Raw genomic sequence first — 144179 nt, forward strand, 5'->3', positions numbered from 1 at the left:
CAGTCTCGAGGCCAACCACAAAGAAATAATTGACACATGACCACTGAGGTGATGATTGATTGTAGCAATAATTGGAGGAAGGCTGGGGGAGCAGACGAGCTTCCTGCACCTGGCCGGCTATTCTGCACGCTGCTAAGCTAGTGGGAAAGTATGATTGGGGTTGTTGCCAACCCAATCATAATGGACCAAGTAATCTAGAGTCCTATAGTTAGTAGAACCAATGAGACATTGTACTTTTAGTGACGTCTACAGTAGCCATTTTAAAGCTAGGGCTTAGATGCCCCACCTGACAGTGTTTGTCCAATCCCCCAATCCATTACCATATACAGATATAGTACCTATATTAAAGTTACCTTCCTATAACCAGTAGAATTGAATGCAACATTTTAAGCGTTACACATCAGTAATGACGAGTTTTTAGTATAAAAGATGTGTTTTTTATGAAGTTTGTTGGAGTTGTTGAAATGAGAAGGAAGATCGAGCGATTGCTGATATTCATGAACTCCCCGTTTTTTGTACTTGTCATTAAACAGACTCCCTTTGCCAAACCATTGAGTTGTCATTATTGATTTGATGCTAGAGTATTAATCTGCACCCCCATCCATCTCAGGGGTGCATCTACTCATATTAAAGTGCTATTGGGCAACCGCCAGCTTTATGGGCCGGTTGGGGTCCTAGTGCACAAGGAAGTGTTCAAAAAACTATACATTCTATCCAAATTAAATGACTGTTAGTTTTTGTGGGCCCTTTCAATTGGCATTACGTGGCCACAAAGAAAAGGAAAGTTCCTCGAGCTCAGGAATATTTTCAAGGACTTTTGGATATTTTCAACAGTATAGACAGTGTAATGCAAACAGATATAAAAAAAATGTTTTAAAAAAGTGTTTGAGGGCTTCTCTAAAATAAATCCAAAACGAGCTGCTGAACTGTATGTTCGGAGTTACAAGGGAATTTATTATTCAAGCATCACGAAGAACAGAATATGTTGCTATTCAAGCGGATGACACTGATGTCTGCACTAGGATTCAGTCTGTATTAGTCTTTGGCTATATTGATAGCAAAAGCAAAGTAGCTGACATATTTAGTTGTTTTAATCAGCTAAAAGTCTCTTTGGCAGAAACATTTTCTACAGCTGTGCTTAAAGAAAGCAATCTTGTTTTTCCAGTGCTCTGTAATAACCCGTAAAGTTACAGCTCAAAGTTATGATGGTGGCAATGTGATGAATGGAGCATCTGGCGGAGTTGAGAAAAGATCAGTGATGTATTTCCAAATGAACCCTTCATCCATTGCTATGCCCATCAGGTCAGTTCGAGCTCAGTGATGTAGGTGAAGCCAGTTGGTTTATCCGAGCTCTTGGAGACCAGAGGTTCCTCTACTTCCTTTTCCTATTTAATTATATAATGCCACATGTTGACATTTTTTACAATCAGCTACAAAAGCGAGACATTGATGTTGTATATATACAAAAAGTGACAGCAGATTTTATCAGTAACATCTGCAAGGTGTGGGAATCCACAGATCACTTAAATTTCATATTAACAAGGAAATCTTTCTTTGTAAACCAGCAAGTTAAATTGGAGACCCTAAATCAAGCAGCAACGGACGTTTGTGATACAATCATTGTGAACACCAAAGAATGCGTTTAGTTCACAGAACATTTATTGACTGTGACGTTGTTTCAGGGTGACCTGTTTCAAAAACATGACTGATCTTTCCCAGTGGAACCTCTGAATAAAACTATAGAAGCATACCCAATGCTAAAAAAAGAAAACTGCATACTGAATTATCTACTATGGGAGGTCTGAATTCCAGCATGCCAAGGGTGCTGTTTCTTTATATGGGTTATTCATAGACAATAAAATAGAGGACACCTTCTCAGAGACAGTTCATTTATTGAAAATACTCATCACAACACCCATGACAACAGCCAAGTCCGTGCTGTGTTTCTCCACTCTCAAGAGGATAACATTTCTCCTGAGGAACACAATGACAGAAGACTGACTCAAAGCAACATTTCTGTATAAGTGAATTACCTACTTGTCAGTACCTTGATGCTGTATTTGCTGTCCTAGGTTGGTTTGAAGCGTTTCGTAACAAGAAGTGCTTGAGAAACCACATTTTTTCACATTTATATAGACCTGTGTCTGTGTTTATTCACTAGGCATTAGGAACGCCCCCCCTTCTATCTCTGGTGTGCATATACATGTATGGGCACATTTGTATTCACAAATGGTATGTTATGTTATGTTGATTTGTACTGTGGACCGCTGCCGCCCAAGGATAGTCTCCAGATGCTCACAAGGCTCTGCAAGAGCGGATGGGTGGGTGTGTTAGTGGGGATAGGGTGACAGGATAGGTTCAGAACCAGGAGCAACTGGTGTCTTTGAGTGTTGTTTTGCATGATGGAGTTGATTTGGGCAGCCCCATGTGTTGTAACCACATGGGTAGTATTTTGTGCCTCAGATGTGTGCTGGTGTTTCTGGTGTTTCTTTTGGTGTGTTTGTCATGTGATGTTAGGGTGGATTGTGGTTGTGAGCATTGGTTAGTTGTATCCATAAGGGGTCCAGAGTCATGGATGGCTGTTAGGTGAATGACTATCTACTGTGTCGGTATGTATTTGTGCAGTGTTGATGGATTTATGGACTATGTGGTAGGGTGTGAACATTAGTTTTATTCTTTGCCCATAGTCAGGTGCAGTGGTGTTCGTCATGTTGGAGGAGCAGAAAGGGGGGAATGGGTTAGTAAGTTGGTCAGTTTTGGTGAAGCCTCTGGTGTGAGTCTTTGGTTGCTGCTTAATGGTATCTACCAATGTTCTTGGTTGTGGTTTATTGGTCCATCTTGTCTCCTCTCTAAGTTGTGGGCTGACTTCCCTGTGGGCAGTGCTGGGAGGAGGATAGTTGTACCTAGTTTGTTCTTGGTTAGTCGTCCAGGTTAGATGTGGCTGTTGTGTGTAGACCAGCTGTCCGGTCGGTTGCCGAAAGGTCTGTATCAGGAGTGGTGAAGATAGAGAGTGAAGCTCAGCCAGGCAGCCCTAGTTATGGGAGGGGGGGCAGGTTAATGTGGCCCTAGTTGTGGATGGGCAGGTAGGGGTGGTGTTTGGGTTTTAATGGTTTACCTGTCTGGGTTTCCTTGGAGCTTAATTCCACATGGGTGTTATCCCTGAATCAGTCTGAGGCAATGGCCGCCTTCTTTTCGTTGATCACTCTAGTTGGGCATGGTTGGGACATGCGGGAAGGTGGTTATGGTTTTCTGATCCACTAAGCTATTGCTGTTGTTATCTCTGACCATGCCTCTTAGTGTATTTCATTTGGTCCGGGATGTTATTGCTGCCGGTGACCCTTTGTGGTTATCATTGTCTGATGAATAACCAGGTTTAGAGTCAGTCATTTACTGAAGGTGATGTGGTCTTCTGTGGTTCTAATTTCTTTGCGCATGGTGTTCCAAAGGTTGGCAATTAGAAGTGAGAACGATGTTCCTCTGAATTTACCTTTTTTCATGCCTTGGCCCGAACCCTGGATGTGAGCAACCGAGGAAGAATCATCTGGGGGGTTCCTTGAGGACTTGCGAAGGAGCTCCCTCGGGTGATACATGGCATCCCCTTTTCCCGACGTGTCCCTATCCAATATCCCCTCAGTCTTTATGGGATATTGCCAGCAAGATCCCATCCTACCCCAATACTTCTCCTTAAAGACAAAGAATGGGAAATCTGGATCCCCCCTTAACTGGGGTGTGAACCTCTCCTTAAAATCAAGAGAATCCAATAGAAAACCCATTTACCCTCAACCATAAATCTATCCCCTTCGTCCTGACAATAACCTATATGAATTTTCCAGAATCCATTTCAGATACTACAACTCCCACAATCCTTACTTTCACACCTCCAGAGGTCCAACTACTGGCAAGAGGAAGAGGATGACCAAGGCTAGGAAGATTACCGCTCATTCAAAGCAATGGCCCTGTCCCACTAATGAAGTAAGGCAGGGTCAGGCACTCAATCACAATTACATACACCTGAAACTCATTACCCACCTACTTAGGTATAAAAATAGTGAGCAGAAATCACAGGACAAACGAGTTGGGGTACCGTAGAAGAAACACAAAGAGCATGGGAGATGTCGAAGGGAGCTGCAGAAGAGCCGTGAGAAATCCAAGGGACTGTGAAGCCCTAGGAGAGACTGAGAATAGAAAGTTGTGCTGGGTATGGCAAGAGAGCAAGAGCTCAGAGGACTGAGGCCAATCATGCAAAGGAGGCCATAATAAAAGTCTGATGACAGAGGCAAGCCTACCTGAAAGTGTAAAAACAAATCTGCAGGCTTGAACCCAACTGAGGCAGGCTTCTGTGAATTGTGAAAAAACGATTGAAGGCCTGAGCCCAACTGAGGGAGGCTGATTTGAAAGATAAGAGGTCTGAGCCCAACTGAGGAAACCAGTAATATTGCGAGTGGGTCAAGCATGATGGAGACAAACCAATAATCTTGCAATTGCAAGTACCAGAAAGCATTGGGAGAAAGTGAAGGTAACGGTTGTCGACGTAGTCAGGCATAGCCAGAAGTCAATTCGAAAATCTTCGACCAAGAAAGCTTGTGGAAGGGTATCCCTGTGACCTTTGTGAAAGATTGTGACTATTAAAGTTTTGTTTCAAGACAAAGAAGCCTATTTGTAGAAAAATATTTGCAACCTTTATTTTTGGAAAGCCCAAACTAACATTTGATTGATTATGAAAGACGCCTGAACATTCTACTTACTCACCCCAGTAAGCCAAAGTGTGTCTTACTCGGAAAAACTGTGCTACCTAAGTCACTATTCCCTCGAATCCCATTGTCCCAAGGTGAAATCGTGGGTGAGGTATTCATCATTGCTTCAAACCCCCTGCCACCCTGATCCTTTTGTTGAGAACACTATCCTTTTCATTTTGTGTACATTTCCATTGCACCTTTTTGTATTAGAATTAGGGCAGGCTTTAGGATTAGAACCCTTTTTTTTTTACAGTACCTACTAGGATGGTTTTACTTTTACTTTATGGTTCGAGTTTACTCCTACTTTAGATCTAGGACCAGTTAGGATGTCTCCAACCCCTTCCAAAGTTATAAATAAAGCTATTGAACTTGCATCTCTTGTTTGTGACTCTCCTTTTGATACCATGAGTTCCTGGCATATGGTGTCAGCTGTGGGATCATACTGAATTGAAACAAATTGGGGATCCCACCAGATTAGAGACCAATATCCCGCAAGATCCAATACCTTACAAACAGAGTCAAGGCCCACATTACAAGTCTGCCTGTCTGGAAATAAGCATGCTGGTAGCAATAAACATAGCATATCACAGGGGCAACGTGCTGTTCTTGAAAGCAAGACCACGCAGAGCAACAGAAGTTCGAATCCTGCATCCATGCTTAGAAATTGAACTCAGGCATTAAGCATGTTATAAAAAAAACAATGAAAAAAATAACATACTGGCACCTTTACAGACCGGCAGACTACAACTCTGCTTTCTGGGACCTGTGGTTCTGGCAGGTCTGCCTTGCCGGGCGTAATGGTCCCGGAAAGCAGAGTTGTCATAGAAGCACTAGCAATGGTGCCGATGGGGACTAACAATTTCTGGCACATTACTTCCCTTGTAATGTCCCAGTGGCACCGGGAAGTCAGGCACCGGAAACAGTGTTATAGGGTTGGCGGCAGCCCACCGGTGGGTTTCCGCCAACCTTGTAATGAAGCCCCATGAGTTCCTCATAGGTCCCTTCTTGGCTGGTAGCAGCTGATCTTAGCTTGGAGGAATTCGGCTCATTGTCTGTGTAGGTTTTGTGGGCGATGCAAAGTGCTTTGAATTTAATGCGGTTTTTTACTGGCAGCTAGTGTAGGTTTTTAAGCGCTGGAGTAATGTGGTCTCTTCTGTTTAATCTTAGTATAATCCTGGCTGTGGTGCTTAGCACCCTATGTAGTATCTTGGTGAGGCTTTCCAGCATTCCTAAGCAGAGGCTGTTTGTGGAGTCAATTCCTTTTAAGTGTCTGGGATGTGATTGTGAGGTTTCTGTGAGGAAAGGAGAGGTATGGGAGTAGTCATGTGAGTAGTCTTAGGAGGTATATTTATTTATGCATTTGTAATGTGCTGAAAGCCCGCAGGCATCAGGGCACAAATACATAAAACCAAGACTCAAGGACGAACAAAACAAAAAGTGCTGGATCGGCTGCTGTCTCGATGGAGTTTATATTTTTATTTTTTATTTTAGGAGGTAAGTCTTGAAGATTCTATGATTGGGTTCTAGGCGAATAGCCAGGGGAAGCTTGTTCCACTGCTGAGCGCACGTACCGGGCATGATCTCCCAGCACCTGTCACTCTATTAACCGAAACACCCTGCAACCTGCCATGTGCTACAGACCTCAGTGGCCTGTTGGGTGTGTATCTTGTGAATTTCATCCTGAGATAGGCCGGTGCCACCCCGTGCAGGCATCTATGCACCAGCGTCATGCCCTTGAAGAGAATTCTATCCTCAGTCCTGAGCCAGTGGAGTGCTCTCCTTCCTTCATTCACATGGATGGTCTCTTCTGTTAATCTCTTTGACCACGCCGCGTTGTCCATTACCTGCCATTTCTCAATGCATTTCTTGGTAGCACCCAGCATCAGTGAGTTACAATAATCCAGACGCGACACGATAATGGCCATGGCAATAGTGGGCGGGTTCTTTTCACTGAGGAGGGGGCGGATGGCTCTCAGGAAATGAATATAGTAAGCATTGTTTTTATGAAGGTAGTTAGCTAGGCCTCTAGACCCAATGACGACTCCATCATCATCCCCAGCATTTTGACCTGGGCAACTACATTGATAAATGAATCTTTAACAGCAAATGCCTCATATTCTACTCCTAACTTTGCTCTCACTTGAATATCAACTCTGTTGCTGTTTAAGCACATCCAGTTGCCTTCCATCCACTTATCTATGATGTCGTACAGTGCTGCAATCTTAGCCCTATCTGTTTGATAATATCCCTTTAACTCCAGCAGCAGCTGTGTATCGTTGGTGTAATTGGTGAAATATATGCTGATGGATTCTAATAGTACACATAAGCATTTCATAAAAAGCTCGAAGAGTATAGGGCATATACTGGCTCCCTGTGGAACCCGAGCACTTATTTGGGCTGGCTTCGAGAACTCCTCTCCCCAGTGGATTCTTGCTACTCGATCTGCCGGAAAGCATGCCAATCAGGCCAGAGCCGCCTTGGAGCCTCCTGCTGTTTTCTGCAGGACCTGCTGTAGAAGATGATGGTCCACAAGATCAAAAGCCGTGCTTAGAGCCAATAGCATTAACATCCCTGTCTTGCCCTTATCCATAATAGATAGCATATATGATTGCAAATCAAGCATCCCGGTTTCTGTGCTATGAGCAGCACAGATGCCGACTGCTGCTCATGCAGGATGACATTGGCTTCAACGTGTGATTGAAGTTGTTCCATAGCTATTTTATCCATAATTTTCAGGATAAAATTGGTGTTGGTTATCGGACGCAGGTTACCAGGGTCATTAGGTTCCAAGCCAGGTTTCTTGACCAGGGGTGTGATGGTAACATTGTAATGCTTTGGGGGACGATGCCATCATGGAATGTGGCATTGATTATTTGTGTCTGGACTGGGGCAAACAGTTCCTTATTTTCCAAAATTATTTTAGGAGGAATTACATGTTATTCACAGGAGGAGGGTTTCATCTTCGTCACCACTTTAATCATCTCTTCTTATGAGATGGGTTGGAAGTTGAAGTTTGCTAGTTCCTGCTGCTGCAGTTCCATGGCTATGGGTAAGTGGATCTCCTTAGAAGCTTCTCTAGCCAAGATAATGGACTCATCTGGCTTTCTAAATTTTGTCTGAGAATGCCTTTTGCACCAAGTCACAGTCCTACTCCAATGTAAGATGTGGAGGGGACAGTGCTTTGGGTTTTTTGACCGCGTTAAGAATATCAAAGAGCTTACTTGTCGAGTTTGGTGCAGCTTTAATCAGCTCGTTATAATAGTTAGATTTGGCCTCTCTGATACTCCTTCTGTATTTAGTTAGCATAATTCCAACATTCTTTGTTGTCTAACGATGGATATTTTTGCCTGATCCTTTCCAATCTTCGTTTGTCAATCTTGAGCTCACAAAGCTTTCTGTAGAACCATCTCTGATGGTTGTTGTTCTTCCTAACCATTTTAAGTTTGAGGGGTGCATAATGCTCCATCACTTCATGTATATGGTTGGTGTATTGCTTCAGCATTTGGTGACGTGTGTCCCCAATTTGAAAACTGATTGCTATCTTTATTAGGCAAGGTCTCAGCTGATCTGGGCCTAAGCCTTTCAAATTTCTACTCTGTACCCTGATGTGACTTGGTTTTGGTATGTCACAGAGGTATATTTCAAAGGAGACTTTAAAACGATCCAACCAAATGCACAGATGAGTTACCAAGTTCTGAATATTGAGGTTCTGTGTAACAATCCAGTCTAGCTGGTTTCCTTTCTTTGTTGTGGGTCATTGTTTTGGACTATGCAATCAATGTTTTTCATTGTTTTCTCAAGAAGAATGGCTTCTTTGTCCAGAGGATTTCCAAGCCGCCCATAAACATCCCCAACCAATAGCGTGGCGGAGTTGGCGGATTTCAAAATGTTCAGCTGTTATGTGATTTCACTACAAAAGTCTGAGACAAGAGAGGGAGGCCTGTATATCACAATATAATGGATACATTCTTTAGGAGTGGGTGAGTATTTAAGATGGAGGAATTCGCAGCCAGTGCAAACCAGAGATGCCTTAAATAGCCTAATTGACTCTTTTGCTATTATAGCAACCCCACCACCAGCCCTGCTATCCCCATTCTGTTGATATATTATGTACTCTTCCGGGATGGCTTTGTCACAAACCGGACCCATGGGGTCCTTAAGATATGTCTCAGTTAGAAATAGCATATCCAGATCTTCCTCTAAGATAAGGTAGAAGCATTTTCTGGTGATTGCACTCACTTGCAGTTCTAGGAGTAGTCTGCTGTCCATGAGTAGTCGTAGGTTATTTACTACATTTGAAGTCTCTGGTTGTGTTCCCATTCTGGTCGGCCAGTCCAGGTGTGGGTTGGCTTTGTTGATTTCTGTGGGTGAGAGCATTATTTTAGTTTTTGCTGGGTTCAGTTTGAGGTTGTTCGTTATCACCAGTTGTAGATGTCTGTGATTAGTTGTTGAGGCAGTTGTTTTTTCCTCAGTCGTGGTCATCTTCACCATCATTTGTGTGTCATCTGCATATTTGTAGGCAGTTAGTCTGTGGGTTCAAAAGATTTTCATCAGGGAGCACATGTAGATGTTGAAAAGAAGGGGAGAGAAGTTGGATCCCTGTGGAACTCCGCAGGAGATATTTTTGGTGTTTGACAAACTAGGTTCAGTTTTTGTGTAATGAGGTAAGCCACGTTAGTGCATATTCTGTATGCTACATTCCAACAGTCTTTTTATTAGTTTTGTATGACTAATTGTGTCAAAAAGCGCAGATATGTCCAATAGTATGAGGGTCGATTGGGATTGTTGTCTGCATATATTTTCAGGTCGTCCCATATCGATAAGAGTGCTGATTCTGTTCCTCTCATCGGTCTGAAGACAACTTTTGACCGATTAAGTGTTCCATTTGTTTTGGCGTATTTAAGTAGGACCTGTACACATGGTTCTCCAGGATCTTCGCTGGGTAGGACAAATTGGGATACTGTTCTGTAGTTGCTTGGGTCTTCTGCGCTTTCTGAATTTCTTTTTTATCAGTGGTCTGATGTATGCAGATTTGTAGGCAGTTGGTAAGATCCCTTTTTCGGGTAATATGTTCATTAGGTTCGGGAAGTGTGTCGCTGGGGTTCTGTGGTTGAGGATTTCTTTGACGATGTTAGGGGGGTAGGAGTCCCTTGGGGAACCTGCAAGGTCGGTGTCCTTGATCAGTGTGGCAAAGGTTTCTTCTGTGATTGGTTCTAGACAGGTGAGTTTTGCTGTAGTCTGTGTTTCGCCCCTTGTCTGTGGTACTGCGGCTGTGGATGTATTCGTCCGGGTTGTGTTGATGGTCTCTTGGATTGTTTCTATTTTTTTGATCACAGGTGGTAGGTAATGCTGTCACAGAGTGCTTGTGTCGGGATCATGAACTTCCTGCACAGTGAGTTTTTATTTTTATTTTTCTCTATGATGATTCTGAATAGTTCTTTCTGTGGATTGTTTGCTCATTCAATATTTGTTTTGTTGCTCTGAGTACTGTTCATTTGTATAGTCTGAGCTGTCTTTGGAATTTTATTCTCTCCTATCAGTTGTATTGTTTTCTCAATTATTTTCCATTTTGAAGGTTTTTTTTTGTTCTCTCAGTTCTTGTGAACCATTTTGCGGGCAGTTTTTTTGGTGTGGCTTTGAAAGGTTTTACTGGATCCAGGTTCAGTGTGTTTTCTGCATGTCTGGGGTAGCTTCAATGAGTTTTATGGAGCTATGTATAGCCAAGTCTAGTAGGTTTGTTAAGGCCTCCAGGTCTAGGATCCTCCAGTCTCATTTCTTGCTGGCATGGAGTATTTCCTTTCCAGCCAGGAAGCGGGTTTAGAGTGTGATGTACAATGAAATTAGGTAATGGTTGCTCCATACCGTCAGTGTGGGTGGCACAGATGTGCATAGTCGTTCTCTGTAGAAGATTGCGTCCAGGCCTGCATTGTGGGTGGATCCATTTGGAATTTGCTTGAAGTGCAGTGTTTCCAGTAGTGAGCTGAGTCACTTTGCTGAGTGTGGTTGTAGGATGGTGGTCTATAGAGCAGGAGGAAGACTATGTTGGTATGGTTGTTGAGTTCGATCTTGATGAGGAGGGATTCACAGTCTTCTATGTCAGTTAGGTTCAGTGGAGCGGCTTGGGCGTGCTCTTTGCTTATGATTGTGATTCCTCCTCCTCCTCAGTTTTCTCTGTTGGCGTGTCTTAATTTGAAGTTGTCCGGTATGGATTCATTTGCGATGGCTTTATAATTTTCAGATAACCAGGTTTCTGTAAGAAAGAGCGTGTTTGGCCTCCTTCGCTTAGAAGGTCATGGATTTCTATTGAGTGTTTTCCCATGGATCTAACGTTGAACAGGCTGCAGTGTAGTTTGTTTGTTTTTCCTTGTGGATTGTTGTTTGTTCTATTGGCACTTCAGTTTGGTCTGTTGTCTGGTGGGTTTCCGTTGCTGGCGTTCCTCTTCTCATTGTGCCTGTTGGGAGGAGGAGTTATTTGGTGGTCAGTCTCTTTGTCAAGTAGTCTGATTAGGTTGATTGTAGGGTTGTTTGGTCTTGGTTTGTTCCGGCTGGTGAGGTGTATTGGTGCCTGTCCTTTGTTCTAGTCTTTGGTGATGTAGGGTGTGTAGAAAGTAATGGTTTCAAGTTTGTCCCTGATTCTTGTTGGAGTATTGTCCATGGTGTTCTCCGGGTTGAGGTGGTTCCTTAATTGTCGTGTTGCATTTGGCACCCGTGTGGGGTCTGTTTTTCTTTTGCTTTTTGCCTGTGGGTTGGCTGCTAGTAGTTCATCTTTACTTACAGAGCAGTCATATGTGGAGAGGTAGCGAGCAATGTAGTCTGTCTTTGCTCTGTTCTTTGTGTGTCCCTTTGGGCGATTTGGTCTCTTCTCTCTGCACCTTCCTTTGTGATAGAGGTTTTCTTTTTATTTCTGTTGTCCATTGCACCTTCTTTGGATTTCGTGTGGTGAGGCATGGTGTTTGAGTTGTAGGTTTGGGTTCCTTTGAGGGGTAGTCCATTTTAGATTGCTATGTTTCCTGGTCCCCAGGACTAAGTCTTTTCTTTTTGTGGATTTGTTGTTGCTTGTATTTGCTGTGGTTGTGGAACCAGAGGTTGCTTACCCTCGTGGTTTGCTCATTTACCGGTTTTCCTTTGTGGTTCTGTGTGGTTTTTGGAGTCCTTTTAGGGGAATGGCATGGTCTTTTTGATGTTGTTGTAGGGTCTTGTTCCAAGGCTTCAGATTTGGTGTGTTGCCTGGTGCTGTTCTGGCTGACTTTGGGTGATTGGGTTTTGCATTGGTTCTGGTGAGTAACCGTTCAACACCTCAGAGTGGGGCTAACTATGGCAATGGGTTTTGGGTTAATTATGCAGCATAGTTTTGTTTGATGATTATTAATTAATTGGCTGCGGGCAGGAACAGGAACAACTCTGTGACTTCTAACCGCTGCAGTGACAGAGATCGTGTGGTTTGAGTATAGCAGAGGAGGAATGACCCCAAGGATTCGGACAACAGAAGTATGGGCAACCACTGGGTTTGGGAGAAAGCAGTGGAGGGGAAAAACCTGGAATTAGAACACAGCACTAGGGGGGGGACACCTGGAGTAGGAGGAACCAGTGATGGAAGTAGGGCATCTAAATTAGGGATACAGGAAAAAAATTCATGGTTTTCAATATCTTACATATAAGTGTACTTTTGCTTTGCTTGTGTCTGTGGTCCAGTTTTAGTTATAGTTTGCACTTTGCAATTTGAAACAGCTATGACGTTTAATAAGTTGTGGTTTTTTTGTATTGATATGCTGTTGGTACCTAATGGCAGATTACATTTTTTTAATAATGTTAATGTTTGTAAACTAAAACTGTACTTTTGAAGAACTGAAAAGTTTATTAAGCTATGTTGAGTTTTTTGATGGTTGGTGTGCATTAATGGTCCCATTTTTAACATATATTCGCATATACACATGCAAAAACTAGAAAGTTACGTAGGGAATTGTGTTGATTTGCAGTTTGTATCTATGGTTAGGTTTTGCATTTTGATACTGGTTGTCAACTGAAACTGCACTTTTGAACATCTGAATGTTTATCAAGATCCATTGAGATTTTTGATTGTTGGTGTGCATTGATGTTTCCATCTAATACATTTATACTGAAACGTTGAACAACTAAAATCTTTAATAAGACATTTTGAATTTTGATTTTTGTTATCGATTTATCGTTGAGTCTGGATATAGATATCCTTTTTCAGCAAAAAATGTATTTCTTACCTTTGAACAAGTAAACAAGTTTGATAAGAAATATTTAGTGTATCTAACATTTTTCCTTGATGCCACAAGTACCTATTTACTAAATAGTAGCCAACACATTGTTTTATGTTATCTTTGTATGTCATTAGGCTCGGGTTGCTGTTTTCACTGTTGGAGTGCTGATGAAGAAAAGAAGCAGAAGTATTTCACAGGTACGACAAGCATGTCAATGTGTTTTTACTGCGGATGTCACTGGCATAAAATTGTTTCTGAGTACAAGATGGTGTAGGGAAATGTAATAGGGAAATGTTTGTCCGTATTCTAAATTTCAACACGAGTAGGTCCACATTTCATAATCCACATTTTAGCAAAGGTTTGAATTTTAACTAGGGACAAGGGTGTGAGACTCAAGTGTGAGGCTCAAGCTGTGCCTAGTAGATGTCAGTATTATAACGCATAAAGCACATGCCAGCTAATTTCAATTTGACCCTGCACAACATGTTTGTATCAATTACACCATTCATGGACTAAATGCAAGGGAAAATAAAATTTGCATATTAATCCAACTAACATCCCAGGAACCAATAACCTATTCCCTTACTAATATTCAATGCAATTTAGTCCATTGCAAGTGAGTACAAAGCATTTGTGCATTGAGATAAAGTCCTCCATTTCATAAAATGTAAATATATTAGAGCTGTGCAAGATTAACTGGAAGTGCAGGAAAAAGTTGAATTACTTTTATTTTGCGGTGAATACGTGACAGGGTTTAGTTGCAAGTTGATTTATTTAAACTAGCTCCATTGTCGTTTGTAGAGAAGGAGGAAATAGAACACAAAGGAAAACATAGGAAATCACGTGCTAACTAATGTTCTGGTTTGTCAAGGGGAGGTGATTTGGCTGGCAGATGCTTTATACGTTTATACAGGATTAGATATACGTGAAGGAGGAGGAACAGGGGGATGATAAAAGTGACTGTCTTTAGGGCTGGAAGTTAGTTCCTGGGCAGACTGATTCTCCTGGGCCTTGCCGACAGTGCTGAAGGCTGACTGTCTTGTGGGCTCTCTCTCTCTCTCTCTCTCTCTCTCTCTCCTGAGTTGGCAGTCATCAGAAGAGTTTGCAGTCTCGAGCACCCTTATATGTAGTTAACCCTGGTTGGCGCCACAAGCAGAAAGAATCGGGAAGGACTTTGTGGGTTACTTCCATGCTGAGACGGGGAGTGGACATAATAAGAATTCTCCTGTCCAGTAGACGGAAAGGGGGAACATGGCCAGCTGAAGCAGTGAAGGGCTATCCTGACCTTGTGGTCCGAGAATCCACTGACCCCCAACCAATCTATGTAATTATGCAGTAATTGAGGAGCATGTAATGTATGAAAGAAATATTTTACAGGCTGTTGTGATATACAAATATGTTTGTTTTCTTAAAGTAATTCACTATCTATACTTTACGTGGGTTCCCCATTTATGAAGCCAGCTTTGGTTACGACAAGAGGCTCATAGCTTCCAAGAATAGTGAAGAAACATTCAAGGTTACAGATAACTGTGCGTTAGCCAGCCAGCACCAAATGTGTAGTTGAAGCTTATTACTAGAAAAGCTATTTACTGTGTGCAAGCTCTCTAATGAAACACATTTTATCCATGTTCAAGTATAAATTACTGTAAAACATAGCACATTATAATGCATCTGTTTGTTCAATTTTCTGAATTTTAACCTTTCATAAAGCCACAAAGCTAAAGAGCAAGTAAACTTCAGAGTTCTCTTTATGTGTCTGAATTATTGTGTTAGCACATAGACAGAGGTCCAGCAGGTGGTAAACTCATCTTACTGCAGTCGGTAGTTCATACTACCAAATGTGGTAAAATATAAGGTGAATTTATTATTGTGAATTGAGTTTTTCAGAAGTGCTATGCGTGTTTGTGAATGTAACTATTTTGTGATGGGACATGACAAATGTATTTTGAAACAGCCAAAACGGCATGTTATGGTATTGTACATACAATACCGCAAGCAGATAAGAGTGTACTTAGTCCAGTACTTGCTTAATGTTAATGGCCCTGGTAAAATAATCATTAGGCAGTGTTCTGAAGTTAGGCTCACCACGAAGGACCAAAAATATCAGTATACCACAAAAATACCACAAGATATCAAAAATATAGCCAAAAAGATCTCTAACAGTGGATACCAACATGACAGTGTGCTACGTGGGGCAACATTGGCAGGAATGGTATTAATGGAATTGCATGGCAATGCTTAACTGGGGTAACACTAATCTGGGAGCACTGTTTCAAATAGTAACACATTAAAAATATGTTATTAAATTGACTGAGAAAGCTTAAAATGGTTTGCCAATGTAAAAAGGTGCACGCCATTTCTTTACGGCAACGCTGGTGTATTGAATGGACTTCTGACAGATATGAGAGTACTTTAGTGTATTTAAGATTCATCCAACGCGATTAACACATTACATATCCCATTAGCAATTTACTGAGTATTTGAGCAACATCTGAATATACTTTGTGTGGTATCCTGATGAGTTGCAGCACATTCCGATGATATTTTTAACTACCAAACCAAGGAAGAGTCATGTGCCATTCTTTAAGGCAGGTGTAATTCCTGCAGGAAAACAATGTAGGAAATTATTTAAGGGATGGCAGTGGCATACTTTACCCAGTACTTGCCTTAATGATCGAAGCATAGTTGTGCCCCAATAGAAGGGAACATACATGATTTACTGCTGCAAAATGGCCCTGTCTAGTGTCACGAATCTGGCATATCCGGTAGTAGTATATTGTGTGGGTTCTCCTCTGAGAACTGCTTATACCTTAGGTCTTTTTCTGGAGACTTATTTTTTAAATGTATTGTATTGCTGCCCCATTCTGTGCCAAAGGCAGAAAAATACAAAATTAAACTGTTGGTATTTTGAATGACAGTTTGGTCTAACCCATTTGCCGCTTTCTCACACAAAATTTGTATTGATGTCTGCGCTGCAGGTAAAATGTTGCAGCTCAAAAACACTATGGTTGGAGACCTTAGACTTAATATGTTGCTCACATTGGTGCTCCACCCCAGCAACCATTTAAAAAACAAGCTTGTGATATAGGACACATATCAGCTAATACAAGAAGTATAAATCTTATGTAGAGCAAGAGGGTCCATGAGGTTAGAACAGTGTATGGTAATATTGTTTAGAGAGACAGATGTAAATGTCATTTATAGAGGCCACCCCCTCACCTCTGTCATATTGGAAGAACAGCAAATGAACACTGTGTATGACACCTGGTATCATCCCAATACCATATCAAAGGTATGAGACACGTTATGCACTCAGACCACCATACTGAATGTATCCTCAAACTGATGCAGTAGAAATGAGTCTGCAGACACCACTAGATATAGAAGAAATATAAGTAAAGTCTTACAGATGTGAAGTGACATCATGAGGAAGAGAATATATGAGGATGCACTGAACTCGATGTACGAATATCTAGAGAATGAAGACGTGACTGAAATGACGGAGTAAATATGTATGCAAATATGAAGAAAACCATGTACACTAAGAAGATAATAAAAGATGTAATCAATGTATATATACGCAGATACGGAAGGTCAACATGACAACATAGAACTTACTAAAGTAGGAAATAGTATGCAAGTAAGGTAGCCATGTTAAGAAAATGGACGTCGGTATTGTATAATAATAAGCGAGAATCCTCGAGAAGAGAAAGCAAGGCTGCAGTGCTGACAGGCACTGAAATACAGATTTGTGCAAGAACAAAGGATATTTGGTTGGCTCAGAATCAAGGATGCCACAGCAAGACACAACTGCAACGCTCGAAAGGAGTGAAAGAGGATAAGACATATACGCAGGACATATTTCTCTTAGATTAAGTAATGGAGTGAACAGTTGCAAGTGTCAACTATTATACAATTAAGGATGAAAAATGCACATGCAGGACAGAGCAAACAAGTCTCCAGAGACCAAGGAGAGTATTAGCTCTCTATATTATTGTATTAAATAGAAGGAGATAATCGGAAAAATCATGGTCTCCTCGCACGTGGTATAAGACCAGAAGACAAGACCTATTCATAAAGCTCCAGACAAAGATCGCAATGTACCTTCAATCTCTTCAAAGTTCTGAGGAAGAGAGCTGTCAGCAAGGTAAACTACAAAGAAGAAGCCTTGGCTTAGGGCTAACTGATGAGAGATGGTAGGCTAAAAAGCTAATAAAGGCAGTTGCCAGTTTCCTTTCACCTGGGTTGCGTTGTTTACGTTTTGCTGACGAGCCGAGTTTCCGAGTTTGATAAAAGAGTGCAAACAATCATGATGGTCTATGTAATGGTGGAACATACATTGTTGCATGGGCATATCCGCTGATGTTATTATGTTATTATCTGTATTTTACATAGTTAGAGGTTGTTCAAGGCATGCCTACCAGATAAAGGACATCCAACGATGATACTAACACTCATGTAAACTACATGTATATGTTTCCCTTAACCAATCCCTCCACCTGATAGGTGTTTTCTATTAGCCACGTAGGATGACATAATAGCTGATGTATTTGAAGGTATAAAAACATTTGTGTAACTGAAATGCATCGAGAGTGTGCAAGCTACAATCTGTTTATTAGCCAGGATTCCCTACTTTATTGTACTGAGAATAAAGTAGTATTTTTCCATAATCCTTGAGTCTGTCTGGTTATTTGGGTCTGAGATAATTTATTGTTATAATCCCATTCAGCACTTAGAAACCCCCAGATGCTCTGGCATATTTGGTAGCGGTGCAGATGGTTCCAATCCAGACTCTCAGATTTATGACGTCTTCCACCATCAGCCAGAAAGGCGCAGATTTTCTGTGGATAGCGGAAGAATCACGTATGTAACTCGAGACGGTCGGCAGGTGCCTCTTTGAAGAGGTGCCCCGCGGACTGAAGGCGGAATGGTCGATTGGGGAAGAGTCAATACTAAAGGGCTCAAACTGAGCAGCGGACGTATGATATGATATGGCATTTATAATGCGCCTATACACAAGTGTTTCAAGGCGCGACCAGGCAAGGGAGAGGGAACAGAGGGAAGACAGAGACAATGATCTTACTAGGCCAGGTGACATTGAGATCACGCAAGTGCAGGGGAGAGGGGATGAGGAGAAGTATGGGGGGAAAGGCGAGGGGGCAGCGCAGTACATAGGATAACAGTAAAAATAAAAATTCAATAAATAATAAATAAAAAGTGCATTCAGCTGGTGACAGGTGCAAGGGTAAGTGTAGACATCAGGTGTCAAGTGTTGGTAGGGGGCTGTAGGGATACAGAAATAGCCCCTGAGTGCAAGGGTTGCCAGGGGGGCAGTGCAGGTGTGCAACTGGCGGGGAGGGGACCTGGGCCTGAGATCAGAGGTTAGCCAGGTAACCAGTGCAGTTTCACTTTCAGCCAGGTGATCAGCAGGGGAGAGGAGGAGAGAAAGCAGAAGCAAAGAGGAAGGTCTTGAGGTGCTTCCGGACCAGAGATGGTTCTCCTGAGGTTTCAGAGAGGCATGCAGTCTGTTCCAGAGGGAGACCCCAGACGAAGAAAGTGATTTACCACCAACTTGTTTCTTGGAGAAGCGACTGACCCTGAGGAAGTTGGAGACGGATGAGTGAAGAGCTCGAGAAGGAAGATATTTAGGAAGAGAGAGTTGGAGGTATTGAAGTCCCATACCCCAGAAGGCCTTGTGGACAATACTGAAGGTGATCCCTGGGCTTGAGGCCAAGGACAGGTCTTGCAGTCCTGTTTTGGATGAGTTGCAGAGGGCGGAGAGTAGATTTAGGCAAATTTAGAAAGAGACGGTTGCAGTAGTCCAGCCTAGAGAGAAACAGAGATGTGAGGAGAGGAGAGTGTGGAGTCGAAGATGACCCTTAGGTTTTTAGCCTCACAGGTGGGAGCAGGAAGAACACCAAGAAAGGTCCGCCAGAGAATGACAGCCAAGGAGGGAGCACGTGTGCCGAAGAGGAAAATCTCAGTCTTACTGGCATTAAGGCAGAGGTCATTGGTGGCACACCACTCCTGGATAGCAGACAGACAGTCAGAGATGAGAGAAGGAGAAGAGGTGGTGGAAGGGAGCCTGAAAATGAGTTGAGTGTCATCAGCATAGCAATGAAAGTTGAGGCAGAGAGCAGCAATGCGGTGGGCAAGTACAACTTCAAAAGTGGCAAATAAAAGGTGAGGGATTGTATTGCATGTGTAAATATATATTTTGGGATATAACAGGATTTGTTTCAGAGAAAAAGGATATACTTATTCTCAAAGACATAGAAGGGAACGCATCACACTCTAAAATGGTGTAAAATGTAGATGAGATACTTTTACTAGAGGCAGTAAGAAAGACGATCATAGAAATTGTTGTGCACATTTGTTTGGGATTATGAATATGTGTTATGAATATGCCAATGTAAGAAGTTGATTTGTTTTGAAAAAGACACATGGTTTTTACTAAGTTGTGTTCAATTAGGTTATAGAGTGAAACTATAGAACGATATTAATAATTTGACTGTTTATCAGACCCTAAAAACAAGCGATTGGCACCAATCATAGGAGGTTAACCATTGAGGGAAGACATATAACAAAATAAGATTCTTAGAGTGTCAATAATAAGTAAGAATCGTTAGAACGATAACGAAGAAGCAAAAAGAATATTATTGTGTAGGCTTGGAAATAGTTTGAAGAATCATTCTTTTGGGGGTGGGGATTGGGTGACGATTGATGGTTCTTGCCTGAATCGATTAATGTGGTATATTAAGTATTAAGAAAGAAGGAAATAATAATGTTAATATAATACTAATTAATTAAAATAATAGCAGAATAAAAGGTCTGGTGATTATTGACAGTTAAAATGACTTATCATCATGGAGGACACTCCTCTTCTACACTTGTGCAAAACATTACCAAGGTACACACCTAAAATTAGGAAATATCATGCTAAATGGGTAAGAGGCACGGCTGAAAAAAATGGCCATGCCTTGGCCTCAAGAGGGTTCAAGAACAGTATTCCAACTTATGACAACATACTTATATGCTGTGTACACAGGGAAGAAGTTACAAAAAAGGTTTTAGAGCTATGGAAAATATATCAGAGCAAAAGAAAGGACACACGCAAGAAAGAGTAGATACTTAAGCAGCATGAGGGGGAGGGTACAGCATACTGGAATCCTCCTTATCCTCTGAGAAACAGGGATTTTATCCTCAAAAAAAGTTCAAAGCAGCAGTGAGGTATATTAATCTGACAGGTGCACCCCTTGCTTATAGTAGTGAAGATAGTACTGAGGAAAGTAAGATTAAAGAACGCTAATATATGACCATATGTAGAAAAAACGAGTAGCGTAAAAGACAAGGGACCACCCGATAGAGACCAGGAAATAAAAAGGAGAGAAAGATAAAGGCAGTGAAGTGACAATTGTACAGAGTGATTGGATGGGAGGACAAATCTTACCCAAATTAGACAGAAAGGGTAGCAATGAAGTTAAGGAGAGAGAAGAAAGAGAGGAACGGGAAAGAAAGGAAAAGGAATGCAAAAGGGCATACCAAGATGAGAAGTAAAAAGGAAGAATGAAGAAGGTATGAAGAGCAGATAAAGGAGAGAGAGAAAAAAAGATGGAGGGAAGAAGAAACCTTAGGAAATAGAAGCACAATGATTAAAAAATATAAGGTTGCACTGAAGGCGAGAAGACGGAGATGAGAAGACAGGAAGAGCAAGAGCAAAAGGAAATGAGAAGGCGTAGAGGACAAAGGGAGGATGAAATAGATCACATCATTATTCGATGTGTAATACACCAGAACCTATATCATATCCTGAACAACCTTAAGGGTGATCGCATAGTGTAGGGGAAATGTCCCTGTCTTATCTAAGTAGATTAAGGTCATTACCAGGACAAAGATGAGCGGGCGAAACTAGCCCCACCGGGAAGACAAGTAGAGTAGGTGGATATGATTGTAGAACAGGATTTACACAATACCCATTATTAGAGAAGGGGGGAGGATCATCACAATATATAAGATAGATAAAGATCATTTGAAATGAAAACTACCTAGTTTGACCGAAGGAGCGTGTAAAGTTTGAAAGAATGGTAGCAGGAATGACATTAGCAGTGGGTGATGTAAAAGGCCTAGAAGCAGCCATCCTAGTGGAAAGAGCTGATGGCATTTGGAGGCAAGCGGGATATGCGAGTGTAACAGCACAAAACACGACACATGTTGGAGCACCGTTTAATAATTGTAGGGCAGGCGTATGGAGGACACTTAGAGTACAGAATCTTGATATGTCAGATAGGGGCACGATTATTACACGGAAAAGGGGAGAGAATGAAGATCATGTTGCTTATATTCAAGATTGGAATCTTACAGTGGGATAAAATCATAGCATTATTTTATCATATTTTATGTCAGGGACTGCCCAAGCCAGTGCAAAGGCAGATGAAAAAAACAGGTAGGGATAGAAGTGAAGCCATGCCCAGAAACACAGTTGACTATTGTACATCACTGTCGACTGTTACAAGAGAAGAATAAGAATAAATCTGAGAATAGGAACCTTGACGAATCAAAGTTTGTTCTGGAAAATGTGTCGAAATTAGCCATAGAAGGAGCAGTACTGACAAGCGTCAAAGGAATGGTCACACAAGAATTACCGCCTACACAGCCAATCAATGTAGGGTACCCCGCATATCAGTGCGGGTAAACATTTTTGCCACGTGGTAGAGGGAATGGATCTAGAGGATGAGGAGGCACATTTCAAAACCCTCAAGGGGGTGGATTTAATGGCGGATAGCCGCTACAGTGCTGGAATTGTGGGAGCATGGGACATGTTGCCCGAGCGTGCAGGAGTAGAGGGGGCATGCAGCAGAACTGGTCAAATTCAAGAGGGGGGGGTGGGTTATTTTCGACCATATAGTACAGAACCATCAGACTAGTATGCCCAAGATCACACGTAGTATCAGACACGTGCAGCACAAATACAGCAAACACAGCAGATTCTGCTGCAACGACAGCAGCCACAGGGGCAATCAAAGCAAATGCCAATGCAAACACACAAAGTGTGGACACAACAGGTGGCAATGCCTCAATGAAAGGCAAATCCAGGAGCCCCACAAACAGACACCAGTTCGCATATTAGGATATCACTTGATGACAAAACTTAACATGACGATTTCTTTTCCTGACAAGGGGATAATATGTTCCACTCCATGGATACATTGCATGAATGTAAGAGAACGTATGCTAGCATTTACAGGCCAAAAGGCATTGCGAGGTGTTCCTTTAGACCCGGAAGTATTTTTTTATGGAGTAAATATTTTGTGGACATGGCTTCCTGGATTGATAGGTAAATTATTGAGGATACCTGACACATGTTTGTTTATACCACACACACCTAGGGATGACAAGGACAGGTTATTCCCATAGAACTAGAGGCAGCAGTGGTAAGAGAGGAAAGGGTAGTTGTTCATGGGATGGATGATAAAGGAAGAGCATTGCGAACAGTATTACCTCTATAGAGTAACAGACGTGACAGACAAAGAGTTGTTCAGAAATGAATTTTCAGATGAGGAACTAGTATTTTTCCTAAGCCTTACATGTCAGATAAAAATTGAGGATAGGTAAATACCACAGAGAATGGCAATGGTAAAAAAGAAACCGTCATTGTTTCAGGAACATTTTGCAAAAGTGCCAAGCATCTTATGGACCAACAGTCCATATGACGTGGGTCTTTTGAGTGAAGCAGGAGCAGTTAAAATAAAGCTTAAGCCAGGAGCAATCTTCCCATAAGCAAAACAGTACTCCATGTCCAGAGAAGCAGATGAAGGTATATTTGAGACTATTTCCACTTTAGTACAGCAGGGAATACTGGTACCATCATACTCCACATGTGACATGGCTGTGTGCCCAATTAAGATATCAATGGGAGGGTCATGGACATTTATTCAGGATCTAGGGACCCTAAACAATGTTATCAAAGCACCTCTAGTTCTGGACCCACCTACGATATTATGCAACATCCCAGCTACAGCTAAATATTTTAAAGTAGTAGATTTAAAGAAAATGCTTTTTCAATTCCCCTCCATTAGGATTCACAAGATTTGACCTAATTTTTGCATAGCAATGGAAACATATAAGATTACCACAGGGGTACTGTGAGTCCCATCGATCTTTAATAGGGTCCTTCAGAAGAACTTGGGTAGTGTACAACTTGAGAGCACAATACTTCAGTACGTAGATGACATACTAGTTCGTAGTGAGTGTATAAAGAGAAACTGCAGTATTGTTAGGAGAGGTCATGTACATAGGACAGCTAATCTCTCAAGTGGGGAGAAAAGTGACACCTGAGAGAACAGAAGGGATCAGGAAAACTCTAGGACCTGACACAGTGAGGGAAATGCAACAATTTGTAGTCCTATGTAATTATTGAAGGCCCTGGGTCTTTGATTACAGTACATATATCAGATAACCTTTAATAGGACTGTAGGGAGCACAGGTAGGTAAATGTGAGATAATATGGACAGACAAGATGACAGAAGGATTTTAAGAGTTAAAAGGGGCAATTTGTGCAGCGCCTGTGGTAGGGATTCCAGAATATAATGAGGAGTTTTACTTATGTTTGCATTCAAATGGAGTGGTGATGACAGCAGTACATATGCAGAAGACAAGATTAGGACGTGGACATAACCCATTGGCTTATTACAGTGGGATTTTAGACCCAGTAAAGAGAGGGCATTACCCTGGTGAAAAAGCATCAGCTGTTGCTGTTCTGGCAAATAAAAGCCTGAAAGCACATTGACTACACAAAGAGCATCAAGAAATGAGGTTATCATTTCAAATCCAGCTATCAAAATTGTTAGATGTAGAGTAGTAAATCCAGCAACATTCATAGCAGAACCAGTAGAGAATGAGGATTATGTATATGATTGCACAATGCATACTGAGTTTAAGACGATGTTACCCACGTTAAATAAAACACTCTAAGTGGGTGGGGGAATTTTTTTCATTGATGGGTCTTCGAACCGATTTACCAAACAACAGGAGAAAGACATACAGGATCAGCAGTAGTGAAGTTAAAACAAAATGGTGAATTTGAAGTAGTGACAAGTGCAAGATTGCCTTCAAATTGTTCAGCATAGGCTTCAGAATTAGTGGCGCTTATCGCTGCACTTCTGAGATATGAGGAAGTGACAGTGTACTCTAACTCTGCTTGTGTGACGTCAACCATACACACAGGATTGTCATGTTGGAAAAGGAGGGGCTTCCTCTGCGCAGACTGTACTCTATTGCAACACGCGTCGCTATTGGACAAACATATTATGGTACTAAAGCTCCCATTGGCTGTCACTGTGGTGAAGTGCACAGCCCATACTAAGAGGGCAGACATAATTTATTGTGGTAATGAAGCAGCAGACATTGAAGCAAAAAGATCAGTATATTTTCACAACTTTTCTAATTGTGAAGTAGAAAGAACAACGCATGATGATGAAAGAAGGCTTTAATGTGTTATCTATTGTAAAGTTAATTGATCAAGGTCGAGCTCTGCAAAAAGAACACGTATGGAAAAGACTGTGGTGTTCTTTGTTACCCAAGGAGGCTATATTTATTTTTATTTATTTTATTTATTGGTCTTTTTTATAGCACCTATACACTCAAAAAAGCATTTCATAGCGCTCCAACGCAGAGAGGGAGTACATTAGCAATACATAAAACACTAGGAATAATGAAGTGGGTGCAGTGGGTGCAGATGTCAAGAGGAACGCAGATGTAAGAAGTACAAGTACAGTGCTATGCAAAATGGATGATGTGATGTAAAAGGAACACAATCACCTAGATTAAAATTTAAACAGGCACAATGCAATGCAAAAGGGTGCAATGATGAAAAAGGCACACAACCACCTAGATTTGAATTGAAACAAACACAATGCAATGCAAAAGGGTGCAGTGATGTAAAAATTACACAACCACCTAGATTTGAATTTAAAGGGACACAATGCAATGCAAAATGGTGCACTGATGAAAATGACCCACAACCACCTGGATTTGAATTTAAATAGCCACAATGCAATGCAAAATTGATTCAGTGATATAGAAAGGCACATCCACAGACAACAAATTTAAAGAACACAAGTGCAGTGAATGGAGTACAGTAGGCAGGTAAGGCAGAGTCACAGAGAGTAAAAGCGACCAGTTAAAAGTTCACGTCTAAGAGGAGGAGTTAGTAGAAAGTTCAGGCAGCACTCACGTGATCCACTAGGGTATGAGGAGGACCAGAAGCCAAGCTCATATCGGAGCAGGGATTACCAAGCATCCACTGAATGTTTTGAAGGAGCACGAAGGTCGCCCATGCTCATACAGGGCCAGACAGGGGTCTTTGATGAGGGCCTTCGGTGAGTGGGCAGGCTGACTGAGCTGCCAGCTACTGATTAGCCAGGATATCCAGAAGATGGCCCAATCAGTTCAACCACAGTGCAAGTGTACGCACAGGCATTCTGGTGCCGGTAGAACGAAGATGCTGGCAGCCGTGTTGAAATGGCAAAGGCGGACCAGCATAGACCCCTTTGGCCCCACGAGGCAGCCTCTCTGCCAGAGTTGAAAGGATGTATGCAGCCACGGACTCCCAGATCATCATGATTGGGTCCAGGATGTAAAAAGGCACGATGGTTAAGTTGCACACATGCTAGAAAGAGAGGTGGGCAGGAATATCCAGCAAATCCCCACTTGGCATACCTAGAAGTTTGGTGAAGATCTTCACAGTTGGGTCATCTTGTGGGTGCAGATGGGAGAAGAGAGCCTGCTATGTTTCCTGAAGTGAGAATTAGAAAAGAAGAGTGATCCTGGCCAGACATGGGTCTTTTGTGAGGGCCTCAAGTGAGTGGGTCGGCTGACCTGCCTGATAGTATTGGAAAGCCAGTTATGCCTCTAGCATTATTGAAAGTTGCGCTGGATCAGCTTCACTATCCTGCGCTTACAACCAGAGAAAGTCTTGCTGCCATGATTGCAAAAGACTGTTTTTTGCCAAATTTATTAGAACACATTGCACAGTTTATTGTAAAATGTATTGTCTGTAAAATTTTCACAGCAGGGCATACCTTGCAAACAGTGAGAGAAGCAATACCCTGTCCTAATGGTCCCTTTCTGCATCTACATATAGATTATGTGGCTATGTTGGAAACATGCAATGGCTGTAGATATGTGTTAATTGTAGTGTGTCATTTTTCTCAATGGATAGAGGCAGGTCCATACATATACTCTGATGCCACATGTATTGCCAAGTTTCTCGTACGTGAGGTGTTTCCTAGATGGGGTATATGTGAATTCTTACAGTCTGATCATGGGGCGCATTGTGTAAATGAGATTTTTGAGTAAATAACTCTTCTATTAGGCATAATGCATACATTTTCACCTGCATATCACCTACAGGCAAATGGTGTTTGTGAGCCTTTCAATTGACTCCTCAAAGAAAGGATACCCAAAATACAGATGACTTTGAAGAAGTGATGGCGACATTGCATACCCTTATTTGCATTAAGAAACCAGCCTGGCTTAGATCACCACTTGACTCCTCATGGCTTGGTGACTGGACGCCGAATGAGAACACCCCTGCTCCTCCCACTGGAATAGAAACTGATGCCCATAGTGTAGCAAAAACCTTGGGGGATGAGATGCATGATTATTTGACAAATATGATGGCTATTGTTTCTTTTATTTCCCAACAGATCAAAACTCAGAGGGAATGGTCGAAGAATATTTAAGAAGACAGCCGAACGATCAACCCTGGTGAACTTTTGAAGCCACTTAGATTGTATACTGCAGACCAAGTATTCATTAGAAATGTTTTCCGTACTTGGAATAAGCCCCGTTTTGAAGGACCACACCTAGTAGAGGAGGTCACCCCCACTGCCGTAAAAATTCAAGGAAGATGTGCTTGGCTGCATCTGCATGATGTAAAGCTCTACAAAGGAGATACCCCAACTCCTCCGACACCGATTGACAGTAAAGCAAGAGATTAAGTTCTGCGTATGCACACCAGATCGGCTACCAAGGACCAACATGAGTCATCAAAATAAAAAGCAATTCAAATTAGGTAAAAGAGATAATGTTTTGAAGAAAAGAAGAGCACACACCAATTTATTTTGCCTATAATGTTGCAGACATTGTCATGTGCTGTATATACTTCGACCCTATCCACCTCCGGTGTTCAAAATGTTGATATTGTCACCTTTTTGGGAAATCCTGTGACAGCACATATTATCCAGAGGAGCATCATTGCAATGCTATTACAATTTCTGTTATAAAAGAGTGTGGTTATCATAAAAAGTAAGAGGAATACAATTTTGATTAAAAATGAATGGGAATTTTCCAATTCATAAGATACACATTGCTAGCAAGAATTCAGTTTAAGAACCAAAATGCAGTATGGTGCATGAATTAGTTTACAATATTCCTTGTAGCTATGTTTTGTAAAATGTGTAGTCTTTACTTCTTTATTCTTACAGCATTTTGTCAAGTGATGTTTAACAATATAGATGAAGTGTCTAATAATGAGACATCTGTTTCTTTCCCTAACAAAAGCACAAGTTACATTTTTCCTGATATTTACAGACAAATTAAGTGACTTAAGAGGGATGCTGGAAAAAATGATCACAATATAAATACATAGGGCCTGATCACGACTTTGGTGGTAACCCTTAAATCCGGCGGTAGCGCTATTACCACCGGATTTAAGGGTCCGCCAAATCAGGACTTCGACGGATTTCACCCCAGGTCAGAGCTGGGGAGAAATCCACCCAAAATTTGCGCTATTAGCGCCTGCGGGAAATCCGTCAGCGGTAAGAGCCCGAAAATTCCCCATTGAGCCCAATGAGGAATGGGGCATTCCCGAATGGGCTCAATGGGGAATGGGGATTAACATTACCGCCAAATTCGTGATCCGGTGCTATTAGCGCCGGGGAGTTCGGCGGTAGGGCTAATACCACCGGTGGTAATACCGCCGGCGTTACCGCCAAAGTCGTGATCAGGCCCATAGTATGATAATTCAGCCCATTTAAAAAATAACATGTGGCATCAGTACATGAGTGAGGTGGGGAGAAGAATGCCAGATGAGAGCTGGTATGTATGTTCTCTCATCCCGTATGCCATGAGCACAGCCAGAGCATTTGTAGCAAGAGAAATACCCACACATGATGCAAAGTGTCTCAGCCATCTAGCAGCATGCATGACAAGAGGACAATGGAAAGGGAACTGGACAACCATAAGATGAATGCCAAAGAGAATGTTCCCATATGAAGATGCTTACATAAAAACACAGAAGATGATAAACGACCCAAGATGGAGTCATTGAGTGGTCTGAATAGAGGAGAGATGAGGATTGTGCAACAAAAGAGACTGGATTGTGCAGATACATGGGAAACACCAGGATTGCCAGGATGCTGGGAGAGACCCCAGCTATTGGTATATGGAAAAGTAGCTACAAGTACAGGATGGGTAGGAGGAATGTTAGGATGCAGTGCACACTTATAGATGACAGCACCAGTGAAGATAGTGCAAGTGGTGAATGATGAATGCTTTAAGGAATGGGCCAAGTGTTCAAAGTTACTAACATGGGTTGAAGATGAAGCAGGACATCTATCCATATTGACAATTAAGTATGCAACACTGTGCTTCAGAAACAGTGGTCGGACCAAAGTTGGAGAAAATAAAGGATGCAAAAACATAAAAGCTTATGTGAAGCTACCTATACATTGGGGAGAAATAAGTTCTGTGTTAGTAATACATGTTCCTGCATTGGTGATCCCCCAAAGTGATCTCCACATAGCCAACTTTCCGAAAATGAATGCACAGCAAAGGTAGAAGAGGTCACTCAACCTCACCCGACAGAAGAGAGAGAACAATGTTTCGGAAAAATCAATCTAAGCTTATTATGACATTCCAGACAAGTACAAATTGTTCAGTAGACCAGCAGTGATATATAATGCCATGTTCATGCCAATAATTCAAGCTGCAGCGAACTCCAAGTGGAGTTAATGTGATTAAAGAATAATTGATGGCAATCAGACTAATGACCCTCCAAAACAGGCATTTCCTGGACTTAATTACAGAAATGGAAAGAGATGTGTGTGCCAAGATTGAGCTTTCTTGCTGTACGTACCTGCCCATGATGGAGGAAATGGTACCCTGACAGAAGCTATATCTCTGCTGTCAACCCTACATACATGAATGGCGGAAGACATTGATGAGAGTGAAGATGATGATTGGTTTTCCTATCTGTTCTCCTGGGTTCCAACTTGGCTGACGAATGCCTTCAAAATGTTGGGAGCAATACTAGTGTTAGTGTTGCTGGGAGTCTGCTTTATAAGAATAATCATAGGACAATTTAAGAAGACAGCGAAGAAAGCTATTGGGATGAAGATAATGATTGATGTAAATGCTGTGTCTGACGAGCATACACAGACTGAAAACACCACCAATAAGCACTTGAAAGGAAGCCCTATGGCACCCCCAGGAACTATATTTTATTATCCCAAGGACCATAAAAACTATGTGGATTGTTGGGTGTTCTGCACACCAACTGGGGAGTGTTGCCATATGACCTGGAGTGTGTATGAAGACATATAGAATGCAGGTGACCTCAGGGGGTGACAAATATATGGATTTCGAAGAAACCACAGTGTGAAGAAAAGGTGAAGAAAATTATGGAGGTGGTTGAGGACTCAACCAGAGGGGCAATCTATAGAGACAGATGTACATGTCATTTATAGAGACCACCCGAGCCCACCCCCTCACCTCCGTTATATTGGAAGAACAGCATGGGAACATTGTGTGTGACACCTAGCATCATGCCAATACCACATTGAAGGTATGAAAGTTGTTATGCACTCAGACAACCATACCAAATGTACCCTTGAACCGATGCGGTAGACATGAGTCTGCAGACACCACTGGATATAGAAGAACTATAAGTAAAGACTAACAGATGTGAAGTGACGTCATGAAGTAGAGAAGCTATAAGGACACACTGAATTTGATGTCTGCATATTTGTAGAGTGAATATGGGACTAAAGTGATGAAGTAAACATATATGTGAATATGAAGGAAATCATATACACTTAGAAGATAAGTGATAAGAGATGTTATCGATGTAAATAGGCAGAAACCAAGGCAGACAAGACAACATAGAAGCTTGCTAAAGTAGGAAATAGAACGCAAGTAAAGTAGCTATGTTGAGAACATGGACATCGCCATTGTATAATAGTAAGCAAGAAGCCGTGAGAAGGGAAATGAAGGCTTCAGTGCTGACAGGCACTGAAATACATATTTGTGCAAAAACAGAGGATATTCGGTTGGCTCAGGATTAAGGATGCCACAGCAAGAAGCAACTGCAAGGTTCAAAAGAAGTCGAAGAGGATAGCCATGTACGCAGAACACATTTTGCTAAGATTTAGTAAAGGTGTGAACAGTTGCGTGGGCCAAGTATTGTACAGTTAAAGACGCAGTAAGCACATGTAAGATGGAGCTACTAAGTCTCCAGAGGCCAAGCAGAGTAATAGAACCCAATATAATAAAATCAAATAGCATTAAATAGAAGGACAGAAAGGACAACATCATGGTCTCCTCACACTTGGTGTAAGAACAGAATACAAGGCCTATTCATAAAGCTCCAGACGAAGATAGCAATGTTCCTTCACTCCCTTCAAAGTTCAAAGGAAGAGAACAGTCAGCAATGTCAACTACAAAGAAGAAGCCTTGTCTTAGGGCCTAACTGATGAGAGATGGTGAATTGTGATGAGCAGGGAAAGACTATGTAGGACATCCGAGTTAAGGAGATATTGAAAACCAGATATGGTGCTCAAGATATGGTGCTCATTGTATGATAGCATTATGGTATAATGTTGCAGAGATAATGTAAATGCAATCAAAGAGAACCAATATTGTTCTGTAAGTCAGGACAAAGTCCTGGGAGGAAACTGATAAAATAAAATTCATGTCCCGGATATACTGAAGTTTCCTGCTGCCATGAAAAATTAAAAGGGCATAGGGTTGGGTTGAAAAACTATCCAGGCATAGGCACAGTGTATGTGATCCAATAATCAAAATGTATGTTATTATAGGAAGGAAGAAAACAGATAAATCTTGTCATCTAATTTATAATCTTAAAAAATGAGAATGAAGAGTCAAAAATCATTAAATTGGAAGATTTCTTGAAAACAGAGAAATGTGAATTTATAAAGAAAAACATTTCAAATCAGAAAGAAGAAGAATAAAATAAAAAGTCAGTATGTAAATAATGTTACTTTTTCCGCATATCATAATTGTCATGTGAGAAGAGCATCCCCCTGAGTATCCCCATGAGTGCATGGTGTGTGGGGATAGGGCTGTAGCACTGATATATATGTATAAATGTATCTTCACACAAATGTCATCCTTCACACTCCATAATATCTATCATTACTTTAGTTAAATAGTAGCACAAACACACAACACTTTGAGCCAAAACTAAAACATTAAACTGCCACTTGTATGTTGTTCTTCATTCTTTCATCCTTCAAACCCATGCTAGGGGCACACATCCCTAATTCTAAGAATAAAACAAACCCCACCATTAAATGCATTCATGAAAACTTATATTTTTGTGCTATATTATCTTCCACTCAGCTGAACAAACTCTAAAATAGGTCCAAAAGCAGATAGGTTGTGCCCCTGAAGCACACATAGTGGTGCCTGTCTCCATAGTTCACTCAGTGTCTCTTTGTCTTGTCTTCCTATAGCTCATACTCTGTAGTTATTCACTTCCTCTGTCTCTCATTCTCAGTTTCTTTTTCTCGCTCTCTATTCTTATCTGGCATGCTGTATCTGCCTCTCCATTAGACTATCTGTCTGTTTGGCTGTGTTTGTGTGCCCCTCTGTTTTTCTCTCTCGCTCTGTCTCTTTCTTTCTCTCTCTCTAATTCTTTCTGGCTGTCTCTTTTAGGCTCTCTAACTGAGGATCTCTCTCTCAATCTGCCTTTATTTCACTCACTTTTATTTTCTATTTCTCTTTCCATATCCCTTCCATTCCTTGGGCCATATCTCTTTATATTTAAATGGCAAATGTGTGGATATGTGTGTGTGTCTGTTCGAAATGTTCAGCATACTTTACAACATGCTACAAACCCAAATTTGGCATGTGGGTAGGTTCCATGGTTAAGACAACCTAACAAGTATAATATATACCTTTTTCTGATTATTTTTTCTTAAGCAGTCTGTAATGCTTACCCCTTCCATATGGCTCTTCGCACAATAGGTCTCCCATAGTTTTACATTCATTGTTCCTAAAGTTCAGCAGTTCATGAATACTTCGGCAGTTCATTGTTCCTAAACATTCCACAGTATCAGCATTCTAGCTGACATTAGTGGCACTCACTTTTGAAGTCACGCGGGTGACCCAAAATGGTGCTTTTGTAGTAATGTTGGTGACAGGAAATGGTGGATGTCTCTTCAATAGAGTTCGCAATTACATTTTCTGTCACATCGTGGCAAATCTCTTTTGATATTTTCAGAAACTTAATTTACCACGGAAGTTGCTAAATGTATACCATCTCAACAATACAAAGCGTACATGCTACAGCATGCACGTGTCGGTAAGATACTTCAAGCTGACACGTTTCTGCTCTAAACATATGGCACTTATGTTGAGGTCGCTGCTGCCTCGGCTGTAGATCGGGACACCAATAATTGTGCTGTGTAATCTCAATGCTCCAAATCAAAGCAGCAGGAACCAATTTATGGGATTCATGTTTTTCTAATGGTCAGCTTTATGTGGCTTGCTCCAGAGTTGGAAACAAAGACAATTTGTTCACAGTACCTCCTACAGGAAAGACTGGCAATAGTGTATACAAAGAAGCATTGGTTTACTTTAGTAAATAAACTTCAGCTAGGACTGAAGTAGGAATTAGTGTGCAAAGCACGGATAGACATTGTTTCACATATAGAGCAACAATGGCAGTACATTTTTCCCTGATGCTCTGAAATTTAACACTGACATTTGGAGCAATCACCACTGCAACAACTAAATTGCACACCTTTTCTTCAGGGCAGATGTGGGTGCAAAATTGTCCATCGTTGATGCAGTTTATATCACCAAACCCTACGCTTTTCTTTCAATCAGAGAATCTGTGAGTTATGTAGGACACAGTGGACAGGTATGAAACAAACACAGTTGGAAGCAATCACATTTAATTTACATATAATACCTGTTGATCTTCTACGCATCTTCCCCATTGGCTGTGGGGGATTTAGTGGGGTTGAGGGAATCAGTTTGGGTCTTAAATGAAGAACCAGTTAAATTTACAATTATCAATAAGTCCTGGTATGTCTCCAAAAGATTGTTTTTGTCTTTTAAAATATTGTAAAATGCCAACATGCAACCAACATTTGTTTCTTCGACTCACTCACGAAGTACATTAGCAGCATACAGTAAGTATGAACAACATCAAAGGGGATGATAGACGAATAAAAAAGATAAAAAACAATTAAAACTATTGCATGTATAACTTTTTATTGTGACCACTCGCAGAATAGAGTGTGAGTAACCTTGAAACCAGGATCTGAACTAGACTGTGCAGAGGGCGTGTGGAAGGCAACTAGAGAGGTCAATCCCCTGGTTGAGGTCCTTCACCTCAGGACTGCACCTGGTGGCCCTGTCTGTATCCATGCCAGGCTAGGCATAGACTGTAAGACAGGTTCGTGACCTGGCAGACATCGAGCCTACCAAAGGTCAGGAACCTCTTGCCCTGTATAGGCATGAGGTATAAGTGAATAGGGCACAGTTCTCCTGGGAGTAAAGAACAATATTTGCCGGTTTGTCTAATGAATTTAAGTGGCTGGAAGAAATGCGGCAAGGATAATCATGAAACATAACAATTAAAAAAGGAATCAGAAGCAGCAATTTTGAATGTAATGGGTTCTTTTTTTGTGAGGAGGGAGAAACAATAGTCGAACGAGCATACTCATATGCAGAACAAAATCTCATCAGTGGTGTGCAATTTATCACTGCGACACAATGGCAGGTTTAGCTGTGTTGAATTGGTGGCAAAAGGGTCTTTTACAGAAATACAAATGCATACATAAATACAAGAACCCATTTTCTCTGGTGCAGAACACCATCTGAACAACAGAGATAATAAAGACATAAAACATGATGATTTTTTAATAGTAGTAGCAGCGGAAAATAAAGGTAGTGTGCCAGGGCTGCTTTGGAAACTGCTTTATAAGCGTGCATTTGGCCTTGGTACTGAATGTGTCAGTCTTCTTAATGCACCCCTACAGAGGTCTACTGGAGCAACAGTCCTGGCTCAGCACAAACGTAGAAGCCTATTTATCAAATCTGCTACTGATGTCCATTTCCAAAATGGTGCATATTTTCCGTGTGGGCAAGCTGCCTCCGAGAAATGAATGGCATTACCAAAGTAAATCGACTTTAGGAAATATCAAAGACAAACGGGTTTGCAATGCATTTTAGGCTACTGGGAAAATGCCCTGAAGTATACATCTAATGGATGTGTGCAGATATGTCAATTGAACGTCTGAAAATAATGCAAAACGGGTTGGAGAAAACCTACTTGTAGAACAAACAATAATTAAGACAACTTCTATGCCCGCCTCAGAATCCTAAAACATTGCTAGTCTATAAAGCCATAACCCTGCATGTTTTGTGCTGTGAGCCAGAAATATTAGACATAGGTATCGATTTCTAAACAGAGTGGCCATCGCTCTGAACAATTGCAAATAATGAATATCGTCCTTTCACTATCCTCCAGTATGCTTCCCCAAGCAAGTTCAATAATTCAAACAATTAGTACTGCAGGACTGGACCAGAATTAGGGGAACGACAAACAACCAACAGTGGAATCAGAGGGGAATTTCCAACAGGAACAAGAATTATGTGACAGGTGCAGACTCACATGCTGTAATCTAGCCCAGTTCTATGGCGATCCTCTCAGGTATGACATTGCTTAATTGAATTTACACAGAAATCATGGGGCTCGATTGTGGATTGTGGGTCTCTTAAGATGAACTGATCATTGCAGAAGTCTCATGGGATCCTGGCAGAGGTATGAGAGTTAATGCGGTATCAGGTAATAATATTGCTGCAAAACTGTTGCCAGTAAAAAAAATTGTGCCAAAAATGATGTGGTTTGACCCGGTAAAGGTGTACCCCATTATACCATTTAAGGGGAGCGGGGATTGCCGGGGTGTCCCCCACTCCCCTTAAATGGTATAATGAGTCCAGGGGTTGCGGGTGTGTCCCCCACATCCTTTACATGATTGTGGCAGCAAGACCACAGCATTTTTGCCGCAAATGTTTGTATTCACAGCCATTTTTGCCGCGATTTACAGACATGGAACCATTAATGCACTATTGATGGGACTTTGATAACTTGTGCAAGCCATGGAGTGGCAGCTGTCGCATGCAGAATGAATAGCAAATGTGCAACAAGGTTAAGATTAAAGATGAGTTGTCGGGTGATCAATCATTTGAAGAGCCATACACATGGTACCTTAGCACAACATAATTGGGTCAATACTTGATAGGAAACAGTAACCACCATGACAAATGGAAGATGCTAGCCACCTCCGCTCCGCAATAACACCTGTGCGGCCAGTTATTGAATGGGTGCAATGCAACCACTATTCACCACCTATGTGCAATGGGAGTAGAATGGCAGAGAATATTTGCAGGAATTAATCCTGAATCGGCCTTGGTGGTAGATAACAATGAAGTATATAACATACGTTTAGAAGGGTAGCCAAACTACTCTCCAGCAATGAGACTATTTTACTACACAGATTACTAGTTTACACTAGGAAACACTTGTTTCAGAACCATTAAATAACTGTGTGATCAGAATGAGGGAGATGGTGGCACTATGTGAACTTGGCAAAAGTGCAGAGGACACGATTAAGGACATGCTTACAGTTCACATAATTAATTTTAAAAATTACAAGAGAAAATGATCAAGGATCACGCTATCCAGAATAGCAGGGCATCAGAAGAGACACAAGTTAGAAGCAAGGAAATGGCGCAAACGCTGCACGTTAATGAGGTACATGCAAAGCAAACATGCAGAAAGCACGAGGATAAAAGATAATTTGTGGACAAAGAAAGGAAAAGTGGATAGAAGAAATTAGCCATTGTGATGCCATCAGTGTGGAAGTGCCAGGCATTAAGCTAACGACAGACAGTGCCCATCTATGAAAAAGGTGTGTGACAACTGTGGCATGGTTGTGCATTTTGCAAAGGTGGGTCACATCAAAAGCAGAAAAGTAGCCTCCCTCAACACCATGGGAGACAAATTAGTTGAGACGTCTTCTGAAGAAGACAAGCGCAGAGTGCTCACAGCGCATGCTAGTAAGTGAAGGAACGATAACCTCACTAGATTATCATTATAGATTTCAAGGAAACCCGATGAATGGCTGATTCTGGTTCAGATATAGCTACATTATCCCTAAACACATACAAAGAAATGCTGGAGCATGACAGAGCCACAGTGAAAAGGACCAAAGAAAACCCCAAATTATTTCGAGGGCCCAGCATTTACTCCTTGAGATACCTTAAATGCTGCATCCAGTTCAAAGGCTGAACGCACAGAACTAACGTGTATTTTGTAGAAAAAGGGTCTGGTGTTCCTGGGTAGGGATCACCTAGTCAAACTGGAAATCGAGTTAGATAATAATGTGATGGACTAGGTAATGGCTCTGGATTAAAAAGATGAAACATGCATGTTGAAGGACCATTTCATTTGGTTTTCTGAGTCCTTACAGTGTGTCAAGAACTACGTCCATCATATAGAATTGAAAGCTGGGATGGCCCATGTGAAACACAAGGGGTGTCCAGTTCCTGCCACAGTACCAGTTGGTAAAGATGCTGCAGTAAGGTACAATCAATCCAGCTTAGTCATTGGAAATTGATCAGCCTGGTAGTTCTAATGAAAAGATTCCGGCCCAATGCTTTGAGGATCTGTATTATCCTATCCAGTCTCAACAAGGAAATTGGCATGGACAGTTATCCTTTGCTAAGCATAAAGGAGCTAATTCTGATGTTAAAAGAAGCTGTAGTTTCTCCCAACCCTTTAAGCAGGATGAGCATGATTAGATCAGGTTACGCAAATTATCAATTGCATTGACGACGTTCACCACTCCCTTTGGAATTGTTCAATGTGCACAAATGCAGTTCAGCCTTCCCTCAGCAGCCTCATTGTTCAAAAGGATGACAGAATCCTTGCTGTGATGATATCCTGTCATATTCTGTAGACACTAACACCCATGACATAATTCTACAGGAAATGCTGAACAAGTTAGAAGATGGAGGCATCAAGTTAACACACAAAAAGTGTGTGTTCAAAACAAATGAAGTGGTGTACTTGGATATGCTTTGATACATCTAGAAGAGCAGGAAAAATAACGCACAGAAGAACCCTGATCGGCAGGAAATGAGACCTGGTGTGAATTCAAGGAAAACCCTGTGATAGATCGCAACACAAATAACTGGGTTGGAACATACGGAATGAAACCATTTTGCAAAGCAGACATTCCAAAGTTCATTAATACTAAAGGCTGTGAACTCTTAAACTGCCTTATTAGACATAGGGACCGGACCCCGACCGGCAGGAAATGAGAACCAGTGTGAATTCGAGGACAACCCAGTGATAGATCGCAACACAAATAACTGTGGATTGGAACATACGGAACAAAACCATTTTGCAAAGTGGACATTTCAAAGTTCATGAATACTAAGGTTGTGAACTCTTAAGCAGCCTTATTAGCCATCGGGACTGGACCCCTGGACCTTCTCCTCTAATCCGTCCTCAAGGTCTCTCCACACATGCATCATAAAAGCACCCAATTCAATATCGAGTTTGAATCAGGAGAGTAAAATTGTATCACAGTGAAGAAAATTGGGTCTTCTCTACACTAAAAGGAGAGAAAAATAAGCCCCAGTCATTGTTGTTAATTGAAATTCCTATAATGTTGATGTATTAATAGACATGCCAGAATGAAAGATGTTGGGTTTTTGTGTAGTATGAATAGTATGAAAGGGTGAAATTGCATTTACTGAGTGAATGAGTAGTGTGTGCATTATTTGTAGTGTACTGTACAGCACAAAGCACTTTATCAATTATAGATGTGCTATATTAGTGTGGCTGTTTCCTATGTGTTTTAACATTTTTAACAAAATCAAAAACGAATAAAATATGATGTTTAATTTATTAAGATATTGTTTGAAGTGCTAGAGTTTTTTTGGGATTCAATGAAATTGTAAGCGATATTCAATCAACACTACAGCTAAGTCAATGCCTAGTCTGGGATGCTGAGGAAAACCCTTATTGATGTATTTTTATGTCCAGTTCAGTATTCTGGATGACAACCCTTGTATAACACCCCCCTCTTAGAATCCCCCTGACCCCACTGAGCCAAGAAGTAGGTTTGTTTTGCAAATTAAAAGGTTTATTTAAACAATATATAAAAATGTAAACAATATATATATATATATATATATATATATATATATATATATATATATATATATATATATATATATATATATATATATATCACACTTCTATAAATAAATTGATAATGGATATTACACTTGTGAATATGAGCAGTAATCAGCAAGAGGAATAAGGTGGGAAAGAATGCTTTATATGGTTCAAGGAAACGCAATGATTAATGAAATGCAGTACAGAAAATAACTTGATATGGCTTCAACAAAAGACAATGCAATCACTTTTCCTTGACAATTCACTCCCCCCCTATGCAATGTAAGAAATGGAAGGAGAGCACACAGTCTTCAAGAATCCCAACAAAATGCAATACAAAATGCAGTTCCCCCCCAGCAAGCTTAGACAACAGGTATGCTTTTTAAAACACGGGCAAGAGTGCTTTGTAATGTGGTGGCAAGTAAGTGAAAAATGCTAAAATTGCATTTTAATTCCCTATAGGAGGTTCAGGGTGAGTGGCAGACACTTTAAATCAGTTCAGGTCACTTTAGCAATGCTCTATGAGTTATTACCAGGTTGCAAACGGATTTTAACAAAGGAAAGAATGGAGCTGCTATTTTGACAAGTGGAGAAATTGAGCCAAATCGCAAATCGCGGTAAATTTCGCAAGTGCGTAAATCGCGATTGCGGAAAAAGTATAGGGAGTAGGAAGTCGGTTCTAGGTTCGTTGGAAAGGTAGTTTTTCGGATTTAAAGTAAACTCAACCTGACAGGTGACAGTTTGCAGCTGCAGAATTGACAGGTGAAAGTTGTGCAGCTTTAAAAATGACAGATGACACGATTTCTAGGAGGCTGTTCTAGTTAGGTTAAAATAGTTTGGATTAGATTATTTTAACTAAGAGATTGGGTTCTGCACAGTTCTGGCGGATACTCACTCCTACTTTTGAAATGAATGGGCCTCATCACGGATCTGGTCAACACGTCCAGTGGCGGTTCTCTCTGCTCGGCGGGTCAATCAGGCACCGGTTCTGCTCACAGCAATCCGGATCTCTGGTTCTGCTCACAGCGTCTGGGTCAGCTCTGCTCTGCTGGTCTAGCCTCTCTGGATACAGCGGCCTCTGGTTCTGGATACTGCTCTGCTTTCCGGTCCGGATCAAGTGGATTCTGGATGTAACACTGCTTTCTGGGTACTGGCAAAAGTTCTTGGCAAAGATTTCAGACAGCTCGCCCGGCTGTTGAATAGTTTGGTTAGGTTTGCTGGATTCTGAAGGCCTGCTGAGAATACTTTTGCTTGCAGTGGGCCTTCTAGGTTCAAAGTTCTGTAGTCTATGGGTGCCTGGTTCTGGTCTCTTTCTGGATGGGATGTTGGCCGCCAAAATGCTCCGCAGAAATGGAAAATGAATGTCTCTACCTGTCCCAGCAGTCTCTTTTTATGTGTTTTGGAAGTGGGTGTGTGCGTGGCATAACTGAGCCTGCCCCTCTCTACTTGTCATTGGCCCAATTCTCCCCTCTCCCATGATTGGGGGAAGGAAATGGATTGTCATCATGATGAGGTCTGTTTATGGGTCAGAGGATTCTCCCCTGGTCAATTTGCCCACAAATCTAAATTTGATTCAAATACATATTTCCCAGATACACAATTTGTTGAAATTACATGTACACCTTATATATTCCTTATGGTCCATGCTTGTCCGCCTCTGATCTTCCTGGGGGCTTGCATTCAAAAATGACAACATTTTGCGCTTTTTAGTAGGTTTTGCAATATGGGATTTTCATCAAAAATTATACAAAGGTACATTTCCCTTCCACATATATCCCAGTAACTTTCCATGTCTCTAGCTTAAATACAGTGTCTACAATATTCATAATTAGCGGGGTTTTGCCCCAGAACATGGTACAAATCGGAGTTTGGACTCAAATCGTGAGGGCATTTTCCATACTAAGACTCTCAAAGTTGTACATTCCTGTCATTTGGTTACAATAAGTTATCACTGTTTCTATAAAATATATATTTGTTGCAATTCAACTCCCCAAAGTGTTTGGGTCCGCCTCCAGAAGTCTGGGTGGGTCAGTGATCACATGTCTCTCCTTGCTGGCAGAGGGCTGTTGACAGGAAACACTCAAAATTAACATATCCCATTCAACTGAAAGGGGCTATTGTCTCTCTCCTCCAGGCTGAAGGGGAAACCCCCTCCCTCTCACTATAGAAGGGCCATGTGATATCCTGCCTCCTGTTGTGAGTCGCTGGGGTGTTAAGAGTTCTCAGCCTCTTGGCCTCTGGGAACAGCAGGTGGCTAAGATTTTCAATTAACCAACAAGCTTTGAAGTCCCTGCCCCTCTTGCAACTCCTAAATACAGTTTCCCTGTCAGAGTTTAGACTGCTAGCGCCACCTTGGGGAATTTGTCGGTACTGCATCCATTTTTGAGTTGTCTTGAATTTGATAGGAGATTTTTGCTATTATTTTGATAGGCATCCTTACATTAGAGTGGTGATGTGGAACCCCCACAAGAAGGTTGTATCTTTGCAGTGGTCTTGTGCCAACTGCGCAGTTTTCCTGGATTCTGCCGTGAATGTGGGCGGCGACAGATCATCCCCACATCCACCCAGTCTATTGATTTAGTTTGTTCTGGGATAGAATGATGGGCGGCGACAGCTCATCCCCACATCTACCCAGTCTAAGGATTCAACATGGGTCAAAACCCTTGACAAAACCCCCCGCCCAATTGCGCTTTGATTCGAGTCAATGGGAAGTCGGATGCCAAGGATGTTTTGAGCCCTGTGCTGGTATGTCCGCATTATCTTCTTCCAATTCTGTAGATGGCACAGTTCAGCATCTTTTCCTCCACCCAGTTGGATCGATCGGTTCTCCTCGCCGGTCCTGATGGGAATATTGGGCGGTACCCCGGGCCCCTCGGGTCTCTGCTCCCGGTCCCCGGTCGTCCTCCTTCGTCAGTCTCCATGGTTTCCGCTCTCCTAGGATGATAAAGCAAAAGCGGCAATACACATTCCTAGACCTTTTTCCACCACTATTAATGGTGTGGCGGACATATACATTTTATAAATCAGAAGATATGAACATATACATTTTCTTTTTTTAAATTAGGAGACAAGAACATGTATATATACAAGAATCACAGAATTTTATATGCTATATGTGGAATATTTTAGGGTTGGAACTGAATTACTCTGGAGCGGCCCCCTCTGGGATTCCAGTGGATTCCTCCAGTTGTTGCAGAGTGTGCCTGGGATGGCAACACTTCAGCTGATTAATATGGACCCACCTATCTTCCCCTTCCGCCAAATTACCTTTGGGGATGCAGATTTTGTAGGCAACAGGGGAGATCTTGTCTATAATTTCAAAGGGTCCCTTCCATGTAGGCAAAAATGTTCGCTGTTTGTCCTGGTTCCTTTGGAAATTGTATAGATAGATCCGGTCTCCCACATCATATTCCTTCCTGGTGGTTTTCAAATCATAGTGCGTTTTCATACTCTCAGCTGATCTTTCTAGATTCCGCTGAGCATAGGCAAAAGCATGTTGGAGATGTTTCCTTAAATTCTCCACATACTCATGAGTTGTGGAGGCATTTATCAGTGTCTGCTCTTGGGTCCTGTAGAGCAAATGCTGAGGAAGCACCATCTTGCGTCCAGTCATCAACTCAAATGGTGACATTTTAGTTGCAGATGAAGGGGTAGATCTGATGGCCATTAGGACCAGAGGTAATCGGATGTCCCAACTTGGCCCAGAATCTGCCACAAACTTTTTTAAGATGCTCACAATGGTTCGGTTGTAGCGTTCTACTGCCCCAGAGTAAGCTGGCCGGTAAGCAATATGTAACTTCCTTTTGACCCCCAGTATCTCCCACATCTTTGTCATTACTTCACTGGTGAAGTGGCTACCCCTGTCTGACTCAATCCTTTGAGGTAGACCAAAACGGGAAAAGATGTGGTTAATCATCAGGGCAGCTGCTGTTTCTGCCTTGCAGTTTGGGGCCAGGAGACATTCCACCCACTTGGTAAACAAGCATGTAACGGTCAACATGTACTTGTTTCCTCTAGACGAGCGAATTACAGGGCCTACAAAGTCGATTTGCAAATCTGACCATGGCAGTGTCATCCCCCTCTTTTGGAGAGGCGCACAGTCTGTGAGGGATTATGGCTGAAATTGTGCACACACAAGACAACCCTTCAAATATTGGTTGAGGTCCTGGCCCATGTGTGGCCAGTATGCAACCTCTCTTAAGATTTCCAGTGTTGTGTGAAACCCCCTATGACCGGCGGTGGCCGCATCATGGGCGTGACTTAACATCAGGCTTCGGAATGAGGTAGGGACCACCCACTGATCATGGGCAGCTTGGGATTTCCTTACCAACAAACCGTCTTGGATTCAGAATCTTTTTGGACATTTCATCAACACTCTTAGGTCCTCCTTCCCAATGTAATCGGTATCCGTCAGGGGAAAGTTCTCAGGGTTCTCAATGTGTTGGTAAAACTTAACAATTATTGGATCCCCCTTCTGAGCTGTAATCAAATCAGCATCAGGGGTCTCCTTACTCCATTGTGCAGTTGAAAGATTATTATGAGAATTTGTCTGGGACCTAGTGATAGCAGTGACCTGGATTTCCCCCAACAGGGACTCAATTTCTATTAGATCCCCTTGGATGGCCCCAGTTTTGGCCAGCATATTTTCCGTGTGGGCAAGCTGCCCCCGAGAAATGAATGGCATTACCAAAGTAAATCGACTTTAGGAAATATCAAAGACAAACGGGTTTGCAATGCATTTTAGGCTACTGGGAAATGCCCTGAAGTATACATCTAATGGATGTGTGCAGATATGTCAATTGAACGTCTGAAAATAATGCAAAACGGGTTGGAGAAAACCTACTTGTAGAACAAACAATAATTAAGACAACTTCTATGCCCGCCTCAGAATCCTAAAACTTTGCTAGTCTATAAAGCCATAACCCTGCATGTTTTGTGCTGTGAGCCAGAAATATTAGACATAGGTATCGATTTCTAAACAGAGTGGCCATCGCTCTGAACAATTGCAAATAATGAATATCGTCCTTTCACTATCCTCCAGTATGCTTCCCCAAGCAAGTTCAATAATTCAAACAATTAGTACTGCAGGACTGGACCAGAATTAGGGGAACGACAAACAACCAACAGTGGAATCAGAGGGGAATTTCCAACAGGAACAAGAATTATGTGACAGGTGCAGACTCACATGCTGTAATCTAGCCCAGTTCTATGGCGATCCTCTCAGGTATGACATTGCTTAATTGAATTTACACAGAAATCATGGGGCTCGATTGTGGATTGTGGGTCTCTTAAGATGAACTGATCATTGCAGAAGTCTCATGGCATCCTGGCAGAGGTATGAGAGTTAATGCGGTATCAGGTAATAATATTGCTGCAAAACTGTTGCCAGTAAAAAAAATTGTGCCAAAAATGCTGTGGTTTGACCCGGTAAAGGTGTACCCCATTATACCATTTAAGGGGAGCGGGGATTGCCGGGGTGTCCCCTGCTCCCCTAAAATGGTATAATGAGTCCAGGGGTTGCGGGTGTGTCCCCCACATCCTTTACATGATTGTGGCAGCAAGACCACAGCATTTTTGCCGCGAATGTTTGTATTCACAGCCATTTTTGCCGCGATTTACAGACATGGAACCATTAATGCACTATTGATGGGACTTTGATAACTTGTGCAAGCCATGGAGTGGCAGCTGTCGCATGCAGAATGAATAGCAAATGTGCAACAAGGTTAAGATTAAAGATGAGTTGTCGGGTGAGCAATCATTTGAAGAGCCATACACATGGTACCTTAGCACAACATAATTGGGTCAATACTTGATAGGAAACAGTAACCACCATGACAAATGGAAGATGCTAGCCACCTCCGCTCCGCAATAACACCTGTGCGGCCAGTTATTGAATGGGTGCAATGCAACCACTATTCACCACCTATGTGCAATGGGAGTAGAAGGGCAGAGAATATTTGCAGGAATTAACCCTGAATCGGCCTTGGTGGTAGATAACAATGAAGTATATAACATAGGTTTAGAAGGGTAGCCAAACTACTCTCCAGCAATAAGACTATTTTACTACACAGATTACTAGTTTACACTAGGAAACACTTGTTTCAGAACCATTAAATAACTGTGTGATCAGAATGAGGGAGATGGTGGCACTATGTGAACTTGGCAAAAGTGCAGAGGACACGATTAAGGACATGCTTACAGTTCACATAATTAATTTTAAAAATTACAAGAGAAAATGATCAAGGATCACGCTATCCAGAATAGCAGGGCATCAGAAGAGACACAAGTTAGAAGCAAGGAAATGGCACAAACGCTGCACGTTAATGAAGTACATGCAAAGCAAACATGCAGAAAGCACGAGGATAAAAGATAATTTGTGGACACAGAAAGGAAAAGTGGATAGAAGAAATTAGCCATTGTGATGCCATCAGTGTGGAAGTGCCAGGCATTAAGCTAACGACAGACAGTGCCCATCTATGAAAAAGGTGTGTGACAACTGTGGCATGTTTGTGCATTTTGCAAAGGTGGGTCACATCAAAAGCAGAAAAGTAGCCTCCCTCAACACCATGGGAAACAAATTAGTTGAGACGTCTTCTGAAGAAGACAAGCGCAGAGTGCTCACAGCGCATGCTAGTAAGTGAAGGAACGATAACCTCACTAGATTATCATTATAGATTTCAAGGAAACCCGATGAATGGCTGATTCTGGTTCAGATATAGCTACATTATCCCTAAACACATACAAAGAAATGCTGGAGCATGACAGAGCCACAGTGAAAAGGACCAAAGAAAACCCCAAATTATTTCGAGGGCCCAGGATTTACTCCTTGAGATACCTTAAATGCTGCATCCAGTTCAAAGGCTGAACGCACAGAACTAACGTGTATTTTGTAGAAAAAGGGTCTGGTGTTCCTGGGTAGGGATCACCTAGTCAAACTGGAAATCGAGTTAGATAATAATGTGATGGACTAGGTAATGGCTCTGGATTAAAAAGATGAAACATGCATGTTGAAGGACCATTTCATTTGGTTTTCTGAGTCCTTACAGTGTGTCAAGAACTACGTCCATCATATAGAATTGAAAGCTGGGATGGCCCATGTGAAACACAAGGGGTGTCCAGTTCCTGCCACAGTACCAGTTGGTAAAGATGCTGCAGTAAGGTACAATCAATCCAGCTTAGTCATTGGAAATTGATCAGCCTGGTAGTTCTAATGAAAAGATTCCGGCCCAATGCTTTGAGGATCTGTATTATCCTATCCAGTCTCAACCAGGAAATTGGCATGGACAGTTATCCTTTGCTAAGCATAAAGGAGCTAATTCTGATGTTAAAAGAAGCTGTAGTTTCTCCCAACCCTTTAAGCAGGATGAGCATGATTAGATCAGGTTACGCAAATTATCAATTGCATTGACGACGTTCACCACTCCCTTTGGAATTGTTCAATGTGCACAAATGCAGTTCAGCCTTCCCTCAGCAGCCTCATTGTTCAAAAGGATGACAGAATCCTTGCTGTGATGATATCCTGTCATATTCTGTAGACACTAACACCCATGACATAATTCTACAGGAAATGCTGAACAAGTTAGAAGATGGAGGCATCAAGTTAACACACAAAAAGTGTGTGTTCAAAAAAAATGAAGTGGTGTACTTGGATATGCTTTGATACATCTAGAAGAGCAGGAAAAATAACGCACAGAAGAACCCTGATCGGCAGGAAATGAGACCTGGTGCGAATTCAAGGAAAACCCTGTGATAGATCGCAACACAAATAACTGGGTTGGAACATACGGAATGAAACCATTTTGCAAAGCAGACATTCCAAAGTTCATTAATACTAAAGGCTGTGAACTCTTAAGATGCCTTATTAGACATAGGGACCGGACCCCGAACGGCAGGAAATGAGAACCAGTGTGAATTCGAGGACAACCCAGTGATAGATCGCAACACAAATAACTGTGGATAGGAACATACGGAACAAAACCATTTTGCAAAGTGGACATTTCGAAGTTCATGAATACTAAGGTTGTGAACTCTTAAGCAGCCTTATTAGCCATCGGGACTGGACCCCTGGACCTTCTCCTCTAATCCGTCCTCAAGGTCTCTCCACACATGCATCATAAAAGCACCCAATTCAATATCGAGTTTGAATCAGGAGAGTGAAATTGTATCACATTGAAGAAAATTGGGTCTTCTCTACACTAAAAGGAGAGAAAAATAAGCCCCAGCCATTGTTGTTAATTGAAATTCCTATAATGTTGATGTATTAATAGACATGACAGAATGAAAGATGTTGGGTTTTTGTGTAGTATGAATAGTATGAAAGGGTGAAATTGCATTTACTGAGTGAATGAGTAGTGTGTGCATTATTTGTAGTGTACTGTACAGCACAAAGAACTTTATCAATTATAGATGTGCTATATTAGTGTGGCTGTTTCCTATGTGTTTTAACATTTTTAACAAAATCAAAAACGAATAAAATATGATGTTTAATTTATTAAGATATTGTTTGAAGTGCTAGAGTTTTTTTGGGATTCAATGAAATTGTAAGCGATATTCAATCAACACTACAGCTAAGTCAATGCCTAGTCTGGGATGCTGAGGAAAACCCTTATTGATGTATTTTTATGTCCAGTTCAGTATTCTGGATGACAACCCTTGTATAACACCCCCCTCTTAGAATCCCCCTGACCCCACTGAGCCAAGAAGTAGGTTTGTTTTGCAAATTAAAAGGTTTATTTAAACAATATATAAAAATATAAACAATATATATATATATATATATATATATATATATATATATATATATATATATATATCACACTTCTATAAATAAATTGATAATGGATATTACACTTGTGAATATGAGCAGTAATCAGCAAGAGGTAACCTATGAATAGGAACAGAAGAATAAGGTGGGAAAGAATGCTTTATATGGTTCAAGGAAACACAATGATTAATGAAATGCAGTACAGAAAATAACTTGATATGGCTTCAACAAAAGACAATGCAATCACTTTTCCTTGACAATTCACTCCCCCCCCTATGCAATGTAAGAAATGGAAGGAGAGCACACAGTCTTCAACAATCCCAACAAAATGCAATACGAAATGCAGTTCCCCCCCAGCAAGCTTAGACAACAGGTATGCTTTTTAAAACACAGGCAAGAGTGCTTTGTAATGTGGTGGCAAGTAAGTGAAAAATGCTAAAATTGCATTTTAATTCCCTATAGGAGGTTCAGGGTGAGTGGCAGACACTTTAAATCAGTTCAGGTCACTTTAGCAATGCTCTATGAGTTATTACCAGGTTGCAAACGGATTTTAACAAAGGAAAGAATGGAGCTGCTATTTTGACAAGTGGAGAAATTGAGCCAAATCGCAAATCGCGGTAAATTTCGCAAGTGCGTAAATCGCGATTGCGGAAAAAGTATAGGGAGTAGGAAGTCGGTTCTAGGTTCGTTGGAAAGGTAGTTTTTCGGATTTAAAGTAAACTCAACCTGACAGGTGACAGTTTGCAGCTGCAGAATTGACAGGTGAAAGTTGTGCAGCTTTAAAAATGACAGATGACACGATTTCTAGGAGGCTGTTCTAGTTAGGTTAAAATAGTTTGGATTAGATTATTTTAACTAAGAAATTGGGTTCTGCACAGTTCTGGCGGATACTCACTCCTAATTTTGAAATGAATGGGCCTCGTCACGGATCTGGTCAACACGTCCAGCGGCGGTTCTCTCTGCTCGGCGGGTCAATCAGGCACCGGTTCTGCTCACAGCAATCCGGATCTCTGGTTCTGCTCACAGCGTCTGGGTCAGCTCTGCTCTGCTGGTCTAGCCTCTCTGGATACAGCGGCCTCTGGTTCTGGATACTGCTCTGCTTTCCGGTCCGGATCAAGTGGATTCTGGCTGTAACACTGCTTTCTGGGTACTGGCAAAAGTTCTTGGCAAAGATTTCAGACAGCTCGCCCGGCTGTTGAATAGTTTGGTTAGGTTTGCTGGATTCTGAAGGCCTGCTGAGAATACTTTTGCTTGCAGTGGGCCTTCTAGGTTCAAAGTTCTGTAGTCTATGGGTGCCTGGTTCTGGTCTCTGTCTGGATGGGATGTTGGCCGTCAAAATGCTCCGCAGAAATGGAAAATGAATGTCTCTACCTGTCCCAGCAGTCTCTTTTTATGTGTTTTGGAAGTGGGTGTGTACGTGGCATAACTGAGCCTGCCCCTCTCTACTTGTCATTGGCCCAATTCTCCCCTCTCCCATGATTGGGGGAAGGAAATGGATTGTCATCATGATGAGGTCTGTTTATGGGTCAGAGGATTCTCCCCTGGTCAATTTGCCCACAAATCTATATCTGATTCAAATACATATTTCCCATATACACAATTTGTTGAAATTACATGTACACATTATATATTCCTTATGGTCCATGCTTGTCCGCCTCTGATCTTCCTGGGGGCTTGCATTCAAAAATGACAACATTTTGCGCTTTTTAGTGGGTTTTGCAATATGGGATTTTCATCAAAAATTATACAAAGGTACATTTCCCTTCCACATATATCCCAGTAACTTTCCATGTCTCTAGCTTAAATACAGTGTCTACAATATTCATAATTAGCAGGGTTTTGCCCCAGAACATGGTACAAATCGGAGTTTGGACTCAAATCGTGAGGGCATTTTCCATACTAAGACTCTCAAAGTTGTACATTCCTGTCATTTGGTTACAATAAGTTATCACTGTTTCTATAAAATATATATTTGTTGCAATTCAACTCCCCAAAGTGTTTGGGTCCGCCTCCAGAAGTCTGGGTGGGTCAGTGATCACATGTCTCTCCTTGCTGGCAGAGGGCTGTTGACAGGAAACACTCAAAATTAACATATCCCATTCAACTGAAAGGGGCTATTGTCTCTCTCCTCCAGGCTGAAGGGGAAACCCCCTCCCTCTCACTATAGAAGGGCCATGTGATATCCTGCCTCCTGTTGTGAGTCTCTGGGGTGTTAAGAGTTCTCAGCCTCTTGGCCTCTGGGAACAGCAGGTGGCTAAGATTTTCAATTAACCAACAAGCTTTGAAGTCCCTGCCCCTCTTGCAACTCCTAAATACAGTTTCCCTGTCAGAGTTTAGACTTCTAGCGCCGCCTTGGGGAATTTGTCGGTACTGCATCCATGTTTGAGTTGTCTCGAATTTGATAGGAGATTTTTGCTATTATTTTGATAGGCATCCTTACATTAGAGTGGTGATGTGGAACCCCCACAAGAAGGTTGCATCTTTGGAGTGGTCTTGTGCCAACTGCGCGGTTTTCCTGGATTCTGCCGTGAATGTGGGCGGCGACAGCTCATCCCCACATCCACCCAGTCTATTGATTTAGTTTGTTCTGGGATAGAATGATGGGCGGCGACAGCTCATCCCCACATCTACCCAGTCTAAGGATTCAACATGGGTCAAAACCCTTGACAAAACCCCCCGCCTGACTGCGCTTTGATTCGAGTCGAGGGGAAGTCGGATGCCAAGGATGTTTTGAGCCCTGTGCTGGTATGTCCGCATTATCTTCTTCCAATTCTGTAGATGGCACAGTTCAGCATCTTTTCCTCCACCCAGCTGGATCGATCGGTTCTCCTCGCCGGTCCTGATGGGAATATTGGGCGGTACCCCGGGCCCCTCGGGTCTCTGCTCCCGGTCCCCGTTCGTCCTCCTTGGTCAGTCTCCATGGTTTCCGCTCTCCTAGGATGATAAAGCAAAAGCGGCAATGCACATTCCTAGACCTTTTTCCACCACTATTAATGGTGTGGCGAACATATACATTTTATAAATCAGAAGATATGAACATATACATTTTCTTTTTTTAAATTAGGAGACAAGAACATGTATATATACAAGAATCACAGAATTTTATATGCTATATGTGGAATATTTTAGGGTTGGAACTGAATTACTCTGGAGCGGCACCCTCTGGGATTCCAGTGGATTCCTCCAGTTGTTGCAGAGTGTGCCTGGGATGGCAACACTTCAGCTGATTAATATGGACCCACCTATCTTCCCCTTCCGCCAAATTACCTATGGGGATGCAGATTTTGTAGGCGACAGGGGAGATCTTGTCTATAATTTCAAAGGGTCCCTTCCATGTAGGCAAAAATGTTCGCTGTTTGGCCTGGTTCCTTTGGAAATTGTATAGATAGATCCGGTCTCCCACATCATATTCCTTCATGGTGGTTTTCAAATCATAGTGCGTTTTCATACTCTCAGCTGATCTTTCTAGATTCCGCTGAGCATAGGCAAAAGCATGTTGGAGATGTTTCCTTAAATTCTCCACATACTCATGAGTTGTGGAGGCATTTATCAGTGTCTGCTCTTGGGTCCTGTAGAGCAAATGCTGAGGAAGCACCATCTTGCGTCCAGTCATCAACTCAAATGGTGACATTTTAGTTGCAGATGAAGGGGTAGATCTGATGGCCATTAGGACCAGAGGTAATCGGATGTCCCAACTTGGCCCAGAATCTGCCACAAACTTTTTTAAGATGCTCACAATGGTTCGGTTGTAGCGTTCTACTGCCCCAGAGTAAGCTGGCCGGTAAGCAATATGTAACTTCCTTTTGACCCCCAGTATCTCCCACATCTTTGTCATTACTTCACTGGTGAAGTGGCTACCCCTGTCTGACTCAATCCTTTGAGGTAGACCAAAACGGGAAAAGATGTGGTTAATCATCAGGGCAGCTGCTGTTTCTGCCTTGCAGTTTGGGGCCCGGAGACATTCCACCCACTTGGTAAACAAGCAAGTAACGGTCAACATGTACTTGTTTCCTCTAGATGAGCGAATTACAGGGCCTACAAAGTCGATTTGCAAATCTGACCATGGCAGTGTCATCCCCCTCTTTTGGAGAGGTGCACAGTCTGTGAGGGATGATGGCTGAAATTGTGCACACACAAGACAACCCTTCAAATATTGGTTGAGGTCCTGGCCCATGTGTGGCCAGTATGCAACCTCTCTTAAGATTTCCAGTGTTGTGTGAAACCCCCTATGACCGGCGGTGGCCGCATCATGGGCGTGACTTAACATCAGGCTTCGGAATGAGGTAGGGACCACCCACTGATCATGGCCAGCTTGGGATTTCCTTACCAACAAACCGTCTTGGATTCAGAATCTTTTTGGACATTTCATCAACACTCTTAGGTCCTCCTTCCCAATGTAATCGGTATCCGTCAGGAGAAAGTTCTCAGGGTTCTCAATGTGTTGGTAAAACTTACCAATTATTGGATCCCCCTTCTGAGCTGTAATCAAATCAGCATCAGGGGTCTCCTTACTCCATTGTGCAGTTGAAAGATCATTATGAGAATTTGTCTGGGACCTAGTGATAGCAGTGACCTGGATTTCCCCCAACAGGGACTAAATTTCTATTAGATCCCCTTGGATGGCCCCGGTTTTGGCCAGCTGATCAGCTAAGTCATTTCCAGTTTTGTCTGGTCCCTCTACTTTGGAATGACCCTTGATCTTTTTCCAGTAGATGGTCATCCCATTCGATGTGACCAGATCATCAATATTTTGGATTAGCTTCCCATGTTTCAAGGGTTTGTTATTAGCACATAACATGCCTCTGGTTTTCCAATTAACCAGGTGCTCCACAAACCCGTTCCATACATAATCTGAATCTGTGATTATGACCAGTTTGTGGAGTTGATGTTGGACAGCAGTGAGGATGGCCTGATGCACAGCCATCAATTCTGCCACCTGACTACTTCGGGGACCAATTTTGTATCCAGCGGAGGGTTCTGGGGACTCATTCACCCATCCATTCCCTACGCCGCCACCAGTTCTTTCTCCCTGTTGTTGTCAACATGGTATGACCATCCATCCACATAGACAGTGGGCATTCCCTCACACTTGTCTTCTTCAAAGACTTTGTGTGGGGAATTAAGGTATGCCTCCATGTTGTCCTTGATGTTTAGACTTTTGTCCTCGAGACAGTTTTCTCTGGCACAATCATGCAAGTCAGCCAGACCTTGCGCGAGGGGACTCTTCTTGTTTTGGCCATATCTGACCTCCACAGGGAAGCCTTGCATTGACAGAATCCAGGAAGTAATTCGGGAATTACTCACATTTCCGGCCCGGATTCTGTCACTTTGGAGGTATTGCAGAACCTGGTGTAGAGTCTCCACTATGATGTGTTCCCCCTGGATAAACGGGCGGTAATTCTTCAATGCCCACACCGTTGCCAGGAGTGCCTTCTCACAATCGTTGAATTTTTCCTCCACAGAGGATAAAGTTTTGCTCGCATAGGAGATTACTTTATTGACCTTGTCATGCTTTTGGTATAATAATGCCGTCAAGCACGTATTAGAGAACCCTTTCTCCAGGAAGAACGCCTTGTTTCTGACAGGGTAAGCTAGGCAAGGCGCTTGTGAGAGGCTTCTTTTGAGTTGTCTTACTGCCTCGGATTGTTCTGGACCACATTCCCACTTGACCCCCCATCAAGAGGTGAATCAGGGGTCTAGTGATCTCTGCGTAGCCTTCAATGAACTTTCTGATGTAATTAGTCAGTCCAAGGAGGCTCATTAGTTCCCGCAGAGTTGTTGGGTCTTTCAGTTACTGGAGTGCTTCCACTTTCTTTTGCTGGGGACAGAGACCCTGAGGAGTAATCTCATGCCCCAAGAAATTAACACGGGTTCTACACCACTGTGCTTTCTGAAAGGAAAGGTTTGCTCCGGCGGCCCTCAACTGTGTCAGAACATAACGGATCTCCGCTATGTGTTCTTCCACAGATGAACTTTTGATGAGGACATCATCTACATAAGCCATGTTACCCCTCGCACCCAGGTCGGGCTTGGCCTTATGTAGGAAAATGTTGAATTCATTGCCGGAGTTGAGGTTTCCGAAGGGAATCCGGGTCCATGTGTACTGCTGGCCCCCAAAGGTAAAAGCCAGTTTGTATTGGTCCTCCCTACTGACAGGAACGGTCCAGTATCCATTGGTCAGGTCTATTGCAGTGAATACCTGTGACCCCTGGATCTGGGCCAGCCCTTGGTCAATGTAGGACAGAGGCCATCGGGAAGTATGGACCCATTTGTTGAGCTCCCTAAGGTCGGTGCAGAGTCTCCACTGGCCGTTTGGCTTCAATATTCCCAGCACCGGATTATTGAAAGTGCTGTGTACTGGACGGATTATTCCTTGGGACTCAAGGTTCTTAATTATTTCAGTAGGGACTCCATGGATGTGAGAGGCAAACGATATTGCTTCACAGACACTGGAGTCATTCCAGCGTCCGTGGGAATTGTTGTGGTGTGGATGTCGGTGAGACCAGTAATATGAGTCTACCACAAAGAGATCTTGGAAATCCAAGAAAACTTGTTTCAACTTTTGCTTCTGTTCCAGAGTCATGCAGGCATCAGCTAGGTTGACCCTCTATTCCACCATCTGCCTGAAGCCTGGAAAGACTTCTGGTTTGGCTATCTCAGCAGCCTCCTCCAGCTGGGTGGAGAAGTCCCTGGTCAGAGTGCTGATTTGGACTGGAGGCTTCAGGTGGGAAAGGCAGCCCTCATGGACCTGGAAAATCACCTCATCCCTCCTGAAGTCACAAGTCACATCTTCCTTACCATAAGGGCAAGAATTGTACACCAGGAAGTTCCCCCCATGCCGGGTGAAAATCCTGTCTGGTGTTGTGTTGTCATCACTGTCACTGTCAAAACAGTCCTTGGGGATTGGTCCTAACAGTTCTAGATCAATGGAAAAATGTCAGTCATCAACCGCCATTCCAATAATGGTGCCTGCGGCTAGAGTAATACTCTTTAAGTCGCTGTTATCCACCTCTATTGGAATGGTGTCATGTTCTATGTTGACTAATGGTGTTGGGTTTACCCCTAACCCTTGCTGTTGGAGAGAAGCATTTAGATGAATATAAGCATCAGGGTTTTTCAATTTTTGTCCTCTTTTAACTTTCACTTCCAGGGAGAATTGTCGGGTCCTTTCTGGGATGGTGACTTCCTCTTTAATCTGAATTTCAACTGCATAAGGTAGCAATTGAGCTGACCTAAATGCTTTTTCCGGATTATCAAAGCCCATGGGATTATCCGCTAATCGGGATCAAGCTTTGAAGTTTATTAGGTCCAAACTAATGGCAAAGCGATTGAGAATGTCACTGCCTAAGTAAAAGGCGGCAGTGACGTCTCGCACGACCCAACAATTATGGACTATGCTCTTGTTGCCAATGGAGATTTTGAGCATACACCTGCTTGGCAGGAGCTGTTTGGAATTAGGTGTTTCCAGATCCATTTCCCATTTGTCTATCAGTTTGAATGTGGGAATGGCTGGATCTTTTGGGAGTTGACAGAACATGGCTTCGCTGATGAAGCTCTTACCGTTGTTCACACACACTCGAGTGAGAACAGAGTCCTTCCTATCATTTAACTGAACAGGGATGAACAACTGATCTCCAAATTGCTGAATATCAGCCAGGCTCTGAGCTGATTTCACATCTTTCTGGACTATAGGAGTGGGAGTGTCTGATTTGTGGATTGGTAAAGAATTTCAGAGTGTGGAATACCACCTTAAACTGGAAGGAAGGTTGATTTTCAGAAATAGAGAGGACCCCCCACCACCAGTCTGTTGTCCTACTGCTATTACTGTCACGTCTGGAATTTGGTTGTTCTGGAAGTGAAATTCTACTTGGTCAGATTTTTGTTCAACCATGTGGCAGGTGCCGTTTAAACTAACATGGTTGACACTCTGTTTTAATTTTATTGGTCGTCTAGTCTGGGTCCAGAGGACCTTGTTTACGCAATCTATTAGGGGTGACAACCTTCTCAGGAGGTCATTCCCTAGTAAACAAGGGGTGCCCTCTGGAGTCACTACTATGACCGGGTGTTTCACCTTGTGTCGCCCAATTTTGATGTCCAAATCTGCAGTCCCCTCGACAGGAATTTCCTTCCCGTCAAAGTTCTGCAGTTGTCCAGGAAGAGAGGTGAGAGGAATACGGTAATTCTCACCCCTTCCTGCATTTAGTTCATTTAGTTCATCAAAGGTCCTTTTGGACAGAAGGGTAGCTTGGGATCCAGTGTCCACCAGTGCCGAAATTGTACCCTGCCCCTGTACTTGTACTCCGAAGCACTGCTCCCAGAGGTGCCCATCTGATCTTCCAGGTTTTCCCTGATTCTGCGAGCCTGGGAATGGCTGGCAGAATGTGGGGACCTGGTCTCCTGTGTCCTGTGACGCTCAGAGGAGTCTTCAGATCCCTCCTTGCTACCAGGATTTGATGGGTATCCCCCCCACTGACCTAACTGGGCAGAGGTTTTCAGGATGCCCTTAGTGGGCCTACTCTCCTGAGGTTCCCCACTAAATTGCACTGTGCTTGGGTGCCCATACCCGGATGCCCGCCCCTCCATTCCTGGGTGGTAGTGGCCTATGAGCCCCATACTTTTAGCTGGATAGTAATCTGCCATCCCTGTGGCCCCGTGCTCATGTGTGCCAGGGAGCATGGGGTGGCAGAGTCCAGGGACTGGTAGAGGTGAAGGCCTCTGGCACTAGGGCTCCTGAGGTTATGCTCAGGAGTTTCTCTTTCCCAGCGAACCTCATCTCTATCCGCCCCTGCTCCCTGTTGCAATGCAAGAGCCTGCGCTTTCAGTAACTCAGTTAAGGCCTTACTAGACTATCAGTCTCTCCTGCATCGCTACCTGTTGCTGGAGCCTATCATTGTGCTGACAGAGAGCCTCATTCTCTCTCTGTGCCTCCTGATTGGTCCTGGAGTACTTGGCCAGTCTTTGCTGCAGGAGGGTTACATCCTGAGCTGTGTCCCTATTGGCCTGCTCCTTTCTTGCCAGAGCATCCTCCACCCTCCTGGTGTGCTCTAACAAGTTCTGGTGTTCTTTTTGGAGGTCACCCAGTCCCTGGAGGGCCAGGTGATTTTCTTCCATTTTCCTTTTTAAGTGGCAGACTTCCTGGCCTAAGGTATCCCTTTCCTGACTAAGAGTCTGCATCTGTGCCGCCAGGTCGTCCCTTTGCCTTTGGAAGGCACCAGCTTTCTGGCGCTCCTGATCAAACTCTGCCTGGGTATCCAGGTCTTTCAGAATCAATTTATTGCTTTCCTCTTTCTCTCTGTCTAATCGAATTTGCAGGGTGGCTACCTGCTCTGTGCATGCCCTGTTGAAGTCCAGTTGTTGCTCCAGCTTTTTCTGGCTCTGCAGAAGGGAGTCCAAACCTTTTTGGTACTCCTTCTGCAAGGCCAGAAATCTGGTATCCAGGTCAGCCTTTTCCTGTTGCAGCCTATCCATATCCTCCTTTATTTTAGTGATGTACTGTCTGCTGTCATTTTCTGACTCCTGGCTCACGTGCAGCCTCTGCTCAGAAGAGACCAGGTCAGATTGGGCCTTTTCTAACACCATCTGTTGCCTATTTGCCAGATCTTGGCCTTCAGCACATTTGTCCTGCATGACTTCCACATATAGATACAAATATGCCGCTATCCTGGCAATCTTATTGTGTTCATCTTTTGCCTTAGGGGCCATATATATAGTTCGCTCAGGGCCACATGTAGGGGACCCTGATCTCTCCATATATCTGACCCTGTTTCAGTGACATGTTGCGCGATTGCCTGCAACCAGACCGCCTGGTCCTGATGAGTCCACTCACCTCTCACAAATAGCTTATGTAAGAGGTGCTCCCTCGCTATTTTCATATCTACCACGGTCGTCATTCTGGAAATTGAGGTCCTTCCTGACTTACAGAAGTTTGTATTTTATTTTGCAAAACCGACCGTTTCCTTAGAGCGTTCCTTTGAGGGGTGCTTTCACAGTGTAAAACAGCATGGTGATCTAACCGGATATGTGTATCTGGTCAGTTGGCACACTGTATTAATCTGCACAAGTGGTAAATCTAACCCAGAATATCCCGGACGAGCCCCCACTCTGTAAGCGATATTCAATCAACACTACAGCTAAGTCAATGCCTAGTCTGGGATGCTGAGGAAAACCCTTATTGATGTATTTTTATGTCCAGTTCAGTATTCTGGATGACAACCCTTGTATAACACCCCCCTCTTAGAATCCCCGTGACCCCACTGAGCCAAGAAGTAGGTATGTTTTGCAAATTAAAAGGTTTATTTGAAAATGTAAACTATATATATATATATATATATATATACATATATATATATATATATATATATATATATATATATATATATATATATATATATATATCACACTTCTATAAATAAATTGATAATGGATATTACACTTGTGAATATGAGCAGTAATCAGCAAGAGGTAACTTATGAATAGGAACAGAAGAATAAGGTGGGAAAGAATGCTTTATATGGTTCAAGGAAACGCAATGATGAATGAAATGCAGTACAAAAAATAACTTGATATGGCTTCAACAAAAGACAATGTAATCACTTTTCCTTGACAATTCACTCCTCCCCCTATGCAATGCAAGAAATGGAAGGAGAGCACACAGTCTTCAACAATCCCAACAAAATGCAATACGAAATGCAGTTCCCCCCCAGCAAGCTTAGACAACAGGTATGCTTTTTAAAACACGGGCAACAGTGCTTGTAATGTGGTGCCAAGGAAGTGAAAAATGCTAAAATTGCTTTTAATTCCCTATAGGAGGTTCAGGGTGAGTGGTAGACACTTTAAATCAGTTCAGGTCACTTTAGCAATGCTCTATGAGTTATTACCAGGTTGCAAACGGGTTTTAACAAAGGAAAGAATGGAGCTGCTATTTTGACAAGTGGAGAAATTGAGCCAAATCGCAAATTTCGTTCCTAGCCCAAACGATTCAAGAGATACGGACCATTTAATAAAGGTAGTTTTTCGAATTTAAAGTATGCTCAACCTGACAGGTGAAATCTTGCAGCTGCAGAATTGACAGGTGACAGTTGTGCAGCTTTAAAAATTACAGATGACACGATTTCTAGGAGGCTGTTCTAATTAGGTTAAAATAGTTTGGATTAGATTATTTTAACTAAGAGATTGGGTTCTGCACAGTTCTGGCGGATACTCACTCCTAATTTTGAAATGAACGGGCCTCGTCACGGATCTGGTCAACACGTCCAGCGGTGGTTCTCTCTGCTCGGCAGGTCAATCAGGCACCGGTTCTGCTCACAGCGATCCCGATCTCTGGTTCTGCTCACAGCATCTGGGTCAGCTCTGATCTGCTGGTCTAGCCCCTCTGGATACAGCGGCCTCTGGTTCTGGATACTGCTCTGCTTTCCGGTCCAGATCAAGTGGATTCTGGATGTAACACTGCTTTCTGGGTACTAGCAAAAGTTCTTGGCATAGGTTTCAGACAGCTCGCCCGGCTGTTGAATAGTTTGGTTAGGTTTGCTGGATTCTGAAGGCCTGCTGAGAATACTTGTGCTTGCAGTGGGCCTTCTAGGTTCAAGGTTCTGTAGTCTATGGGTCCCTGGTTCTGGTCTCTGTCTGGATGGGATGTCGGCCGTCAAAATGCTCCGCAGAAATGGAAAATGAATGTCTCTACCTGTCCCAGCAGTCTCTTTTTATGTGTTTTGGAAGTGGGTGTGTGTGTGGCATAACTGAGCCTGCCCCTCTTTACTTGTCATTGGCCCAATTCTCCCCTCTCCCATGATTGGGGGAAGGAAATGGATTGTCATCATGATGAGGTCTGTTTATGGGTCAGAGGATCCACCCCTGGTCAATTTGCCCACAAATCTATATTTGATTCAAATACATATTTCCCAGATACACAATTTGTTGAAATTACATGTACACATTATATATTCCTTATGGTCCATGCTTGTCCGCCTCTGATCTTCCTGGGCGCTTGCATTCAAAAATGACAACATTTTGCGCTTTTTAGTGGATTTTGCAATATGGGATTTTCATCAAAAATTATACAAAGGTACATTTCCTTCCACATATATCCCAGTAACTTTCCATGTCTCTAGCTTAAATACAGTGTCTACAATATTCATAATTAGCGGGGTTTTGCCCCAGAACATGGTACAAATTGGAGTTTGGACTCAAATCGTGAGGGCATTTTCCATACTAAGACTCTCAAAGTTGTACATTCCTGTCATTTGGTTACAATAAGTTATCACTGTTGCTATAAAATATATATTTGTTGCAATTCAACTCCCCAGTGTTTGGGTCCGCCTCCTGAAGTCTGGGTGGGTCAGTGATCACATGTCTCTCCTTGCTGGCAGAGGGCTGTTGACAGGAAACACTCAAAATTAACATACCCCATTCAACTGAAAGGGGCTATTGTCTCTCTCCTCCAGGCTGAAGGGGAAACCCCCTCCCTCTCACTCAGAAGGGCCATGTGATATCCTGCCTCCTGTTGTGAGTCTCTGGGGTGTTAAGAGTTCTCAGCCTCTTGGCCTCTGGGAACAGCAGGTGGCTAAGATTTTCAATTAACCAACAAGCTTTGAAGTCCCTGCCCCTCTTGCAACTCCTAAATACAGTTTCCCTGTCAGAGTTTAGACCGCTAGCGCCGCCTTGGGGAATTTGTCGGTACTGCATCCATTTTTGAGTTGTCTTGAATTTGACAGGAGATTTTTGCTATTATTTTGATAGGCATACTTACATTAGAGTGGTGATGTGGAACCCCCCACAAGAAGGTTGTATTTTTGGATTGGTCTTGTGCCAACTGCGCAGTTCTCCTGGATTCTGGCGTGAATGTAGGCGGCGACAGCTCATCCCCACATCCACCCAGTCTATTGATTTAGTTTGTTCTGGGATAGAATGATGGGCGGCGACAGCTCATCCCCACATCTACCCAGTCTAAGGATTCAACATGGGTCAAAACCCTTGACAAAATATACCCCATTAAAATAAGTGACCCTTACTCCTTTGAAACGACCCAGATCCATGAGCATTGTTGTTTTTTTGTTAAGGTTAGTAACCAAAAGAGGGGCTGCTCATAGGGGTGTGTTCCAAGAAAATACTCTCCAGCTTCTACCTTGTTGTAGAGTACTTTGATATGCAATCATGTCTTAAGGGATCAAAGAAAAAAGCATTCAGTTTGAAGCAATTGTGGATGCACCTTCACCTACACACAAGAAGGAATTGTTGAAAACTATACACAATTTGTGTCTGAAATTTCTCTGAAAAGGCAACCAAAAAAGACTCTTGCAGAAGAAAGACACTGGGCCTCATTACAAGGTTACCAGTCCGGTAACAACAGTACCAGTAAGCTTGCCGGTACCATTGTTACTGGACCGGCAAACTACGAGGTCTGACCTGCTGTGCGGAACGGCACCTGCGAGCAGACATACATGGTACCACTGGCACCGTTATTAACATACACCATTAACGGTGCCGGTCCTACCATTTCTGCTTCAATGAAGCAAGGAATATTGGTGCCATCCGATTCTCCATGCAACACGACTGGGGGTCATGAAGATTCATATAGGATCTTTGCCCCTTAAACAATATAGTTAAAGCTGAGTTTCCTTTTGTTCCAAATCCCATCCTTAAATTCCCATCTAAGGTCAGATACTTCACTGTTATAGATTTAAATAATGTGTTCTTGTCGAATCCCTTCCATGAAGACTCACAAGATTTGATGTCCTTTTTGCATATAAATATTGCTGAAAACATACTTGTTTGCCCCAGGGATTCTGCGAGTCCCCTTCAATCTTTAACAGAGTCCGTTAGATGGACCTAGGTAATGTGTGGCTCAAAAGTTCAATAATTCAATGTGTGGATGACATTTTGGTATGTAGTGAGGCAGAAGAAACATGCAGGGAAGAATCAGTTATGACCATACTCTGAGGGAAAGGGTATAAGGTGGACAAAGAACAGTTACAATATTCTCAGGATGAGATCTTGTATATAGGACTGTTGATTTCTCACAAAAGGAGGAAGGTGACACCTGAGAGAGCAGAAGTAATTATGAAGACTTCAGAACCTAAAACAACAAGAGAAATGCAACAATTTGTAGGCCTGTGTAATTATTGTGGGGCCTGCTTTTTTGATTATAGTACATATACTTAACCACTTTTAAAAAGACCTAAAGAAGCACAAGTGAGGAAGAGTAAAATAACATAGACAAATGAGCTGACTGAAGGATTTGAGGAATTAAAAAAGGCCATCCGTGCAGTCCTTGTGTTAAGAATGCCTGACTGAAAATGACATTAGGACATGGACATAAACCATTATTTACCATAGTGGAATTTTACATCCAGTTATAAAAAGGGCATTACCACTGTGAGCAATTTTTGCTGCTGCAGCATTTGCGATTGAAAAAGCTTCAAGTATAACAATGGTTCAGTTACACTTTTTTTAGAGCATGCATTATTTGCGATTTTAGAGGAACCCAAAAGTACATTAGCAACACAAAGAGCATCAGGATAGGATACAAGGTAATTATTTTGAATCCTGCGATCATGTTCATAGCAGAACCAGGAGGGGAGGATGATTATGTACATGTTTGCACAACGTATACTGAATACTATGATGATATTCCCCAAGCTAGAGAAAATGCTCTTGGGAGGCGGAAAGTTCTCTTTATTGATGGTTCACCAAAAATTGACCAAATGACTGACAAAAGGCATATTGGATCTGTGATAGTGAAGCTGAACCAAGAGGGTGAATTTGAGGTAGTGACAAGCATGAGATTGCCTTTGCATTACTCAGCACAGGCTGCAGAATTGGTGGCACTAATCGCTGCACTTCAGAGATTTGAAGATGAGGAAGTGACTGTGTACTCTGACTCTGCCGATGTAACGTCAACTGTACACGCAGGTTTGTCACACTGGAAAAGGAGGGGCTTCCTCCGCGCAGATGGCACTCCAGTGAAACATGCAGCCTTATTAGATAAATGTATTGAAGCATTATGACTCAAATTGATGTTCGCAGTAGTAAAATGCACAGCAAATTCTAAAAAAGCAGATGCAATTTCTTGCAGAAAAGAAGCTGCAGATTTAGAAGCCAAAAAGCCAGCCTATTTCCCAACCATTTCTAATTTTGAAATAGAATGTGTTAAACAGATGGCAGGACGATGCATGTTGGCAAAGGAGGGCTTTAACATGCTGTCTAATGTCCAGTTAATTGAGATACAAGGTCGAGCCTCATGAGAAGAGAAGGATTTATGGAGGAAACAGAGGTGTTCTTTATCCTCCTCAAAATGGCAAGTCAGTTATGCCTCTAGCATTATTGAGGGTAGCACTGAAGCAGCTTCACTCTCCCGTGCATATGACTTGAGAGCGTCTTGCTGGTACGATTGCAGAAGATTGCTTTTTGCAAAATGTGCTGGAGAAGGTGGAATTTTTTTTTGTAAATTGCATCCTGTTCCAGAATGTACTGCAGTGCACATGTTGCAAACAGTGAGAGGAGTAATCCTCAGACCCAACGGCCCATTTCAGCACCTACATATAGATTATGTGGATTTGCTGCAGACATGCAACGGCTACAGATATATGCTGGTCGTGGTATGTCCTTTTTCTAGATGGATCAAGACTTGTCCATGCATGCACCCTTGTGCCATATGTGCTGCCAAGTTCCTTGGTGTGAGGTGTTTCCAAGATGGGGGGTGTGAGGTCTTGCGGTCTGACAATGGACCGCATTTTGTAAATGAATTGTTTGAACAAATAGTTCTTCTATTAGTCGTTAAGCATACATTTTCCTCAGCTACCATCCACAGGCGAATGGTGTCTGTGAGAGATTAAATAGACTGGTAAAAGAGAGGATTGCAAAAATAAAAATTACTTTAAAGAACGGGTGGCTACATTGCCTACCACTTGGCGTATATGCTCTAAGAAATCAGCCTGGGTCAGATCACCATCTAACTCCTCAGAAGCTGGTGACTGGAAGTCATATGACAACTGCTCTTGCTCCTCCAACTATGTTAAAAACTGATGCCCAAGGTGTAGCAAAGACATTAGGTGACGAGATGCATGATTACCTAACAGCAATGACTGCAAGTGTTTCTTTCATGTCCCAACAGGTCAAAAACGGAAGGGAGGGGTCAAAGAGAAGTGACAAGGACAGCCAACCCTTTGAATTAGAGGAGTTATTGAAGCAACCCAGTCTATATCCAGGGGACCAGGTGCCGTTTTAAAAGTTTGTATGCACTTGGAGTATGCCTTGTTTTGAAGGACCATATGAGGTGGAAGAAGTTACCACCACAGCTGCTAAATTAAAAGGAAAGCGAGCTTGGCTATATTTGCATGACATCAAGCCATATAAAGAAGAAACCCCTGCTGCAGCTATCGACGGTAAAGCAAGAGAAGAGGTTCTGAGCATACAGACTTGTTAAATGGCTAAGAGCAAAGATATGGAGAATGAAGAGCACAGAAGCACTAAATAGACTTACAGTTATCCTGCAACTTTTTAGATAGACTAAAGAGACAATGGGACTTATTACAAGTAGATTATGGCTACCCCCATATCGGGTACCAGGGTACCAGGTCCGGGTCCCACAAAAGGGGACTTACTGGGCCATTCCGACCTTGGAGGGCCTGGTAAATCCCTTTCATGGGATCCAGACCCGGTACATGCCCATTCCCATTTGAGCCCCGATAGGGCTCAATGGGAATGGGGAGGATGCTATCACGGTGTTATCCAGCTTTTAGTAAGAAGAAATGTGAATAACATAATGTTCACGGCAACCCTAAGAATAATCACATTGTTTTCAGGATATTTATAGCAATTATCTTGCAGTTATTGATCTAAAGGTGTCAGAGTCAAAATTCAAAATAAGATGAGGAGGTTTCAGAATATAAGAGGCTCATTGCCATCAAGACAATCGATGAGCTTTCATGGAATAATAATAGTGATATTATTCTGTATTATGATTTGTGTTTTCCGCCTGATTATTAAGGCATTTAGACATGTTATAAGAAACATTAAAGACATTGTGGGTGTGAATGAAACATTTACGATAGTCCCCAATAAAAGTACAGACAGTATTTTTTATAATCTTATGAAGCACCTATTTCGAATTAAAAGGGATATTGGGAAAAATCATGATGATATAAATACATATCTTGATAATTTGGCTAATTTAAAAAGTAATTTATGGTATCAGCACATGAAGGAGGTGGCAGAGAGAATATCAGATGACAGCTGCTACGTCTGTTCCTTAATACCATATGCCATGAATGCAGCAAGAACATTTATTGCCAAAGAAATGCCTGCACATGATGCAAACCATCTTTACGATGGTGATCAATAGGGACATTTCTATTTGAAGATACTTATGTGAAAAAAAGGAGGATTGAAAGTATGATGGGGTGGACAAGCAAAATCCTTATGTATCCATCCCAAATTGCAGAACGAATACAAATTGTCGAGATGAAAAGGATGGACTGCTCAGATATGACTGTGACTGAAATTTCAGGAGAACCAGGATGATGGAAGAGACCTCAGCTATTGGTGTATGGGCATGTTGACAGCAGTATCAAATGGGAAGAAGGACTATTATCCTGCCCTGCACACTTATTGAAGAAGGAACCAGTAAGCATAGTGCAAATAGCGAATTACAGATGCCTAGAGTCAATGGCCAAATACTCTAAGTTACTAACATGGGTCGACAACGAAGCAGGACCAGTATGTATAATGCCACTAAAGAATACAACAACATACTTCAAGAAGGAAGACTTGGTTCTGGTTGGAGAAAGTAAAGGGTGTGGACAGACAATCGAGGTCCCAGGAATGAATGGAGGAACTGCAGTATTGATGGACCAATATTGGGCCTGTGGATCCAGAGCTTACATGCAGTTGCCTAAACATTAAGGAGGAGTATGTTCCATTGGAGCAATACAGTGCCAGCATAAGTGATTCCTTAAGGTGACCTCAATGTTGATGGATTTCTAAAAATGAATGAACACCAGAGGAGAAAGAGGTCGCTCAAGATGGATGTTGGCTCATGTTAAGACTCAATCCAGCTACCTCAGAGACAGACCAGGGATGCAGAGGCAGGAGACATTGGAGAAATAGCTTTGTGTACAAAATAAAAAGGAGTCTGCATTGGCCTCGGATCAAGGGTGCTAGATTAATAAATAATTGCAAGGCACAGGGGGAGGCAGACGGATAAGCTTTGTACATAAGACATATTTCTCTTAGTTTAAAGAAAAGAAAACATTTGCAAGAGCCAAGTATTGGACAATTAAAAATGGATAAGGCTCATACAAGATGGAGTGAGCAAGTCTCTAGAGGCCAGGAGGAGCAAGAACACCCAGCATAAGTAAATCAAATAGCAGTACATAGGAGGTCAAAATGGACAAATTTCAAATGTGATTCAGAAGTGGAAAATATGGGCTATTCATTAAGATTTAAATGAAGATAGTGATGTGCTTACACTCCCTCAAATATCTGAGAACAGAGTATAGACTACAAGGTCAACTACATACGGGAAAAATTGGCTTACAGCCGGACTGATGAGAGGTGATTGGTTAATTGGAAGGTGGGGAGTGACTCAAACACCTGGGTTTCGGTTCTCTTACGTGCTGCTAGCGAGCCGAAAGTCCAAGGTTGGGTTATATAACCTCTGTATAATCAAGTTTATATGTAAGTGTGCAAACATCAGTCCCTTGTTCGTCAGTTTGCCGTACTTTATTAAATTGAGAATAAAGTAGTACTTTGCCATATTTTCTGAGTCTGTCCGGTTATTTGGTGTGAGATCATTATTGGTAATTCCATCTAGAAAAAGAGATGCTTCAAGGAGCTAGAGCTCATTTACATCACCACAGATGTGAGTGTGTATGGCTTGCGTGCTATCCTGATGCAGAGACAATTGCAAAGCAAATGTTGGTGTGTGTGTTTGGGCAGTTGACTTCTTTCAGAGATGTGTGCGGGATCACATTCTGGATAGATACACTTATTTACCTGCTGAGCCCCAGAGGCACTAAAACCGCTACTACTAGACGTGTCAGGATTGCAGCAAAGCTGTAGGAGTATGCATTCACCATCCTGCATATCGCAGGCTGGAAGAATTTACAGGCCAATTGCATGTCTCATAATCCGCTGAATCAAATTGAGACATCATGTTTCTACAAGAGAGTTCTACTTAAAGGTCAAGGTGACTTTTGACCACAAAAAAGAATAGGTCACGTAAAATGAGGTAGATTGCAGTTATAGAATCTCTCGCGTATCACAAACCCATGATAATTTCTGATGTGGCAAGATTAACCAAAAAAACTTTGTTAAAGAGTTCATTCCATCTTTTAATGAGTTATCAAAAATGGAAAATTGACAAAATATCACATACATAACAATACACATACAAAATGAATATTCTCATGCAAACAGCAACCTTACAAAGTGCTTTTGTGGATGTAAAACCCTTGTCACAAAAATGTGGGATATTGCTACTGAAAACGGAGCACTGGCTCCAGGCTAAGATGGCCCTCCACAGCCTTCCAAATGCTGTCATCTGGGAGCCGGCAGGCAAAGCCAAACCCTCGAAGGTCCCCATTTAAGGGCCATGTCCCCACCTATCTGGGACTTTCCATGCGCGTAAGATGCATCAGTCCTTTTCTGTGTTCACCCACTTCACCTATGCGCTAACTGTTCCATTATGATACAGTGCTCCTTGCAAGGACCCATCAACTTCACTACTCTCAGAGCTGGGCAAATCCTCCCATTCCAGAAGGTAAGGATTTTCATCTCCCTGATGTGCTCGCCATGCTTTAGCATCAAGAAAGGCCGGTCCTGCCCGTATGGTTTCATAGATTCTATAATCCCCTTCCAGCCAATTCACCGACCCTGCAACCTGATAATGACTCTCAGCACGCTCTGCACAGTTAAGCTGCCTAGGCCCCACCCGATTTGAATTCTGCTGTGCGCTGTTATGTAGCTGCACCCAGCTATCTGACTTTGCCACAGGCGGTATTGTAGCCACCCCTGACCTACTTGATTGTGACCCTGCCTTGCTTGAATATGTACACTGCCTGATGTGCCTGCTGTTTAAGGAAACGTTCAATGCATGGCACTAAAAGTGCAAGTTTCAACTTCTACTTACATTTTTATTTTAAAACGAAATTTCTGGAACAGTTTCTTTTTAAAATAAAAGTATAGGAACAGTAAAACTTAATTAAAAGAAGTAGAGAAGCACAGCTCCCGACTGCTCCCACCCACTTCAACCACTGCCCCCTGCACCTTGAGGTGAGTATTTTCCAAATTGTGGACCCAATTCAATGTTGCATTTTACCTATTTGTACATGAATACTTGATGTAGCCCCCTGCCTCTTAGGTGAGGCTTTCCCAAATTGTGCACCCAATCCAATGTTATTTCTCCATTTTCCAGCCTTCCGCTGTGTGTGAACCTGTTCACTTTGCACTCATAGCATTAGAGGGTTTTGTCACCTTGGAGTGTCACTCTCTCCCCTGTACTACCTTCTCTCCCCTATATCTTCATTTGAAAAAAGTAAATAATCAATATCTGAAAAACGATAGACAATATTAAACAAATTGTAAGTACTGTATTACATTTTACATGTGTAGCCTTGATAGATTCATGAAACAAAGCCACCACAAATGTCATTAACATTGTTTTACATACGTTATCTATTAAGGAGCTATTCCGTAATGAAATCTGTAAATCCTAACCACTTTGTGAAAAAAGGAAAGATATAAAAACAGAAACAGACAGTAAGGATGCACAAGAGCATAAACACATTAAACAGAAAATGTGAACTTTCAGTTTTGCTATTTTGCAGAATTTCCACATTTATTTTTTCAGAAATGTGGGCAAGGATGTCTGCCTTTAAGGTATAATAATTTAATATAAAGTTTTTTTGAAACAAAAAGTATAACATTTCAAAAGACAAATAGAATGATTATAATTTTTTTTTAACAAATTACTTTTTTGAGGAGTGTTAGGGAGAATTCTCGAAAAATGTGCAAATTTCCTCCACTGTAGAGACCCCTATCAACTTTGCTGGATTTTGAGGACTTGATTTTTTAACCTGGAGAGAGTGAGACCCTTTTTCCCACCCTCTCATGTATTTTAAATGTGAATTTTTACCCCTGTGTTTTTTTGGTTATGGAGTCTGACAAACTCCATAGGCATCATATTTTACAGTGTGTCACACAGCACTTTCAGTGCAGTGACACAGGGAAGTCTTTTAGATTTCCCAAGGTTTAAATACCTTCTTTGAGATAAACTACTGTTTCCCAGAACAGTAAAGTGAAATTGACTTTACTTAGCAGTGTACTTGCTAGACCCAGCGCAACCTATCCTACAATAGAGTTCTGGAGGGGTTACTTAGTATCCACTGTGTCTAACTGCTCATGTAACATTTTTATGTTACCCTTTCCTCACAGAATGGCTGGTGGCAGTGGTTCTGTTCCGAACTACCATGGTTTGCATTTACTGCGGCCGTTCGCAGCTCCGGTAACGTCTAGGCTCCCCCAGGTTGCAACTGATGCTGTAATGGAGGTGGGGGAACTTGAAAGATTGGAGTATGAAAATGTGAAGCAAGCTTTGATAGCTAGATTTGGGAAAACTACTTCCCAGTACCTTAAGAGGTTTAGGACCATCAAAAAGACTGATGGTACCCCTTGGGGTGTGTGGATGTTTGAAAAACTTAGGTTTTTGGGTTAATGGTTACAGAGTGAACTCTTTTGAAGGAATGAGAAATCCTTTTTTGTTGGAATCTATTTTTGATGCCTGCTCTCCTGAGCTGAGACAGCACTTGGCTGACTCTAAAGAGATTGATCCCAACAAGCTAGCAAATGATGCTGGTTGTGGGTTGCCAACAGGGCTACTCACAAGGATTCTGGGGCCACTCATTAAAAGGAGGAGGGGAAGCAGCACAAGAAAGATGACAAAGAGAATTCTAAATCCTCCAATCCAAAAGAGGGTCACAAACATAAGAAGGGTAATCCACATGGGAAACCAGATCAGTCTAGTGAAACCTCTGGTGCCAAACATGAGTGAGGTCAGCAGAAGCCCACATTTGTCAAAGCATTTGGAAAATGTTATGCTAGTCGGTCTACTGACCATGTGAAATAGGATCCCAGATGCAAGGGTAAACCTTCAGGGGTCCACACTGCCTCCTTAGCCTTCATCCCTGAGGGAAAAGTACATATGCCAAGTGGAAACTTTCAACTATTGGCTGAAGACCCCATTGGAGTCTCTGCCAGAGTTTCTTTGGTGTCCCTGGGTCTGTGGGAACAGCAGAATATAGATGTGTATAACCACCAAATAATACTAAAGTGTACATGTAAATGGTCAGGAGACCCCTGCCATTAGAGACACTGGGGCCAGCATCACAGTAGTGGATGAAACCTTTTTCAAACCTGAGGATGTTGCTAAGGCACCCAAAGATCCCACTAAGCTTGCTGGATGCCATATCCAGATGGTTCCAATACTACCAGATCTCACCCAGTGCAACAACATGACTGTAAGAATACCTGTTAGTGTACACAGTGAGGTGCCTGGGAGAGTCCTGTTGGGGAATGACTTAAAAACTCTTGGAGTTGTATCAAGCACCCCAGGCCTCCCAGTAAAAGGAAGCAGGAGCAGACTAGGAAGGCCAGATAGCTCACTTTAAATGACTCTCAGTGGGTTGTTACAGAGGAACCTATAACACCCAGTCCACAGGATGATCCACCTTCTATTTCCAGGAAGAAAGAGACAAGGGGGAAACCCAAGGTCTCAGGAAACAGAAAGATGGAACTCCTGTGCATCAAACTAGGACATCCCCAAGAGGACAGTCCCCAAAGTCCCACCTGTGACTACTCCACCAGCTGAGGCCGAGTGTGAGATCCAACCAGCAGAGGTTGAGTCAGCTACTGAGGATTCAGAGCTGGAAGACCTTCCTCCTGTTGGAGATATGGATCCTAAAGACCATTCTGAGCTGCAGTCTTTACTGGCAGAAGGTGGCCCCTGTAGGGCAGACTTCAGCAGAGGTCAAAGAGAATGTCCTACTCTCGAAGGACTTCACCAACAGGCAGCTTCCCAGCTGGAAGGGCAAGAGCAACGGAAGCACAGGTTATACTGGGAGGATGGTCTCCTCTACAGTGATCCTACTGAGTCTACCCCAGGAGACTACAGAAGACTTGTAGTGCCCCAGGAGGTGAGACGTCAGTTTCTAGAGTTAGAACATGAGATTCCTTTAGCTGGTCACTTAAGCATTAAGAAGACCAAGGGAAGGACTTCTCTTTATTTCTACTGGCCTAAGTTGGGGTCAGATGTAGATAAGTTCTGTAGAAACTGTCACAATTGTCAGACATCTGGGAAGAGTGGAGCCAAGAATGTGGCACCTTTTGTGCCCCTCCCAGTGGTGAGAGTTCCTTCTCAGTGAGTAGGAATTGACATTGTTGGTCCCTTAAATAATCTTCAGGCAACCAATTTATATTGGTTGTGGTAGACCATGCTAGCAGGTATCCTGAAGGAATACCTATGAGGACTGTCACAGCTCAGGCCGTGGCTAAGGTCCTACTTGGTATTTTTACCAGAGCAGGTTTTCCAAAGGAGCTTATCTCTGACAGGGGATCGAGTTTTATGTTCCACTACATGCAGGCCATGTGGAAAAACTGTGGAGTGACCTACAAGTTCTCAATAGCCTACCATCCCCAGATGAATGGGTTGGTAGAGAGGTTTAATAGAACTATGAAGAGCATGATAGGTGCTTTAGAAGAATCCCTTAGAAGAAAGTGGGATCTTCTACTGCCATTCCTTCTATTTGCTTATAGAGAAGTCCCTCAGGAATGGGTGGGATTCAGTCCCTTTGAGCTTTTCTATGGTCATCGGGTTAGAGGTAGTTTGGCCCTAATCAAGGAGGGGTTGGAGAGTGCTCCTTCCCACAGGCCAGTGAGAGCCACTGGCTGTGTGTTAGGTCTCAAAAGGAAAATGACACACATGATGACAGAAGCTTCAGAAAACTTGAAAGCAGGTCAGGCTCTGGTGAAGCATTGGCATGACCAGAAGGCCAAAATGGTTTAGTTTACTCAAGACCAGCTAGTTCTACTTTTGGTACCTACAAGGCAGAGGGCCTTACAGGACAAATGTATTGAACCCTTCAAGGTTGTGGGAAAACTTGGAGAGGTCAATTATTTGGTGGACTTAGGCAATCCTAAGGAGGCCCCCAGGGTCTTTCACACCAACCGCCTAAAGGCCTATGTCTCTAGACCAGACCTGGGAGCTTTGCTTTTAGCCTCTGATCAGGAGGAGGAGGAGAGTAAGACTCTAGCTGACCTCCTCATGGGACAACCTTTAGGAGTTAATCTCTCTTCTGATCTGACACTGGAACAGCAGGAGGAGTGCAAAGTTCTATTAAATCAGTTTGCCCCTCTGTTTTCACTCTCACGAGGCTTAACCCCTTGGGGCCAGCATAGGATTCTCACTGGTGACTGTTTACCTTTTAAAAGCAGAAGTTACATAATGTCAGACCTTGTAAGAACCCGCATAAAGGAAGAGATCAACAAGATGCTTGATCCTGGGGTAATAGAGCCATCTACAAGTCCTTGATATAGTCCAGTTGTGTTAGTGCCAAAGGCAGGATCCAAGGAATTGATATTCTGTGTGGACTAAAGCGCCCTTAATGCAGTCACCACGACTGATACCCATCCTTTACCTAGGACAGATGAGCTGGTGGACAAGCGTGGTTCAGCCATATACCTCAGTACATTTGACCTAACACCAGGCTATTGGCAAATAGCTCTGACAGACCATGCAAGGAGAAAACTGCATTTTCAACCCCTGGAGGCCTCTACCAGTTTAAGGTTATGCCTTTTGGATTAAAGAATGCACCTGCTACATTGCAAAGGATGGTGAATCATGTTTTGAATGGGATGGGGGACTTCTGCATGGCATACTTGGATGACATTGCAGTGTTCAGCCCTACTTGGAAAGAACATATTGACCACCTAGGATATGTATTGCAGGCTCTTGAGCAGGCCAATCTGACCATAAAGGCAAGCAAATGTCAAATTGTTCAGAGTATAGTGGTCTACCATGGACATGAGGTAGGAGGAGGTGAAATAAGGCCATTGCCTTGCAACGTACAGGCTGTACAAGACTGGCCCACCCCTACTATTCAAACCCAGGGTAGAGCCTTCTCACAGGTTACTATAGGAACTGTACTGAGAACTATGGGTCCATAGCTTCTCCCTTGAATGTGATCTCTTCACCCAAATTCCCCAAGACAGTCAGGTGGAATGAGGAGTGCACTAAGGCAATTTGAAGGACTTACGCAAGCCCTTTGTGAAGCACCAGTCTTAAGAGCTCCTGACTACAACCAATCCTTTATTGTACAGACAGATGCTTCCAATACAGTTATAGGTGCAGTTCTGAGTCAGCTGGATGAGAAAGGCAGGGAATACCCCATCTGCTTCATCAGTAGAAAACTGAAGGAGCCTGAGACATGGTGGGCAACCATAGAACGTGAATGTTTTGCCATTGTGTGGTCTTTGAAAGGGAAAATTCTCAAAAATGTTCTAATTCCCTCCATCTTAGAGACCCCCAGCAACTTTGCTGGATTTTGAGGACTTGATTTTCGAACCTGGAGAGAATGAGCCCCTTTTTCCCACTTTCTCATGTATTTTGAATGTGAATTTTTACCCCTGTGTTTCTTTTGGTCATGGAGTCTGACAAGCTCATAGGCATCATCTTGTACATTGTGTCACACAGCACCTTTAGTGCAGTGACACAGGAAAGTCTTTTAGATTTCCCAAGGTTTAAATACCTTCTCTGAGATAAACTACTGTTTCCCAGAACAGTGAAATTGACTTTACTTAGCAGTGGCTTGCTAGACCCAGCACAACCTATTTTACAATAGAGTGCAGGGGGGATATTTAGTATTCCTGTGTCTAACTGCTCATGTAAAATTTGTATGTTACCCTTTCCTCACAGAATGGATTTTGGCAGTGGTTTCGTTCCGAACTACCATGGTTTGCATTTACTTGCGCTGTTTGCAGCTCCGGTAACGCTAATCGCAGGAGCCATCTTTTTCCAAATGGAGCAGAGCCATCTTAGACAAAATTTTCCCTGGTCTTCTTTTTTCGCCATGTCTTTGTGGAAAGGTTCTTCTAGAGAGTTTCTCTGCCCACCAAACCAGGTTTGGTCTCTTTGTTCATGTCGCCTTTGGCGGGCTTCAGGAATGAAACCTGCAACTGGCTCCAGAGTGTCTGGGGTAGGCAGGAAGTGAGGGTGGCGCCCAAAACTCCCTTTACCGAAATGCACTCTGTGGTGATTGGCTGGCTGACTGTCAGGACAGTCACCCTGCTGGGTGAGTGACAGCTAGGCTGGAATGAATGGGAGAGAACTCTATAAAAGGTGAGTCTTTTTGCTTGGAAGGCAGAGTCGACTACTGGACGAAGGAACCTAAGAGAAAGCTAAAACATGGGAAAATGCTTTTACTTTCTTATAGAGAAACTGTTTACTTTTTTACTACACCTAATACATGTTCATGTAAAACCCTCTCCAGTTTAGCAAACTTTGCAATGGAAATGAATAACTCATGAAGAAAACCTTGTTATTAAAATGCTACAAAATAAAACCACATTTAATTTAATGAGTTTGTTTATTTGTTTTCTCATTATTAAACTAACATGTTTTACTTCAACACCACAATTCCAAAACATGATTTTCTAGTACCACTGTGTGCGAATAGTCTTATAGACCTTTGGAGGGTGTCATTATCACTTGGGATAATGACCGTTCCCCAACTTGTGGCCCTCAACTTTGCCTCAAGCCATAACTTGGTGGTGGGTCATTATCCTGCCATAATGATCCCTCCTTGGCCTATTAAGCTATATTAAAGGTCAAATGTACATGTTAGGTCATTTTTCAATGAAATGGGAATCAAACAATAAGTGTTCTATCAACAGATATGGTGTTACATATAGTACACAATCTAACATTGTAAATAACTTGACATTCTTTTCTTTTCCTTATAGAACTCTACAATTCAAATTGCAGAGTGTGATTTAATGTAATGTAATGTAATTTGTCATTTGTATAGCGCCTGTTCCCATTCATATGGCCTCGCAGCACTGTAGGTGACCACCCTCAGGGGACCAAAGTCTAAACTATGGGAAATTTATCAGAGGAATTTAGAATGCGTATGTGCATTTTAGCCAATACGAAAGTAGGTAGTGGTTTCTAAGTCCCTATAAACTATTCATGTCAAGCTCCTACCACAGTGCACATTCACGCCCTACGGAACAAGCTCCACCTACAGCCTAGCCTTCCAAAGCCAGCCCTGCCTCTGCACCTTCTTTTCTCTCTGACAAAATAAAATCCTTTTCAGTCTGTCACCAAGTCAACCCTCCTAGTGTGCACCAGAGCAGAGGCAGGACTCCTTCCACTGATTGGAACTGGTGCACGCCCTTGCAAATCCCCAGTTCTCATCAACCTGAGTCGCCTTCTTCCTCCTCTGCTGGAGAAGCGCAACACCCCTCTTCAGCGACATCTTTTGAAGGAAAAGTTTAAGAAAGATCTCGTGGTCTCCAGCCCAGGAATGGCCATCGCTGACACCTACGTCAACACTTTTTCCAGGCAAACTGTCACAGACATCCTCTTTGTAGCTCCCTCTCCGGACCTATGGACTCCCCACATGGTTTCTGTCCTCTCCACTTTCTCTTGGTTGCCCATTAATGGTGGCACCAGATGGGAAGTACTCTTGGCATGTTTCTCATCCTGTGGGTGCATCATTAATGTCTATCAGAATGGCATTTTCATGGCCCGTGGCCCTCAGTGCAACCTCCTCCTTCTTGATTGGTGCCTTCCATCTCTAATCAACTTCCGCCCTTCTCCTACCACTCCTCCATCTGCCACACCTACTGCCCCTTCTCTACCACTGACTGGCATACAACATGCCTGTACCCCTCCTCAGAAGACCTTCAAAGGTAGCAGCCAGCTTCACCTAGCTACCGCCAACTCTCGCTCTGCTGTTAAACACTCCTCTGATATGTGTCTCCTTCTTGAACACTTTGATCTTGATGTTCTCGTTCTCACTGAGATGTGGTTCACTGCCAGCTATGTCATTGTGTTAAACACACTTCTCTCTGAGGGTTACAAGATCCTCTCTAATCCCAGGCCTAACCGGTCTGGAGGTGGAGTGACCTTGATCTTCCCTGAATGTGTCCCTGCTGCTATCATTCACACTCAGACCTACTCTTCCATCGAATGCTTCATCTGCAGGCTTGGTGTCTCGCCAACCCTCTCGTTGATGCTTGCCACCATCTACAGGACCCCTGTTCTGGTCTGGGCTCCCGCTTCCTCTCGGAGTGGCTGACCTCACCTCTTCTCTTCATGACTCCACCTCAGGCTTCTCGTCCTCAGAGACTTCAATGTTCAACTTGACTCTCCTGATTCAGCCACTGGACTCTACCACAGTCTCTGTGACTTTCTTTCCCTCACCATTTATCCCTCCGGTCCGACACACTCAGCCAGATATACCTTGGATGCTCTCATCTCAACAGACATCCCTATCTCACCAGACATCCCCATCTCCAATCCTCTCACTACTCTCTCCTAGCCTGACCATGCTCTCCTTTCCGCTCACCTGGATCTCCTAGGTCCCTCAGCAAAGCTTCTGACTTCATTGCCAATCTCCTTCTGCGTTAATAGACCAATGAAGCGAGTGCCAGTTGCTGGTTTTGCTGCCAATTTCATTCCCCTTCCCACTCCTGCCAGAGACTCCTACGCTGACTCTGTCCTTGCTAATCTTCACCTCTCTATCACCAACACCGCTTGAAGCCTGCCTCCAAATGCTAACCCTTGGATGACTCTGACCTAACCTCTCTGAAACGCAAGTGCAGAGTTGCTAAGCGGAAGTGGTCGGCATCAGACACATCCTCTGACAGAAGGCCTGCTGTCTGCTCCAAAGTCAATACAGACCCTTCATCTACACAAAAAAGATGGATGATATCCAAGTCTGCATCTCTGGTTTCACTAACTGCTTGGGTGAACTGTTTAAAATCATCAAGGAACTCGCCAATCCTACTGCAGTCTCCAGTTCTCCCCTGCCATCCCTGACCTTCACTGGCTTCCCACTACTTAACCAAAATTAGGACACCCTGTCCTAACTCTCCTCTACTTCCCTCCCTCCTCCCTCAACAGCCCTCAGTCCTCCCTCGGCCCCCCTCTTCCCTTCCCTCCTACTCTCCTGTTTCTCACCCATAGCACTAAATTAGGTCTCTATACAAGTTCTCTCTATGAAGGTCTCCTCCAAACAGGTGCTCCCCTGCTCCTCCAGAACTATCAAGGACAACATTGCCTCCCTTGAGCCAGCCTTGGCCAATTTCTGTAATCACTCCTTTGCCACTGGCTCCTTCCCGCTACCCCTCAAGCACTCCCTTGTGCATCGTCTCCTCAAAAAGCCCCTCTGCCGACCCCTCCTGCCCAGCTAACTACCTCCCTATCTCCATTACCCCCTTCCTGGGTAAACTCCTGGAGAAGCTGGTCATCTCCCAAATGATCCAACACACTGAATCTGTTGGTTGTCTCCACGACCACCCGTCTGGCTTCAGAGCAGCCAGAGGCACGGAAACTGCTCTACTGAACACCCGTGATAACTTGCACTCAAATCCCGATTCCAACTCTCCATCCGTCCTTATCCTTCTGGATCTTTCCTCTGCCTTCGACGTGGTTAATCATCTCACGCTGACATATCGGCTCTGTGACACCCTTGAGAGGCCCAGGTAAAGGTCCAGGGAGGGGACAGCTGCCAAGGGAGGAGTGCAGGGCAGGCTGTCCTGTGATTTGTACTACAAGGTAAACAGGGTGATGCCAACAATTCTAGGTCTATGCTGGTGAAGATATGGAGGGGACATCTGCGCGTCTGGGAATGGAAGAATCATTTCAGAGGGCTAACTTGACCTCGGGAGTTTCCACTGAGCTCATGTCTAATTACCAGGTGCACATCACGTGAGGTGTGCACGGGGAGGGAAACATTATCAAATGGACAACCAATCATGTTCATAGAATCCAAGGCGGCAAGTCCAAAGACCACGTGGACAGGGACTGACAGAGGGATTATAGCCAATCATCGGATGACCCATGGGCGATAAGCACATGGGGGATGGTCAAAGAGTGTGGAGAATGAGCACTGTATACTGTATGCATTACGGGTGGTGGCATTGCCCATTATAATGTGTTGCTTTGCCTTGAACTAACCAGTGCACTCCGTGGCAGTCAGGTTTAAATGCACCCACTGACATGTTCTTCCTTTCTGTATAAGAAATACAACTTTGTTATCCTTGCAAGAGGTCCACCTAGCCTTTTTCCTTAGAGGATTAATTTTTATTTGTTTGGTTGTTGGTGGTCTGTCCTTCATTCACAGGAAATTCCTTAATATATGTATGATATTTATTAGTCAACAATGTATTCTTTATTCATACCTTTGCCTGTAAAATTAGTACAATATTGCTCAGCATCTAGTCAGTATTACATCCTTATTACATTTGTTTTGTGTCTCTGAAAGGATATATTTATGGGATCAAAGGCAATGTGATTACACCAATTGTTTGCTGCTGAGTCTAGGATACCCAGCATAGAGTCTCTCATAGCGGTTAGATTACCATTATAGAAGTTTGCACTATTGAATCGAGGTGCAATTTCTTAATTTCCAGTAAAGATTAAGGCATCACATTTTTAACGTACTGGTAATGTTGTTGATGCCAAATTCTGTGTAAAGTTATTCAATGGCTAGATTAATAGTTCCCTTCTAATCTTTTTATATTCGAAATCTACTTGTTTTTCCATATTTCAGCACCATGAAGAATGACGGGAGGAAATGTATCCTTATATGCATTAGTTATAGACTTCAGTGAGTAGCCAGAGTGTTTCCTAGAGAAGGCGGTAATGTCTCCAAGCTGTTTTCACATCTTGATTTTAATCTTTTCCATCTGTGGCTTCCAACTAAGTTTACTATCAATTGTAATTCCAAGTCATATTGCATTACTATTTCTAGTTTATATGTTCCATTCTTCCAGTTGTATTTTTTGGAAGTGCTATTGCATCCATAATGGAATACCATGATCGTTGTTTTACTTGTATTGATGGTTAGAATATTTCTGGTAGAATAAGAGTACAGGTCGTTAAGCTCTTTTTGTAAGCCACAGTGGTGCAATCCAATAGTACCAAATCGTTGGCATATCCGAGCCATTGAAGACGGGTGTTTCCCAGTCTGGGTGGGTAGGCCTTGTTCGTAGATATCTTATTAGGCAAGTCAGAAAGATATTAAATGGAAGAGAGCAATGGCAAGAATGCAAACTTGCTTCAGTCCTACATATGTGGCCAGTCGGTCTGTTAATTCCCCATATACAACAACCTGACTCTAACGCTAGTGGCTGTGTTAAGCGCAATTATCATCTTAAGTAACCCTGCAGACATATTACTATGTCAATGGCCGAGCTGTAATCAATAAATGCTACATATGATGTCTGTTAAAGTACCCTCCTGGAATATTCCATTATGGAGACCAGGGCAAGTGTTGATATATGTGCCATTTCCTTTCCGGAACCCTATCTGATTAAACGGTATAATGTTGGACTATGTTGCAGAGTTGTTCAGATACATTAGGAGTACACAGGCAAATATTTTAGCCAGGGGTCCAACATTGCTAAAATCCAGTAGTTTTTTTAGGTCATTGCGGAGTCCTTTTTTTAAAACCAGATAAACTAATACTCTCTCTCCAAGTTTGAGGCAGAGTGCTGGCATGGCTAATGGCATTGAATAAACCATGGAGGATTTGCGCCCACCACGGCGGGTTCAACCTTATGAGTTAATTTTTTAAATGAGTTAAAGATAGGAATGAGTTGCCCAATACTTAATTTATAAGGCCACCTTACAGTGGATAATGTTAAGCTATTATCTGTACTTATGCACTTTTCATTCTCCCAGTTGTCTCATCTATGTATTTGACAAAGGCTTCTTTAGTGGCATGGGAACTGATGAAGTCTCAAGTGGCAAAACCATTCTCCAGAATGCCTGAACATTCTTATTGCTAATAATACTATGTGCTTGCCACGGTCCATGGATTTTCATTTTATGGTGAGCTCTAAGCCAGTTAGTATAAAGTGCCTATCTTGTTCTCACTGTCCTTGTGTAATGAATAGGTGTCATGCACAATTGGTCAAGCTGCCCAAGTTTTATTCTCAGTGATCTTTTAGCATCCCTTATTTCTATATCAAAACAATGCTTTTGTAGAGACTTACATGTAAATTGTTTCTTGTTGTTGTCATTCTTATAGGATGCAATTCTGTTGACTATGTTGCCAACAGCAACCATATATTTCATCATGTAATCCTTGAATAAGACCTCTAATGTGTCCAAGTCAGTCAGATTGTGGGCAGACTCCAGAAGGTGCAACGATTTACCCAATAGGTTATTAGGATCTCTTGTTTTGATATCATGCATGTGTGTGTTCACAGTGTACATGTTATGTGGTGTTCATTTGAGCCTGTTCCTTCCCAAAGTGTCCTCAGGAGATCTCACACTGTCTTTAAGCAAATTGGTTACGCCTATCCCGGTATGTGATTGGACATGGATAAATAAAAGTTGGTTTGAATTCTTGGCATTCTATTACCAATTTGCAAAAGCCAAATTATCTCATTATAAAAAAAAATCATTGCTGATGCAGTTTCGGTTGATTACAAATATCCATCCCAGATCCTGTTTCATACACTTGCCTCAATGATGTAAGCAAGCCAGATCCTGTTCAATACACTGGCTTCAGTGACAGAAACAGCCCAAATACATTTGTTATGCATTCCTACGTTGATGAAAAAAAAACTCTCAGGAGCTCTGATAAGAGCTCTGATTTTCTTTTTTATTTTTTTTATTTATTTGTTTATTATTTTTATTCTTAAAAAAGCATGCTTCCAATACATATAACTATTAAACATCACATAACTTGAAGGATGAAAATAAAATACACTGTTAAGTAATAAAAACGACCATAAAATCATCATAAGAACCTCAAGCAAACATAGTCTTATCATATTGCTGGCAGTTACATGTTATATCTATTGGAAATATAATCAATTGACACACACAATACTAAAAAGACAAATCCATTATGACACAACACACAAACAAATAAATACATATTAATAAATAAATAAATACAGGAATAAATCACATAGAAATTATTGAAAAGGCTCCATAACGAGAGATATAAGTCTTCACGATACAATAGTAGTACTTTATCATATTTTGTTCATGTATGTATCTCCACTATCCAGTCTTCTGTAGTAGGCTGTTTCCTAGTTTTCCAAACTCTCAGAATTAACTTCACAGCAACCCCCAAAGCCTTAACAATTCATCCGCCATATTCTTTTGCAATTGTGCACCTCGCATTACGTATCAATAGGACCATAGGCGCATCTGACTTAGGGAGGGTAGTATTCAAAACCATGTCTATTCTATCCAAAACCTCCTTCCAAAAAGTATGCACATTTGAACAAAAGTGTTCCTGTGCTATTACCACAGCCCCAACACACATCATTGTCTATCGGTTTAAGTTTAAACATTCTTGTCAGGGTCCAATAAAGTCTCCCAACTATTTTGTGTCTTATTAATCTGAAACATATATCCATCTGTGCCCTTGGGCCAACTCTGAGTAATTCTTCCCATTCTTCCATGGTTATTTCCAAGTTTATGTCATTTGACCAGGCCTCTCTCAATTTTATCCAGGATTCAACATGATCGGATTCAATAGGCATAAAATGTCTATAGGTAGACACCCCATGTTACAGCCCATCAAATAGTTTACACATTTCTGGCCTAGGATCTAACGTTTATGAAGCATACCAATTCTCTGGTTCAACAGAGACTGTAGCTCGATATAATGGCTCAACTCTCTTATTCCCAGACCAAATCTACTTTGCAGATCTTCAAAATCCACTACTCTACCTTACTTTAGAATATCGCTCACTCTCAAGGTACTTCTTTTTATCCAACTATGCCAATGTAGACTTCTATTTTGTGTCTGAAATGCCGGATTTTGCCAAATTGAGGCATCATAATTGAACCACACAGGTTGTTCATTCTCTTTGAACCATGTTATCAAGGCTTTCTTAGTTGTAGTGATAGTAGGGCGAAAAGGAGATCGTGTGGCCCATAACTGGGTGCTAAGACATCATATGGCCACACAGGCGAAAGGACCACCCAACACAGTCAACACCCAGTCGAAGAGCGGAAGAAAGGGGGCCACGGATACAACGCCAAGCTAAATAAAAACCCTGGAAGTGGAAGTGGGGTCAGGGAGCCATAAAACAACCACGAGGAGTCAGCGGGTGGCATAGACGGTTGGAAGGCGGATGGGGCATGACACACTTAACTGGATGAGACGTGGACAGGAACGGGCCCACACACCAACAGAATTCAACAACCGCATGTCCAAGACAAGAGGGAAAGTGGTGGCAGTGGTGACCCTACAAACCCCCGAATCAAAACAGACAGTGATCATAAAACCACTGTGGGGAACAGAGTCATCATTGATCCCACGAGGTGGAAGCAAGAAGCAAAACTCACCAAACCAAGAGTCAGGGGCATAAGGAACGATGGCAATGTGCAAAGAAGACATGCAGAGCTAATTCAAGGAATTCCAGGACCAGTTCATGGCCTCCTTTCAAACACAATTTGAGACATTGAAAGTTGAAATTAAGCAATCAATTCGGGAACTAAAAAGGGTTGTCATAAAGCTGGAAGAAAGAATGGACACAATGGAAAGAGTGCTTCAAAGTATGGAAGAGGAATCACAGAAGACAGAGGAAACCCTGCAACATATAGCGTGCCTGACACAAAACCTGGAGATACAAAGTGAGGACGTAAAAATCTTTCAGAATGAGTAGAGGACACAGAATTGAAATCATAAACCCAGCAGCTCTTTGCAAAAATATCAGCGGAAGATGTGGAGGATGTCCTTCAGATAGACCACAACAGATGATAATTAATTGATATGTGCACCATAATAATATCAGGAGGTTTAGGCTAGGAAACAAAACTCAACACAAATTAGTTAGCCAGTTGGGCATCCACAATGTGAACAGCGTTAACCAGTCGTCTTCTTTAGCAATTCCTCCTTCCTTTTCCATGTCCAATATCAATTGGGCCATTTGCTTGATGGTTACAGTCAGTGCTCCATTTTCTGCATCCTTTGGCGGCTGTAGGTACAGCAGGAGCTGCCAATCTTCTTACATACTCCATCCTCCATCGCTGTTATCAAGTCTAATACCATGTGCAATTGGAGCGCTACGAGCCTGAGTGAATAGAGTTCCTCGCATATAGCATTAAGTCCCTGTTCAGTTGCATCTGAGAGCTCCATCAAGTTCCAGTGGAGCAACTGTAGCCATTTAGACCTCAGAAATACTTTGATTTTAGTGAACAAACAGTACTGGGGCTGCATATTGTCTAATGCTTCATCAGCTTCCTTGGAGAAGTAACCACTCCATTTCTTTCTATGCACCCTAGTTGAGTCCAAGTGTCCTACATTTATTGGGGGCAGTTCAGGGGACTGGGATTTCTGCTTGGGCATTTGTACACATTTCACAGGGACAACCATTACTGGTGCATGTAGGGTGACGAGGGAGCAGAGTCCGTTCCACGATGGTGGCAAATAATAGTAAGCTTTAGACCTGCACTGTCAGACTATATCCATATTGGTGGAGGTTCCTTCATCTAGTGCTGCCATTTAATAGGTGTTGTTGCTGTTGTGGTTGCTGCCAATGGGCACACTTCCTCAGCCTCTGAAACAAAATGAAGATCGATTGAGTTTATGCACTTTTACTGGTTATTCATGTTGATGCAAACTTATCAGCTTATTTATATGCAATGCCCACACATCTCTACGAATTACATCTGTTTGTCTTATTTCTGCTTCTGTAAATCCCATTTGTTCCTGAGCATTGAATTTCATTTGCTCCTTTATCCACTTCTTGTTCCAAAATGTTGCTCCTTTGATTACCATTAAAGGTTTTTCTGGACACTTTGTGCCTTCTTGCCTTACCATTTTTCCACATTCTTCTGCTGTCTTTTTCTTTGTTATAATATATACTGTGTGTCCCTGGAATCAGCCCTGAACTTTGCAGGTTACTAAATGTGCCAAGCACTGTGCCTCTAAAGTTGGCATTTCCTGTGAGAAGAACATTCTGGGGTGCCAACCTCATCTGGGATAAACCCATAAATATAGCATGATAAGTCACGGGAGGATATCTCAAGGGCAACGTGCTCACCTTTGATGCAAGACGACACAGAGCAACACGGGTTCGATCCCCGGGTCCGCGCTTAGAAACCTTTGGGTATTAAGGGCTTTATGAATAGCCTATCATATGATATCATGATTCCTTTACCTGAGCCCCACTAAATTCTTTCATAAGATTGTTCCAGGTGGTTGTGCCATCTGAGTGATGTTTGTCTAACACTCCACAGCCTTCTGTGCTTACTTGTTTTCTTGGTCTAATCATAACATTATTCCTAAATGCATACTTGTGTACCATTTTGCTTAGCACCTCTGTGCCCGAGCCTCAGTAGTTCTGTTAAAAGAATAGAAAGAAGAAGAGAGAGAAAGACACAGCATATCTCTATCAACAGATTTTTTACATTTCTATGACTATTTTCTTTAGCTTCTTGCATAACACCTGTAGCACTGGTCCTCCTATGTCCGAAGTGCCTCAGTTTCATCTTATGTTTGTTTTTAAAGTTAGTGAATGAACTCAACTTCCTTGACTTGCTCTGATGTTGTAAATTTTGTTCATTAGCGGTGAGGTGCTGTGCATGCGTCTTTTTGCAGTTCAGACAGATGCACACAAGCACGATGCTGTTTGAGGTGGGCTGCCATTGGGGTTGTCAACTACACTTTGTGTGGCCTGGTGAACTTGGGTTCACACAATTTACATAGGTGCTGTGTTGCATAGACTTTGACACCTTGTTGTAGGTGAAGATATACCTCTGTTGTGGCTGATAAGTTGGAGCCCGTTTGTCTACTTTGCTGTTTATCTGTGAAGAAATTAACTGAGATAGCCATGGAATTCCTCTCCTAACAAATCTGCACTGTGATTCGCATCTGATACAGTTTGTGAAGGCACTGATGGGGCAAACATTATCATGCCTGTCACCTCCTCATGAGGTGTGAGGTGGTTGTCTTTGCTGGGCTGATTTTGTAAACTTAAGAGGGCTGGGGGCAGGCAGTGAAGCCAGCGCCTTTTGAGGATGCTGCACAATTTTGCTAACTTTGATTTCAGGAAGCAGTAAATCTCTCTACCACCCCATTTGGTTGTAGGAGGTAGGCAGTACACAGTTTGTGCCTGATTACCAACAATCGTGTGACTCCCGCCAGGAATTTATTCACAAAGTGTGGACCATTATCTGACCTCAATGTCTCAGAGAAGGGGATACTTCCTTTACTAAGAGCCTTGCAGCAGATTTAGCGTCTACATTAGTACAAGGCCCTCCCTCTATCCAACAGGGATATGGACAAACTACCATTAGAACATACCCGTAAGGGTTGCAGCGATTCACCATATCTATGTAGTTTATGTGGAGTTCTTTGAACAGCCCTGCAAGGTGGGGCAATGTTCCCTTCAATGCCTTGAGTGTGTGTCCTGGATGAAACTTGTCACATGTAATGTAATTGGCCACGGATTTAGCAACTTGTTTGGCCAGATTTGGCACAAACCAGTCCTTGCTTATATCAGTAGCAATGGGCTGCTGAGCTGCATGTATCCGGTAATGGAGTTGTTCTAGTGCAATGTTTAATAACGCTATGGGCATGACTACTTTACCTGTGCTTCTTTGTCTCCAAATGATGTCAGTTGGAAATAGGGTGCATTTCCTTTGTACCGATGAAGATTTCTCCTCTGCCGGGATCTTTCCTGAAATTCAATTATGTGTTCCTTTTAATAATGCACTGTATGCTCTTTTTGTTGGGCTGCGGTAAGAGGTATTTTGCTTTCTTCCAAAAAAGGCATATAAGCTGCTTGTTTTGCAACTGCATCTGCAGCTGCATTTTCGCGTGACACTAAGGGCCTCATCACGACTTTGGCGGTAACCCTTAAATCCGGCGGTCGCGCTATTACCGCCGGATTTAAGGGTCTGCCAAATCAGGGCTTCGGCGGATTTCGCCCCAGCTCTGAGATGGGGGGAAATCCGCCGAAAATTCGTGCTATTACCGCCGGCGGATTTCCCGCCGGCGGTAAGAGCGTGAAAATTCCCCATTGAGCCCAATGGGGAATGGGGCATTCCCGAATGGGCTCAATGGGGAATGGGGATTAACATTACCGCCAAACTCGTGATCCGGCGCTATTAGCGCCGGGGAGTTCAGCAGTAGGGCTAATACCACCGGCGGTAACGCCCAAGTCGTGATGAGGCCCAAAGTCTGTTCATTTGGAGTGCACTTTACAATAGTTACATGTACTCGCCTTTCAATGTTTCAATTAGTCTTGCTAAAAAAATTGCATGCTGGTCTGGGGATCCATCTTCTCGTCTGCACCCTCTCCTCTTCCATCTTGATAAACCTGAGAGTGCTATAGATGTCATATATGCAGAATCTGTGCATATGTTTACATCTTCGTGTGTTGAGATTTCTAATGTTTCGATGAGTGCAATGAGCTCTACTGCTTATGCTGAATTATGTGAGAGCAATCTCTGATGCATGTCTATCTGGGCCTCTTCCTCTTGGTCCTTCACATGTTTCACTACTGCTGCACCTGTGTGCCTTTGAACACTTTCCTGGTCTATCTACAATGACCAATCTTCATAGAGTACTTCTCCTGTGTCAAGGGGGTCTTCACTCATCCTGCTGAACTCACCTGATTCTCCCTCGTATACTGCACAATCATGGACTTTTTCTTCTGGTCCAACTGTCTGTTACGCTCACCTGGTCTTTGTGGAGGCGTTGGGGCATGGTTGCAGCCCTCGTGGGGGTGAGGTCGCTCGGGTCTGACTTCGCCCTCTGCGCTTATGTGGTGACAGGTGGTAATAGGTGATGCTGCTCGGGACTGCTCCTGCGTGGAGAATAGGGGGTGTGAGTATGCCAGCTTGTGCGCCTGATCCCCTTTCAGACCTCTTCTCCCAAACTGTGATACCCGTGGGATGCGCTGTCCCTGGAAAGCTCACCTGTTGATTAGTTTTGGCAAGCACTCCGTCCTGCTGCTTCTGGCAGGGGCGCTTACATGATCTGGACCGAGTTCCTTCACTGGTCCCTTGCACATGGTAGTCCAGTCCTGCTGCGACTAAGCCACTGTACTTCAGGTAAGTGTTCCTGTTTGCCTTTGTCTTTCCTCGTCTGTTTTTGTTGTATTGTAAAGTTTGTTGTCTTGTATTGCTGTCCGTTCCACTTTTGATGTTTGCTCTTTTGCTTTCTTCCCTTGCAGGTGATGTTGCCGGCCCGGCAGAAGCTGTGGAGCTCGAGGCAGCAGCCAGAGGGAATGAGGAACGAAGCTGCAGTGGTACAGTAGCTTGTAAGTTGTTAACTAGGGGGCACGCAGGGATCAAATGCGGCGCGGCCCTAGCACGGTTGTTCTAACCTTGTCTTTCTACTTCTTCACAGGGTCTGAGTTCATGGATGCGGAGTGTGGTGCTGCGGCATCGGAATCAAGATCACTGGATGTCAGGAGATGAGTCTGCAGATGAAGTGATGAAGCACCAGTTTCCTTGAGGTGAGTATGCAGGAAAACACCTGCTTTCAAAGCTAAGTAAACTGGTCCAAGCGGCGGTGAGCATCACGTTGCATGCAAGAGCACAGTAACAAGAAGCACTGGCTTTAAGGATGGAGCAGCTTATATAGCTGAGCTTCTGAAGCCACACCCACCAGATACAGCCTGCCTGTCACACCCTGCCACACCCGATGAGTCAGCACATTAAGACAAGGCCTAGGGAGCCACACCCGATGAGTCAGCACATGAGGATGTTCTCTGGAATAACAGCTTTGAGCTCCTGGAAAGTTTTTGTAAATTAAAAGCACTCCTGCACTGAAATAAAGTAAAAGCACTCCTGCACTGAAATAAAGTGTTCCTGCTCACATCTCTATATGAGCCTGGTGCCAAAAGCACTAGGACTGAGTCCAGCCAGGGCCCCTGTGTTTATGGGTCCCAGAGGGACATAAGTGAGTCAAGTAACCCATTGCCCCTATCACTAGATGGTGTGGTTTTTGTGTTCTGGGGCCTGTGGCCATGACAGCACTCCCCCTCAAAGCCCCTCTCATGGGTGGTTTCCCCCCTGGCCCGGGTTAGTGAGGTTATTACGGTGGAACTGCCTGATTAATCGTGGAGTGTGGACATGCTCACTGGGTTCACAGGTCCGATCTTGGGGTCCATAACCTTTCCAATCTATAAGGTAGTATAACTTGGTCTAGGATCCTTTTAACTTCGTATTCTGGTTCTCCTTCAACTATTTCAGGATCCAGTGGAGTATCGATCTGCGTACCAGGTCTCAATGGTCTCAATAAAGCCGAGGAATTCTACCTCTGTCACATGAAAGAAGCATTTCTCCAAACACGAACCCTAGCTTGGGTTTCCTAACAGAGATGGCAGAGAAAGCACTGGCAAACACCACCGCAGCACAGTACAGTAAGTGCTTAGAAACAGTATTTAGAGCCACAGGTTTAAAACATGTAGAGTTAATAACGATTAAAGACATAGAAATATTCTTAAAATGGGCGCACAAGCAGGGCTTTAAGAGAGATTGGGCAAAGAGACACCTAGTAGCAATCTCATATTTCTCAAAAATACGGGGCGACTCAGATCCCACCCAGAACGCCCTTATCTCCTACACCATGAAAGGCTGGGCCAGAATTGAGGGACCCAAGGTAGACACCCGCCGCCCCCTTGATTTCAGCTAACTAGTAAAAATAGCAGACCAACTGGAAGCCATATGCTGGCACCCATATGAGATCATACTATTCAAAACAGAATTTTTCTGGCCTACTTCAGGGCTTTCCGCGTGGGAGAGCTCATCGCCTCCAGCACCAAGGCCATTAACGGGTTAGGCATCATGGAGGTCAGGGTCAGACAAGACAAATTCAACAGTCCAAAACGGGGACCAAAAGAACCATCAACATTTGTTGCATTGATGATGCAACAAACTGCCCAGGGTGCATCACCAACCTCTACTACACACAAAGGCCCAGAGTGGGGGGGTGGTTTCTAATCCACAAGGATTCCTCGGCACTAAGCAGCTACCAATTTAAAGGGGTGTTGATGAAAGCAATCAGCAAGGCAGGATGTGACCCCAATGGTTTTGGCACCCATTCCTTTAGAATAGGTGCCGCCACCTCAGCATGGCAAGGAGGCCTGGCACCACAATAACTAAAAAACAATAGGGGGATGGAAGTCAGATTGCTACAAAAGATACATCACACCGCAGCTAATATAGCCATACCCCCCTTTTTCTCCACTCCTGCAGAAACAACAGGCGAAGGGACGACCTCGCTCCGATCAGCATGGATAGTCGGGCACTCATTCGTCTTCAGGACAGGCCGATGGGCAGAAGAAACCAAAGAAGGTCAACCATTCAGGAACACCATTGCTTCCTGGTGGGGATACAGAGGCCTGCGCTGGGCCAGCATCCATGAAACACTAGCAGAGCTAGTCGCATACAGAGACCCGCCTGAATTTTTGATAATACACCTAGGGGGCAATGACATGGTGACCACAGGAAGGAGAAGCTTATTCGAGGAAATCTGCTCCTCTCTAGCGGGCATTTCACACAACTGGAGGGGAACAGAAATATACTTCTCGGCCATCCTACCCAGAAAGAAATGGCAGGGGGCCACCTGTTACAAATCAATAGACATTTCTAGAAGAAAGCTCAACAGGGGGCTAGAGAAATTCTGTATAGCAAGAGGCCTGGGCTTCATAAAGCATCCGGCCATCACCCTGGGTGATCCGGACCTTTCTCTCAAGGATGGCACTCATTTATCAAGCCAGGGCATGGAACTTTTCTTTTAAGAAATTTCAGCAACCCTAGCCTCCAGAGGTTGTCAATAGGAGACTCTTTCGGGGGAACACGGTCAGCCGGCAACCTGCCCGTGTGTGGAGGCATGGGCCAGAGGGGGTACCTCAGGACCCGGTGCCCAAAACTAGGATACTGTTATGATATGTTATTATTGTCATCTCCATAACCATACCTGCACAATAAAATCCTACAGCCTTTTATTGCCAACACTTGACAATTTTTTTTCGGGTGAGGGTAAGGGTTCGACCAACACAAGTGCATGCATATGGGTTCAGCAGTTGTTACAGAAATCAGCCAGTACTGGTTCGGGGATAGAAACATGGTCCTTAATAAATCTGGAGGAGCAGGGGAGTACCTGTTTGGATGGCACTTTCATATATTGGACATCGTCAGCTGCTGTCAGAGAGAAGATGGAGAAAGGAAGAGGAGAGGGAGAGGCGGTCAAAGGGAGCATGGGAGAGGTAGAGGGAGAGAGAGAGGAGGAGGAAAGTGAGGACAAGATGTCCTGAGTTTTAGTAGTGAAATGAGATGCCAAGGCCATGCAGAGGGTCTGTGAAGGAGCTGGAGAGGTGGAGACTGTAGTAGGATTGGCCAGCTACATGCGGATTTGAAAGATGTCACCCATGGTGTTAGAGGCGAAGGGATGCTGGCTTCAATATGGACCCTTTTCTTGGAGAAGACAGAGAGTCTGTATTGCCTTTGGAGCAGGCGGCAGGCCAGTTTATCAGAGGATGCACCCGAATGCCCTGCACTGCACTTGCGTTTCAGGACGTTTTAGGAGGCCACCATAGAATGGCAAAGATGTGTGTTTCTGTGATGATCGTTTTGTCAGTACTGCTGTTGAATGTGAAAATAAAAAGAATGACTTTTTGTAATCTGGTATTGCTAGTACAGGTGCACTGCTGATTGCTATCTATTTTGAGGTCTCCAAAGCTTTCTGCCATTTCAGCTGTCCATACAACTGTACCCTTGATCTTCTGGGCTTCTTTAAGTGCCTGCAACAGGGGTCTACCATGTGTTGAGTAGTCAAACACGCATGTGTGGCAATAATTGCGTAATCCCATTTCTTCCTGTTGCAGTTATGATCTGACCCAAGTATACAACATCTTTCTGGCAGTATTGTAATTTGTCTCTGTCTACCTTGTGTCCTTTGTCTGCTAGTAATGTTAGGAGCTGTAATGCGTCTTTTCTGCACTGTTCTTCTGTGGTTCTGAACACTAACAAGTCATTTACATACTGTAAAATGATACTCTCCATGTGGATGTTCCCATTGTCCATCTGGAGGACCATTTTAAAGAAACTGGGGGATTCACAGTACCCATGGGGCAAACTAGTGTGTTGGATTCTCTTTACTCAATATAAAAACGCTGTCAAGGATTGTGAGTTTGGATGTAACAGTATGGTGAAGAATGCATTTTTAAGGTCTACTACTGAGAAGTAGACTGCTTTTCGCATGTATGTTGCATAATATCGTTGCAGAGTTTGGTACGAGCGGATATTCTGCTTCCACTATGTCGTTTAGTGGGCAGAGATCCTGATGAATCTCAATGAACCCCTCTTTGCTTTCTTTAGAGGGTATGTGGCCGTGTGGCAGGGAGAGTCTGAAGGCATGATGATGCCTTGGTAAAGCAATGCTTTGATTGTGTCATGAATTCCCTCATCTGCTTCTTTAGACAATGGGTATTGCTTTATTCTAGGGAGTATGGCACCTGGTTTGAGTTTGATTTTAACTGCCGCTATGCTGGTTAGTTGCCCTATGTCATGAGGGTTGCTTATCCATAGTCGACTGGGCACTTGTGTCAAGTCCTCATGTGCTTGGGTTGGTAGTGTTGTTGCTGTCATTACTGTCTGTGGGGCTTCCATGTGCTGTATTACCAAATTACAAGGTATGCAAATTTCAAAGACTACTTCCCCATCTGAGTCCAAATTCGCAAATAGCTGTTCATCAATAATTTCATTCAATGGCAGTGTGGGGTCTATGCACAGTACGCTTCTCCATTCCATCCCTTCCTCATCTGTGCCTGTTACAGTGATTGTGTCTTTCCTTATAATCACTGCATCAATCTGTAAAGTGAATATTGTTGCTGGGGCTTCTTCATGCGATGCTACTGGACTAAATAGGAAATCTGCTGGCAAGTGAAATATCAGGTTCTGCATTTCCGGTAACTGACCAATCAAAATGGTGACTGCATATGTGAATAGTGCCTCATCCAATGGTAAAGCTCGAATTGTGGTGGCACTGCAGAGTGCCTGTATGACTGTGGCTATTCTGTTATAATTCATGCCAGGTGTTGAACATACAATTCCTTTGTCAGTGACTGAAATGGTCATGTTTAGCTTTATAAGGAGAACCCTCCCTAATAGATTCACTGGCGTGTCAGTGCTTTACAACAATGGTGTGACTATCTCTTGATTCCCTATAGTAAGGGGTACATCTTCTGTGGTCTGTTAGTGGAACCGTCCTTCCCTGATACAGGATTGGGTGGCTCCTGTGTCTACCATAAAAGTAAACATTCTGTTCCCTGTCTTCACCCCCACTTTGGGTTCCATGTCTGCATTTGGAGTGATTGAGAGAACTGCGCAAATCAAGACTTGCTGTGGGATTTATTATTGTGTATAGGTGTTATTTCCTGGAAGAGGGAAAGTATTGTTGCTTATGATGTTTGTTTCATTGTAGTGTGTAAGTGTTCCCCATGGTAGAGCATTCTGCTCCCAAGATGCTGTAAGTGCCTATGTTGGAACTTTCTGTGCTACATTCTGGACTGCATTCGGTTTGGAGTACTGTATGGGTTGTCCCTGTGTGGGCATGATCATTTGTAGTTGTCCTAGGTTCTGGGGCTGTGCAGAGCCAGGAGCATACATTGACATCGGAGCTACAGCTGGCAATGGGGCATATATTTCCTGCAGTGTCCCTTGTGCATAATATGGGGCTGCGGGTGCTCCTGGCTGATATTGCATTAGGTGTTTACTGCGACAATGCATAGACATATTTACTGCCTTCCTGCATATCCAACATGATCCCCAAACTGTGGTTTTAAACCTACAAATCCTCCCGCTCATCGCTTCTGTGAATTTCCTCATGCTCCCTAGGCTTCTCCCCTGCTCTGTCTGTTGTTGTTGTCATGTGAATTCCCCCAGTATTGTGAGGGTCCTGACTGCTGTTGTGTGTCTGTGGGGATTGTTTCTACTGCTCCCTCCATACTAAGCTTTGCTAGTTTCTTCAGCACCAGTTTAGCTTCTGTTCACTGCGCTTTCTCTTCTGGTGCTCTCTCACCTTCAAGCTTGTGCTTGTAAAAATGCACTATATGCGCATGTATTCCTCCCCATGCCTTTGCTTCCATTCCCACAATTCTGTCCAGCGCTATCTGTACTTCAGTGGCTAGGCCTTTTCTTAATACGTGGTAAAATAATGATATGTTCTGTTCCTGCATTTCCCCAGTCTCCTCTTGCCACATTTCCTGAATGGACTGAATATACAATGCAGGGTCTTCATCATTTTTCATGGTTCATGCCATTATAGCGCCTACATCAGCTCTATTAGGGTATGCCCTTCTCAATGCATCCCATACATGGGCTCGGCAGTTATTAAATGGAGCACCATCATGTGCATCGCTCGCCAATCAGACACCTGGGTAACCTGCTCGCTCCCAAATTATGTTTGCCTGATCTCCTTTTATAGTGGCTAACAAGCTCGTCATGTCCCAGATTGCTAAGGTAACCGCTGCTGTATGCTTTTCTACTGCATTAATCCATTTACATGCACCTTCTGTAAGAGGTGGCAACATCTTGATCAAATGATTCTTGTTGATGAGCGGCCATGGTACATATTGTGATCTACCCATTCCTTTTTGTATCAATGGGAACTGTCTTCCCCACTTCTGACTATTCTTCCTTCTTCCCCCTGACCACTACCACTGTGCTAGGACGCAGTCTTAATTACCTTCCCCATGGAGTTCTCTCTTCCTGGTCCTCCTCTGTTTCCCAATTTTCCTCACTAGCTTCTAGTTCACTCTTGCTTCCTGTTTCATCTGTCTCATCATCTGAATCCTGCAGTTTCTACTTTCACATCCTTAATTACTGCCTTATGCATTTTCAATAGTACCTCTCCTGCTGCCCATGTTTCAGCATCTGCCATTGGACCTAGCCCCCCCTTTGCTTGGTCACCCTTCAAAATTTTTCTTCTGCTTTGCGTATTGCTGCCTCTAAATCTTTGCACGCTTTGTTTTCTAGTTTCACTATTACTGAATCTCGTCTGTCACAGAGTGTGCTCACTCCTTTCATGGGGCTTGTTTCTGAGTATGCAGGGGGCATGTATTTGGGTTTTGTGTATCCTGCAGCTGGCTTTAAAGGGTAATTTCCTACTAAGTGTGGGACTGCTGGCTGTGCAGGTGCTGAAGCAAGTGCCGACTGAACGCCTTGCTCTATGTGCGTCTGGGGCATCAACTTTGCAGGCATTGGAACCTGTGTTGATTTTGTGCTGCCTGATGGTGATGGGCAAATACGCCCTTGTCATTCCCCTTTTCTTTTGGGTTACTTGCAACTTCATCATAGAGCTTCCAAAGCTCTAATATGCTTTGTCTCTTTTTCAGGTTTTTGCCTTTAAATGAGGAGGCTAAATGGGTGTACATGCGTGCTATTACATGGGTGCTGCCACTGATATTATGAGTACCTCTGCCAATGTTAGTTGCCTTGGCTGCTGCCACTGATATTATGAGTACCTCCGCCAAGGTTGTTGATATAGCTAGTGCCACTGATATTGCGATTACCTCTGCCAATGTTGTTGATATGGCTGCTGCCACTGATATTTTAATGACCTCTGCCAATGTTGTTGATATGGCTGCTGCCACTGATATTGTAATGATCTCCGCCAATATTGTTGAAATGGTTGCCGCCACCTCTGTCAAGATAACTACACCCATGATGAGCGAAAGCCACTCTGTTGGCCCCATGACTGTTGCTCCTACAATGGGTGCACCCGCGACGCTCTGTGCCGCTAGCACTACCAATACAACAGCTCCCACAATCAATGTTGTCAAGCCTAGCATCACATCCTCACTCAAGTGTGCTCTCATAAACGCCTGATCACTCCCAGCCCACGCTCTTGGGATCCATGATCTTCTTTGTAATACCAACCTTGACCTACTATTCATTAGTGAGACCTGGCTCCACGATGGCCTCTGGCCCAGCCGCCGCCCTCGCCTTACCTGATGGATACACCATTTTTAGACAAGACCGAGGAGCACAGAAAGGAGGAGAGGTTGCTTTGATCACCAAACAGTCCATCCACATCAGAAAAATCCAAATAGACCCTCCCCTTAACTGTGACTACATGCTCATCAAAATCAACCCCTCGCCCAACTGCACAATCGCAGCCCACGTAACATACCGCCCACCGGGGCCGGTCACAGGATTCCAAGAAGATCTCCTCCACATGCTTGGGGACAACCTCAAGAAATCTACCATGTCCATCCTCCTGGGAGACCTGGGAGACCTCAATCTTGGCCTCAATGACCCTGCAGACAGTAATGCGGCATACCTCGACATTGCCCTCTCCACATTGGGCTTTAAACAAGCAGTGTCAGAACCCACCCATAACGAAGGTTGCACACTAGACTGGATTTCCTATCACAATTGTGATCTCTCCATCGGGTCATCACCCCTATTCCTTGGTCAGACCACGCAGCCATCCACTTTAACCTCAACTACACCAAAAACTACTCCACCACTTCTACCGCACTACCGCCCGCCCTCACCAGAAGCGCCAAGCAACTCACAAAGGAAAGACTACTACCACACCTCCAGGTCCCTGAATTGATGCATCCATCCACCAACAACCCGGACGCCCTTGCCACTACCTAAAACTCCATCATCTCCCAAGCCGTGGATGCCATTGCCCCACTAACACTAAGAAAAGCAAAAACCGAAAAACAAACAAACCCATGGTTCACACCGGAACTCCTCCAGTTACAAACAAAATAAAGTTCAGCCCATTCATCCTGGCAAATTAATCCAAGTGACACTACCAAACTGACCTTCAAAAATATAGCCAAACAATACAAAACCGCCATCATCTCAGCCAAAACCAACTCCTTCAACTCCAGGATAACTAACGCCAAATCTGGCTCCAGGGAAATCTTCGCCATCTTCAGAGAATTGGAAACAACCGCCCCCGCACCTAACACCATTACCACAGACGAAGATTGGTGCAATAAAATCCAAGATGCTATGCTCAACAAACTGAACACCTTACAAGAAAAAAATCATCAGCCACCAAAAAGCACTAAAACAACAACTTTCGAACATACAACAGAATGCACCAGCAAAAATTCCACCATTCGCATTCCAAGAAATGAAAGAACAGGACTTCCTAGCTATACTCAACTCGATCAAGCCCTCCAACTGTAAAGGCGACTCTTGCCCTGCTCAGCTCATTAAAGACAGTGCTCCCGCACTGACACCCTTCTTCACCGCCTTCATCAACGCTTCCTTCAAATCCAACCTAGTGCCCTCCTGCCTCAAAGAAGCCTGGGTTCGCCCGCTGCTGAAGAAACCCACACTGGATCCAAAAACACCAGGGAACTACAGGCCCATCACTACAGTACCCTTCCTACTGAAAATCCTGGATAAAGCTGTGAACCTTCAAGTCCAGAAATACCTGGAACCCCATCACCTACTGGGCCTCAGACAGTCAGGCTTTCGCCCTAACCACAGAACAGAGACCGCCCTTTTGGACCTCAAGAACCAAATAGATGACATCAGGGATGCAGGCAAACCTGCCCTCTTACTACTTCTTGACCTATCCGCGGCCTTCAACCTGGTTGACCACAATACCCTTTGCCGCCATCTCTCAACCGCTGGCAACTTCTCACCCAATGCCACAGCATGGATATCCTCCTTCCTTAGCAGAAGAGCAATGAAGGTTTTCTCAGACCAGGCCTGCGCCCAACCACACCTAATCAAATGTGGAGTCCCACAAGGGTCCTGCATTTCTCCCACCTTGTAAAACCTCTTCACAAGGTCACTATTTAACTACCTAGATTCCATGGGCATCACTTACACCAATTATGCTGATGACACGCAGATCCTCATTCCTCTCTCTGGAAATGGCATTTTTTCACACAAAAATGCCGGAAAAATCTTTTTTGAATAGTTTTTTTTATTTTATTTTTTTAACGGGGGGTTTCCCCCCGGATCCCCTGTTTTTTCTTTTATTGACACTTTTTTCTACTAACGATACAAACATAAAACATATAAAATAAAAAAAAATATTTTAAAAAAAAGTCTTCAATTTTGCTCTGAGATTTTGGCATGTCGAAAATGTGTTTTCGAAAATTTAACTGGATACCGCAACAGGCATCTCCAGACGAGATCATATCTCAGCCACAATTAAAATAAGTCCACTGGCTTCCCGTTAAGGAACGTATCCTCTTTAAGTCTCTGGCACTTACTCATAAATGTCTCCATGACACTGCACCACGGTACCTCTCTCAGAGATTCTCCGCGTCCCCCTCAAACAGACGCACTCGATGCAGTTACTCCAACCGTTTGGCCATACCCAAAAGCCTCAAAGCCTGGACAGGCAGCTGAAGCTTCCCGGTGTTAGCAGCCACCAACTGGAACCTGCTCCCGCCCACAATCAGAAGCATCGAATCCCACTCTGCCTTCAGAAAAGCAATCAAAACAATACTGTTTGTATAACTCCCACCCAGGATCTCATTGTTAGGCATTTGCTACCTGTAACACTTGCATTGCCATATACTTCTTGTAACTAAGACACTGTCTTGAAACAGCGCCTCAACGCCTCTGGGCTGCTAGGCGCTTTACAAATACAAAAATAAATAAATAAATAATGTTTTTATCATGGGTTCCCTCAGCTAGCCAGGCTGTGAAAATGTTTCCTTCTATTCCTACTGCCCATTTTTCATTGTACCTCCTAATTCTATCTCTGTAAGTGGGTAGTTCCCTACAAAGGTGCTCTAGGGGTGTGCTCAACTTTTGTTTCTCACAGCTATAAATAACCGCAGTGAACAGTTTTCTTTTTTATTCACAGAGCAGAAATCAAAACCCTTTACAAGATGGGAATCTAGGGAATTCATGAAACACAATGATGCTTTCACCAATATCATAAAATGCCACCCTCCCTTGGCAACACACACCTGTTGTGAAACCTCAAAATGTAACCACCCAATACAAAATCAATACCGAGACAAAAACCAGAATGCACTCTTTTTGCAAAACCAAATAATTGCAAAATTACACCACTTCCCAAAATTCAGTCTCCACCCCAATCTTATCCCACATAAAATCCAGTCAATATTCGGCTCTAACTGTTTATTAAAACATGTAAACTATATACAATGTAAATGAGTAAATTACAGTTCTACAATGTACTACTATTGTTTCCCTATGCCCCCTTAACTACAGGCGATGGGTACGGCCTTTATTTACTACTGCATGGCCTCCCACTCTTATTTATAAAGCATTGCTGCCCCACCTTTCTTTACAAAGGGATGTGTACACTTCAATTACCAATTTCTTATTGTGGTGCCACTGCTCCTCGCTACATTCACTCTACTTCCACATTTGTACTCATTCTCTCCATAGTTCTCGTATCAGGTTCACTGGCTGGCTGCGGTTATCCGAAGTCTTCCTGACTGCTTCTCCCCTCAACGACCTGCACTCAAGGGAGTGAGCCACTAGCCTGGAGCGGCCAGGCAGGCCTTCTGGTTTTTCAAAATACTGGAGCCTGCTACCTCCCTCTTGGATGCTCCACAGTCTTCTGTTCCCTCCAGGTGGACTTTGTGTTTCCCCAAAGTGTGGAGGAGGAGCCCACAGATTTTCCAGAAAGAACCGTATGTCCCCGTCTGTGGGCTACCAATATGTATGGCAAGTCCCTTTTTGTGTTGATAAAAGGAGTCCAAAGAGCCAGAAAATGTGATGCACGACATATGAGAAAAGCACACAATGTATTATATCTAACAGACATTCAAATTCTAGTAGAGTGAGTGCATGGTTATATTGTGGTTACAAAAATCAAAAAGCAACTATTTGTTACGAATTTCTCACAAGTCATTGTTTGTCATGAGTTCCAGTATATGTGCTTCTATACATTACACTATTTCATTGGCCTATTGTAACCGTGTGGTAACAGTGACGTCTATGCTAGTTATCTCATGTCCAGTGACGTCACCATCCTTTTCACGCTCCGTGATTGGATGGTGAGTGGTAAAACATGTATCAGTCAGATTTGGTTTTACATTGGATGTTCCAGAAGGAGTAAATATTGAGTGAGTAAGCACAGACCGTTCTACCAATCAAAATGTGGGATGTGACAGTGTGACATAAAATTATAACATTTAAATCCCATCCTGAATGATCTAAGTGGTTTGGCACCAGAATACCAATCTCATCATTAAGAACTGTGTATTATCAGTTCATTTTGAAACTCGCTTGGTGGAAAGCTACTAGCAAGTCCTTCCTGGTTCTCATGAGTTTTTCTTGTCCGAATTCTGACCTTATGTGCTGCGGCCAAGCTGCTGACAAACTTTGCTTTTTTATAATTGTGCACCTGTAAATGTGTTAGTGTAGTGTATATTGCCATAAAACTGTCTCTATTTTGCTAGTGCATTCAGGCAGTGTTGATGTGATTTAGATGTAAACTATGGTACTGACCTCTGGTTCCTGGTTAATGCTATAATATGAGTAATAGTGCTCGTTTGTATGGCCTCACAAGTTATCATTATAATGCACCCAGATACCTCAGGGTGTGGTGCGCTGTAGTGCACCCAGATAATGCAGGGTGTGGTGTGCTCTATAAATCAATAAAACAAACAAACAAACAAACAAACAAACAAACAAACAAACTGTGGAATTCATCTGATGTGAGCTATGTGTAAATGTCTGTGTTGTTTACTATTTCTTAATTATGGCTATTATTAGATGGATAATGATTTCTTTGCATAACCGTTTTTCCGTCTAAGAGAGCTTTATAAATGTAATTTATCCTACAAAGGGCAGTGTTGTGTCTGTTTTTTCTAGCTCTGGGATCGTGTTTCTCTGTGTCGTACTGTTCAGCCCCTGCCAACTCATGACCTCCATTAAGTAACATTTGGTTGTTCTGCCTAAGGACACAATTTGTTATATTTCGCTGGGACATGGCTATGGGAACACAGCAAACCTTGTGTAGTTCAGTCAATCAGATTACAGTGTCTTGTCCTTAAACAGCAGGATTTAGTTTCATTTTATGTTGCTTTCCATGACCTCACTACCGCAAACTAAACCCTGGGAAAGCTTTTGCTCCACCCTTGCCTTAATGAATCATTGCACAGCATTTGGCCTGTGTAAATGTTGCAACTAGGAATGTGTGAAGTTCAGTGAGGGTCTGACTGCTGCTTTCTGCTATGGGGTAATGGAGGATAGTTCATGCTTTAGGAACAGCCAACTAAATCTCAAGGCCTACGTATTCAGCTAATGTAAAATAATGGAGATCATGTATTTGTCAATATAAATATTTCATCTAGATTTTTCCATCTATTGTTAAATGCAGCTGAGTTTGACTATGTTAGTGTCCAAGGGGTATATTATGGCCTGGCTGAAGCATTGCTATTAGTGCTCTGTTGGCCTGTGTATGCCTTTTGCTAAATGGTGTTGCTTGCTTTGTCACAGCGTGCTTTTCTTTTAGTGACTTCCACAGTTTGTATTTTCATGCCGGTTTGGGGCATTGAATCAATGTGCCCATATTCTCATACTCCACTACAGGTGACTAGAAGGGACTTCACAACCCCTACCTATCTTCGTATTGGCTAAAGTGCGCACACACATTCTACAATTATCTGATGAATTTCCCATGCCTGGGCTTCTGTCCCCAAGGGCGTTCAACCTACTGCGTGTTGGGACCATACCAGTGGTGAAAAATGTTAAACAAATTACAGCTACATTACATTACATAAAGAATAAAGCCACTCAACATGGACCTAGGCAGAACATTTGCATGGCTCCTGCAGTAGACACCTCAAGAATTGAGATCAGCTGACCTATCTAACCATTTAATTTGTTGTTTTGTGTTTCCAAAACATTAAAAAAATAAGAAAACAAAGGCTTTTAGTAGTGCATACAATACCAAATTGCTATAGCCAATTATGCAACCTAAAGCTGATAATAGAGGTTGCGGCAAGCTAATTATCTATTTTCTTAAGGGAAGAGAAACCCAAGGAAACAAAAAGCAAAGTATTATGGGAACAAAATTATATTTTAAGATTCTATGTCAAGATCAGAGGTAAGCATTATGATTCACTTCTCTTTTCATGCCACTCAGAAACCACTTCAAAGAATATAAATGCTCAACAAAGTAGTCTTCCCACCAAAACAAGGGAATAGGTCATCCAACACAACTAACATGCGACTTAGACTTTCACCAATCATGCTACTCGTGCAGCTTTAATATCCTACAGCCACTTCTTCCTCTTTCTTTTGCAGACAGATGCCCATGCTCTCTCTCTCACACGCACACACCCTGCAGAAGCCGAAGAGGGACATGTTCTTCATCACTGCAGCTCAAGATTTTTTTCTGCATTGCTTCAGAAAGAAGGCCGCCTTACCATTGCTCTGCCTAATATTGATTGAGGAATGCATGTTCATTTAATTTTGGAGTGAGATTGTTTCTCTTACCCACCAGTGCAGCAAACTGTCTGTAAGGCTGCATCTTACATGATTCACAGAAACAGAGACTAGCTGATGTTAAAGCTCACCTTAGGGTCAAGACATCAAGGCTACCCAGGATGCATCCAGTGTATCGGGGGATGAAATCCATCTCCTAAGAGAGGTAAGGCCTCTATGAGCCAACGTGCTATGGCCTTACACCTCTCAGAAGTTGGAAGTGCTGAATGCTTTTCACAAACTTAACTAAGCCTGTTTTAGCAAGAAGACCTATAATTCACCACCAGACTCCATCATTCCGGATGAAACTACTGCTTCTAATGAGAGCACGGAAATGAGCATGGTAGAGTACATTGAGGACAAAGCCTCAGAGCATACTTCTCTGGCGGGCCAGAGGAAGGGTGGAAAAATACAACACCCCCTCTGTCTGACAGAACATAGGTGGAAGTGGAAAGTATGTTTGAACCTGAAGGTGTCATGCATCCTAAACCAACAGAGATGACAATCTCCAATAGAGCAGCATTTTGCCTCCAGACACCTCTAGGAAAGGTGGCCAGGCACAAGTTGAAAGTGGGAAGGGGATTGGCATCATCTCAGAATCATGGGTAAGGTCACAACGATTTCTAACGAAGTCCCTAAGAAAAGCTAAAAAGGCCATTGACAGGTCCAAGAAGTGCTGTCAGGATACCCTGCTGGGTCTGACAGGCCCACTCACAAAGATACAGACCTGGCAGGTAAGGCATAGGACACTGGTGAACAACAGACGGGCACACAGGCTTACTAATGATGACTAATGATAAAAGACTCCACATTGATAGGGTTGGCACCTTCAAAAGCAGGCTCAGAAGCGCAATGTCTCTTGTTCGCGGACAATATTGGAGCTAGCAAAGTTTTTTGGCAAGTACATAGACCTTGACAAATGTCAGTCCTCCATAAAGAAGGTCTTCTGGCCCAAGGTTTTCTCAGGGGCCAGCAGAGGTAGATGCAGCGGTGCCAGTCACTTCTGTATGGAAATGTCTCAAAAGAGCCACAGAGAGCAAAAGTATGGTCAGGAGCAGAAGAGGGACACTTTCCTCCTCTCACAGGTCAAGATTGGCAGAGAGCAAGCAGACAGCTGGTCCAGCCCACAGACGGGTGCAATACAAGGAACAAGGGAAATAGGGCGCTGCACAGGGAACTTTGCACACATTTGGGATGTGCTGGAAGTTGATGCATTGGGGCGGCGGATGGCGGATGGAGAACGTTTTTTTTTTTAGAATTATTAGTGTTTCCCAGGCAGCTCAGGGTCCCCATCCATGTTCATGTTCTGCAGGCAGATTTCAAGTTAATGTCAGAAAAAGTGTAAAGGAGCTATAATGCTCACAGAGTGACACACCAGAGCCTTTGGATGTAACCTGTTCTAAGTGTTCTGGAAGACCCAAGTAAGGCCAGTGACCTGCAATAGTTCTATCAGTGGTTAGAATGCCCCCACTTCAAGCTGTAGGGCATAAATATCCTCAGGGGCATCTTGCTTCAAAGAGACTGGCTAGGATGACTGAATCTGGAAGTCATTCTCCTCCCAATCACTATCTGTGCTGTTCATCCCTAATTCCTTCTATTCAAGGAGTGTTTGGGGAGTACGTGACCCTGCCATTCCAGCTGTCATCCATGCCTTGGTGCATGACCAAGACCATGAGGCTATATGTGATATCACTCAGAAAGCGAGGAGTGTGCATGATTGCGTATTTGGATGACATGATTTTCATGTCTCAGAAGAGAGAGGCCAAAATACAGCAGTTTTGCATGGCATCAGGACTTCTGCAGGATTAAGGATTTATTTTAATACATTGGGAGAAATCAGAGCTGATGTGATGCAGAAGATGGAGCTTCTAGGATTCTTTATAGATACAGTGTCAGTGAGACTCATGTTTCACAAGACATGGTGCATACGATAAAGAGGGAGATTCATCTTCTTGTGAGAGACTTTATTCTGAGAGTTATGATTGAACTGTTAACCTGTGTTCAGGTGCATTTTGCAGGCCTCCTGGTTTAGGCCCTAGAAAGACTGAATAATTTGCATCTGAGCAGAGAAGTCTCTTATATGCAGGAATTGGCACTATTGGAGGAGCCCAGAATGGATCTTTTCTGGTGTCTCCAGTACATGGAGGTCTGGAATGGGAGAGCCATGGTCAGCTCACCCCTGACCTTGTGGCAGCGTCTGATGCCAGCAGGACCAGCTGGGGAGCTTGTTGTAGATAGGTTTCAGCTGAATATGGCCAACAACTCAGCAGACTCCTGCATCGTTCATCTCATAGGTATGACGTCCAAAGTGCTAGCAGACATGGTGAAAGATTGTTGGCATTACTCCCAAGAATAATGGTCTCCAAGCTTTTTATGGCAAGGCCACCATGAGAACAAATAAAATTGTTTGGGGACCCCATGCCCCACTTCTCTGTGTTGGTGTTATTTTATTTTTATAGAGATGTGAAGGATTCCAAACGGGAGTCACACACCGGACCAGGACCTTCGCCCTTAGCCTTAGATGAAGCATGCAATAAGAAGGCTTTTTCTTTATTTTCTGTGAATTTGAATTGAGCCGATACCCGAACCGTCTCACACCCCCTTTTACAAATATCCTGGGTCACAATGGACCATGAACCAGGCCGGTGGGTGGTAATACAATATTTATTTACTTTAAATTCAAATAGAATCACACAATTTTTATATTGGGCAGCAATCACCAATGGGTGATAATTACAATACAACCACTGAAATACACTTGGGTGACCTTCACAAGAACGTATCCAAAGCACAAGTGAATAGGAGCACTTTTTCAATTAGGATAGATAGCACCCGAGTTAAGGTTTCCCCCAGCAGTGTTACCTCAACCCACAATTGATCGAATTCTGATTGGATAGGAAGAAGCAGCAGGGAGTCAGGAATATGCGGCAGTGAACAGAATTACAATCTGACCTTCCCTCACCAAGTAAGAGGCAAAAACTCTTTGCAATGGCCTAAAATGACACTCAGATTTTGACAAATAATTAATTATATGTGTGTTTAAATAATAATAGAAATATGGTTTATCACAGTATCAGGGATGTAATATCACTAGCAACTGTAAGGTAAGGTATTGCAAAAGGCATACAGTTCAAAAAGCAACTTGAAATGAAAACACAGTGCACCCAAATTCACACGTTGAAAAGTTGCAATTTTCTCTTTTTCAGTTTTAAATGTCAAAACGTTTTTTAAGGAAAACGGGTGAAATACACAGAATCGAAATGCGTTTTTTATGTTGGGTGATAGATGCACATCACAAGGACACTATGGAAGTGAAAGAGTGACTATAGCTGAAGAATTGGATGAGATTTTCAAGGTGGAATGAGGTTTGGTTTAGGTAAAATAAAGCAGTTAAGAAAATAAAATCGGTTTTAAAAAGGAAATTCAAGCCAAGTTTTGCTTAAACTAAATTATCAAGACTATATGGTTAAAGAATGACACGGTACGTTCCAAGATTGATTTGCGACGTCAACCTTTTCACCCCGCGTTCAACTTTATGTGGGAATTAATTTGATTATTCCAAATATGACTAAGGACTTAGGATCTATGCAAGACAGAAATTAATAGAAAAGTGGCACTAACGCTTGGAGATAAATGACAAGATGCACAGCAAATTCTTACAGTTTTAACAAGGAATCAGAGAATGGATAGGATTACTTAAAAAGTGGAACAAAGACAAAGTATCAAGATGAGGTAGGCTATGTTTGGCTATGGGATGGGGAAATACTCACAATCCGCATTTGAGTTTGGGGATTTGGACAGTCAACCAGTTCTGGACGCAAAAGCTCTGGTCACAGGATAGCAGCGGACACTCCTAACAGCAAGCAGCTGGGCAAGTCTGGCCACTGGATGGCAAGGGTACAGCAGGCATGCAGGTAGTGGGCTAGAAGCCGGTCTGGTCACAGGTTGGCAAGGGTACAGTGGGCATGCAGGTAGTGAGCAAAAGGCCAGTCTGGTCACAGGATGGTCCCCAAAGTACCACAGCTCTTCCCCTCTGCTATTGGGATGTTTGTGAAGTTTTCTGGATAATTGGCCCTGCTTGGATAGGGTCATTTATGCTTTGGCCTAGCAGTAGAGTCTGGAATCTTGCAAAGGCGGATCTGGAATGTCTGGATACGCAGGCGCTGGAAATTCAGGAGAGAGTGTCCTGTCCCTGTGAGCTCCCATCCTTTATATAAAAGCGTGTGACATCACTGGGTTTATTGTTGGGCAGAACTAAGCTAGACCTACCCCCAAGAACCAGATAGACCAGCCAATGTTGGTTGCCTTCTCCAGGAGGGGACTCAGTTTATGGGGTTGTGTTTTATGAGGTGCAAAGCCTTCCCACAGTCCTTATTGCCAAAAATCAATCTTAACATAAATTACACATTTGTACAGTTGTGGCACTTTAACAAATTACGTAGGCAGATTACATATTTCACGCAGAGCATGGCAGTCCAATTCTCAGATTTGTAGGACTTTGTTTCGTCCATCTAATAATTTTTCGTCCTTTTCAGTGAGAAATGTCATACCTAAAATTCTATAACTTTATACATGTGTACATATTATCATAAGGCATGTTAATCTTGAATTTCAAAGTGGCACCATATACACTTTCCTCAGAATATCCAATTATCTGCCATTTCTGTCCCTTATATGCCACTAAAGGCTACCACGTCTTGTTTAAAAGCCACAACAATTACATTTAAACTGTTAACTTTTTATATTCCTGCAAAGTCCTTTTGAAGAGATAAAAGTCTTAAAAGTGTATGAATAAAATAGTCTTTTCAATGAAATGGGGCTGTACTTTGTTCTTAAACTAGGCCCATTTTGTCCAGGCGACCACCAAATTTCAGTTCAGCCCAGGGTGGCTATGGGGGTTTCCCAATTTGATTGAATGCTTATTGTCACTTTCCCAAGTAACATGTAGGTGTCCCAGAATCTATTGTCTCAAGCTGAAGCCCAGACAAAAGTCTGACAAGCGTGTGATATTCCTTTCTCTTGGTCTATTCAAAGTTTTCAAGGGTGGCAGTTAACAGGTAGGTGTCCCAGATCTCCCTTGTGGATTCTCTTGGGGGTAGGGCACTGCTGTTATCAGCACCCAAATGTCCTTTGGGCCATGGCAGAAACCTGTTTGGGCGGATTTCCCAGTACAGCCAAAAACATTTATTTTATTTGATTTTTTTTTGTTTTGAATCAGTAGCCAGCCTGTTGAAATAAAACCTCCTATATATATTTCCCAGCAAAACCCCCTTTACATTGCCAGGCCAAGACAGGGCCTTCTTTCATCATTACACTTTTAAAAGAGGCATTTTTCCTTATTTGCAAAAGCGCATTTTAACACATGGTGAAGTCTGCTGGGCTGACCATTTCAAAAGGTTTTCTCTTCCTTCTAACTTCCCAACATTGTTTTGCAGCCATAGTCAGTTTAACATACAACAATCTGTTTAAGACATGGATTCACTGAAATTGACATATGCCCTTAGAGCTAGGGTTTCTTTTGAAGCAGTGATTTTTGACATTGTGTAACCCAAAAGTCAAGCGTTTTCCTGTGCGGTTGAAAGTAAAGCTTCGGTTGATTTCTGTAGGGTATTTTGTGGAGATTTGGGGCCTGACGGTATTTTATTACCGCCGAAAAATAACTTAGCAATAATCACTCCTTGTATTCAGATTGGGCCATGTGCAACAATAATACAGTGGACATGCATTATTTCAGCACCCAGACATGCATATTTGGTATGCGTGGTTGGTATGCGTGGTTGGTGGTATTTTGGTGAGCATAATTCCCTTGTTTTATTTGTGGCCCCAATGTCCAGAATCCCTTATCTTTGCTTAGATTTTTCGTGTAATCACTAGAGAGACCTCAGACCTACATTTTAGGAATACCACATTTTCAGTGTTAGTGCTAGTGTACCACCATGGGCGATCTCACTGACTTATTTACGACAGAGAGCTATATGTGGTAATTTTGTGGTAATTTCCACTACCTTATATACGTTAGGGAACTATGTTCAGAGAGTCCCTCTTCCCGTTGGCTCATGTACCTCCAACGAGCTATGCTACAAACAATCACTCTCAACTGTCCATACTGAATATGATCATGCACACATCTGTCTTAAAATGACAATTGCATTGTTTAAAAATCTCCCCTCATCATCAGCACTGTATTGGTAAATATAAAATACACCACCCGTCTGCTTTCAAATATTTTTCTGTATTATAAAAGTTGCATTTAAACACGATCTCACTCTTTACAGAAATAAATAAAATAGCACAGTAACAGCATTGTCTGTGATACACTGAAAAAAGAAAAATTGGCGGAGAACAGAACACAATTTGCAACATTAACATGTGATTAAGGCACCGGAATCTCCTTTCCTACTCTGACTGAATATTCTCGTACACACTCAGCTCCCACACTTATGTAATTACCTTATCTGTTAAGCCGAGTTTTCTTCTGCTGTTCTCTTTCTGAATGTGGCTCCCTTGAAGATTAACCCCAGTGAAAAGGAGCGCCTTTCCTTCTCAAACCGGGGTCATTGCCTGGAACTCTCAGCTTTTTCAGCAGAAATGCTCCAACCAGGAAAAAATAGGTCCTTCTCCCAGCTCTCCAAATCTCCACCCCCCTCCTTCCTCCTCAAACTCCCCCCAGCAAAACTCTGATCACTCCCTCTAGCATGATACTTGCTATGACGCTGCTACAATCAGAATCAATCATGCCATCTCCTCCTTCTCTACACAATGGCTCATTTTTATAGTTATACTTTGTAACCAACTGATTTCCTGTTCTTTCGAGCTCTTTTGCTTCCTGTAGTTATCTGGACAGGGCAGCAGAGAAAACGAAAAAAAAAAAAAATGGATGTGCGTTTAAAAGTTCACTTTCAGAATAGGCCTAATTCTGCAGTGGAGACACATTTTTATTAGTGGATTATGTTAACCTCAGTTTCATTAGTCAGGTTAGTTATAAGTAATGTTAGTTATTAATTTTCAAATGTGTCTCTCGCACCATAGGCATTTCAGGTGAAAAAATAGTGTGCATTTTTGAATGTGCACGTGTGCTTTTAACTGTAAAAATAGATTTGCATCTTATATGTTAAAATCGTTTTTGACTGAATAGCCTGTCTTTCCTTGTTAATCTGGTAACACATATAGCAATGTACCGCACCCTTGTGGTGGTGCTGCAAAAAAAAAATTGCTACCTGTGCAGTAGTGCTGTACTCTGTGCTGTTTGCTACCTGTGCAGTAGTGCTGTACTCTGTGCTGTAACACGCCAAATATCCTTACATTTCCCAGACTTGGTCTGACACAGCCTGCCATTCAGGAATAAGGTTCTCTTCTGGTGGGTACGATCTGAATATGGATGGGCATGGCAGGGCCTCTCTGATAAAACAGAATAAGGTAGGACAGATGAAAAGAGCGGTGTCATTTTAAATGTCAAATATTCCCTTTTTCAAGGGGAAATGTTGAGCTAGCAGCAATGCTTTTGCATCTTCTTCTTCGGTGCATGTAAGAAACACACTGGCAGGCTTTCTCAGTGTGCCCCCTGGTTCCATCCTGCCCAAGAGAGGCTTGGCAAAACAGTGCAGCCATCCTTTTGTAGCTACAAAACGCAGTTTTGATGCATGTCAGTTGTGCTCAAAGGAGACAGTGCTGCCATTTTGCTGTTACCTGGTTAAGTGCAGCTTGGTGATGTGGGGACGTACTGCTGAGTGGGTAAATATATCCCACAGAAATGGCTGCTGAATGCATGGCGCATAATTGTGAAGTGAAATGCTATTGGGGAGACATTCCAAAACAGGACAATCACTTGCAATCCAAACATAGAAACCATTCAAGTAAACACAAAATTCCCCAGAAGGGCTTTTATTTTCTCAAAATACATTCATATTAGTATATTCAGTAGAAGGCAATTTGATTTTACAGAGCAAGTACTAATGGAAAGGGTGGGCCAGTCTCTCTGCAGAAAGTGCTTCAATGTGTGGCTTTATTTTTGAGACCGCCATTCTGAGGTTGTAGTCCACTTCCGGCCTTGTGTGGTGTATAGTTTTCAGTACAGCCAGTGCTGAAAAACCTTTTTTGCACAAGTAGGAACACCCAAAGGGTAGGAGAGACTGTATAGCAGACCTTGCCAATGAAGCATACTCCAGGTTTACCTTGAGCCAAAAGTCACCCACTGCAATAGTCCTGACATTCGATTGCAGTGTAGTGTCAGATTGAAATTCAATCAACTCCTCCTGTGTATCAACTGGAAGATGCACCACCTCCTCTACCATAAAAGGCTGCATCACCCAGTCATTAATGCCAGCATTTTCTTCAGGGAAGTATTTATCAAAGCTGGACCTTAATGTGGTTAGGTGACTTGTGATTGGTGCGAGGAGATGTAGCAAGTTATACTCCGTTTCCTCAATTGCTTCTGCAAGCAAAAGGGAAATGAACTGCTACCTCAGCTCAAATTGTCCTTTTCCAGAGGTCTAGCTTCCTCCTGAAGGCAAATACTTTTTTATTCATTGTAAATGAATTGGCATTGGCTCTTTGCAAAGACATATTGAGGGTATTTAGCTTATGGAAAATATCAGCAAGGTATGCAAAGAGCACAAGCCAGCGGGGAGCACACAGATGGTTTGCTTTACCAGTGTCCACATCCCAAAAGGAATTGCCACACTTCATTTCAGAGTTCAAACACATGTTGCAGCACTCTTCCCCTGGCCAGCCATCTTACTTCTGTGTGAAAGAGCAAACCATCATGTTCTGACCCCATTTATGTACACAGAATTGCAAAGAGACGTGTTCTTGTCGGCTGTGCTTTGATGACATTAACTATTTTTACAGCTGAAATGAGTACATCAGAAAGTTCACTGTCTATATTCCGAGCAGAAAGTGCTTCACAGTGAATTATGCAGTGTGTTCATGCAACAGGTGGAGCGACTGCTATCACTGTGGCCTTCGCCCTGATCTATCTCCACACATTGAAGGCGCACCATCTGTGCAGATTCATAAGCAGACTTCCCATCTGAAACTGTGGCTGCTCATAAAATCATTTAAAATGTCAAACAGTTCTGATCATATGCCCTGGATTTAATGGCCTCACAAAACAAAAAGTGTTCCAATATTTTTGTTGCCCCACATTACCTTACATAGGCTATTAAATGAGCCTCTCTGGATACATCTGTTGCCTCATCCAACTGTAACAAAAAAGACTGGTTTGCAGCTGTGTGATTAATTGTGCAGTGATATTTTCTGCCATCTCTGACACACGTCGAATGATGCTGGTGTCTGACAGAGGAATCATTTTTAGCTTGTCCGCTACATTTTCAGCACCCATTCTCTTGCGCATTGCCATGGCTGCTGGTAGAACAACTTTCTCAGCGTCAGTGAAAGGTTTTTTATTTTTGGCAAGGAGGTAGGCTATGTCATAAGATGCTTTCAGTGCACAGGCTGGAGTAGAAGCAATCTTTTGAACTGCACTTTTCTGCTGACTGATTACTTGTAACTTGCCAGCAAAGAAGCCTCTGCTCTTGCCAATGAGATCCCCATGTTTTGTTTCCAAGTAACGTCTTCATTTGGTTGGTTTCAGCCTCTCATTGGCTAAAGTCACTCCCCACACCACACACTGCAGCCTCGTTTCGATTCCGATCACGATGGAAGTAAATCCAAGGTCTAAATATGTGCCATTATATTTCCTGGCTTTTGCAGGTCAATGTCTGTATTTGCCTTCCTTTTCACATTAAAGTGCTTGGGAAAAAAGAAGTGCTCTGTTAAAAAATGGGTTCTTCACCTATGAAAAAATGTAAACTCCCATGCTTTGTTGATAACCTGCATTTGCGTACCGAATGAGGTAGAGTAGAATTTGAATGCGATAATTCGAAAATAAAAATGCTAAAATTGTTGTAGCTGTTACAAAATCACACGTGCACCAGAGGGCTATTGAGCAAAAATTAGGGGATGGAAAAATGTGGTCCTCCAATAGTGCAACACAAGTGCTGTGTTGTACTGCATGTCCTCTGGGTAGTTTCCAGAAACCAAAGAAAGGCAATGGACATTGCTCACTGCTTGTGTTGGCCACAAACCATTGGGGCATTAAGTGGTGGTCCTCTAAGAAATAAATTCTACCTTTGCATCAAGTATGCCTTCAGACCCAAACAAAGCTGCTTTACCCATCACTTCACAAAAAACAACCCAGGCAACATTTTGGGAAACACAACCCCTCCAATTTACAGCACTCCAAAATAACTGTACAACCATAATTCTGCATGATAACCAGCTATGGCTCTTCCCTCAGCATTCCCACTTCCCCATGAATGCCCCCAAAGTGGGATTGGGTGTTTGTGGGGTGGTGAGTCATAATGGACTAATAGTTCACTTATCAAAATACACAAATCACATAGTATGTCAACCAGACAATGTATCATTTTGTGCAGCCTAAAGGGGGCCACTTGACCCAAAGCAGCAAGCTAGGAGATGTATTTTGGAACACTCAACATTGTAAACACACCTCTAGTTCAGATTGTAAATAGTGTTGTAATAACAAGCACACAGTTAATAAAGTTCACACTTAAAACAATCGAACCGATTAAAATAACCTTTTAGAAATGAAAGGTAATAGTAGCTTTGCATAGCATTAAAGAGAATCTGGGGATTATCAGGCACTGGCAAGCACGCTCTGCTGCTGCTGTGGGAGAACTGAGGCTTGTGATGGCGACAAAGGTAAGGTTAATAGCTGCCGTTTGTTACAAGATGGCAAGCCAGCAGGGATCTTAACCACTAAATGCCCACTGAACAGCTATAAACCCTTCTATGTCAGAAAGTGGCTGAACCAGTGTTAGAAAGCAATGAGGTGATAATAGTGTACCATATTGTGTGGCAGATGATGCCCCATCCCCCCCCCCAACACTCAGTGAAGGCTTCTCTCATATGAAAAGGTTGAAATGCCCTTGTGCCTCTTATTTGAAAGGTCTGAAATGCCCTGGTGCCTTCCCTCGCCACTCCCACTGCAGGAGTAATGAGGACCACAGGGGTCTCTATTCTATCAACTTGTGCAGGGCCCCCACAGTCCTCATTTGTCCCCTGCTTAGAGTGGAACCAGTCTGCGGCACACAGCTTGTAATGCAAAATGCTAATTTTAAGGGCCAGGACAAAAAACAGAGAACTGAATACATTGCTGGAGTAAATAAGTTCTGACTGGCAACATGGGGGCAGTTAATCCCTCTCCTCCCCCCAAGACTCAGTGACAGTCCCTCTCATGTGATAAGGTTGAAATGTCCTGGCGCCTCTCATTTGAAAATGTTGAAATGCTTTGGCACCTTCCCTGGCCACTGCTGCTGCAGGAGAAACGAGGACCATGGAGTCCTCTGTCCTATCAACTAGAACAAAGGCCCCCATGCCTCTTTTATCTCATGTTTCTGGGCACTTACCTTTTCAAAGTGAAAGAATAGAAAAGCCAGTGAGCAGTCTTTCCTTGTGCCTTACTGTTGTGGGAGGAGGCATCACAAAGAAGCACACAAACCACACTGCTGAACACGGGACATGTCACGGGAGTGAAGCGAGAGTGTTCCAGTGTTGCTGGATGTCCTGGAGCTCGGCACTCGCAGCCAGCTCATTACTCTCTACCCTCCATCTGATTGGGTGACTCACGATAACACCAACAGATCCTGACAGCTGAATGCTAGTGTTGAGGAGTGTGTGGAAATTGGCAGACTCCGAATAATATAGAAAACCATAGGAAAAAGACCAGTTTTTTTTTTACAGTACAGTGCAATGGACGAGGAATTTATAACATCAAGTGCCTCAGCCTCATCAGTTTTCACCAGTCTTCCGTATTCTGCAGCAAGTAGTAGGCACAGGACTGCTCCCCTAACTGCACTCCAGCTCTTTATGGCAAGGCAGGGTTGTGGTGCACTGTGTGGGGAATGCGTGGTGACTTATAAGAACAAAGAGCGGTCACTAAACAGCACTGGTAACAGCAGGAGCAAGCCGGCGAGAACTGATATTAAAGAGGGTAACTTTTTAGTTTATTGACTTTTCTTGTGTTAGAACTTACTGACTTGTATGGAACACAAGCACCTGAACACTTGGTGGAAAGGAAAAGGAAAGCTAATAATTATCGAAAGTGGGAGGCTGGCTTTGAAAGCCCATGAGGAGGCAAGAGGTACGTAGAAAGCTCTTGCATCTATTACCACACGTATTCACCACCTAGACCCTCTGGTAATTATGACGAGCAATGAAGTCGCTCTACCGAGTATGCTGGGTTCTGGAAACCAAGAGAGCTGTGATCCTCAAGTGAAGGAAAGGAATCTCCTTGCAAAGACTCCCTTACTTTATTCCGAGGCAGGGGTTAGCTCCCTCTTGGAAAAACCGTGAGAGTCTATAGGTGCCACAAATAAAACATTTAAAGCCCACATAACCTTTACAACCTCAATGGTGGAACGGCACAGAAAAAAAATAGGGTGTCATGGCCCATATCTGGGGGATGTTGTTATGGAGAAGACTAATTTCTCTTACCTACTGAGTCCCTCAGCAGCTTTGCTGGATTTGTAGGAATTTTTTTTCACCTGGAAAGAGTGTGAGCCTTTTTTCCCCACTCTTACATGTGTTTTGCTGTGTGTGTTTAACATTTTTCTTGTGTTCATAGACTGTGGAGCATCACCTACTCCATAGGTATCATCTTTTTACTGTGTCTTACACAGCACCTTCAGTGTCTCCCAGAACATGTAAAGTTGCCATTTACTTTATTAGTCTCTTTTAAAACTCACAGGCCCAGTACATACTATCTTAAATAGAGTTCTGGAAAGGGTTAATACTTATCCATATTTGTCTGTTTCTCTTGGAGCATTGTTTCGCTCCCTTTTCATTAAGACTTGGCTGGTGGTAGTGGTAACTACAATATTTTTCCTACTGCGGTTATCTTAAATAAGAGTCTTTTCCTGGTCACCTGAATTGTTAAAATGGTTTGACTACAGTTACCACGATTCCTAGAGACTGCAACAGCAATTATATTGTATTCACCTGAATAGAAAGGCAACTCAGCCTCCCTGATGAGTGTTGGCGACACAAAAGCGCTAGGAGGAGAACAGCAATGCAAGAAGGGAATCAACCCTATGAACAATTGGGCAGCAATTGGGATTTAACCCTGTGAATGTACTGGACACTTTGAGATTTAAGCCAGTAACTTTTTTCAGGTAATTTATTGTCCAGGAACTGGAGTACGCGCCTCGCCCCTTCTTTCTTTACCATGTACTTTGTGGAGATCCGGACTCCAGAGGCTGCAGCACCGGGGTCATTATGCCCTACATTGGAGAGCCATAATTATGTTTTTCCCCATCCCCCTGTTAAGGGTAAGATGTGTTTTTTTGGAGGGGAGTCTTTTCCTGGTTACCTGAATTGTTAAAATTGTTTTACTACAGCTACCACAATTCCTAGAGACTGCAAAAGCAATTATATTGGATTCACCTGAACAGAAAGGCAACTCAGCCTCCCTGATGACTGTTGGCGACAAAAAAGCACTAGGAGGAGAACAGCAGTGCAAGAAGGAAATCAACCCTGTGAAAAATTGGACAGCAATTGGGATTTAACCCGGTGAATGTACTGAACACTTTGGGATTTAACCCAGTAACTTTTTTTCAGGTAATCTATTGGCCAGGAAATGGAGTGCGCGCCGCGCCCCTTCTTTTGTTATCTTAAATAGCCTTGGTATTGTTTTAGGCTATCTTGGTAGCCTTGAACTTAAACCCGCTAGACCATATACGTTTTTACATGGTTCCGGCAGGGTTTATTCGCCATTTCTTTTTGTAAAAGTCTTTCTCATGTTTTACTCTGTGCGCCAAACCAGGTTTAGTTCCTTTGTTCGCCATCCTTTCGCGGGCTTCTGCACAGAAGCCCTCCTTAGGCGCCTGTATGTCTGGGGGGGACAGGATGTGAGGGAGGGGTTTAGGAATTCCCACACAGGGTCTCCTGGATCCAGCCACCCTGCTCTGTAATTGACAGCCAGGCTGTGTGAATGGGGAAAACTGCATAAAAAGCAGGTCTCTGGGGCTGGAAAGGCAGAGTCGCCACTAGAACGAGAGAACCGAAGAGGAGCTGACAGAAGGGGATCCCTAACATGACTGAACCTCCCGGTGAAGCCCTGCTGCAGGTACGAATCTTCATACTCCAACGACAGGGAAGATCTGCAAGGAATCTTCTCCCCTTGAGCTGGTGGGAACAACCAGTTCACCAAACTGCTTGCCAGGCCTCCCTTTTCTGGTCAAATTTGCTGTACAGAGCTACAGTGAAACGGACAGCCAGGAGGAACGGACCCTGCTTGCGTTTTAAGTAACGCACCTTTTATTCATTGCTTTGCTCTGCTGCTGGTTTCTTCCCTGGACAGTGCAGGACTCTCCAGTCTTCTTACTTCGTGTCAGCCTGACAGTGGCTTCAGGAACCGTGAGCCTGCAGAACCTGCCAGGAACGTCTGCCTGAGCTAGAGCCTTCTTTTCCATTTAAGGTACTGTTGAAATCCGGTTATTTGTTTCGTCCAGCCGCGGTGAAAGTGTGTGAAACCTTTCGCCAATCCACAGGCTTGCCTTTCTCCATTCTTTAAGGTAACTTTTCTGCCGACTAACTTCTTCCTGAACTCTTCCCAAAGACTTAACCGCAAACTACCCTGAACTGTGTGATGTTGAGCAACAGACTTTGTCCATTAACATTGGCCCAGGCCTATTGAATTGATTTCCTCACTGTAGTTCCTTTTTCTAGATTGCCCTGCCTATTACTTGTTGGTACTGCTACATGTTTTGATAACTTTGTCTTTCCCTCCCTTTTTGAATCACTGGAGTGCCATTTTGCTCACTCTTCATTTCGAGCCTAACTTGTCCAGAATCTCTTGGGTGTGGTGTAGTGTATTATTAATAGTGTGATTTTTCAACTGTTTTACTTTAGTGAAATATTTTACAACTGATGTGTAAATAAATGTATATTCTTTTACCCAGAAACCTTGAGTCAGTGTTTTCTTGAATCATAGTAATTGCTTTCCTTTGTGTAACTATTGATACTGCTCACTTACTCTTGAGATAAGTCTGGCTGCTCAGCCATCGCTACCACTTCACTGTGTAGTACAGGCTTGTACCAAAGGTGAATTTGTACTGTCACTTGTAGTTCTAATTGTGTGTGGTGTTCCCAAAGGGTACTGCATATAATTCTGCCTAACACTGGTGTACAGCGTTGAGGATCAAGTATAGTTATTATACTTAGAGTGCTGCTATTACCTTGGATCAACTAACCACAAGGCTAAACATCACTAAAAAGCAATATTAAGCATGTCTGATATGGAAAGCTACAGTCAGGAGACCATCCTTAGTTACACTGTGGATTATCTGAAAAATCTGTGTAGAGAAATGAATCTCTCTGTCAAAGGCAAAAATTCTGAATGATTGAAAGGTTTTTAGAGAAACAAAATCTGGAGGGTGGGTCTGAAATACCTGACCCTTCAGCAAATGTGGAAAATAATGAGGATAATAATGTGTCTATTATTGATGAGTTAGAAGAGGCAGAGGTGTCTCATAATGTAGGCCTCACTGCTCCCTTACCTGCTCAACAACCTCAACCTTTGTCCACTGGGACCCCTACAGGTCCTACACTCAGTCCTGAATGCATTGCTCTAGAAAAGATGAGGCTTGAATTGGAATTTAAACGTTTAAATGCTGAAACTGAACAAAAGAATCAAGAACTTAAGCTCAGAGAAATGGAGATGAACCATGCCTTAGAAATGAAAAAGTTATCTATTGACAATGCTTCTCTCCCAGGGTCTTCTAGGTCTTCCAGTCCTAAAAGACCCTGTATTCCTAAAGAAAGTGTGGGTATGTATGAGGTTAAGCTTGATATTTTGGATTGGCTGGCACTGTTTGAATATAACCATGGGATTCAAGACATTACAGGGAATCAGTTGCTTCCTTGGCTCTTCTCTAGGCCACTCACTGTTGCATCTGAGGTTGCGATGGAGTTGGGGGAGGTGGATAGGATGGATTATGAGTATGCGAAGCTAGCCTTACTTGCTAGATTTGGGAAGACCCCTTCCCAGTACCTTAAGAGGATTAGGACCCTCAAAAAGCATGATGGTACCCCTTGGGCTACCTGGGTATGTGAATGTTTGAAAATGGTTGGGTTAAGGGTTATGAAGGTATGAGAAATCTTATTATGTTGGAGTCAATGTATGATGCCTACTCTCCTAAACTCAGACCGCACTTGGCTGATTCTAAGGAGATAGATCCAAAGAAGTTAGCTAAAGCTGCTGACTTGTGGGTTGCCAACAGGGCTACTCACAAGGATTCTGGGGAAATCAGAAGAAGGATGAGGGAAAGCAGCCTAAGAAAGATAACACGGAGAATTCAAATACCTCCCATCCAGAAGAGGCCCCCAAACATAACCAGGGTAAGCCACACGGGAAACCAAATAAGGCTAGTGAATCTTCTGGTGCCCAACCAGAGGGAGGTCAGCAGAAGCCCCCATTCCAGAGAGCATTTGGTAAATGCTATGTTTGTGGTGCAACTGACCATGTCAAAGTAGGAGGAAAAAGTTAGTTCGGATGCCACAGAAAAGGGTGGTGGGATGGTGGAGAGCGGAGGAGGTTCTAGGTCATCGGAAGACTTGGGAAATAAAAGTCCTGACATTATAAAGGACCAAACCATCTTCCAAGGCACAGAAATGGGGTGGAAATCTGGTCGAAATGAAAACATGAACAGAGGGAATATAATCAGAGAGGTTTCAGGCTGTACTTCGATTAAGAACGCTACGATCAGATGATATCCTCAGAGTGGCCTTTCCGAAAAAAGGCATGGAAAGATCAGTCTGTTTTTTTGCTTCTAACCTAATTGCACAAATGGTCTGATCAAGTTGTGATGTCCTCAAGACCTTGGGGTTTGGCTTGGTGGAACTTTCATCTCTGGGAGAAATAGACATCTTCCTAAACCTGGTACCACAAAGGGAAGAAATGACGCTACGTGCATTGGAAATGCTAGGAGGCACATGCGGTGAAACCGGAACTGGAGATAAATGGGCCTGGCAGGAAGGGGTGATGCAAATGTTCAAAAAGGTGAAATTAAGCCAGCAGCACATTTGAAAATTCGGACATAACAATAACATTATGGAACATGTATGGCTTCCAGAAATTAACAGGAAGCACCATGGCATCTCTTATTTAGCGAATGTTATTTATTACAGAAAACCATGGCTGTGGGCAAATTCGAACTAATGTGTTTTACAACGCACTGTAAGCCTGCAACACATGGTTTAAAGGGACGACCAAAAGGTGGGCTGCCAGTGGCCATAGATCTAAGTGTGGCTTGCACACACAGTGAAGCTGAGGTTGGCTCACCTGACCTAAAGGCTATACATATTGCCACGCTACAGCCAAAACTACATTTCATGTTCGTAAATGTTTATGGAAATCAATCCATGACACAAACGATGGCGCTACAGAATGTGTTTGATACTCTGTTCAGGGAATGGCTGGGGAGACACGAAAACGCGAAAGTAGCAGTGGCAGGAGAATTCAACGCGGCATGTGTGCAGATTTACCCAAAGGAGAAAAATCAGCAAGAAAGAAAAAACAGATCTAGGAGCGAACAAACAGGGCATTGCTGAAAGTCCTTTTCTGAGCACTCAGATCTTTCACCTGGCATACCGGCAGAAGAAAATTGTAAGGAACTCCATACATGGAAGAGAGGAAATAAGACCACCTGGATTGATTATATCTTCCTGTTCCCAGTACTGAGTGGGAAAAGTGACTGTTTAACCAGGGGAGAGGCCTGGGGAGTGACCACTTTTCTATAATGCTTAAGTTACATATGTGACTATCTAATCAGCAATTTGAACCTGCCTTGGCTTTCATTACCGTATCTGGGAGTGGAAGGCTATTAGATGAAACTGTAGGGTGTGCAGGTCCTTTATGCACATATGGGAGAATGAACTAGCTCTGATGGCAGAGAGGGAAGTAAAACTAACAGGTGAGAATTACAACAGCAAGTTTTCAACTTGCTTGAAGCTGCTCTCACAGAAAGGGCAACTGCAGGGAACTAACTCCCATATAAACCCACATAATGCGAGAATACAAAAGGCGAAGAACTTAGAGCATGCCTTACAAAGTCTACCTCCTACCAAGCTTTTTGCAAAGGAAAGAGGGTGGGTTTGGCAGGCCACACACGGGCATTGAAACTAATCAGGAGGGAATCCGCAATAAACAGGAATCAGGAGATGGTGGGGTCATTAGTTGTAAAGGAAGTAGTTAACTTCTGGACCCTCATGGCGGCAGCTACTGGGAAAGCTACCACTGTAACAGGAGAATGTCAAATAACGGCACAGGTGTGGAAAAAGTATCTAGAGGCAAAGTTTTCGATACCTGGAAATGAACCTGCATGGGACCCTGACGGATTGGGGAAACCCGTGGACAATGTATGCTCATGGGATTTGGAGGATGTCTCATGGGCAATTATTAAAGCTAAACCTTTAAGAGCTCCAGGTCCTGATAACATCCCGCCTTTAATTATCAAGCAAAATCAAGGAACATGGGTTCTCCCCATCTGGGAACTATTGCAACACGTGTGCCAGACACACATGGTGTCTAATACCTGGAAACAATCCTTGATAGTTCCGATAAATAAGAAGGGGTACAAGTCAAACCCGCGAAACCTTAGACCTATAGCACTGCTGGATTTGTCCAGCAGAATGTTTGGAGCCTTGCTTCTGAGAGACCTTAAAGCCCTGATCATGAAACACAAACTTCTATCTGAACATCAAATAGGCTTTTGGTCATTTACGCTGGCTCATAGGAGGGCTGCAGTCAAAAAGAAAACCTTGGGGACCGCCCACATGGCTTCCATAGACATGAAAAGTGCATTTCACACAGTTAGTCGAGGGCGCTTGTGGAATAAGCTCTTGCTGGCTGGGTTCTCGCCGAATCTGGTTAATTTTCTGGCTGTGCTGCATGCAGACACAACAGTAAGAGTACATCTGGATAGGGATGGGGTTATGACAGCACCGGTTAAGACCTTTGTGGGGCTGAGGCAGGGATGGGTGGTGGCTCCCACACCCTATAACCTGCAAACTGCTGACATGGATAGACTGTGGGAGGGAGGCCTTAACAATCCAGTGAGACTGGGATCAGTAGCACTGGATTGGATTGCATTTGCGGACAACCTAGTCCTTTTTGATCTTACACCAGTAGGACAACAGCGTAAACCAGCACTGTTCTATGTGTATGTCATTGAAAATAACCTTTAAATAAACAGCTTTAAATCCAGAGTATTTTCGACCAAGAGAAGCCCAAAAATGAGGACATGGAAGGTAGAAGATGAACCGCTTGAGCGGGTGACAGCTCTGACTTACCTGACCTATGAAGTGTTAAATTCCACCTCAACACAACAGATAATATTATACTTAAATTCGAAATACAGACCACAGCTAACAAAAATGGGTGCATGCATAGTTATGTGCATTCCCCCTGACACCACTGAGCCAATTTTATTTGATGCAGGTCGAACCAACTATTCTTTACAGGCTTCATATTAATCTCACTGACTTGGTGGACAGGCTAAACAAGATTCAAGGCATGCTCTGGGAAAACACTTTAAGGCTGGCAACTGCTACACCAACTCAGTAATACGACATGAGTTTGGGTTGGTTTCCTTGGCCACTAGGGCTTTGTGGAGGAAGATGATGATTTATGCGAAACTATCAAATCCACCAATACATTGGCTATATGAGAAATGGGGTGAAGTGCAAACACGCACCTTGGGGACGTCAATCACAAAACTGAAAGAACAAATGAACGCCTTACTGACTGAAATAGGATCCTCTGGAGAGGAGCTTACCCTAAACTCAGCTAAGGATAAAAAAAAGCTTTTCCAACATGACTGGGGGAAAACAGGAGGCGAGCTGGCACAATACTTCATATATAGGGAATATGCCAATCTAGTCTACAAACGGGAGCAACTGTCCAAATATCTACTTATCTTCCCGTGCCCTAGAAGGAGAACGCTGTATCTGCGTTTTCGCTTGAACTAAATACCAACATTGGAGAGAGCGGCAAAGTGGAAACGGGTAGCAGGAAATCTGAGTTGTAGGTTGTGTGGTGTGGTGGAAATGAAGGAAACCATAAAACTTTTGGTGATGGGGTGCACTGCCCTGAAGGAGGAACGGGAGAAACATCTAGACATGACACTAGGAAACGAAGCATGGTGGTTTAGTCTGATGAATGGTCAATCGCAGCGATTAATTCCAGCGTTATGTGACTTTCTTTTTAAACTATTGAATGAATAAGGTTTCATATGAAGAAGAGGAATAAAGGGGGAGGCAGAGTAGCTTCACTAGACTACAATATTACCAACTTTGTGAGACTTAAATGAGCGTAATCTGTGGGTATTTTCTTTTTTTCTTTTCCTTTCTTTTAGTTCTCTTCTCCCAATTTTCTTTTCCTTATGTGTAAAATTGTATTTTATTTTTTGTTTTAATATGAGTCTGTTAGTATAACTTTTGTAATTGGGAAAGTGTCTCATTTGTTTCATTTGGGAAACAAAACACAAATAAAGGAAAAAAAAAAATAGAAAAGCAGAAACCTTGTGCCAGCATGCAGAGTCGATGGATGCAATCTGAAGCAGGCTCACTGAAGCTGCAGGTGAGCATTATTTATTGTTGGAGGAAGTGGCGCCTTCCATATGGCTATGTCAATCAGCAAAATTGAGCCGGCAGCACACCTTGTGATCCTTGCAAAATGCAAGCTCAGAGAAGATGGCTGCCACGCCCACCCTACAACCCCCTCCCATCTGAAAGTAGGGCAGGAAACCATTATGACACACTAATGAGCCATCATTAGCGATTTCCTGCTCTACATTCAGATGGGAGGGGCTGGTCATTGCGGTCAAACGAAGGCATGTGCTTTTTCTTTTGTCTTTGTGAATAGGCTCCTAATGGAATCTGAGGCCCTACAAAGGCCCGGCCCCTGTCGCACTAAGCATGTGTGGCAGGGGCCGTGGATCGGGCTGCTGCTTTGTGATGAAGCACCAGCCCAATCCATTTCTAATGTATCCTGTTTTTTTTTTTCTTTTCAGGCTGTGAGTGTGCACCCCCCTCAGCATGAGGCTACGGTCCACAGTTTGAATACTGCTGCTCTAGAACAATAGTTGTCAATGACAGTGGGGTACATACCGGTACTCTCTATAATTGCGGCAGACTAGAACTCCGTGTACCTCCAGGACATAGGCATAGCTACCAGGTTGGTAAAGGGTGCCCTGACCCCCTTACAATTAGGAACATAACCCTTTCTCCCATTGTTAGGGATCCATTTGAAGGAACAGATGTTGCTAAAGCAGGATAGGCCAAACTCTGAAACTGAAAGAAAATGTGTCCAAATGGATATTTATGTGTCATTATTTGCAGACAGTTCATTGTTAGCATGAGGGTTGTGATAAATGAAATGATCACCAAGACCAGTGTGCATTATTTGCTCAGATGGATTTCAGCTTAAACCACTCTAACAGATATATTTGTTAAATATAAACATCAGTCGTAATTGTCATGATCCCAAAGTGCTCTTTGATTTACGCTAAGCAGCCAGGTGATCTGTATTGCCCTCGCCATTTGCATTGTTTTTTTTTATTTACAGAACGTGGACAATGTACTCACTAGAACTCATATTAAAAGTTGCAACGCAGTGAAGTAAGTGCAAAAACAAGATGTAAAAGGCTTACAGCAGTTTTACATTTTTCTGACTACGCCAAGGCATTTTAAAACATTTTTGCAGACAGAATGAGAGATAGGAATGAAAATGCATTTCCTTCACCACATTCCTGCTCTGCCTGCAAAACCATTTAGTTTTTCGCCTACATGAGATTTCTATGTACGCATAAACAAATGGATTCTTGCTGATTCTGCCTACATTTAGCAAATGCTAAGAGCAGATGGATAACATTGGAATCCATTGTAAATGATGTATTTTCCTGGCAGCTTTTGCATTTTTTAAGAAATGGAAAGTAAAATGAAAGAGTAATAGTGATTTCTTCTTTATTTACTCTTGGAAAATTGTATGGGACCCAGCAGCATGTAAGTGTCATTGTTGATGGCCGCCTGCACGCAATTAACACTTTTATCAAAATGAACATGTCTGATTAAATTGTTCATATACTGAGTGAGAGAATTTTATTTAAAGACAGTGATGTATTTACAAGCTGAGGTGTAGAGATGCATTTACAATGTGCAGAGTGGATGTCAACAAAGGCAAGCAGAGATCATGCTGCGTGACCCGAAATGCATGTTTGCAGGGTCTCATTATTTATTGTTTGGGGCAAGGACCGGCCATCCTCTTAGCAACGCCCATCACTCTTTCTCCATCTCCCTTTGCAAGAGCCCCCCTTCAATTTTGCATTCACTGGATTTTCATCTGTGTCACCCTAGAGAACCAATTCAAAATTGTACTGCTTTTCACCCAATTGTTGTAAGGAATAATGCTGTAAATGGCACCCTTTCAATAATTATGTTAAGAATGTTGTGAGAGTGAGAACCCAGCTTAACCTCCCTAACTTACTTGTGATCATTTGTGGGAGATGTTAATGCCTCTACACTAAAAGATATTCACCTCCCGTCTGTGACGCTGGCTCATTAACAATGCCTTTGCCCCGCTTGATCCACCCACCCACGGCACCAAAAGCCAAAAGCTGCCTATGCCACTAGTATACATGTAATAATCTTACTAGCCACGCACACAGGCGGCTGGTAGGTTTGGGCTCTATGGATAATGAACCGCCACCCCGTGTTTCTACTCCTTATTTCTATGCTTAGTGAAAGATGTAAGGTTTAATTAAAAAATATATATGAATTTTTCCCTGAGTGCAGTGTGCATCATGCCCTGAGGCAGCATGACCACCATGTGCATTGAACATTCGTGATGGCACAGCTAGGCCTCCCAATCGGTAGTATCGTGTGTGCTTCTTTGGGGAACATTGGAGCATTGCAGGATTATTCACTGGGAGACCACATCATTTTGTGCCTCTGACAGACATTAATCTGGCCTGGCGATAACACTGTCATATAATGAGATTTCCAAATCTACTCAACTTGTTTTTAACGTGCTGCTGCCTACATGTGACTTATGGTAACGGTTTTATTTCTTGGGCCTCATCTGCTGCAGCTATTACTTTATTCAACATACAGCATGCTACTCAGGGCTATCCCGGCACTAGCTTGGCCTATGTAAAATACATATGAATGTTCTCAGTTGGCCAGTCTCATGAAGCACTGTCTGCTGGAAAAAAGGTACGAGCTGCTGGCCCGCATGCTAAGTGTGCCCATAACCACATTTCCAGGCCACTAAGACAGAGAGAGAGGGCAATGTCAGACACTAGATTGAGGCACAAGAGAGTTGAGTCGTCCACAGCCCCATCGCAGCCTACATCAATTCTTTCTCGAGTTGCAAGAAATGTGCTCCAAATTCCAATCCCTAAAATGCAGTGCATGAGCCAAGCGTCTCACCCACTTGGTGCGTATTCAGTGTAACAATGTGCTTAATGCGTTGGGGCATGAAACCGTGTTCTTCTCTGCAATATGAGTGTCTTGTTTTTCCCATTTTATGCATTTCTCCCATAGTCTCCTTTACTTCATTGCTCGTGTACTACAGAAAGTCATAGAAATAGCTGAAACCAGAATGCAAGACTGTTAGCATAAAGTGCTGCAGTTATTAGACCCTAACCACTAAACAAGACTAGAGTGGCTAAGTGTATGGAGAGTAATGCTGATGGATCATAGAAGGGATCATGGAAAGATGTAGGGAGAAAGAAGAACAGGGAAAACATTGGTGAGGGTGAACAGGATGGAGAGAGGTGTCCCACTGTTGGGAATACAATGGGATATATAAGGAAATAAAGTGTGCAACTTGCCTTCGGTTTGAGATCTCTACAGAGAGAGGATCAAGGCATCCAAAATAACTCCAAGATTTAGAGAGAGGCTAAATAATGGATGATCAGTTAAATTCAACAACCTCAATGTGGAGCCTCTAGAAAGAGACCAAGAAGGACACACCTGGTCAATCCGTGTCTTGAACCTTTCAAATTATGTGTTGTTGAGTTAGGCATCCCATGTAATTCCACTTAGTGCATCCATTCCTCATTAAGGGTGGTGTTGATACGGATGTCAATCCCTTTACCAATTTCCCAAGCCCCATGTTCCTGGGAGGAGCTCTGAATCCATCAATGCTGAAAGATTAAAGGTTCTGTTTCTTTGTTAAATCGTTTCCCCCTATGAAGTCTTTTATACCTATCTACTATATAAGGATACAAACTTTGTAGGTCTACTCTGATATACTGAGCACATCCTGCATTGCAGGTGAAAGGCCATGTGTCCATGGCATAACCACTTCAGCCCACTCTGTCTTGGAGGGCGAGTTTGTTTATCCCTGTGATAGTCCTCTATACCATCCAGCTTGAGCGATGTGAAGCTCTGTACCTATGTGCTAATTCTCGAGGTATATATTGTTTTACAGGTTCTCTGCTACAAGGTTAACAATAATGTTTACACTGATGTTTATTGTTTCTTCTCTATCTAACCTCTGTGAATTTCAAAAACCGTTATTTCTAATATGTGGTACTCATTGGTCTATGCTTAATGTTATGTTGTCAATGAATATAATTGAAAATAATGTTCTTTTTACTGACCCTTGAATCCACCCCCCTCCCCCCACCCCTTTTCTCCGTGACATGATATCTAAAACTCATTTCTGTTTTGTTTTGAAACGATCCGATTACAAAAATGTGAAATCCAAACAATGTTTTTGTAACTATGGTTTTGTGAATATGATAACAAAATAGTGACAACAATGCCCTGATTTGAGAAAGGCTGGTTCTTAAGCCGAAACACGTGTCATAAGCAAGGGCAATCGTTTAAATGAAACCAATAACTGGTTTTTCAACTACTAATTTGGCGCAGTCTCGTTTCTGAGTAATCTTCATACTGATTAACAATAATGTTTGTATGTATCACTTCCTGGTGCTGAGGCTGTAAGCCCCGGAATAAAAGTGTGGTTATTAAACAGTGTAATGGTACTTCATTTATAGACCTTTGACTGGAGAAGTGCTGAGTTGGCATTGCCAGAATTTGAACCTGTACACTCTATACTAAATATAGAAATGACAGAGGCGAATTATTGACATAAGTTCTGCTTCTGACCGGTTCTATTTCCCTTGAATGAATCCTCCAACACCCACCTTTCCTATTGACATAGTTCCCAGGAGAAAATGCACAGACCCATTCTTTCTGCAGATAGCATAGTCTCCTTCCTGCATGAACAAATCCTTTCTAGGGCCAACAATTTCCCCATCATTATGAATCCAAATAACCCACCTGTTCTACATGTGAGCAGATTCATATACCTGGTGACTGATAAACCTGTCCTTACTACTAGTGATGTGGTGTATGTCCTAAATCCAAAACACAGAACTGGTTCTTCCTCTGAGTGATAGATTCATCCTTCCTACAAATAATATAATGTATTCCTAGTGTTAATCTCATTAATCCATTATTGAACGTGTGTGTTTTTTAATTTCTTAAATGTATTGTATTCGTGGGTTATTAATCTCTGGCACATCTTGCAGGCATAACATTGAGGTTGGACTATGCTACCCATGTCGGCATTTGCGAAGGAACCTGGCCAGTCTCTGAACGTGGCTGGTTGTTGTGAGAGCCCATCTTGAGTATTGAAGCCATTCTGATTGTTCCTCACAGATTCTTGATTAATGTCTAATTTTTAAAATTTACAGAACCATACTTCTTTCAGGTGACCAATTTCACTGTCTCCCGTGATCCCCAAAGCCCATCCCTCCTACACATAGCTAGATTATTATTCTGGAGTCACTCCCCAGAAACAATCCTACCTGTAGGTAACTGGCTCACCAGCTCTTTGCTAATTATCAGAACCCATTATTACAACACAATAGCTTGATTTTCTGTAGCGCATAATGGTGAAATTTAGTATTGTAATGGTAGGTTATCTCTTCATGCTCATCCCCAGAGCCCATTATTTCGAGAGGAAGTGGGTTCATTTTCTGTGGGTGAATCCACTGAACAAATCTTTCCGATAATTGACAGGTTCTTTCTCCATGGATAAATCCCCCAAAACACTACTTGAGAAAAGGGACATGTTGATTTTGTCCCCAGGCAAATTCCCTGACTCACCCTGGCTACAGGTGTCATATTCCCTATGCTCTATGAATCCATAGAGCCATCCGTCCTTCAGGTAATAAGACACGCTTTGCTCCTGAGACCTTGCATTTTCTCTGAACCCATAATTTCAACTAGTATATGTGTGTTACCCATTCTATGAGTGAGACAATACCCTGAATCTAACAGGTGAAATTAAGTGTTATGTCCCTGGACCAATGGGCAGAATATGTACTTCTTAGAGGTGAAATGTAGTTTTAATTTCCTGGTAACAATGTCCCAAATCAATCTGCCACTATTGGTGAAAGTTAGATTCTCCATGAGCCAATCTCCAGACTCCATCCACTACAAGTGACAATGTTCTATCCATAGGTAAACACCTAGAGATCATCAAACTTTGGGGCGACAGCCCACATGGATTGGTGAATCCGCTTAGCACACGCTTACCACAGGTAAAAGCATATCTCAAAAACTCATCCTTCTTAAGAGAAAGGCAGTGCTCACTGAATCAGTCCGTCCTACCGGTCATAAGTCCTTTGTTCCTTTCTACAGGCTTTACCCATATTGTCACTGTATACAGCTAGTTTACTTTGCAACAGAGACTACAGAGACATTTTGAAAAGGAGTGCTGCTAAAGTGCTCCATGGTCACAATCCTAAATGTGCATCTGATGCTATTGGTCCCCCACAACATTTCAACAGTGCTTGCTCCCCAGCTGCAGGACTCTAGTGACTGGAAACTGAATGAGGAGGTCTTAAAATGCCTGTCACTCCAGTGGGGTAATGTTCACATGGATCAGTTTTCAGCTCGACTAAATGGACAGCTTCCATGCTTTTTCAGCTGAAGGCCACTCCCAGTGGCAGTGGCAGTAGAGGCGTTCCTTCAGCCATGGAGCCCAGGGAAAGCTTATGCATTCCTTCCTTTTGTTTTATAGTTAGTTTACTGGTGAAGGCACGGACAGAAATAAAGGCACGGACAGAAATAGAGGATTTCCTATTTACAGCCCCCCTCTGGACAAGATTTAGTGATTCAATAAGGGATGAAATTGAGCAGCCAAAAGTGAATTTGCTGTCATGCTTTTTCCAACCATTCTGGCTTTGCACCTTTGCCTACAGATGAAAGAGATATCTACTGCAGGCCTCTGTAACACATACCACATAGGTGCATCTACACACATAAAACCTATTGTGCTCTTCGTGTGGATTCTGTTACCTCTCCTAGGAGGCGAGGCTAGCTTCCTCAGAGGTTAGAACTGGGAACAGGCACTTCAGGGAAGGCTACAGGAAGAAGGGGAGGTACTTGAAACGGTATAATTAACATGCTGATCCCTTGATCTGGGACAGGTATGGGTGAGGGAGGTGCAAGGATGCCAAGAAGCCAGAAATCTACAGAAACAAGGCTTTGACCATCTTGAAACTTACTGTAAATTACTTCCTTCAAAACACCTGACTTTCTGAAAACCAGGGACAATAGATGTGACACAGAGTAGGGCAAATCTGTAACAGAGACAAGGTTGAGCTTTAACAGAAGGCTTGAAGGAAGACCGATCCCATGTAAGGATTTGTCTATATATGGGGGGGGATCTCCCATTTGGTGAATCAACATTTGGACTCATCCTGGAACAGAAGACCGATCCAAACTGAACTCTTATTGGTACTTGAGCTGGTCAAAGTCCCTTGAATACTGTTAAGATTTCCAGGAGAGCTGGCAGCTCTCTGCCTAACCATTTCTGGGAGAAAGGAGAAATGACTGCTGGGAGGAATGCTTATTGCTACTGAAGACTGTTGATAATCAGTGAGCACTGTCCAGGACTGGGCCAATACCCTGTAAGCACCTCTGAAGTATTTCCCTGGACTGGAAAAGGCAGAAGAAGCATACTTTTCTTCAGGCGGTCTGTTGAAAGGACTCACAGTGTGCTGCAAGCCCAAAAGGTGCTGCTTTTGGCAATGCTGTTTTCAGAATCCAGCATTTCCTGGTTCGAGCTACATTAAACTGATTAAGCTGAAATTTTACTATCAAGCTGCTGATGCTGTCCTATATCCCAGTCGCCTGCGCTGTGTGCTACTCTTTGCCATGTCCAACCATCCAGAGTAGCCAATAGAGCCATGAAGTAGAAATCAATTGCTACTGATCCTGTACATTCAAGACTGGCACAAACCATACTTTCTGAATCTTACGCTTTCCATCTTCAACCCAACGAGTGATAGAGCAACAGCAAGTTGAACCACTGCCACCTGCAACTCGACAACGCTGAGCTCCTCGAGCCACCTGTACACAGCAGTACACGCAACAGTGATTGAGTCCTGTTGAGCCAATCGCCAGCTTTGAAACACAACTTGTGCCATTGGAAAAGAGCTAAAAAGACTGGCTTGACACTGGTAGCATTTGAATCAACTAAATGCCCCTAAAGGTTTGCATAGGTTCTGGAGCCCTGGCTTTGATGTTTTCGGCCATAGAGCCATATCCAAAAACATCCGCTACTTTAAAGGACTGTTGTAAGTAACCATTGTTGCATAAACTTGTGTTTCTGCATGTATGCATGTTTTTCCTCTCTTCTGTTTGACTGTATATGTGTAATTACTTTCCAGAGGTGGGAAGGTGCAGTGTTTTTATCCAACTGTTTGTGTTTTAGTCAAGCATCTATATTTTATACTCAAGGTGTGTGGCCACTTCCTTCATTGTGGTATCAATGTACTATTGTGTGGATGCTTTAGTACTGGTTCGCATACCCCCAAATAGTGTAGCTTGCCTTTGGCTATCGTTACCTTAAGAGGCAAAGGAGGCATACATTTCATTTGGGTTCTGGTTTCACCTTCATAACCAGATTGCTGTGGCTCTCATATTAGTGATGGGTGGATCATAAGCCTTAGAAGCCATGGATCACCCCTGTACTGTTGGTGGGCTATTGTCATTTCAGTCTCAGTCTATTTTTGTTGTATTGTTGTCTGTTCATTTCCACCTTCAAAATAATGGTGGAAAAGGATGAACCACTGCTGGTGAGACACTGTGCATCAGAGAAACATCCTTCAACCTTGCCTTCTAATTACCACATTCTCTATATTGAAGTGCTTCCCTTCTATATAATTAAAAAAACATAAATAAATATTTTTGAAATGTATACCTCCACCCCTCTGGTGGAAGTAAAAATATGTAGCCTTTCAAAGTAAAAATTAGCTGAAGGACTTTGCCTCTCAGGGGAGGTAATACCATCAAACCATGACTATGTACAGTAATTGTGGTGGCTTGTACACATTCATAATGCCCTCTGCTCTTAGTCTTGTCCTTGTTGCCAAAGAGAACTCCAAACCCTGAAAGGATCTTACGACAGTTAATACCAAGCCTATGGTAACTTATTAGCATATAGTTTTGATCTGTCTGTTCAATTTAAATGTTAGATAGAGTGATCTCACATTAATTAAAGCCCCAATGGCTCAAAGAAGATATAACACAGCAGAGGGGAAATGGGACAGGCAAGAAAAGTACCTCTCAGAATATGCGACTATCTAACCATACTCCCCTATTCCTGCTGCCCTAAAGGGGAAATGACTGCCTGAATGTCACTACAGGACATTATCACAGACTGTGATTGCTGGCAGCCTAGCCCAGAAACTCAGTTTCCCCTTATGAATTCCTTTTCACTGCCTTTCTCTAGCAAAACTAGCAAATTAGTGATCACAATGGAATACTTCTGGTGACAGTTGGAGCATATCTGAGTGCTGTATTAAACGGCTGTTCAAAAAACATTGTTAGTGCTAGTCACAAGATTTTAGGAGTCTAAAAGGAATAAAGGCTTGAACCAGAATGTAACTAGTGCCCGGTTGAATTGATGGGGAGAGGGCACCATTAAGACTCTCCTTGAAGGCAAGGCTCACAATCCAGAAGGTTAACACTTAGGGCCTCATTACGAGGCTGGTGGTAGTACAGGCACGGCTGCCGCCGGTATTCATTTTTTCCGGCACCCAGAAATGGACAATTACCAGATCATTGCGACCTTGCCCCGGTAATTGCCCTTTTATGGGCGCCAGAAATAATTCTTCCCCATTCCCATTTGAACCACATAGGGCTCAATAGGAATGGGGAAGACGGTAGCACGGGTACTGTTAACAACAGTACCGGTGCCACTTTCATGTTCTGCTCGCGGGTGCCCATACGGCCACCAGGTCAGACTTGGTGGCTGCAAAGGCACCTGCTAGCAGAACTTGTAGTTTGCCGGTACGTAACAACAGTACTGGCAACCTTACCGGTACCGTTGTTACTGTACCAGCAAACTCATAATGAGGCCCATAATCTTCCTCATGCCATTTCTGATGGAAATTGTCATGTGCTGTGCTGGCTACTGGCGGGTGCCTTCTCCGACACCATTACCTGGGTCCTGCAGCCAGTATTGCTGGTGGAGCTGGGCGGGCCACAGTGTGCCAGGTGTTAGGCAGCTGCTGGAATCCTCAGCAGTGTTGCGTGGCAGTCTTGGGCTGCGTCCTCTGATGTGTGTTGGCGCCGCCATCTTGCGCTCAGTGCGCATGCGTGTGAGACCTCTGTCTGGTTCTGGGCCCTGCGTCCTGCAGAACTTCCCATTGCTCCATAGCAACAGGGACAGTGCCTTCCTTCCGGTCACCCTTACATAACCAGTGGCAGCTTGGAGCCCAGCACGCCTCAACGCTGGTTGTGAATGCTCCCATGGTACTGTCCATCTCCAGTTCTTGGAGCTCCGAGTTGCCTGTGGTTTTTCTCTTGCTCCCTCTCTGCCCTTCCTCCTTGGTCTCTCTACCTTCTATTTACCTGGCTCTCCTGTTCAACACTACCTTTCTTGTGTGCTCTTCTCCTCGTCTTAGTAGATGTGGTTTCCTGTTCTCTCCATCATCTTCTATTGTCATCTTGACACCCCAGTCGAGTGCTTGCCCTATTTCGGCTGACTTGAATCCACGGGGTGTTGTCTCATGTTGCAGGGAAACGGTGTCAGGGATTCACTACGTCCGCACTTTGTGGTTTTACCACTGTACCCATTTCCTGTGCCAGTTACCATCATCACTGAAGACTTGACTGACAACAGCGAGAATGAGTCCGGATCTGCTGCAACATTAAGGAATGCAGGAACGCGACAACAGGCCTCTGCGCACCTTGACACAAATGTTTACCCCGGTCATGTAGGGTCAAGAAAAATGGAGGGATACATTTATTACACCCATATTGTAGTAAGACAAAAACACAGTAGATGCCACTCTTTGCTCATAAATAACAATTAAATGACCTTTGCAAACATTTTGCCTGGACAGCTTAATAAGGTGGAACAAAATGTCATGTAAAAAGATCACTAGGACCTCAAAGGAGATACGTACTTCAACGTCAGACCTGTAGTGCCTTTTCTACAATCAGTTGTCCCCTTACGTTTTGGACGTTCTGGAAACTCAGACTCACATGTACATTATAGTTAGGTGCCATTCCCGTCCTAAGCATAACATTGGGCCTCATTACAACTCTGGCGGTAGCCGTGCCGTTATAAACCGGCACCCGCGAATGGGCAAGAACCGGGTCATGCGGTGCTTGGCGGACCCAGTAATTGCCCATTTGTGGCTGCCGGAATCAAGGGCCTTCCAATCCCCAATATGCCCCATAGGGCTGAATGGGGATGGGGACTTCGGATGCACCGGCACATTCAGAGTTGTGCCAGTGCATCCGATGTGCTCTGCTCGTGGGTGCCGTTACACCCGCCTGGAAAAACCTGGTGGGTGAGACGGCACCTGCGAGCAGAACTTGTAGTATGGCAGTCCGGGAACTATGGTACTGGCATGCTAATCGGTACCGTAGTTCCCGGACCACCATGCTCGTAATGAGGCCCATAGGCTTTGAACGGAATGACATACGCCACTCAGTGCTTGTTTAAGCAGTCATCATGGCAAATTTTATGGTGTGATATGTTGTCCCTGCAGCTATGGTTGCTTTGAGTGCGTGATGTGATCACCCTTATCCTTCAGACTCTGTGTTGAATGTCTCCAAGCTATGCGTTAATTTGCTGTCATCTAGTCTGCAGATGTTGTACCCCCCCTTCAGAGGACATAGTACTTCATTGGCGCTTGTCCTGCTTCTTGCAGGCTATTGTGCCAGAGGACATTTTACCACTTAAGGAAGGTTCTCATTGGGTCTGGATGCCCACTCTTGCAGCCTCACCTTTTACCTCTTCAGTTAGGGTCTTCGGCTCTTCTGGGCTTATTTGTTGGCTCTGCTCTCAACATCCTCTGTTGAAGGCTTGTGTGCATGTGGCCTGCCTTGGCCTGTGGGTTGGCAAGCTCATTGTCAATGTTCCTCTATCAATGAACGAGCCTTGAGATGTGGGGTGAGGCCTCTTTGTAAGACCTTTGCCTGCACAGGTTGCATCATTGTGCGTGGTGCAGACATTGCAGGGATATAGCCTTTCTGGTTGCAGTACTATTACTTCGGGACTCAGCATTTGCGCTGACATGTTATACTGAGATGTGCATTCATTCTATTGCGCCAAAGGTATTCATACCTATGCTATTCTGTGCATGCTCATTGGTCGTTAGCAAGTGCTTTCATATGTACAATAAGATAGTACAAGCTTCTCACACGTTTCCTTGTCAGGTGCCTTGAACTGAGTCTTTGCATATTGCTGATGAATAAATCAACAATAAAGAAGAGTAAATAAAGTTTAACTTAATGGCCTGTATTTTATCACTGGTTTAACAACGACTGAATATGTTCTCTGTCCATCCACACTGATGGGAGCTTTCAATTTCTGTTTGGTTGCCCTGCTAGTCTACTAATTGCATTGGGCCTCATTACGACCCTGGCGGAAATCGTGGTGCAATATGCATCATGGAGCACGGCGGAAAGCTGCCGATAGCGCCATGGGGGTTGGCGGATTTACCGCCCCATTCCGACCTTGGCGGGGCGGTAAATCCCCATTCCCCATGTTACCCTTCCCCATTCCCATTTTTGCCCCATAGGGTATAATGGGAGAGGGGAAGGCGTTAATTACGCCACCGTAAAATACGGTGGCGTAATTAACAACAAGGTCCCGTAGCGCCATGGATTTCTCCGCCCAGAAAAACCAGGCGGAAAACGCTCCATGGCGCTACGGGAACTCGTAGTAGGGCGGACGGGTCCGCCGCGAATACCGCTGGCGTAAACCCACTCCGCCAGGGTCGTAATGAGGCCCATTGTATCTAACTACCGAGGTGGGAGCCAGTCTACAGCAGTCACAGTCACTTTCCACATCGTTGTGCAGGAAGTGCAGGAAGTGCTTATTTAATCCCCAACACACCGCCGAGCAGTGAGCGGAGCTGGTGAGCCGAGGTGGGAGCCAGTCTGCAGCAGTCACAGTCACTTTCCACATCGTTGTGCAGGAAGTGCAGGAAGTGCTTATTTAATCCCCAACACACCGCCGAGCAGTGAGCGGAGCTGGTGAGCCGAGGTGGGAGCCAGTCTGCAGCAGTCACAGTCACTTTCCACATTGTTGTGCAGGAAGTGCAGGAAGTGCTTATTTAATCCCCAACACACCGCGTAGGGGTGAGCAGAGCTGGTGAGTCGAGGTGGGAGCCAGTCTGCAGCAGTCCGCTGCAGACGCAAAGCCGGAGTCGCATGGAGCCAGAGGTACGGCCTCTGAAATCTTTGAAATCCCTCCTGAATAACTCACCGTTGACAAAAACATCAAAGTTGGGGGGGCAATGGCCATGGGATCAAGCGAGAGAAGGAGGAGCAAGTCCGATTCGGCACCGAGACCGCTCTCCACACCTACGATTGTGGACTTGTTATCCATAGCCCCCGGGCAAATACGCCCACAGGTGCCGCTACATGGACTCGTCAAAAGAAGCAGAAAAGAAAAAAACATCTTGCCTGAAGCCCGAGGGCAAGTGCGAGAGGCTGTTCCACCGATGACATCGTCGGCGTCTGCAGAGGAGGGAGCGGAGCGACCCGCCCGAGAGGATGGTGTGGAGGGGGCTCATGAGGGATCACACCCGCTCACCCCGCCTCCGTCCATCCAGCAGGCAGCAGTCCGCCGTCACCGGATAGAGTGAGTGGAGTTCATCCGGGCACGGTCGGAGGACGGCGTCCGCCTGACTCGAAGCAGCAGCTCTGCAGCGGGATTGAAGAAAGCTCCGAACCGGAGGCAAATGAGGATCTGGATGGAGTCATCTCTCCTGAGAAAACAGACAGGAATACTGAAGCTTCTAGCCATGCACGGGACCTGAGCAACAGGGGCGCATGGGGGACAAAGGAGCTAGATGCAGGATTTGAAATATCCGAAATATCTGAGCATCGCCTAGCAAGAGAGGGGCAGAGCCGTCTGCATAGCGCTGAAGCGGAAGCAGAGACGTAGTCCCCAGGTATAGCTGAAGAAAGGGAAACTGCGCCCAACTTGATTCGTATTCAAGTAATGCTCCATGACACACACTGTGAACGTAACAACATCATGCAAGGGCAGTGCATACGTCAATCAAGGGGCCCTAGGCCCGTTATAGAAATCTGTGATAGAGAGACGGATGCCGACCTAAGCAAAGATGAGGAATCAGATGAAGATGGCTCGGAAAGTGAAAAACAAACAAACAGAGGGAGAGCCGAAGGATTCGAACAAGGAGACTGATGGCGAGCAACTTAAAACAGGTTCTGTAGTGAAAAGGAAAAAGAGAAATAAAAGCAATACCCCGGCCAAAGCAAGGCAACGAGGGGCAAAAAATATCACGAATACGAGAGCACTCAATAAACTTCCCGTCATGGAACAGAAAGCTAAAAAAATCATCAGAAGACGGGGTCAAACGTCTAAAGGGCTGCCTAATCCACTTATGTCATGCACTCTAAAGGCTTTCTTTACGCAACAACATAAAAGGAAACAGCATAGAGACTGAAGTATCTGACGCGGAAATGCTAGAAATAGCAATTGAAACACAGCCAGCTCAAAACTGAAACGTCAACATCATCAACAGACAAGCAAGGGCGGGAAGACGGCCGCCCCCATGAAAAAGGTAATACATCCAATAAAAAAGTGAGTAAGGATACAGAAAAGCCAAAGGCTGCAGGGAGCCTGAGTTCAACGACACCAAATCCAAAGGGCCACGCAAGAGGTATGGTTCCTGATGCCCAGATCCAACAGGCACCGAAAGGGGTTCCGGTGACCATAGAGGAGATAGAGGTTTTCGTGGATGAACGGGAGGAGGAGAGGGAGAAGGTGGAACAAATAGCCCGGGAGCCATATTGTGGTTCCCTCACACAGCCTGAAAGAGAGAAGTGTCTGGTGTGGACAAAGCCCCACCTGACCATGGGTCAGTTAATTTCCACCCCTACTATGAAAGGGGGCAATCCTTGAATGAAAAATGGACCATCAAGAAATCCAGCAAACAATGATCGAAATCTAAGATCTCCAGTGGAATGCTTGGCTTTGGATTCATCAGCACCCTCGAGGAGATCGGAAAAAATCCAAGTCTCGCCGAAAAAGAGACGACTCAGTGACATTGCAGCGGCAATGCAAAATGAATCGCCAAATAAGAAACCCGACATGATAGCAATCATGTCGGCCATGACCATTGTGCTAGCACCCTTCTGCAAACTGTACGAAGCCATAAAAGAAAATGTACACGATAATACCGCAATCCTATCGAATATGATGGGGAAACTGGCCCACGTCGAAAGCTACATAACAGCAATTGAAGATAAAGCTTTCAATCAGAAAACCTGTTGGGAAAGAAAAATTGAAGCCCTGGAAAAAAAGATCAAAAATATGGAAATACAAAACAGAATCTTACCATCAACAGCATCGGGCCCTGATGTAACGGACCAAGAGGTCCAGGTGCTGACTAAGGGAAATGGTAAAAGCCTTTCAACATTGACACAAGGGACAACCGAAGGGTGTCAACTCGTAAAAGCAAAAACGAACCCACTGCCCATAACCCTCCAGATTGAGAGAAAGACAAATCCAAAGAATGCCATCAAAACGCTGGGAAAACCAGATGCAAGGGCTTGCGGCCAGGGAGTGCCACTAATAAAGGTTTACCAAATGGAACCAACGACACGGTCCGAGGAAAACATCACACCCAGATCGCCAAGAACAGCGGAAGAATTTCTAGGTTGTTCGGACCTAATGAACATATTGTTACACTCAGAAAAGGAGATGAAGGAGACAAAGGAACATCGAACAGAAGGCAGTGAAAAAATGAGGCTCAACGATCAGGATGAATGTCCTATTGACATGGATACAGTGGCCAAAGAGGGACCTGTCCGGAGTGATAAGAGAGGTCCAACTCTGTCGGATTCAAATGAGGCCCGGTACAAAGCTAAACTACACAAGTGTCGAGGATAAGAAGGACAAAAGTTATAAATGTAGAACAAGAAGGAGTCCATTGAAGCCCCGACCTGAACGAGATGAGGCGGATAAACGTGGAAGCTCGCGGAACTGCCGAGCAGAAGGAGGTGAAGTGGAGAACCAAAAAAAAGCAAAAGAAGAGATACAAGTTTTCAAGCTGGAACAAATGGAAGCAGGTAAAAACTTCTTAATATTAAATAGACCGACAGTAATGCAAATAACAAAGAAACAAAGAAAATGAAAACATTCAAAAAAATTAGAACGGAGGACTTTGAGCTAGTGGAACCATGTCATAGGGAAAAGAAGGCCAAAGCTTTTCTACACCTGAAATCTGCCGGCATTAAATATATTGATGAGTCAGCCTACGAAGAAGTTGAACAAATGGGTTTTCGTCTGAAGGAAATTAAAAAGGAAGATGGTCAGGCAAGATTCTGAAGGGGAAAAGAAGGAAAAGAGCAAATTTCAAAAGCATTTTCGATCAAAAACTGAGGATCTATACCGAAAAATCGATGGTACAAGTCTCAGGAGTTTTATGAACCCTACAGAAGATCTCACCATAATGGTGGTGTAGAGAAATGTTTTATTGAGTCGACGGAGAGGGACACCGCGAAAAACAACCCAGGGCAAAGTTTCAGCAATAAGGAGCAGCTGGACTCTGGACGGAAGGTTGCCAGAAGCCAAAGAGAGGAACAGCAGCAGCCCTTCTACCAGGTCCCAAACACTCAGAGGACAAGAAAAACACATATGCGAATGATCAAGGGAAACCAGAAGGCTCAACACAATCCAAAGGCACCTGGAAGTGGCTAACGTCAAACTGGAATAAAAACACCGGCAAATAGCAACGACCAGGGTTGGCCCACCTCGATGACAACATCATTAAGAGAGGAATTGAGCGACCCGTAAAGGAAAAATACAGTCTGGGTTCATGGAATACGAGAGGCCATGTTCACCTAACGACAGCCGGAGACGTCGACCTGGGTTTCTTCGACATAGTCTGCCTGCATGAAACTTGGTTGCTGAACCAACCCGCACTTGACGGGTTCACAGTGGTGATATCACCTGCAGTCAAAGGCCTACTAGGTAGACCTTCATCGGGTATTTTAACTGCAATTAAAACGGGAACGGGACGGAGTGAACCCAGAAAGTGGAAAGAGTCATACGAAATGTTGGTTACCCTGACCTCACAGTCTCACCCCAACGACAAGAACCAAAATGGTCAGCAAAATCCTCTGGCAATAGCAAATTGTTATTGGAATCCGCAGCGAATGTCGATAAAAACATTCTGTTCCAATATGAGTGCAATGGTAGACCAGCTATATGTTGAATTCGATTTAATTGAGCTTATCAACTGCGGCGACTTCAACGCCAAATGCACTGAGGCGGTGGTTAATCAACAAGGACCCGTCGAGTTACGGGGAGGATTAGACCCCACCATCGAAAGAGAAAAGGCTTGGAATTAAGTTATCTGCTCAAGAAACATTCGAAATGTTGCGTCACTGTTCCCAAACCAAATGAACATCCCGACGTGGGAACGTAATTCCTCAAAAGCAACCCTCGATTACATCTTTGTCTCCAATGGACTTATACAAGGCCTGACTTACTTCAAGGTGCAAAAAACACTGTACAGCAATCACAATTTATTGATTTGCACGTGGCAAATAAGAAGGCCGAAGTCAAGGACGTACGATTTGGCTATTGAAACAAATCTCCAACAGACCCGTTTACAGCTACCCGAACAAGACATCGCGAAAATTAAACGGGTCTGGGAGTACAGAGTCACCGACTCTTGAAGGAAACGAAAGAAAGACCGAACTATCTGCCTCTATTACTATCATTTCAAGTACTGGGCACGAAGAAAGTGAAGAAACCTGAGCATACCAATCACACCTATGATAAAGAATTGGTTGCCAAAAGAAAACTGGGCTGTAGACTGAAAAGAATAGCTAAGAAATCAAACGCCTTTGATGATTAGAAGAACTGGCAACTCGAAGTGAAAAGCTATAACAACTGGCGCAAACAAAACAGAGCCATTCAATACCAAAATGATGCCGAGGATACGATGAGCAAACTGCAAACAAAAAAATCAAGCGAATTTTGGACTTTGATAAAAGAAACAAACAGTACTTAAAGCTCATCCCAGTGCAACACAGTGGCGGAAGAAAGGTGGATTAGTTACTTCACGACGGAATTCGAAGGCCCGAACTTGGAATCATCAATGAGTAACCAGGTCTCCAATACATCCTGGGATGTTCTGTCAAACACAGAAAATATTGAAGTATCCATAAGGAAACTTAAAACATCTAGAGCCTGGACGGACTGATGAATATGGATCTAAAAATGTTCCCAAAGGAATGGTCAGAAATGATCAGTAAGATCTTTGCCGCATGTGGTAGAACAAAAATGATCCCTGAATCATGGCAGAAAGCGGTGATGGTCCCAATTTACAAAAAAGGAGCTAGAAATGAACCAGAGAGCTACAGGCCAATTGCCTTATTGGATATAATAGGGAAAATCTATGCAACTTACCTGCTTGAACATTTCCGAATCTGTGAAAAGGCGGCCCATCAAAAGATTGTCTACAAACGGGCTTTCAAAAAAATGGCTGCACAGCAATCAATCTAATGCTAATAAACATCCTGAAAGCCAAAGTAAAAGAAGGTGCGCCAAAGGTCTATTTGGCTTTCGTAGACCTTTCGAAAGCTTTTGACAGGATTGACCGGAACAGACTTTGGTCGAAATTACAAGGTTGGAACTGTCCAAAAAAAATACTCGACCCCATAAAAGCCCTCCACTCGCACACAAAAATCAGAGTTAAATTAAACTACCAGGGCGTACTATCAGAGGAGATAGTTGTGAACAGAGGTGTCAAGCAGGGTTGTCCTTTGGCCTGTTCATAGCATTTCTAGGAGACTACCAGCTCTCAGAAAGCAAAATAAGTTATTTTCCTCCTAACATTGGGAAAATGGAGATTCCACGTCTTCTGTACGCCGACGACGTCATCCTGATGGACCAGAACAAAGTGGGGCTACAAAGAAAACTAGCAAACCTGGAGAAGTATATCGCCGAAAACTACCTGGAGATAAATAAAACAAAGACCAAAATTGTGGTTATTGAGAAAGTACCTAGCAAACCAACGAAAAAATTAAATTGGTTTCTCGACAACACCAAAATTGAAATTGTCAAAAATATCAAATATCTGGGGGTTCAGATTGACACTTCAAGAATAGACAAGACTGTGCAAACTCAACTGTGGGACAAAGTGAAACGTCTAACCTTTCAAACAAGAGCGGTTGACTCCAAGCTTGGAAAGTTTTCCTTAATACCAGCGATAACCTTCTACAAGGCAAATGTTATACCAGCGCTGGCATATGGTATGGAAACTTCGTTATATATCCCATGCCATCTCTGGAGCAAACCTGAGGGCCATGTTTGGAAAACACTGTTAGGTCTACCGAGCTGGCGCTAGTGTCATAAACGTCGATGGTAGACCAAAGTGCAATGAGACTGTACAGGAGAATAATTATGTCAGATACACTACCCATCTTTAACACCATGAGGGAAGAAATTGAAACAGGCAAATGTGAGGCTCTGAAAAAATGGGTAAAATCCAGAAAGGACGATCTAGCCCAAATAGCATGTACAGAAAAAGAGCTGAAGGAAAATCCAGTTTGAATCAAAAGAAAAATGGAAGAGATGGACTGGATTTTGACAATAGAGAAAGCGGTGGAGAACAAACTCCTAAGCCACCTGCCACCAACATTCAACAAACTAAAAAAACCACAGAACTACTGCCATAAATTTCCGAGAATGAGAATTTGCTTCATGAAAGCGAGACTAAACCTACTGTTAACCCGAGAGATTATAACAATTCAAGGAGCTACAACCGACAAGAGTTGTCGCTTATGCAAAGAGGAATCATATGCTGAAATACTAAAGCACCTACCTCCCACCGCTGGTTGTAAACCCATTGATCTTTCAACCCGATGATCTGTGGAATAGATTGATTTCTGGTGAGAAAACGAGATGGACTATAGCGCTGGTCAAACTAATTGAACTTGCATTTGAACAGATTAATCGCCAATCGTCCGAGGGTGGCTCTCCTTAGGGCGTAGATTTGGAGGAAAGTTCAGGCATCCCTCCCATTAGTAGCCAGCGTGACGCACCAGTTGTTGGGAGGTTTTGTAGACAGAGAAGTTTTTCTTTTTATCGTGATCAGCGGATGTGAAAAAAGTTGATAAAACTTAGTTTTTACTGAGTAGAAGTGCAAATAAAAAAATTAAAAAAAATAATAATAATTCTGCAAGCATCTTCACTGAAAATGTCCCAGGGGTCTTGGGGGACCATTTCAACGTGATATCTGGCGGAACCCTTACCTACTGATAAAAATCGGAATTGCTCCCCTCTCAAGAGGCAATTTTCCAGGGGTTCTGATAAACTCCAAATTGGCCACTTTAAGGCTTCCCTGGGGAAAGGACAATCCATGCAATGCTCCAAATATCAGGCGTTTCTGTCAGGCATCTGGTCATGCTCATCAGTCTCCTGTCCTCGTCCATTGGAGCCTTTTTTCTAGGGCCATTGCATTATTGGGCTCTTAAGAGACTTAACACTTGGGCACAAAGATCAGCAGTCCTTTATGCGAGTTGAGTGCCGCTTTGTACCGATGCAAGGAAAAACACTTCATAGCCTGGAATGGAAGAGCTATTTTTGATGTGCACCCAGTATGGATTTAGAATCAAACACAAGTGGATAGGGCACCAGATGTGGCATGAACTTGACTAGAGGGCTATAGTCTCGGCAGGAGTATTTGCAACTGATATTTTACAGGCTGGTTGTAGCACTATGTGGTGTGCCTTCTCATCAACAATATGGCTGCAGTTCGCTACATTAACAGATTTGGGGGGCTTGGTCCGAGTCACTCTCAGAGCAGAAAGAAACCTTTGGCGAATTCTGCATTCGGTTCTGAATAAAGGTTCTGTGGAATATCTGACGGGCTCATTCAAATGGCCAGCAGATTGGTGCTCTCGTCACTGCAGAGATCCAAGCTACTGAATTCTGCACCAGACAGTATTCCAGGGAACTCAGTCAATAATGTCTCAGTTAAACGCACAACTGCTGACCTTTTTCACCTGGAGACTGTAACCGTTTGCTGTGGCAACAGACGCATTTTAGCACTGTGTGGAGGGAAGACATTTTATGTTTCCTCCCTTTGTCATGATTGCATAAACCATGCTCCTGAAGGGATGGGCGCAGCGAAGCTATTAATGCCAGTGCACCCCAGCGCCTCTGCTTTTACCAGCCCTTCTCTCCCCACTGGTGAGGGGGGGGCTCTCGTTAGGGGGCGTGGCCTAAGTGCACCCATACTTAGACCACGCCCCCAATGAGAGATCCATCTCAATTTAGCATCCCACTTAATCCACTGTTTCAACTGCTGTTGACAGACCCTGTGCATCGGGCCCATTTGATAGTGTTGGAAATGTCACTGACATTGGAAACATGGCTCATGTTGAGAAGTGATGAGCTCCTGCTGCCATTTTGGCAGCGGCTGCAGAACTATTGTAGCTGTCCTCTGCTGCAGAACTCATAGGGCATATGAATGCATGGGTTCATTGGTGTCTGCTAAGGGACTTGAATTCCGTTTCTGCCGGATTATCCCATGTGGGATTTACAAATTGCACTTGCTTCTAAGCACAATTTCTTGCAGAACCTGACTGTATGTGAGCACCTAGTGGCATGCAGGCTGTTGGGGGTATCTGGGTGTCATGCCCTTCTCCAGTCTCAAGACATTCCTGTCTTTGAGATATCAGTGCTATGTTGTCTATGTTAAAGACCTGACTTTGTAATGGTGATCTTTCTTTGCAGGCTGTGTCGACCAATTTGATGATGTTAATGCACCTTATCTCAATGTAGGATGTGAGAGCCCTAGATCTGAAAGGTTTTTCTATGCAGAACGGGTCAGGTTTCATCTGTATCGCAGACAAAAGTTTGGTTGTAGGGTTATTTTGTTCCCGGTGTTACAAGCTTTTCTTCAACTTTGTGTGGTTCAGTGTCTGAGAGTCTACGAGGTTAGGATTTAGGATTTGCGGGTGTCTGTAGATTAACTGTTCATCTCCTTTCATAAACCTTTTCATTAAGTCTCTTCTCCTAATTTGGCCAGGTGGGTTTGCTGGGTTATGACTCAGACAGGTATTGATATTTCTTTGCAGCAACAATCAATACATTTTATTGTAAGCCTTTTGTGCACACTTGTGGTATGTATTGACAGGGCTTTGAACGTGCATATTATTTGGGGCCCCCTTTCCCTATCAAGTACATTTTGACAGGTGGGTATGCCCCCTTTGTGTCTTTAGTCCCGCCCCCTTTTTACAGAGTTTTGATAGCAATTTAATATAAAAATGATATAAAAATTATATCAAATTGATATCACATTTATATCATATAAACGGATATAACGTGTGTTTGTGTGCTTTGATATGTTTTGATATAAAGTGAATCTAAACTTTATATAAAAATGATTTCAATAAAAAGTTTATAAAGTTTATATTAAAATAATTTTAATATGGTTGAGCACATGTGCTGCTGCTTGATCGAGGGCATAGCGAGTTGTCAGGAGTTAGCCGGCGAGTGTTAGGTGTTAGTGATGCTTTAATGATGCAGAAATGGGTTGGGGCCTTTATGGTATGACATCATCATTTTACATAGATTTTATACTGTGTTGTTGTATATTTGATAAGCCTCCGAATATTTTAATATAAACTTTATATTGTTTGTTTATAAAGCTGG

This window comes from Ambystoma mexicanum, chromosome 4p, assembly GCF_040938575.1.
Source record: "Ambystoma mexicanum isolate Mex_15411 chromosome 4p, UKY_AmexF1_1, whole genome shotgun sequence".
Classification (NCBI taxonomy): Eukaryota; Metazoa; Chordata; class Amphibia; order Caudata; family Ambystomatidae; genus Ambystoma; species Ambystoma mexicanum.